General features: G+C 43.2%; 2 protein-coding genes and 1 long non-coding RNA gene across 5 annotated transcripts in view; 1 reads left to right on the top strand and 2 right to left on the bottom strand.

The window, feature by feature from the left end:
- Positions 1-31,916, bottom strand: part of LOC129701657 (uncharacterized protein KIAA0232-like) — a 75,294-nt gene extending 43,378 nt beyond the window's left edge. Inside the window, exon 1 of one of the 2 annotated variants that reach the window (XM_055642988.1) lies at positions 31,746-31,916. The gene's annotated coding sequence lies outside the window, so the exon portion shown is untranslated. Of the gene's footprint in view, positions 1-31,172; positions 31,577-31,745 lie in introns of those variants that run through there. The other variant, XM_055642989.1, reaches the window with a different exon arrangement.
- Positions 31,917-51,899: 19,983 nt separating this feature from the next.
- On the bottom strand, positions 51,900-124,878 carry sfxn1 (sideroflexin 1). Of its 2 annotated transcripts, XM_055642987.1 has the most exons (12): positions 124,721-124,878; positions 107,226-107,397; positions 105,694-105,864; positions 94,531-94,629; positions 91,514-91,589; positions 78,481-78,566; positions 77,319-77,446; positions 76,790-76,839; positions 70,465-70,514; positions 58,418-58,465; positions 52,742-52,883; positions 51,900-52,300 (listed from the first exon to the last, which is right to left on the bottom strand). In XM_055642987.1, the coding sequence occupies exons 2-11, from the start codon at positions 107,387-107,389 to the stop codon at positions 52,787-52,789; spliced, it is 969 nt and encodes a 322-aa protein (XP_055498962.1). In that variant the 5' UTR covers positions 107,390-107,397; positions 124,721-124,878; the 3' UTR covers positions 51,900-52,300; positions 52,742-52,786. The 2 variants fall into 2 exon arrangements, with proteins under 2 accessions (XP_055498962.1, XP_055498961.1); XM_055642986.1 differs by having other exon boundaries at positions 51,900-52,883.
- On the top strand, positions 87,142-88,438 carry LOC129701656 (uncharacterized). The gene is made up of 2 exons (XR_008724240.1): positions 87,142-87,376; positions 88,278-88,438. It is a non-coding gene; the product is annotated as an uncharacterized LOC129701656 (long non-coding RNA).
- Positions 124,879-144,179: the final 19,301 nt, after the last annotated feature.

Raw genomic sequence — 144,179 nt, 5'->3', positions numbered from 1 at the left:
TCACGAAACACAAAGGCATTTGCTAATCTTTGTTTCCAATGAAAAATATAACTTCTGAAAGATAAGGGCCACGATTCCGCATTTGATCGCTTTTTAAAAAAAATTCAGGGAGCGGGGCGGGGAGAAGAGAAACGTTCATAACCAGTAAAAACAAAAGACACGATGTTTTTGTTTCCGAGGAGCCCTGTTCCCTCTCTAGGTATCTTCTTTTCCTTAAAGTACTAATGAAATGTATCATAGAATTCTCCTTAATCTTATCTGCCAGAGCTACCACTTGCCCCTTTTTTGTCCTCAACTTCCCTCTTAAGTACACTCTTCAGTCTCCTCACCTCCTCCAGGGATATACTCGATCCCAGCTACCTATAGAAACATAGAAAATAGGTGCAGGAGTAGGCTATTCGGCCCTTCGAGCCTGCTCCGCCATTCAATATGATCATGGCTGATCATCCAGCTCAGTATCCTGCACCTGCCTTCTCGCCATACCCCCTGATACCTTTAGCCGCAAGGGCCACATCTAACTCCCTCTTAAATATAGCCAATGAACTGGCCTATAGCCAATGAACTGGCCAATATCTAGCCCATGCCGCCTTCCTTTTACCTGACCACGGCCACAATTTCTCTCATTATCCAGACTTCCTTACTCATCATCTACACCTGTTTTGTCTTTTATTTTAACAGGAACATGCTTGCTTCAAACTCTCACAATAAATCTTTAAAAGCATCCCATTTTCCGGACATCCCTTTGCCCGCGAACAACTTTCTCCAACCACATTTTGCAAGTTCCTGTGTAATATCATCGAAGATGGTCTTTCCTCAATTCAGAACTTTAACTTGTAGACCAACCCTGTCTTACCCATAACAATTTTAAAGTTAATAGAACTGTGGTTGCTGGTCTCAAAGGGCTTGCTTGCTGACACTTCAGCAACTTGCATGGGTAGGAAAAGTTTACAGGGATATGGGACAGGCGCAGCAAGTGGGATTAGCTCAGTTATCAAGCAATCCAGTTAACATGGACGAGTGGGGCTGAAGGGCCTCTGTCCATTCAGTATTGCTCTATGACTAACTCTGGAAACTTCAGATTTTCCTCTTAAACTATCTTAGGGTGCAGGGAGAGACAAAAATCCAAACAATTAGTGCAATTTCTGTCTATGCTACTAAAGCCATTCAATACCTATGCAAGGAAAAATGCTGACTGGGAAATGCAAAGTGGAAACAGAATGTCAGCATTCTGTAGTCGTTTAGCCATGTGGGCATCGATGCTACATAGGTCCTCATAGATTCAAATACATAGCTAATCATGTAGGCTGATGAAAGCAGAACGGAACCTGGCCAGGAACAGATGTTGCAGCACCAAAATTGTCTGATTGCCAGGTAACGATTAATATAAAAGGTATCACTTCATATATTTAAAATACTGTATGATTTCACTTAATGAAGTTAGCGCAATAAAGTAAAAATATATTCCAAGTTATGGAATGAGCACTGATTTGATGCTCTGAGTACAAACTTAATGCAAAATATTGGTTTGTAACTGTACGACAAAGGATTAATTATAGTGTGCATAAAATCAATAGGAAGTATGTAAATTTTGCTGAAAACAATGTACTGGAAGGAGAGTTTCTATCAAGCCTTGCTTCCATTCCTGTTTGGCAGTTAACCAAATATGACTAACAAACTAAAAATGTGGTGGGATGAGATTTAGGGGGAATCAACGACAAGATTAGAAGAGCAAATATTACACTGCTCATTGTGATTGGATGTTCAACCCTGAATAGAGGGTTGAAGTCGGCAAAGAGATAAATATGGTCCAATGTTGTAGTAAAAGCAACTTAAGATTCTGATAGTGTTCATATCTATTTACTGTACCTCAATTTCATATATACCACCACAAACTTTACATTATTTCCCTAAAAAATATAATTTCTCAGCACTATTTACGTCAGATCAAAAGGGTGTCAATATTTTCCATGGCTTTTATTAATGTTTTGGAATCTCGTGGTCATATGATCAAAATGTTGCAGGAAACCACACCAGTCGGCACATTTTGAGGAAGGTTTTGAACAAAAACCCTATAAAGTCTGCAGTATGGTCACACTACTCAAATGAGCAGAAGCATGTGGGCAAGCTGGTGCCGCTGAACAAGTGCTAATGATAAGGATGGCGGAGTAGCACAGAGTGCTGCTTGCCCGAGCGACTGTAGGGGAGAGCATAAAGCACCATACAATCACCCCTCACTTGCAATCCAGACCCTGGTCACAACTCAACAAACATACAACCAGCCTACGAGAACAGACTTAATTTTCTCCAACCCCCCTCGACACTGTGTTGAAAGGCAGGTTATAAGATTGTTTGGGTTTAATGTTTTGATGGAAATATTTTTATTTATTGCTTCACAATTCTTTTCAATACTGTGAAATTGAGAATTGCTTTTTCTTCAATTATGCAACAAAGATCATTGCAAGGTCATTTTGCATCACTTTAGAAATTTGAAGGGCGCAAATCAGTCTTCCACCCTGACGTAATTTTTGTTATTGATACACAGGGTGGTGTTGGATATTCCACAGAAATGTGGACAAAGTTATAATACCCATATGAATGTCAATTTATTTTTCATCTTAACTTAAATTGTTCTTCCCCCAGCTTCACTACATCAACCACTCACTATCTCCTGAAGTCACTGCTGAGTCTGAAGCACAGCAGATCTCAAGACCCCTCAAAACCTTAAGTACCCCAATGAAGACCTTGATTTCTAAAGGGGCTCATCTACTCATTCAACAGTTCATCTGCACAGCGGGAGAGTTGCTGCCTTACAGCATCAGTGACCCGGGTTCAATCCTGACTACGGGGGCTGGCTGTCCGGTGTTTGTAATTTCTCCCTGTGACCGCGTGGGGTTTCTCTGGGCGTTCCGGTTTCCTCCCACATTCCAAAGACATGCAGATTTGTAGGTTAATTGGCTTTTGTAAATTGTCCCTTGTGTGCAGGATAGAACTAGTGATCGTTGCTCAGCATGGACTCAGCAGGCCGAAGGGCCTTCCACACTGTTTCCCTAAAATAAACTAATCGTTGGCTGGTGTAGACGTTTTGTTTTCACTGGACAGGATGATGCTGACTGTCCTTTGAGTCTACAGATGAGTGTCAAAGTTCTTAACTAAAACATCTTGATCAACTCAAACCTATATGGAGTTTTCTAGCTAGGTTAAACCTAATATCACAGGCATTAGAAAAAAGCCCAATTTAAATGAAATTGTCAGAAGTGCATAAATCTTGAAAGTAGGAAAGTTAATGTTGTGCCTTTATGAAGGTACACCAGCAATTGATCACCGGAATGAGTAAACACCTCCGTTCAGTCCGCAATAACCTACCTGAACTCCCGGTGGCTCAGCACTTCAACTCCCCCTCCCATTCCCAATCCGACCTCTCTGTCCTGGGTCTCCTCCATTGCCAGAGTGAGCAACACCGGAAATTGGAGGAACAGCAGCTCATATTCCGCCTGGGTTGCTTGCGTCCGGATGGCATGAACATTGAATTCTCCCAATTTTGCTAGCCCTGGCTGTCTCCTCCCCTTCCTTAACCCTCGAGCTGTCTCCACCCATCCCCCCACCCTCGGGCTCCTCCTCCTCCCCCCTTTTTCCTTCCTTCTCCCCCCCACCCCCATCAGTCTGAAGAAGGGTTTCGGCCCGAAACGTCACCTATTTCCTTCGCTCCATAGATGCTGCTGCACCCGCTGAGTTTCTCCAGCATTTTTGTGTACCTTCGATCTTCCAGCATCTGCAGTTCCTTCTTGAACAGCTAAAGTGGTTGGCTGTGCAGATATCAAGATTGAAAATATTGGGAATTATCGTGTTTGCTCACTGCATTTCATCAACAGTAAGGCATTATTTGTGTTTTTTCTTGATTCCTTTGGTATCTAAAAAGTTTCAGAAGTGATAAATCTGTCTGTAAAATTTTAAAATCGCCCATGGTTCTCAAGTGGGTTTTTACATGCAAAAAGAAAACGCTTCTGAAGCTAAATTTATCATTCCAGACTTACGAGTGGTGTGTGGAAAAGTAAGTTTTCTATCATTATGCTATTGAGATGTATATTTTGGCAAATAATAAAATGTTCTGACAGCTTAAACACCCACTCGCTTTCAAAGATATTGTCAATTTGCTGAGGTTGATTATGACCAATTAACAGCAAACAATTATGCCTTTCCTTAGCTTGCATCTGAGTAAAATGGAATTCAAAACCCACGTATGGTTTGCGATTTTTAATGATAAATTTAGTCTCAGAAGCGTTTTCTGTTTGCATGTAAAACCCCACTTGAAAACCATGGGCGATTTAAAAATTTTACAGCCAGATTTATCAACTGAAACTTTTTAGATACCAAAGGAATCATGAAAAAACACAAATAATGCCTTACTGTTGATGAAATGCAGTGAGCAAACCCGATAATTCCCAATATCTTCCTCAATCTTGATATCTGCACGGCCAATGTTCACCAACCACTTTAGCTGTTGTTCTCCCTTCAGATGTCGCTTCTCTCTCCCATCATTTCTCCTCACTTTTGGAATTCTGAAATGGGATAAATGTCTCTCACAGTTGCCCCGATTTCCACAATTATTTACAGCACAAAAATTGACAAATTTGGCAGCTTTTAACAGGTCCACTACGCTGGAAGCCATGGGAAGTGCTTACCTAAAGTTCATCGCGTGTACTCCAGTTGCCGTTGAATGGCAACAGTACGGGTCACGGGTCGTGACCTCGACTGTCGTGCAACCGCCCTATACAAATATTGGCAAAGGAATTGCAGCTATTGTTTCAAAACAAATATCACCAAGCAATTTTCTCTTTGGTTATTACTAAATAGTTCCTGAGAATAATAGCATCTTGTGCAACCACAAACAACTGTGTGAAGCAATTTAAAAAAAATTTCAATCAGGAACACAACCTCCTTGGTTGATGAATTAAAAAAATATATAAAAACGCTCAGATCAAAAACATATAAGACTAAAATAAAAATCTGCATTTCCTCCAAACTTTAGTTATTATGCATCTCATTTTTGGTTATTTTTAATTATGTTGTTTGCTCCCTACATAAGGGACCCGCGCTTTAAATTACCTGAGATTTCATCAGCTTTCCTAATTGGATAAGTCTTTATAATACCTCCAAGGTAAACATCCTTCCAAAAAACTATAGCCACTGGATTATATTAAAAATAATCTGACTATTTCAGGGTGTTTGAAACACACATTGTGAAAATAAAATTGTTACTGCAATCTTAAAGAGGCGAATGTAGTAAAACTGAAATATCTTGAAGTTCTTTTGAACATTTCAACTTTTAGCACAGGGATTTTGATTTAATGATATTAGTCAGCTTATAATAGATCGGATTCAGCAAAATATTAAATTCAAGCATTAAACAAAAATATTTCAATTGCATGCAATCCCAGGATTTGTTTAATTAAAGCTAATGAATGCCTAGATAATTCACAATGAATCTAGGAGATGAAGCAGTCGGAAAGATCCAAAATAATGGGGGTAGGGGGGAGCTGGGCCCAACCCAAGATGTCACCTATCCATTTTCTCGGTTACTACAGCATTTTGGGTATTTCTGAAAAGTGAAATATTATTGCATTTAGTATGTGAAACAGGCACTCTAATTTGACTTAATAGGGTGGTATACAAGGCCTTTTGTTATACTACATAAAATACCAGTACGTTTTGAGTTTTTTCTGTATATTTCTGCATAGGTACCACTCTTATTTTCCCATTCTTTTACACGTGATCACGGGACCATGGATTCAATTAAAGCTGAAAACACCAAGGATAACAACATTTACTCTTCTGCAACAACTGATCTGCAACATTTACACCTTTGGTAATTTATAACACTGATGTGTAATAAAATTAAAAATAATTAGGGTTAACAAATTGGAAACTAAATACAATTTAGTTTCTAATTTGTTCCTAATTAGTTGTTCCCTTTTAATTTCTGATACAACTCACATTTACTCTCAGAAGAGGGCTGTGCTGCTGTTTATTTCACCAAGTGTGTAAACATCTTTTCAAATCAGTCCATTGAGCCATCAAGATATCAAATACTATTGTTTTAAAAACAACTCATTGATTTCCGAGAACTATTTGGGGAAAAAAATCAAGTCAAACAATCTGAATTTAAATTGAAATGAAGACAAAGCTATTAATACATTTTCCAGATATTATATATTTTCATTTTATTGCAAGAGCAGTTATTATTACTAATTCTAAACATTTATTTCTCACGATTAAACTTAAACTGTTTCAATTTGATAACCTCTAATGTTTTTTGTTTTTTTTTAAATGCAGTCAGCTAATGCAGTGCGTAGATTAAATTTCAAATGAGCAATCTCAGTCTAGGTAAAAATAACTCCAGTGTTTGTGCCAAACTCAAGATTACACATCCCATATTCGTCACAAGTCATTGGTGTTCTTACAGCTGTGACAACAAACAAATGAATCATAATGCTTCACCACAGTCTACAGCAGATGAAGGTGTGACACAGACACATTTTGTTAAAGATCCCAGCACCACGGTCCCCCTCATCTGCGAATGAACAGGAGCTGAAAGTTAATCTGTTCATTTAGGGTTCCAATCGTTTTTGTCCCGTTTACCCATGGCAACTTTAATAGCACATAACAATGTTATTTCACTTATTTATGAACAACTAATGATGAACAGATACACCGGCATACCAGATCCAAACACAGCCAGTCAATGAATAAAAATGTACAAATCCAGAATCATCAAATGTACCCCTGGGTAGGCGAAATTTACCACAGGTTGGGAACCCTTGATTGGGGGGGGGGGGGGGGGGGGGGGGGGGGGGGGGGGGGGGGAGGGACTGAATATACTGAAGAAACAAAACTAGCAGGTCAGTTTCACAATATGTTTGTTTACTGGCTACATCTGCACAATTCTTTCACTGGCTCCTATTGCTATAGCTACTTCTTTGGTTTCCAAATCCAAAGGTTTAAACTGTTGGTAGACACAAAATGTTGGAGTAACTCAGCAGGACAGGCAGCATCTCTGGATAGAAGGAATGAGTGACGTTTTGGGTCGAGAACCTTTTTCAGACTCTTTGTTCTACCATTTATTTGTCCTATTTCCTGGATTGGTTTCAATTTACCCATCATTATTAGCTGTCATCTCTGCTGCCCTTAACTTCCAAAGCTTCCCTTTCGCACAGCCTCCATAAATAAGTTTTGCCACCAATTCCTTCTGAGCAATGCTTCACCCCACCTACTGATTTCCCTAGCTTGTGCTACTCAAGGAAGACCCTGGAGATCTAATATAATCCACAAATGATTGAATGATGCAGCATGGAAACAGGCCCTTTGGCACACAGTCCACACAGACTATTGATCATATGCTCACACCAGTTCCGCACATCGTTGGGACGTGGGCAGAACTCAGAGAAATCCAGATGGTCACAGGGAGAACGTGCAAACTCCACACAGACAACACCCGAGGTCTAGATTAAACTCAGGGCTCTGGCACTATGAGGCAGCAGCTTCACCAGCTAGACCACGGTGCATTTATCACTTTGAACAGTTTAATATAGTATAGTTTAGTAGTACAGATTAGTTTACTGAGGTACAGTGAAAAGCTTTTGTTGCATACTAACCAGTCAGAGGAAAGTCTATTCATGATTACAATGGAGCCAGCCACAATGCACAGATATATTATAAATGTTTAGTGCAAGATAAAATACAGTAAAGTCTGATTAAAGATAGTCCGAGAGTCTCTAGTAAGGTAGAGAGTAGCTCAGGACCGCTCTCAGTTGTTAATAGGATGATTCAGTTGCCCGATAACAGCTGGGAAGAAACTGTCCCCGAATCTGGAGGTGTGCGTTTTCACACTTCTGTACCGTCACTATTTTCACCACCTATCTTCACCATACTACTCTTCATCTGAAAAGTTCAAATTTGTAAGATTGAGATCATTTATGGACTTACTTTCTCTTACTGTAGGGCTCAAAATTAATGGTTGCTCGGGTGCCAATGGCGACCTAAAGTCCCGCTGGGCAACCCAAAAGCTGTGCCATTTTGCCCGGCTTGGCGTGTGCGTGTGTGTGATATATATATACACACACACACACAAACACAATTTCCCTCCTGGGATTAATAAAGTTCTATCGTATAGTATTGTGTGTGTAGGAAGGAACTGCAGATGCTGGTTTAAACTGAAGATAAGACACAAAAATCTGGATTAACTCAACAGGCAGCCAGAATTTCTGGACAAAAGGAGAATATTACATTTTGGGTTGGGTCTGAAAAAGGTCCCTACACACCTTTGAAATGTGGAAGGAAACAAGAGCACCCGGAAAAAACCCATGCAATCAAAGCACCCATATTCAGGATCAATTCCGGGTCTCTGGCACTTTTAGGCAGCAACTTTATGGTCAATGTACTGTCCCATAGTCTTGAACTGAATTAAAACAAACAGTAGCTTTAAAGGGGGACATAACGTCACTTAGAGATTTAAGAGTGAAAATGGATAGTTTCCTTTTTTTTAGTAACCAAAGTTATCAACGTATAATTTTGTGTGTGTTGGAAAACAAAATATAGTGGCGCAGCTGGTGGACTTGCTGCCTCACACGCCAGAGATCTGCGTTCGATCCCGTCCTCGGGCACTGTGTGTGTTGAATTTGCATTCTCCCTGCAGGGATGTTTCCTCCCACATCCCAAAGACGCATTGGCTTTGTAGGTTAACTTGTCTCTGTAAAATTGCCCCTAATGTGTAGGAAAGTGGATGAGGAAAGTGGGATAACAGAACTTGTGTGAATGGATAGACAAAAATGATGAAGAGGGGGTGAGTTTCTATGCATCTATGGACAGGGCTCGAAATTAACGGTTGCCTGGGCACCAATGACCACTCAAAGGTGCGGGGTGAGGAAGGGTCGCAGCGAATGACGGACGCTGAAATGCGAGCGACAGCGGCTCCATCTCCTCCTCCTCCCACCGGCCCTGATAAGGGCCGCTGCTTGCAAACCCGCGCTTTGAATACAAACCCTCCCACACGCCGAGGCCAGGAGGAGGGAGGCAGGGGGAGGCCTTGGCGTGTGGGAGGGTTTGTATTGAAAGCACCGGTTTGCAAGCAGCGGCACTTATCAGAGTGGGCGGGGTGCGGGAGGAGGAGGAGATGAAGCCGCTGTCGCTTGCTGTTCAGCGCCTGTCATTCGCTCCGACACTTCTGAAGCAGCTGCACCATAGACCCTATAGCTATAGGATCTTTGAGCTGCACCGCTCGGCCCTGTTGGCTGGCGGAGGAGGGAGGCGGTGGCGAGGAGTTCCCAACGGCCAAGGCAGCGGGGCGATGTTGTCCGAGGAGCGCAGACCCTCCTTCCTCCACACCTCGCCCCCCTTCTCTCTCTCTCTCTCTCTCTCTCTCTCTCTCGTACGCCCCCTACACCCCCCCCCCTTATCCTGGGACCCCTCCTCTACATCCAGCACTGATCATCAATTGCCGCCTCTATTCAGTCCTCATTGCCATCCCCTGTGCTCCCCTCCCCATCTCCCCCCCCCCCCTATCTATTCACCCTATCTACCTCGCATTGATTCTCCTGCCGCCACCCCCCCCCCCCCCCCCCCCACCCACCCCCGCATCCATCCTGCACTGGTTCCCCAATTCACCCTGTACTTACCCCTTTCCCATCCATCCTGCACTTCTCCTCCATCCATCCTGTACTGATCCCCCATCCATCCTGTACTAATCCACGCATTCATCCCGTACTGACCCACCCTCCATTTACCCTGCACCTTCCCCTCATTCATCCTGTAGTTAATCCCATTCATTCTGAACAGACCCTCCGATCCACACTGTACACCCCCCCCCCCATTCATCCTGCGCTGATCTCCGTCCCCCCCCATCCATCCTGTACTGATCCTCCCATTCAAGAAGAATGGGGGAACAGTCTGAAGACGGGTCTCGACCCGAAACGTTGCCCATTTCCTTTGCTCCATAGATGCTGCCTCACCCGCTAAGTTTCTCCAGCACTTTTGTCTACCCCATCCATCCCGTACTGACCCCCCCCCCCATTCAACATCACTGACATCCCCCGTGCTCTCCGCTCACAATTTTACCTACTCCCATCAACATGTACTAATTCACCTGCCTCAATCCATCCATTCTGCACCGACTGGCTTCTAACCACCCCCCCCCCCCCCCCCCCCCCCCCCCCCGGCCATCTATCCCACCCGCACACACCCCTCCCTGACCCTATTGTCCTGGAAATGTCTTCAGAGCGAACATTGACGATGTTTGATAACGGAATGCAATAAAACATGTTTTAATTCCCAATGTTATTATTTGTTTTAATTAAATTGTGAACACGTGAAACATTAAAACCGCAGTGTTCGATTGTCACTGCTACCTTTGACACGTTATTACAGAATTCATTTTAACGGCAAATCAATGCTCTTAATATGGAATATCAGTTATTTAATGAGCAACATTCACAACTATACGTACGCATATATGTTACCATGGTCCAGGATTTATTGACACAGGTTGATCATACGCTGAATAATTCAACCACATTTTTGTTTGGAAGTGGAAAGAACTAATAGAAATTGCATTAATTGCAATGTGTAAAAAGAGTTGAGATACTGCCTTATAATTTTGCTGCATGTCATTGTGGGATATATCATGTCTTGATTGGTGAATGTTTAGTTTGTGACTTTATTTGAAGCAGAAATAATATGTGAATGTTTCATTGAGTATAATTCCGACTGGTAACTACGCACTTCGTCCGAGCACATTATCGCACGCGTCATGCAAGCCATCTTAAATGACCACCTAAACTGTCATTTGGCAACCTAAAAAGCTGCCAAGGTTGCCCGGCTGGCAACAGGGAAAAAAAGTTAAGCGAGAGCCCTGATGGAGCGAAGGAAATAGGCGATGGATCAGGTCGAGACCCTTCTTCAGACTGATGCGAGGGTGGGGAGCGGGAAGAAGAAAGGAAGAGGCGGAGACAGTGCGCTGAGGGTGAGCAGGGACTACCTGAAATTGGAGGTCAATGTTCATACCGCTGGGGTGTAAACTGCCCAAGCGAAATACGAGGTGCTGCACCTCCAATTTACGGTGGACCTCACTCTGGCCATGGAGGAGACCCAGGACAGAAAGGTCGGATTCGGAACGGGAGGAAGAGTTGAAGTGCTGAGCCACCGGGAGATCAGGTTGGTTAGTGCGAACCGAGCAGAGGTGTTGGGCGAAGCGATCGCCAAACCTACGCTTGGTCTCACCAATGTAGAGCAGCTGACACCTAGAGCAGCGGATGCAATAGATGAGGTTGGAGGAGGTGCAGGTGAACCTCTGCCGAACTTGGAAAGACTGCTTGGGTCCTTGAATGCTGTCAAGTGGGGAGGTAAAGCGACAAGCGTAGCATTTCCTGCGGTTGCAACGGAAAATGCCAGGAGAGGGGGTAGTTTAGATGGTAAGGGACGAATTGACCAGGGGAGTGGTCTCTGCGGAAAGCCAACAGGGGAGGAGATGGGAAGATGTGGCCAGTGGTGGGATCCCGTTGGTAGACAAAAAAGCTGGAGAAAATCAGCGGGTGAGGCAGCATCTATGGAGCGAAGGGGGACGACTTTCGGGTCGAGGCTCTTCTTCAGACTGATGTCGGGGGGGGGGGGGGGGGCGGTGGGAAAAAGAAAGGAAGAAAGAAAGAGGCAGATTTAGGCTGTTGCAGAGCTGGGAATGGGAGGGGAAGGTGGGAGAAAGAAATTGGAGAAGCCAATGTTCATACTGCTGGGGTGTAAACTACCCAAGCAAAATATGAGATGCTGTTCCTCCAATTTGCGATGGGCCTCACTCTGGCCATGGACGAGGCCCAGGACAGAAAGGTCGGATTCGGAATGGGAGGGGGAGTTGAAGTGCTGAGCCACTGGGAGATCAGGTTGGTTATTGCGAACTGAGTGGAGGTGTTGTGCGAAGCGATCGCCAAGCCTGTGCTTGATGTCACCGAGGTTGATCATACGCTGAATAATCCAACCACATTTTTGTTTGGAAGTGGAAAGAAATAATAGAAATTGCATTCATTGCAACGTGTAAAAAGAGTTGAGATACTGTATTATAATTTCGATGCATGTCATTGTGGTATATATCATGTCTTGATAGGTGAATATGTTTAGTTTGTGACTTTATTTGAAGCAGAAATAATATGTGAATGCTTCATTGAGCATAATTCCGACTGGTAACTACGCACCTAGTCAGAGCACATTATCGCAAACCATCTTAAATGACCGCCTAAACTGTCTTTTGGCAACCTAAAAGGCTGCCTAGGTTACCCGTCTGACAATAGAGAAAAAAAAGTTAAGTGAGAGCCCTGTAAACTGTCTTTATTTTTTGTGCCTCCAGACCTTGGCTTCCAACCCTCCCAAAGTTAAATCCCATCTCCCCTTTCCTAGATGTTTCTATTTAACTCTGGGCTATCCCTTAGACATCCAAACTAACAAAAACATGTATTTTTTATTACTTAACATTACCAATGGCAAAAGCATGAATTATATAATCCGATATATCATCAACTAGAGCATCAACATGCCTATAATATTCTCTCCTGTAGCCCCAAACGTTGAAGGTTTATCCAGACTTCTGATTATTCCATTCTTTTTCTCAACTAATATTATCATCACTTAGAAACTCTTTTAACAGATCTTATCTCCCGTTTTTAAAATTAACCTGCTTTAGGTCTGCATCCTAATTCTAAAGGAGGTTTGGTATAATACTGGTATTGTATTCTTAATAATGTTATTATCTTTAATACCTCATTGCTTAGTTCTAAAAATTCCAGCAGTCTTGCATTTTCCAATGTGACCATTGCTTCCAATTTTATGCATCCCCGCCTGACTTTGCTCCGCCACTAGCTGCAAGAGTCACTAGCAATTTTGGCCTAATTTCTCACCGACTTCCCAAACCATCTGGCTCACCAAATGTTACCTGGATGTTACCCCGCTTGCTGCTGGTTTTGTAAACCTTAAGTTATTAGCTTCTACTTCACTTATTTTTCTGCTCTTGAACATTTTCCACATTAAATTCAAAACAATAATGGAAGTAATAAATGACGTATTAACACCACTTTTAGAGCGAGAACAATAGTCTCCTCAGAGTACAGTATTACCTATATGGGAAAGCAAAGTATTAAAATATAATTCTAATCATTAATCATTTTTATAATACGAGAAGCTCAAGCTTTGGGAATGGGATATGCAAATAGGAGAAATTCAAAAGGAATTGACATTTACTCAAATGGAAATGATAATAGTCCATGACAAGGCAGCTGGCTCATTGCAAGGTTCATTTCAGGGCATGTTCAGTATAATGATGGGATTTCTATTATGTGCAAAGGCAGTGTGCACTATTCAAAACCAGAATGTATGACTTGCTAAACTTGTTTCCAGATTTCCCGTGTGTCACAATCAAAAGAGATGGCAAACATTTTGTCGAAGTCATAGTTAATAGTATTTAAACGTTCAAACTTCAACTCACTTTTTTTTTAAAACATGCACACCATATTTAAATTTTTTTGTGTAGTATTTCGTACATGGCTAAGAGAAGACAAAATTAAATTGACTTTGAGGTTAGCCAAACTCCATTGTTGTTCTTTTGAGTAACCAAATCTGAAGAACTGTTTTCCTAATAGTGGCAATATTGGCTCTGACCTCCCTACCATCGAGGGGATCTATCGCAGTCACTGCCTCAAAAAGGCTGGCAGCATCATCAAGGACCCACACCATCCTGGCCACACACTCTCCGCTACCATCAGCTAGTAGGTACAGGAGCCTGAAGACTGCAATGTCCAGGTTCAGGAATAGCTACTTCCCCACAGCCATCAGGCTATTAAACTCAACTCAAACAGAAATCTGACCATTAATAGCCCATTATCTGTTTATTTGCACTTTATCTGTTTCATTTATTCATGTGTGTATATATTTATTTAATGGTATATGGACAAACTGATCAGTTCTGTATTCATGCCTACTATATTCTGTTGTGCTGAAGCAAAGCAAGAATTTTGCCCGTATGCTGAATAATCCAACCAGACTTTTGTTTAGAAGTGGAAAGAAATAATAGAAATTGCATTCATTGCAACGTGTAAAAAGAGTTGAGATACTGTATTATAATTTTGCTGCATGTCATTGTGGTATATATCATGTCTTGATTGGTGAATATGTTTTGTTTGCGAGTTATTTGAAGCAGAAATAATATGTGAATGTAGACAAAAGTGCTGGAGAAACTCAGCAGATGCGGCAGCATCTATGGAGCGAAGGAAATAGGCAACATTTCTGGCCAAAACCCTTCTTCAGACTGATGGGTTTCGGCCTGAAACGTTGCCTATTTCCTTCGGTCCATAGATGCTGCCGCACTCGCTGAGTTTCTCCAGCACTTTTGTCTAACTTCGATTTTCCAGCATCTGCAGTTCCTTCTTGAACATAATATGTGAATGCTTCATTGAGCATAATTCTGACTGGTAACTACGCACTTTGTCCGAGCACATTATCGCACGCGTAATGCAAACCGTCTTAAATGACCACCTAAACTGTCATTTGGCAACCTAAAAAGCTGTCAAGGTTGCCCGGCTGGCAACAGGGAAAAAAAGTTAAGTGCATACATGCCCAGGCCATAATACCCCCACCACCATGTTTCACAGATGAGGTGATATGCTTTGGATATTGGACAGTTCCTTCTCACCTCCATACTTTGCTCTTGCCATCACTCTGATACAAGTTAATCGTTGTCTCATCTGTCCACAAGACCTTTTTCCAGAACTGTAGTTGCTCTTTTAAATACTTCTTGACAAACTATAACCTGGTCATCCTATTTTTGCGGCTAATCAGTGATTTGCATCTTGCAGAATAGCCTCTGTATTTCTGTTCATGAAGTTTTCTGCGGACAGTGGTCATTAACAAATCCACACCTGACTCCTGAAGAGTGTTTCTGATCTGTCAGACAGCTGTTTGGGGATTTTTCTTTATTATAGAGAGAATTATTCTGCCATCAGCTGTGGAGGTCCTCCTTGGCCTCCCAGTCCATTTGCGATGAGTAAGCTCACCAGTGCTCTCTTTCTTCTTAATGATGTTCCAAACAGTTGACTTTGGTAAGCCTAAGGTTTGGTTGATGTCTCTAACAGTTTGATTCTTGTTTCTCAGTCTCATGACTTTTACTGGCACAACTTTGGTCCTCGTGTTGATAAACAGCAAAAATACCCTTTAATAAAATCTGACAATGTGCACTTTAACCACATGTGATCCTTTTTTCTATTACAAATCTCAAAATGTGGAGTACTGAGGCAAATAAATAAATGATCGGTTTTAGTCCCAAACATTATGGAGGGCACTATGTTCAACAAGTTGCCCTCTCTGTGCTGTGAACATGATGTTCGGGTGACATGGCTCAAAAACTTTAAATGGAATCTGAGAAGTTCCTGGAAAACAGCTAATGTTATTACAGGAAAGAAGTGGTGTTGTATGGACTAGAACCATATATAGAAGCAATACAGCTGGGAGTACATAAACCAACTTAAATGTGCGGAAATGTTTCATGTACTCCCAGACCTTTAACCTCGGGGCTGAAAAAATGCGTTTAAAATTGGATCGGCGGGGAAAAAAAAAATTGTAATCCTGATTGTGGATTGTTGCAAGAGTTGAAAATTTGTTTAGAAGTAAAAGAAATATGAGCTAAAAAAACGGAATGTCAATGTTACCATGTGGTGATTATTCTGGTCTGAATGCATTAAAAATTAAACTACAGCAGGCAAAAGTAATAATTCTGATCGAAGCACAGTGCTGCCTTACAGCGCCTGTGACCCAGGTTCGACCCTGACCACAGGTGTACAGTTTTTACATTCTCCCTGTGGGCTTTCTCCAGTTTCCTCTCATATTCCAAAGATGTGTAGGTTTATAGGTTAAATATCTTCTGTAAATTATCCCTAGTGTGCAGGATAGAACTGGTATATGGTTAGCATATGATTGTTGGTTAGCATGGACTTGGTGGGCTGAAGGGTCTAAACTAAACTTGCCATTATTGAAATTGAGATGATTTATGAAAATGGAGTTAACCCAATAAGTAGTACAGCAGTAGGGATCAAGTGAGGATAGGGGCAGAATTCAATGATTAAACTTGTACATGCTTTCCAGATTATTCTAGAAACTCCAGAACATAGTGGACTAAACCCTTAATTGTTCTCAAAACCCACATGTTTGTGCACAGAATATTAATCTTTCAAAGTAGCACAGCAAGAAGATTGAGAATTCAAACCTCTCCAAAGACCGGAGCAGATAATTTAGATTAATACTTCAATGTTGTACGGATAGAATGCTGCACTGTCAGAGGTGCTGCTTTTCCATGAGCAACTTAACCTAAATCATGTCTCATGCAGAACAAAAAAACATGGTATAGCATGTGTGGTCAAGATTTCCCCCCACTCAATTTAAACAAACTTTTCATTTATTTCATAGCTTTTGATGGGTTAAAAGTCTGCTGCATTAAATCTGTTACCTTATTTCCTATAAATGAGTAACAGCAAAGAAACTATAGACAATAGGTGCAGGAGTAGGCCATTTGGCCCTTCGAGCCAGCACTGCTAATTGGCAGTATTACATTAATTAAAATTCCTTTTTAAAGGAGGTGACCCAAATCAGCTCTCGTTATCCTTCATTCCCCTCCACTCCACCACACGACATTTACAAAGTAAATTTCCTAACTGCAGAAAGATGTTTTAATACTTTATGTGGCACAGACAAATTATTTGACTTTTCACTTTGGTTGCATTCTGCTACCACTGAATATTAAACAAAATATATTTAGTGGAAATCAGTTTTTTCAGTCATTTTCCCTGATCTAACCAGAGCTCTGTGTATAAAGAAAATCAAGAAAAGGACGTACACTTTGAAGAGGGTGAAACGTGGTGGGCTTGGACAAAGGAAGCAGGGTGCAAAGGCGAATAAGATACGGAACAGAGTGTTTTCTGTACATTAGGGCTAGTGCGTTTCAAGGAGGACACGCATAAAGAAATGGAAATGTGCATACAACATTTGAGAACATGCTCATTTGAAACACAGTAAGAATATGAACAGGGCTAAATATCGTATGACCAAAGACGAAAAGTATTAAAAGAGAAAGATGCAAACTGTTCAGAGCAGCCAAAAGGAAAACAGAACAGTACATCACAGAAACAGATTCTTCAACCCACAATGTCTGTGCCAAACATGATGCCAATATAAACTAATCTCATCAGCCTGCACGTGATCCGTTCCATTCCATCGCTCCATTCTCTGCATTTCCATATCTATTGAAAAACCTCTTAAATGCCACTATCCTATCTGCCTCCACCAGCACCCCTAGTGTGTCGGTAAAAGGGTGATGGCCCCACTAGTAGTCTTTAAAACGTTGTCCCTCTCACTTTAAAGCTATGCATTCTAGTCTTTAACAATTCCAACCCCGTGAAAAAGGTTCTGACAATCTACCCTATCTATGCCTCTCATCTATATTACTAAAACTCTGTTCTTGACCGGTTTTGGCGATCTGTGCTGCGATTTGCGAGAGAACGCCGCCACCTACGGCTGTCATTTTTGGCCACCTCGCTCAGAGCCCCCCTCCGCCGTATGTGTGCCGAGGGTTTTTTCCCGTCGATGAAATATAACAGAGATATTAATGTTTTTACAAAATTCCCCATTCTCTCTGCTGCCCCCGCTAGAGGCAGAGGAAGGGACTATAAAACCAGGAAGTGGAGTGCCTCAATCAGTCTCTGCAAGCTGGAGCTCTGTCAATTAGTCTCTGTCACCCTGAGCTCTGAATGACACTGAATAAATGTCTACAGCACTGTGAGTACCCTTAATTTGGTTTGAAAATGAAAATATAGTTAGTTTGAAGTAAAAAAGCACTGCCTGCAAATGGTTGTTTGGGTTGAATTAAAAAGGCACTCCCTCTCTCCCTCTCTCTCTCTCTCTCTCCCTCTCTCTCTTGCCCTCTCTCCTCTCCCCCCCCCCCCCCCCTCCCCCTCTCTCTCCCCTCCTCTCAGAGAGCAGAGAGAGAGAGAGAGGGAGAGAGAGGAGGGAGAGAGAGAGCAGAGAGATGAGAGAAGAAGAGAGAGAGAGAGAGAGAGAGAGAGAGATAGGGGAGAGAGAGAGGGGGGGGGAGGGAGAGAGGGAGAGGGGGGGGGGAGAGAGGGGAGGGAGGGGGGGGGAGGAGAAAGGGAGGGGGGGGGAGAGAGGAAGGGAAGGGGGGGGAGAAAGGGGAGGGGGAGAAAGGGGGAGGGGGGAGGAAGGAGGAGAACAGGGAGGGGGGGGGGGGAGAACAGGGGGGGGGAGGGGGGGGGGGGAGAACAGGGAGGGGGGGAGAGAGAAAGGGGGGGGGGGAGCGAAGAGGGAGGGGGGGGAGAGGGAGGGGGGGGAGAGGGAGAGGGGGAGGGGAAGGGGAGGGGGGGGGGGACGGGGAGGGAGGGGGGGGAAGAGGGGGAGGAGAGGGAAGGGGGGGGAAAGAGAAGAGAGGAGAAGGGGGGGAAGAGGGAGGGGGGGGGAGGAAAAGAGGGGGGGGAGAGAAAGGGAAGAGGGGGGGAGAGGGAGGGGGGGAAGGAGAACAGGGGGGGGGGGGAACGGGAAGGGCGGGGGGGAGAGAACAGGGAGGGGGGGGGGAGAAGGGAGAACAGGGGGGGAAGGGGGGGAGGGAACAGGGACGAGGGAGGGGGGGAGAAAAGGGAGGGGGGGGAGAACAGGGGGGGGGGGGGAGAAGAGGGAGGGGGGGGGGAGGAGGGGGGGGGAAGACGGGAGGGAGAGAACAGGGAGGGGGGGGAGAGACCAGGAGGGGGGGGGGAGGAGGGGGAAAAGGGAGAGGGGGGGGGGAATGAGGGAAGGGAAGAGGGGGGGGGGAGGGAGGGGAAGAGGGAGGGGGGGGGAAGGGGAGGGGGGGGAAGAGGGAGGGGGGGGGAGGGAGGAGGGGGGGAGAGAACAGAGAGGGGGGGGAGAGAGAACAGGGAGGGGGGGGAGAACTGGAGGGAGGGGAGGAAAAAGGGGGGGGGGGAAGAGGAGGGGGGGGAGAGAACAGAGGGAGGGGGGGGAGAAGAGGGAGGGGGAGAAGAAGAGAACAGGAGAGGGGGGGGAGGAACAGGGAGGGAGGGGGAGAGAGGGAGGGGGAGAAAAAGAGAGAAGGGGGGAAGAGGAGGGAGGGAGAGGGGAGGGAGAAGCGGAGGGGGGGGGGGGGGAAGAGGGGGGGGGGGGGAGGGGGGGGAGGGGGGGGAGAGGGGGGGGAGGGGGGGGGGGAGGGGGAGAGAGGGAGGAGGGGGAGAGAGGGGGGGGGAGGGAGGGGGGGGAGGGGAGGGAGAAGAGGGAGGGGGGGGAGGGGGAAGAGAGAACAGGGAGGGGGGGGGAGGGACGAGGAACAGGGAGGGAGGGGGGGGGGAGGAGGGGGGGGGGGAGAGGGGGGGGAGAACAGGGAGGGGGGGGGGGAGGGAACAGGGAGGGGGGGGGAGAGAACAGAGGGAGGGGGGGGGGGGGGGAGAGGGGGGGAGGGAGGGGGGGAGAAGAGGGAGGGGGGGGGAGGGGGGGGAGGGGGGGAAGACAGGGACGAGGGGGGGGGGAGAACAGGGAGGGGGGGGGGAGGGAGGGGGGAAGAGGGAGGGGGGGGAGAGAACAGGGAGGGGGGGGGAGAACAGGGAGGGGGGGGGGAGAAGCAGGGAGGGGGAAGGGGGAGGGCGGAAGAGGGAGGGGGCAACAGGGAGGGGGGGAACAGGGAGGGGGGGGAGAACAGGGAGGGGGGGGAGAACAGGGAGGGGGGGGAGAACAGGGAGGGGGGGGGGACAACAGGGAGGGGGGGGGGGAGAGGGGGGGAGAACAGGGAGGGGGGAGAAAACAGGGAGGGGGGGGAGGGAGAACAGGAGGGAGGGGGGGGAGAACAGGGGAGGGGGGGGGAGAGAACAGGGAGGGGGGGGGAGAACAGGGAGGGGGGGAGAAACAGGAGAACAGGGAGGGGGGGGGAGAACAGGGAAACAGGGGGGGGGGAGAACAGGGAGGGGGGGAGGAGAACAGGGGGGGGAACAGGAGGGGGGGGAGAACAGGGAGGGGGGGAGAGGGACAGGAACAGGGAGGGGGGGAGGGGGAGAACAGGGAGGGGGGGGGGGGAAGAGAGGAGGGGGGGGAGAGGGGGGGGAAGAGGGAGGGGGGAGAACAGGGGAATTTCAGGTTTCCCAGAGGGAATAGTGCCCTGCGCGACAATAACTGCCGCTGCCATGTTCAAGCCGGTGACCGGTTGTGACCTCCGGTGACGTCCCGATTTGCAGAGCATTTTGAGAAGGGGTGGCAGGGGGGGGGCAGGGGGGGGGGTTGGGTTTGGGCGTGTATGTGTATATATGTAATAATCTTTTGTACTTAAATATAGTCATGGATAACAAATCATATTAAAAATACAATTAAAGCTAGCATTACATGACATCCTTATAATTCATAATTTAATAAGAATCTATTAGCAATAGTAGATCAAGTTTAAGAAGGAACTGCAGATGCTGGTTTAAATCAAAGATAGACACAAAATACTGGAATAGGCAGCATCTATGGAGAGAAGGAATGGGTGACGTTTCAGGTCGAGACTCAAGGGTCTTGATCCGAAACGTCACCCATTCCTTCTCCAGAGATGTTGTCCGTCTCGCTGAGTTACTCCAGCATTTTGTGTCTATCTTTGTTGAAAAGGTTTGTTTATGCAATAAGTTCCCTACCCATTATGATTCATCTAAACTTCACAGGTAAAACACTAATGAATGTGAAATCTACACCACAATTATAGCCATTAGCTTACATTTTGTTTTTACAATTTAACTACTGAAAAAAATAATTTAACAGGTGGCACTAAATGAATGTCTGAAGATTTATGTAAAGAACAAATTGTTAAAGATTGGGCAGGAATTGAACCAATTAAATCATTAAAAAGCATTCTGGTTGTCTGTAGCCCTAAAAGCACACCAAGCAAAAATTATGATTACTTCAGTAGGTATACGACAGAACTGCAATTATTCCAAAAGGGAAATTGGTCTGCCAACAGTCATAAAACACAACAAGATACATGAAACGTGAAATCAAAGTGACATGTGGAAAGTCCAGGATTGGGGATGTGCAAAAATTAGGGGAGTCGGGGTGGTCAACCCCATGACAGAAGATGGGGAGTCAGTCTACCCCACGACAGAAGGGGGAGGTGTTGATAGTTTGATAGCCACAGGGAATAAGGATCTCCTGTATCTTGTTGGAACCAGTCTGTTGCTGAAGGTGCTCTTCAGGTTGACCAGTGTCATGGAGGGGGTGAGCTGTATTATCCAAGATGCCCCAGTTTGAGGAGCATCCTCCCCTCCAAGGACAGAGCATGCCTTCCTGATGGGCTTGTTGATTCTGTTGGCGTCCGCGACCTTCGCCCTGCTACCCCGGCGGCACACGACAGATTAAATTGCTTTTTGCTTTATTAACCTCTCTCCAAGAATTTGGGTATGGCCTAATTGCATTAATTATGGGATGACAGTTAATAAATGTAGGAATGCGTGAGGAGTCCGAGGATTTGGAAACAGATGGATAAGCCTAAGTTCTATTCTCATCAGGAACTGGGAGACTTTTACATACTGTCCAGTAAAACAAAGAAACAACATTTAATAAACAAGCATAATTTTCTTATTAGTACTGTAACATTTAAATGAATAAACAATCGTGGAAAACAATTTCTTGAAGTTTCTCACATTTTAATTAGAACAGGATATCTGTCTAGAAATTGTTTCTTTTGGTATTCCAACTGAGTACCAACTACATTTTATCTTAGCGTCAAATTGGGCGTCGTACAGAAGAAAAATCATGAAGTTAGAACAACCTTGCTTTAAAATAATTGTTACTGTTTCTTCCTTTCCAGAAATTCTAAAATAACATTTGTACGTTAAGCAGGTCTCGTCTTTGCAGTGTTAACACATGGGAAACAAGTCAATATCACTAAATATATGGATATGGGAAAAAGTGAAGGGACACTGGGAGGAGACACATGAAGCAGATGTGACAAATATGGGGACAGTTTAAGGCACCTGTGAAATTAAGTTAACAATGCACAGACATTTCCATCTATGAAGTAGTGAGATTTTTAATACATTAAAATGATTGGCAGGAAGTTTAAAAAGTTAAAAAAAATGATGGCCCAGCTGAGACCATTTAAATCGCACTAGTCACTATTTTCAGCATCATAAGTAAAACAAAGATTTAAAAATCACAACTTTTTGATTCAATTTCTGACTGGTAAGCAATTAATGTTGATGATTTCATCCAGGGCTCTTGCTTAACTTTTTTTCCCTGTTGCCAGCCGGGCAACCTAGGCAGCTTTTTAGGTTGCCAAATGACAGTTTAGGTGGTCTTTTAAGATGGCTTGCATGACGCGTACGATAATGTGCTCGGACGAAGTGCGGAGTTACCAGTCGGAATTATGCTCAATGAAGCATTCATGTATTATTTCTGCTTCAAATAAAGTCACAAACTAAACATATTCACCAATCAAGACATGATATATACTACAATGACATGCAGCAAAATTATAATCCAGTATCTCAACTCTTTTTACACGTTGCAATTAATGCAATTTCTATTAGTTCTTTCCACTTCCAAACAAAAATGTGGTTGGATTATTCAGCGTATGATCAACCTGTGTCAATAAATCCTGGACCATGACAACATATATGCTTAACCATGCACACTACAGATTGATACAAGCATGTTTTCTGTGAAGGACCGAAAATTATCATGACATGGCCACAGCATGGGTCGTTATTGCTATTGGTACAGAAAACACTCTCGCTTCCCACATAATTTATTCAAAACAAAATATACAGGTTGTAAGGAATTTTCTAAAGGCATTTTATGATAATAGCTGTTAAAACCAACTATACCAATCTGACAGGTTAAACATTACACTAACTAACAAGAGATGGTCAAAGGACATAAATGCAGCAAATGTTCTTTTGGTAATATATTTAAAGGTGTCAAGCCGCCACATTACCAGGCATTCAGATTAGATGTATGTGTTGTGAACAGCAATGAAGATACCCAGTTTGTAAGCACCAGATTAAAAAAAAATTGTTGATAAAGCCGTTTCCATCATTCCCATTTCAGAATTAACGTTAACATTTCAACTGAAATATCTCCTGACCAAATTTATGATGTATATGACTGACAGTAGAAGTAAAACCTGGATAAATCCAACGTATAGTTGTGAATGTTGCTCATTAAATAACAACAGTACTGATATTCCATATTAAGAGCATTGATTTGCCGTGAATTATGTAATAACGTGTCAACGGTAGCAGAGACAATCGAACAATGTGCTTTTAATGTTTCACGTGTTCCCAATTTAATTAATCGATTTTTATGGATTAAAACCAATAATAACATTGGGTATTAAAACACATTTGATTGCATGCTTTTATCAAACATAGTCAATGTTCACTCTGAAGACATTTCCAGAGAGAGAGAGCGAGAGAGAGAGCGCTCCTCGGGCAACACCGACATCATTGCTGTCTTGGCCGTCCCTGACCACTGCCAAGTGCCACTAATGGGGGAGGCTGTTGGGTTCCCCTCGCCACCGCCTCCCTTCCTCCACCAACCAACAGGAAGGTGCGGGGTCGAGCGGTGCAGCTGCTTCAGATGGCGGAAGGAGGCCTCCCCCTTCCTCCCCCCCCCCACCCTCCTCCCGGCCTTGGCGTGCGAGATGGTTTGTTTTGAAAGCGCGGTTGGCAGAGTGGCAGGCAGCGGCCGCTATCAGGGAGGGCGGTGTGCGGGAGGAGGAGGAGATGGAGCCGCCACCGCTGCTGCTCTGCGGGGACCGTCATTCACTCCGACCCTCCGTTATGCCACACCTAGCATCTTTCCCACGCATTAAAGCCGTCGCCGACACAAAACGTCATGTTCCTTTTCTCCAGAGATGCTCCCTGACCCGCTGAGTTACTCCAGTTTTTTGTGTCTATCTTCGGTATAAACTAGTATCTGCAGTGCCAAGCCGGGCAAAACGACTCGGCGTTAAGGTTGCCCGGCAGCACTTTGGGTGGTCATTGGCACCTGGGCAACCGTTAATTTCGAGCCCCGTCATCTCTCATGAAACCACAGTAAATTACATCTGAGTGAAGATGAAAGCATGCAGGTGCCATGCGCAATTTCCCAATGAGCAATACTTAGGCAGCAATAGATTCAAAATATGCAAAATGAAACTTTTTAAAATGCGATTTACACATAAAAAGCAAGGACCGTATGCGTCCCGTTTTAGGCAATTGTATTAAATCCAACTGTGGCAAAATGAAAATAATTTATACAGCCTAATAGTATTAATGATCTGCTAGGTCAGTGGCATTATACTGTTTTGCAGAGATTAACGTACCCAAACATCAGTCTAAAAAGTACACTGCAAAATCACGCCTATTTTGTCAGGATCGAAACTATACTGGACTAAGCCTTTTCTAAGAATGGAAGAACATTAAGTTCCTTCTGAATATTATACAAGTCCAGTACTGTACACACATTTTAAAATAACTACCCCAAACTTCTGACTAAATTCCTAAATAGTATCAAATGTTGAAAGGTAATAATGCATTCTGAAAAATGGCAAAGAAATGTACAAAACCTTAGTTTCATTACCCTAAGATATTGAATCCATAGAACAAGTGAAGCCAAATGAAATAGGGGGTTGTTATGATGGAACAGAACTCTTGGTATTAAATAATGAATTTCTAAATATAAGCAAAAGCATAAAATAGCAACTCAGATGCCCACCACTATGGATTAGTTAAATGATCTGCCTTTCTGGATATTTGGCAACACAGTAATTATTAAAATATTGGAAAATATTATTTTTTGTAATAAAATAATTGCATAGAAGTTTGTCTTCAGTTTCCAGTACTAAATAGTCGTCGATATATTAGTTGGTTTGCAAAACTGAATATCACGAGGGCAATATAATAAGCATTCGATGCGCAGAAATGATGGAACATCATCAAAATAAGTGTTTCTCTCACCATAAATGTTATCTGACCTTGCTGCATATTTCTAACATTTTTAATTTTTAATTTCTCATTTCCAGCTTTGGCAGTTTTTACTTTTTGCTCTCAAAATAAAAAAGATTTTTAGAATCAATTTGTAAGAGGTTAAGGATTTACGATCAAAACAGGCAATACATGATAAATAATTAACTAGACAAACAAAACAAAGCAGCTCCTGACCAAATGATTAGACCATAAATGGATCATAAATGAATGGGACAACACATTTAGGCATCAGCTCTGGATGAAACAACGTCATCAGATAACAGGAGCATTTAGGCATCTTAAAAACTGCAACAATCATTTTGATTTGATGCATCATTAAGAATTAACATTGTTGTTTGATTGTCATGTACAATTTGGTGGTGACATATTGAACATTCCAACAAGCAGCAGAAGGGTATACTGGCAGAAATAATCACACTAACAACTCTTAACCTTCTTTCTGCTCTAAAACTCAATCCCACAAGTACATCTGTCTATCTGCTCAAAATAGGTAACATTGGATCTGTGAATAAACTATATGTTATCATTTTACAAGTGAGGTGTAATTACCCGATTCCATTAAAGTGTTACAAAATCTCTCATCCATGCAATTTGGCCATATTGATATCAGGCAAATCATAATATCCAAAAATCAAAACAATTATTTTCTTTAACACACTTGTTAAATTTCACAAAAATGATAGCGTCAAAACCTTTCCAGGAATGCTATGTTTTTTATTAGCTCCTGTTGTTATTTTGCAGTTAGTAACATTGCATTGGCTAATCCATTATCTTGACTTGCACACTGTAAGAAAAGTATTCCAACCAAGAATGTTTAAAGAAAGTTTAGAAAGAACAGCCCCACAGCTACAGTGTTAAATAGTCAAGAATTTTACTCTCCTCACATTACCTCAACCAAATTGACTTGGAAGGATAAAAAGGATTTTATGCTTCAACCGCAGGAAATGCTACACTTGTCGCTTTACCTCCCCCCTTGACTCCAACCAAGGACCCAAGCAGTCTTTGCAGGTGCGAAAGAGGTTCACCTGCACCTGCTCCAACCTCATCTGTTGCATCTGCTGCTCTAGGTATCAGCTGCTCTACATCAGTGAGACCAAGCGTAGGCTTGGCAATCGCTTCGCCAACACCTTGGCTCAGATTGCAATAACCAACCTTGACTCCCGGTGGCTCTGCATCTTCAACTCCCCCTCCCATTCTGAATCCGACCTTTCAGTCCTATGCCTCCTCTATGGCCAGAGCGAGTTCCACCGTAAATTGGAGGAGCTGCACCTCATATTTTGCTTGGGTAGTTTACACCCCAGCGGAATGAACACTGACTTCCCCAATTTCAGGTAGTCCTTGCTTTCTCCCTCTTTCCCCTCCCCTTCCCAGCTTTCCCTCAGCCTATTGTCTCCACCTCTTCCTTTCTTCTTCCCACCCCCCACCCCCATATCAGTTTGATAAAGGGTCTCGACCCGAAACATCACCTATTCCTTCGCTCCATAGATGCTGCCTCACCCGCTGAGTTTCTCCAGCATTTTTGTCTATCTTATGCTTCATCTAGTCATTGCACAACAATGATTTTTTGGGAGAACCTCTTCATAATAATATCAAGTTATAACCAACATGACAAATGATAGCAGGAAGACACAAAATACTGGAGCATCTCAGCGGGACAGGTATCTCTGGACAGAAGGAATAGGTGACGTTTCCGGTCGAGACCCTTCTTCAGTTTCTCGACCCGAAATGTTGCCCATTCCTTCTCTCCAGATATGCTACCTGTCCCACTGTTACTCCAGCATTTTGTGTCTACCTTCGATTTAAACCAGCATCTGCAGTTCTTTCCTACACAAGTGAGCAGGAAGTGTGTTTTATAGAGTTTCATGTTCTTTACTTACTGTTGAGCTCAAACTGCTTCAGACAAAAATCAAGATGGATTTACAATATAGAGTTCCACAGATTTGGATTAACAATCGAGGTTAGTGGTTTTTAATTAAAAAAATAGAAAACAGCAGTAGGGTCATTCAGCCCATCTCCATGATTTTACATAATCATGACTGATCATCCACTTCAGTACCCTGGTCCTAACTTCTCACCATATCTATTTGGCATTAATATATCTATCTACCTTACATTTGAATATATTTAATGATATGGCCTTCATTGTCTGCTTTCTGTGGGTGAAATAAATTCTCTGATCTGGTGTAAATGGTGTACTTTACTTTCTGAAGCTTAACACCTGGCTCGACTCTCCATCCATTTTGAATGCCCCCCCCCCATATTTATTCTGTCTAATCCTGTTAAGCGTTTTATTGGTTTCTCTGTGCTCCCCTCTTCCAATTCGTTATTCCAGTGAAAATAGGCATAGCTGACCTACTCTCTGCTCATACAGTAATTTTGCAATCTTAAAAATCAGTCTGGCAAACCCTCATTGCAGTTCCTTCATATGAAGGACATTTTTCCTCAGGTAATGAGATCATAACTACAAACAGAATTCCAGATGGGTTCTCATAAATGCCCTACATATCCTCCTTACATTACTCAAATCCGTTTGAAATGAATGCCAATATTCCATTTGCTACAGCACGAAAGCTTGCTCTTTAGAGATTGGAGTTTTATAACATTTCCCTTTTTTTGTAAACCAGACTATCACCATGTAGATAATTTATTTCTCCTCTTTACCAAGATGAACAAACTCTTACTCATTCATGTTAGGCTGCACTTGCCATACATCAGCCCATTCACCCATCTTGTCAAGATCATTTTGGAGCTTCACTGTATCGGCCTCACAGAGAGGGGGGGGGGGGGAGAGAGGGGGGAAGGGGGGGAAGAGGGGGGGGGAGATAGTGGGGGGGGGGAGATAGAGGGGGGGGGGGGAGATAGAGGGGGGAGAAGGGGGGGAGGGCGAGGGGGGAAGGAGAGGAGGGGGAGAGGGGGGGGAGGGGGGTGGGGAGAGGGGGAGCGAGAGAGGGGGGGGGAGGAGATAGGGGGGGGGGGAGATAGAGGGGGGGGAGATAGAGGGGGGGGGGAGATAGAGAGGGGGGGGGGAGATAGGGGGGCGGGGGGGGGGGGGGATAGAGGGGGGGGGGGGAGATAGAGGGGGGGGATGATAGAGGGGGGGGGGAGAGAGAAGATGAGGGGTGGGGGAGACGGGGGGGGAGATTTTAAGAAGCCCAGACAACTTATAATAAAGTTTAGAGGGGGGGGGGCATTTTACATTACCGGTCGGTTTTCCCTGGTGGGGAGAGAGGGGGGAGGAGGGGGGGGGGGGGGGAGGGGAAAAGGGGGAGGGGGGGGGGGGGGGGGGGGGGGGGGAGGGGGGGGGGAGAGGGAGGGGGGGTGGGAGAGGGGGGGTGAGAGGGGGGGGGGGAGAGATAGAGGGGGGGGGGATAGAGGGGGGGGGGGAGATAGGGGGGGGGGAGAGGGGGGGCGGGGGGGGGGAGGGGGATAGGGGGGGATGGGAAGGGGAGAGAGTGGGGGGGGGGGAGGGGGGGGGGGGGGGGGGGGGGGGGGGGGGGGGGGGGGGGGGGAGGTGGAGGGGGGGGGATTAGGGGGGGGGGGAGGGGAGGGTAGAGGAGATGAAGGGAGAGGAGGGGGGAGGGGGGGGGGGGGGGGTGGGGGGGGGGGGGGGGGGGGGGGGGGGGGGGGGGCGGGAGGGGGGGAGGGAGGGGGGGGGGGGGGGGGAGAGGGGGGGGGGGGGGGGGGGGGCGGGGGGGGGGGGGGAGGGGGGGGGGGGGGGGGGTAGAGGGGGGGGGGAGGGGGGGAGGAGGGGGGGGGGGGGGGGGGGGGGGGGGGGGAGAGAGAGGGGGGGGGAGAGGGGGGGGGGGGGGAGATAGAGGGGGGGGGAGGGGGGGGGGGGATAGAGGGGGGGGGGGAGGGGGGGGATAGAGGGGGGGGGAGATAGAGGGGGGGGAGATAGAGGAGGGGGGAGATAGAGGGGGGGAGATAGAGGGGGGGGGGGGGGGAGATAGAGGGGGGGGGGGGAGGGGGGGGATAGAGGGGGGGGGGGGGGGGGGGGGGGGGGGGGATAGAGGGGGGGGGGGGGGGGAAGAGAGAAGATGAGGGGTGGGGGAGACTTTTAAGAAGCCAGACAACTTATAATAAAGTTTAGCGGGCATTTTACATTACCGGTCGGTTTTCCCTGGTCCTGAAAACTCCAATGAGCCAATTAAAATACCCGGTCAGCAAAGGAGACTGCCTAAGGCTGCCCTCTACTGCCTGTAACTACATAATGACCCCATTCCACTGCACTACGAATTGAAAAGAACCATGCCGATCAATTATTACTCACAGAAAAATTTTCAACATGCTGAAGAATTTTCCTCGACCAAACTGAGGTCGCGAGTATGCGGGAACTTCTCTCAAGCATGAAGGAGAGTTTCCTTGACCTCATAGGACCACCTGTCAACCAAACTGCGAGTTTGAGTCGAGGGCAAACTCTTCTAAACTCGCAGATTAGGTCGCCTCAGTGGGACAGCCCCTTTAGATTCTCATAGCTCATCCGTATGTGCTCCAAGATAAAATCCTAGCCTACCCTATAGCTCAGCCCTCGAATCCTAGCAACATCCTCATAAATCTTCTCTGCACACTTTCCAGCTTAACAACATATTTCCTATAATTGAGTAACCAAGGATGAACACAATATCTAAATGTGGCCTCACCAATGTCTTGTACAACTGCAACATGACCTCCCAACTTTGATACTCAATACTCTGACAGATGAAGACCAAAGCCTTCTTGAACACCTTATCTACCTGTGACACCACTTTCAATGAACTATGTACCTGCACTCCTAGATCGCTCTGGTCTACAACACTCCACAGAGTCCAGCCCTTTACTGTGTTATGTATTCCACTTGTTAAATTCTCAAAAAACTCCAGGACATGTGTTAAGCATGACTTCTCTTTCATAAATCCATGCTGACCATGTTCAATCTAGTTTGTTATTATAAACTAGTAACACAACTGCACCAGATGCCAATTTGATCTACCATTTTTACTTTTACAGGTTTGAAAATGTATTACAAGCAAGAAAGCTACAAGATTTATAGTTTTCCTGCCACCTTACTTTCTTGCCAATGTAAGAAAGAAAATGAAAAAATAGCTGCATAAAAAATCTTCCCAGAACCACTACATCATTAGAGCTGTAATTTTGCATTTGAGATTTGTTGTTCATCCATTCACTTCCTAATATCTTGACTGTAATGTAATGCACATCAAAAAGACAGAATGACATATTCAATTGATCTATATATATATATATATATTTTCTGTGAGTTCTTGAGAGACATAGATAGGGTGGACAATCAAAATATTTTCTCCAGGAAATGTCAAAATGACAGGGCATAACTTCAAGAGAGGGCAAATTTTAAAAGAGATGTGTAGGGCAAGTTTTGTTTACACAGAAAGTGCTGGGTGACAGAAACACACTGCCTGGGATGGTGGTAGAGTCATATATGATAATGACATTTAAGAGGTGTTTAAATTGGCACATGGATATGCAGGGAATGGAATTACGTGTAAGCAGAGATTAGTTTAACTTGGCATTGACATCGTGGGCCGAAGATGTTCCTGTGCTGTTCCGTGTTATTTTCTATAATATTTTGGAAACCAACTCCAGAAGAGGGAAAATTTGATTTGTCCACATAATGAGAGGAAAAATAAAAGGTAAAAAACTTCTATCATAGGGATGGGAAGACAACTCATTTAACAACTCTCAGCAATTCTGCTGCAGAATACCCACTTACTGCAAAAGTTGGAAAGCCTTGACGAAGAACCAGGCACAAAGGTGAAGCAAATTTGAAGGGATCAGATGAATAATCAATCAATTATAAACAAGTGACATAAAGGATGTAAAAAGGCTAGAGCATCATAGCGTGTCAGGCTGGATCTGTAGAGGGAAAGGGTCTGTCCATTCTCTCCATAGATGCTGCTTGACCGGCCGAGTTATTCAAACACTGTATTTTGCTCAAGATTCCAGTGTCCGCAATTTCTTATGGCGACAAAAGTGTAATTTAAAACATGTAGCAACATTTCATTAACTAAAGAGGTGGGGAATTAAAATGGAAAAAAAAGTACAAACGGTTGAAATGTAATATCAGAAGCCGCAGTAGAGGAAACTGGAAACGTTTACCTCCTCCTAATCCCTTTAACAAGACCCAGCGACTGACCAACAATTCCTGTGACAACCATCTTCTTCTTATGCCAGCTTTCAGAAGGATACGCGGGGAACCGTGAGTTAATGTTGGCGGGGTGCGGCTCTACAATGAACCAAGTGGGATGGCGGCTGACAAACTTTTTTTTTATTGCCGGAGGTGGGAAGCTGCCTACAAGGCCGCGTATTCCTCCTCCGCCCCGTGTGGCGGGGCTGGGTGCCGGGCCGAGACAGGCGGGATGCGACCCCTAGCGCCCGGGCCGCCGCCCCCAAGCCCCGGGCCGCCACGCAGATCCTCGGGCAGCTCCAACCCCTCACTGCCCGGACATGTGGGGTGGGGGGGGCAGGCGCTAGCGGGCACGGCCCACCGTCCGGCCAGACCGTTATCTATCCACCTCCTCGGCCAGCGGGACGCGTCAAACCGCCGGTAAACCGCTGCCCCGTCCCATCCCCCACCGATCAAAGGCCCGTGTGGGCTGACAAGCGGGCGCTCGGGGGCCGCCGCTGCCGCCGGGCCTCGCCCCTCCCCCGCCCGGCCGCTCGTTCACTCACCGGCGACGCTGCTGCTGCGGCGACTCCCTCGCTCGCGGCCTCGCGGCTTTTTCCGGCTCGTGTCCGTTTCGAACGCGCGGATCCGGGACTCGCGCAGCGCGGCGGGGGGACTCGTCTGGAGCAGCACGTCACAATGCACTGGGCTCCTCAGCCAATGGCGCGGCGCGGTGAGGCCGGCAGACGCCCCACCCACCCAGCGCGTGAACATTCCAGCGGGCGAGGCACGTGAGGGGGCGGCGGCAGCACCTCGTCCTGTTGCGGCTACAGGAGGTGTAGGCGCTGCACACCAAAGAGTTCCTCTATAATCTTTGCTGCACACCAAAGATACTAGAGGAGCACACCCGCCAGTTTGCAGCAGTATTTCACGACCTCCCCACGGGAGGTAGACACTATTGGACGGCCTACAATCCCATTAGGTCTCTCCAGCGATGCTGCCTGTCCCGCTGCGTTACTCCAACATTTTGTGTCTATCTTCGATTTAAACAAGCATCTGCAGTTCATTCCTACACCAGCGGTATGAATATTGAGTAGTCTAGTCGAGTCCAGGTAGGCGAGGGACCGTCTGTTGAGGGCGTGCATCTGGCGTAGAATTAAGTAAATTCTGAAGAAGGGTCTCGTCCCGAAACTTCACCCTTTCCTAGCAATGTTACAACATTTTGAGATTTTAAAAATCAAGTCTCCAATTAATCCCATCAGTTAAATCATAAAAATAAGTTTATTTTGACACCCAGTTCACTTTCATATCTGTAAATGTGCAAATTACACAGTCTAGAGTTTAAAAGTCATCTTTAATTAATGCACATAATATAGCGGTACAGCAGGTTGTTAGTTGCTCATTCATCGTCACCGCTTCCAAGACTGCCTAGTGTAGGAAGTGGGTGTTAATATAAAGCATACAGTAAGGTATAAAGGACATTTACAATACAATACGTTTGAACCTCATTGAGGTTCAAACGAAATTTGGTTACTGCAGTCATACACACAAGAAAAAGAACCAAGACACATCACAATTTACACAAACATCCATCACAGTGAATCACCTCCTCACTGTGATGGAAGGCAAAATCTTATCTCTCCCCTGCATTCCTCATTCTCCTCCCGATGTCAGAGTCAAAGCCCCCGGCAGGTGATGGTAAGTGTCCCGCGGCCATTAAAGCCGCGCCGAGCGATGCAAGGCTGCTCTCCGGGTCTTGGTGTTGAAGCCCCCAGCGGGCGCTAGCAAGTCCCACGACCGTTAAAGCCGCGCCGGGCGATGTAAGGCCCTGCTCCAGGTCATCCTCAACCCCACAACTCGGGCGGGAGAAGTCGCCGTTGCAGAAGCCCCGAAAAGCAGTCTCCCACCAGGGACACGCGGGCTCCCGGTGTCACTCTCCACCAGACCTGCAGTTGGAGCCTCTGAATCTCCGGGGTCGGGCCGCAGCAGCTCGCCACCACAGCTCCTCCCGCTCCAAACTCGGCCAGCTCCGCAATGGTGGGTAAGTCCGCAGGCTCCGCGACTGGAGCCCCACAGGACGTTCCGGTTGGAGGCCGCTGCACGGTGCTAGGCCTCAACGACAACGGAGACCCGACAAAGAAAAGGTCAGGTTCTCCGTACAGGGAAAAGATTTAAAAGTTTCCCCACCACCCCCCACTCCCCACACCCATACTCAGTTAAAAAAAAGCACTATAACTACATAAAAAAACGAGACAAAAATAAAAAAAAGACAGACGGACTGCAGAGATCACTAATTGGTGTAGTGATTTGGCTTGCCATGCAGCACACAAATAAAGATAAGACTCAACATTAAAGAATTTAACAATAAACATAAAAACATCCCCCCACAATGGTTCCCACTCTGAGGGAAGGCACAAAGTCCAGTCCCCATCCCCTTGTCCACCCATAGTCGAACCTATTGAGGCCTCTACAGACGGCACTACGGCGGCCCGATGTTTCAGGCTCTCTCGCCAAGTGATGGTGCTCCGGCATCGGGCGAACCCTCTCAACAGCTTGGGACACCTGGAACGACCGCTTCCTTGCTGGAGACAGTGGCTTCCGAAGCCAACAGGCCGCGTTGGATGGAGCTCCACCATTGGTGATCTCGCAGAGAGATCCCAGGCTCCCGATGTTAAAGTCAGCGCCGCCCGCGGCTGGCCGCTCCACAGACCCGCAGCTCCGCAATGTTCACCTGCGGTCTCAGCATTCTGGAGTTCCAGCATGGCATCCCGGGTAAGGCATCGCCCGCTCCGCGATAGCGCTCCAGCGCTGTGCCGCCGCCAAAGCTGTGGTTCTGGCCGATCCCCTCAGGAAACGCCGCTCCAAACCCGAGGACAGCTCGAAGATGCAACCCGGTGAAAAGCCGCCTCTCCGACCGGGTAGGGACCAGGAAGAGCAGTCCCCCCCCCCATAAAAAAGAATAGACCTCCAAACAAAACACTTTTTAACACACTAAAAATAAAAGAAAGAAGTGAAAAGACAGACAGCTGCAGGCTGGGCAGCCATACCCAACTGGATGGCGCCCCCTATGTGGGGTTAGTGATGCTATTTCTATGATTGTTTCACATGCAATAACCAATCGACATCCTTCCCAGTAAAGAGCGAATATAGTTAAACACATATGTGACTCTCGAATTTAAACATACTCGCCATATCTATCAGGCAGTATACTAATGCGACCCGAACACGTATGGACCAACCCTTCTCCCTCCATGCCAGAAAAGTTAGTGGGGGAGGGAGGCAGTGAACCCGGAAGTGAGAAAGCTGCAGGGGAGACTTGAGACGTCTGATAGGGAGAGCATGCGGGAGAGGTAGTGATGTTGTTAAATCGAGCTGCCGGTCGCGGTGGAGAACGGGACATGCTGGGACTAGGGATGGGCACAGCAGCATACGGCTGGAACATCAAAGGTGGAGCTAAGGGATCGGCTGGTGGTGGATGTGGTTCCTTTACCGACAGCAAGTGTTGGCGGCTCCGTCGGTACAGGGCGCCATCGACGTCGACAAGGTAGGAGCGGGGTTCCTTAGACGGGCCAACACCGCAACCTAGACGGGAATGTCCCAAAGTACTTTGCAAGCGGACGACTTGGCCCCACAGCAGCGGTTTCAGCGGTTTGCTGGACTTGTCATATGATCGTTTCTGGATGTTCTGTTTCTCCTGGATGCACTTCTGGACCGCGGCTGGCTTCAGCACCTGTGGCACCAGCTTCTGCTGGGCAATTGGTATCGGAGGTCGTGTTGTTCTGGACAGCAGGCGTTGGGCTGGTGAGCCCAGGACCCCGTCTCTAGCGACGTTTCTGAGGTGTAAGAGGTCAAGATACACATCCGACTTGGCCAGGTGGGTGCGTTCCAATAGTTGTTTTGCACTCCTAACAGTCCGTTCAGCGCGCTCGTTACTTTGAGAGTATTCGGGGCTGCTTGTGACATGGTGGAAGTTCCATCGGTTGGGAAAGTGTTTGAATGTGTGGCTGGTAAATTGTATTCCGTTGTCAGTTTGCAGGCAGACAGGTGCACTGAATGTGGAAAAGTGTCTCTGTAGCTTTTGTAGGTTTTGTATCCTCTGGGAAGAACTACTTTCAAATGCATGCTGAAAAATACCATAAGAAATCTAACTTCCTATATCTTAAAATCTGACTGTGACTCTACTGGACATGCATGCATGCCAAGACTTAGGGCTAACCTCCATTGAACAGCCAGTTCATAGGGGGTGTCGTTCACTGGATGCACGTGGTGCGCGAGAGAGAGTGTCAGTAACGAGCATCCCACTTCTGACACCATGTAAATGTGCAAATTACACAGTCTGGAGTTTAAAGTCATCTTTAATTAATACACATAATATAGCGGTACAGCAGGTTTTAATTGCTAGTTCATCATCACCGCTTCCAAGACTGCCTAGTGTAGGAAGTGGGTGTTAATATAAAGCATACAGTAAGGTGGGGTTAGTGATGCTATTTCTACTATGATTGGTTCACATGCAATAACCAATCTACAATATCTTCAGCATTAAAAAAGTTATGGCCATTTTCATACTTGGAAATTAGCATCTTGTTCCCTATTGCTTTTCCATTGACGTAACACAAAAGCTGCGACCGAGGTCAGTCAAAAGCCCATAACTTTCTTAAAAATTAAGAGAACTGAATGAAATTTTCAGTTATTACAGATTGAAGCATTCTGAAACAAATATAAAACATCTTACTTGGATGACCTGAAATTAAAGCATATAATTAGTTAATTATCTAATTGTAGCTAATTACAAAATTGACCGTTGTGACGGAAATAGTAATAAACACCCAGACTGCCTTGAAAATTCTAAGATGTGATATTCTTTAATATTATTGTATAATATGCTGTAAGTCTGTAACAGATAGGTAAATAAATTACAATTTCTAGCACTAGACCAAATCTTTCTGGAGAAGATCAGTTGCTAGCTGGTACATTGCATATCATAATCAGTAGCATCATCATACTCCTCAGATTGTAACCAATAAGCAACTCTGTACACATTGTTTTTCCTCAACTTTTCAATTTTGGCATTGTAAGGTACAAGTTTTTGCTCTTCAAACCACGCATGACATGCCTTTCTGCCCACTACTTTCCCATTAAGAATGTCCTGTAGATTCCATTTCTTAAGAAAAGGATATATTTTTTAAATAGCCTAAGTATCCAAATAACAAACTAATTCAATTATCACAGAATGGACAATATAACATGATTTAAAAATCTTACTGTCATGAATTTATATGCCAGATGGAAGGAATTTAATGTTTAATTCCCATAAATTAATCCAGAAACATCCTCTCAAAATATAATCAAAATTATTGTTTTTTGCACAATACTGTTGTGAATATTTAGTTTAAAAATAATGATCATGAAGAGAGAATAACACAAAATATAGACAATTTGGACAATTGTCCAAAAAAAAGGGCATTTTATTCATCTTGTTTCTGGAACGCGATCGATTGGAACGTTGCATTCGCGGTGAATTTGAACTCCATGTCGGCAGGAAAAACACTGCCGGCTCGTATGGGGCCCAAATCACATTTTCGCAACGTAAAATTAGATTATAGCCATCCCAAGAAGAAAGATTATATGTAAAATACACGACTTACTCTTTGTTTTGTCCCGTTCTTGCGATCAGTCACGTTTTAGGCGTTGAAGTTGCTTTTTATTTTAATCCAAATATTAAATTGTCCAGCAAATTATTTTTTAAATATAGCGCGAACGGAAGTTGGATCGATTTTTCTTTAGCAGCTAGCAGCCCGAGGAAGTCCGCCTCAGACAGGCAGTAGAAATCTGAATTATAATCCCGCCCCCCACTCTCAAAGGTGCCAAAGTCACTCTCACGGCATGGCAGAGCTGCAGCGCCGCTGAAGGTAAGTATTGTAACATCGCTACCTTTCCTTCGCTCCGGAGATGCTGCCCATCCCGCTGAATGACTCCAACTGCATGTTGTCTATCTTCGTTATGAATATTGATTTATCTAAGTACAAGTAACTCACTTTCCCTCTCTCTGCGTCCCTCGCCCACCCTAGTTCTCCGATTAGTTTCACTGTCCACCTGATGAATTCTACTGATATTTACTGGTTGTATGCTTCGTTGTTAGCTTCCCTCAGCTATCAATGTACCAATCCGAAGAAGGGTCTCGACGCAGAATGTCACCCATTCCTTCTCTCCAGAGATGCTGCCTGCCCTGTAGGGTTACGCCAGCATTTTGTCTATTTTCGGTGTAAACCAGCATCTGCAGTTCTTTCCTAGACATTTCCCACAAGAGACTTCATCTGGAAATATGTTCTTCATTTCTCAATCCCATGAATGAATGCAGCAAAAAAATGTTTTCAAATGTGTAGGAAGCAACTGTAGATACTGGTTTACACCGAAGATAGACACAAAATGCCCTACAGGGCAGGCGGCATCAAAGATCCTAGAGCAGAGCAAGATAGTCCACTCCAAAGATCCATTAGCGAACAAGACAGTCCACTCGACGAAAAAGACATAGTACGGTCATGGGCAGATTCATGGGTAATCTTCGGCCCCATTTCCGTAACCAGCTTCCGTCTCCGCCATCTTTGTCCGCCATAGCGGAGCAAAGATACTAGTGTGATGACAGAAGCAGGTTACGGAAACATCCTCGTAAAAATCAAACATCTTTAGTAAAAATCTTCTAATTTTCTTTCTGCCTCTCTGCCACAATAAAAAGCAAAAAGATGCCTATGTTCCTTCCACAACGTGTGGGAAGTCTAGCCCGGATCAGCACGGCTAGGACGCCATGGTAAAGTTGCGGGGAGGTTTGCAATGTGTTTTTATGTAATGTTGCCCCTTGTCTGGGCCTTGAGTCCGAAATAAAGTTTATCATATATAAAAATCTGGAGAAAAATATACGTGTGTGTTATTTGATTATATACATCTAAATCACATTCATATATGTGTGTATGTGTGTTCTTTCCTACACAATCTAATCAGTTGTATGGTCACTGAATAAAACCATCCTTAAGTTCTACATCATTTTTTAATCTAGCTCGAAACAAATTTTATTTTGTTAAATACTTCATTTAGATAACCCCACCATTACAGACAGGTCTCATTCCACTCTCTGGCTATTGGGAAGACCAGACCCATTTTATTATTGAAAAACAATTCCATAGACACAAAAAACCATTAAGGAACATTCCTGTTTTAATATTTTTTATTATTTTATACAATTTTTTAACAAAACAGAACAAAACAAACAAAAAAATAAAAATAAAAATAAAAAATGAAAAAGACAACAGGAAAAAAAAGGAAGGAAAAAAAAATAATTATAATTAAAAAAATAATAATAATAAAACAAAGCCGCCAGACATAACAGTATTGGTACAATCCACATGGTGCTACACAGTCATGCATTGCAAAAGCAGAAGTAAAGGTCACAGGACTACATCACTGCAGATAATATGAAATTATGAAATTATTGGACTTTGAGATGGTTGATAAATGGTCCCCAAACACTTAAAAAGTTGTTTGGTACCTTGGAGTTGTAGAAGCGTATCCTTTCCATCTGTATGATTATTATCATTTCATTGAGCCATTTTTCAAAGCAGGGGGGTGTAGATGATTTCCAGTCTGTTAGGATCATTTTCTTGGCTGCCACCATACCAAGCATCAGTGCTTGTTGTTCTTCAGACGTGAAGTACAAAGCAGTCTCTGAGCATCCAAAAAGTGCCAGTTCTGGATCAGGGAGAATATCTTTTCCATAGACCCCAGAAAACCACTTAAATATTTTAGACCAGTATCTTTGTATATGAGGACAGGGCCAGAAAATATGTGTTAAAGAACCATCTGCACTTTTGCATCTGTCACATAATGGAGAAATAGCAGGGTAGATTCGATGTAATTTGGTCTTTGAGTAATGGAGTCTGTGGATGACTTTAAACTGAATCAGTTTATACGTGACATTGATCGAACAAGTTTGGATTCTGGTCAGACCTTCATTCCAAGTGTCGTCAGACACCTCGAAATTCAGCTAAGTAGAGGAATTAAGGAACATTCCAATAGAGCAACTGGAATCTTCATATTGCTATTATTTTTCCAAATACTGCAGTTGTGAACAGTGTGATTAGATGAATTAGAGTGCAAATGTAATACAAAAATCAACTCAAACACAGCACATGAGCCATTTAAAAAGAAAAGTTTTTAAAAAAAAATATTAAAAAAGACAATTAACAGAATCATAATTTGTTAATATATTAATCTTTAATAAAATTTAACAGAATTATGAATGAACAGAATTATGAATCTAACCCTATATCACACACACAAACTGTTCCCCCGCAACGCTAATTACACTGCGGGAGGGATATACAAAGTCAGTTCGGGTTACTGAAATGGACGAAGAAATGGCCTACGTTCCGCTCCAATGCGTACTACACGTCAGCCTTTAGCAGGAGTGGACGTTCTTGCACGTTATAGGATCTTTGGTCCACTCAACGAAAAAGGTGTAGTATGTCATGGGTAATCTTTAGCGCCATTTCCGTAACCGGCTTCAAGTTCAAATGAGTTTTTTGTCATGTGTCCCTGTATGGGAGGATGAAATACTTGCCTTGCCTCAGCAGACAGAACATAGTAGGCATTTACTACAAAACAGATAAGTGTGGCTTCCGTCTCCGCTCTAGTATCTTTGCTTTGGACATGGCGTCTTCATACACAAATCATCTTTTTTTTTTCTCAGCTGCAGGTGATCCAGGATGTCACGGAGAGAGTGCAGAAAATCCTCAAGGGCGAAGGTGAACATCCGGAAGTGGTAGTGCATGTCGGCACAAACGATGTCGGAAAAAAGGGGATGAATATTCTGCAGCGTGACTTTAGAGAGCTCGGAAAAATGCTGAAAAGCAGGACCTCCGGGGTTGTTATCTCCGGTTTGCTTCCAGTTCCCCGTGCTGGCGAGAGCAGGAACAGGGAGATACGGGACCTGAATGTGTGGCTGAGGAACTGGTGCACGGGGCAGGGATTTAGATTCTTAGATCACTGGGATCTGTTTTGGGGTAAGGGGGAACTGTACAAAAGGGACGGATTGCATCTTAACAGGTGCGGGACCAGCATTCTGTCAGGCAGGTTTGCCACTGCTACACGGGTGGCTTTAAACTGAATAAGGGGGGTGGGGTGTCGAATGGGATAGTGGAGGATGGAGTTAAAGGGAAAGGGTTTCTTAAATGTGTGAGCGTAGAGACCGAGGGGTGTAAAATGAGGGTAGAAGCTATAGGTAGCAAGGTGAAAAGTAAAAGTGGCAGGCAGACAAAATGAGGGCAAAAATCAAAAAGGGCCACTTTTCAACATAATTGTATAAGGGGTAAGAGTGTTGTAAAAACAAGCCTGAAGGCTTTGTATCTCAATGCAAGGAGCATTCGTAATAAGGTGGATGAGTTGAATGTGCAGATAGCTCTTAATGACTATGATATAGTTGGGATCACGGAGACATGGCTCAAGGGTGACCAAGGCTGGGAGCTGAACATCCAGGGATATTCAATATTCAGGAGGGATAGACAGAAAGGAAAAGGAGGTGGGGTAGCGTTACTGATTAGAGAGGGGATTAATGCAATGGAAAGGAAGGACATTAGTTTGGAGGATGTGGAATCGGTATGGGTTAGAGCTGCGAAACAGTAAGGGGCAGAAAACGCTGGTGGGTGTTGTGTACAGGCCACCTAACAGTAGTAGTGAAGTTGGAGATGGTATCAAACAGGAAATTAGAAATGCGTGCGACAAAGGCAAAACAGTTATAATGGGTGACTTCAATCTACATATAGATTGGGTGAATCAAATTGGCAGGGGTGCTGTGGAAGAGGATTTCTTGGAATGTATGCGGGATAGTTATCTAAATCAACATGTAGAGGAACCAACGAGAGAGCAGGCTATTTTAGACTGGGTATTGAGTAATGAGGAAGGGTTAGTTAGCAATCTTGTTGTACGTGCCCCCTTGGGCAAGAGTGACCATAATATGGTTGAGTTCTTCATTAGGATGGAGAGTGACATTGTTAATTCAGAAACAATGGTTCTGAACTTAAAGAAAGGTAACTTTGAGGGTATGAGACATGAATTGGCCAAGATTGACTGGCAATTAATTCTAAAAGGGTTGACGGTGGATATGCAATGGAAGACATTTAAAGACTGCATAGATGAACTACAAAAATTGTTCATCCCAGTTTGGCAAAAGAATAAATCAGGGAAGGTAGTACATCCATGGATAACAAGGGAAATCAGGGATAGTATCAAAGCGAAGGATGATGCATACAAATTAGCAAGAAAAAGCAGCATACCGGAGGACTGGGAGAAATTCAAAGACCAGCAGAGGAGGACAAAGGGCTTAATTAGGAAAGGAAAAATAGATTATGAAAGAAAACTGTCAGGGAACATAAAAACTGACTGCAAAAGTTTTTATAGATATGTGAAAAGAAAGAGATTAGTTAAAACAAATGTAGGTCCCTTGCAGTCTGAAACAGGTGAGTTGATCATGGGGAACAAGGATATGGCGGACCAATTGAATAACTACTTTGGTTCCGTCTTCACTAAGGAAGACATAAATAATTTGCCGGAAATAGCAGGGGACCGCGGGTCAAAGGAGTTGGAGGAATTGAGTGAAATCCAGGTTAGCCGGGAAGTGGTGTTGGGTAAATTGAATGGATTAAAGGCCGATAAATCCCCAGGGCCAGATAGGCTGCATCCCAGAGTACTTAAGGAAGTAGCTCCAGAAATAGTGGATGCATTAGTAATAATCTTTCAAAACTCTTTAGATTCTGGAGTAGTTCCTGAAGATTGGCGGGTAGCAAACATAACCCCACTTTTTAAGAAGGGAGGGAGAGAGAAAATGGGGAATTACAGACCAGTTAGTCTAACATCGGTAGTGGGGAAACTGCTAGAGTCAGTTATTAAAGATGGGATAGCAGCACATTTGGAAAGTGGTGAAATCATTGGACAAAGTCAGCATGGATTTACGAAAGGTAAATCATGTCTGACGAATCTTATAGAATTTTTCGAGGATGTAACTAGTAGCGTGGATAGGGGAGAACCAGTGGATGTGGTGTATCTGGACTTCCAGAAGGCTTTCGACAAGGTTCCACATAAGAGATTAGTATACAAACTTAAAGCACACGGCATTGGGGGTTCAGTATTGATGTGGATAGAGAACTGGCTGGCAAACAGGAAGCAAAGAGTAGGAGTAAACGGGTCCTTTTCACAATGGCAGGCAGTGACTAGTGGGGTACCGCAAGGCTCAGTGCTGGGACCCCAGCTATTTACAATATATATTAATGATCTGGATGAGGGAATTGAAGGCAATATCTCCAAGTTTGCGGATGACACTAAGCTGGGGGGCAGTGTTAGCTGTGAGGAGGATGCTAGGAGACTGCAAGGTGACTTGGATAGGCTGGGTGAGTGGGCAAATGTTTGGCAGATGCAGTATAATGTGGATAAATGTGAGGTTATCCATTTTGGTGGCAAAAACGGGAAAGCAGACTATTATCTAAATAGTGGCCGCTTGGGAAAGGGGGAGATGCAGCGAGACCTGGGTGTCATGGTACACCAGTCATTGAAGGTAGGCATGCAGGTGCAGCAGGCAGTAAAGAAAGCGAATGGTATGTTAGCTTTCATTGCAAAAGGATTTGAGTATAGGAGCAGGGAGGTTCTACTGCAGTTGTACAGGGTCTTGGTGAGACCACACCTGGAGTATTGCGTACAGTTTTGGTCTCCAAATCTGAGGAAGGACATTATTGCCATAGAGGGAGTGCAGAGACGGTTCACCAGACTGATTCCTGGGATGTCAGGACTGTCTTATGAAGAAAGACTGGATAGACTTGGTTTATACTCTCTAGAATTTAGGAGATTGAGAGGGGATCTTATAGAAACTTACAAAATTCTTAAGTGGTTGGACAGGCTAGATGCAGGAAGACTGTTCCCGATGTTAGGGAAGTCCAGGACAAGGGGTCACAGCTTAAGGATAAGGGGGAAATCCTTTAAAACCGAGATGAGAAGAAACTTTTTTCACACAGAGAGTGGTGAATCTCTGGAACTCTCTGCCACAGAGGGTAGTTGAGGCCAGTTCATTGGCTATATTTAAGAGGGAGTTAGATGTGGCCCTTGTGGCTAAGGGGATTAGGGGGTATGGAGAGAAGGCAGGTACGGGATACTGAGTTGGATGATCAGCCATGATCATGTTGAATGGCGGTGCAGGCTCGAAGGGCCGAATGGCCTACTCCTGCACCTAATTTCTATGTTTCTATCATTTTGATATTCCTGCCTAGTCTTCTTTATTAACTTTGAACATACAAAATATTGTCATTAGGAAGGAGCTCCAGAAAATCCTGCACCCACTCAAGCTATCCTCCCCCACGCTTCCCTCCGACACGGAGCGATCGCCAGCCCCCCTTTTCTTTTGTTAAACATCTATTTCCTTCGGGTGTTTTTTTTTAACTTTCCCCCTTACCATTTCCCGTACTTTTTCGATAGCTGCCATGACCCGTTTGATGTTATCCTTCGCCCTGCTCCTGGTCTCAGCCCGCACCGATCTGGCGGACATGCTGTGTGTGTGTGTTTGTTTGGCGGAGACTGAGGGGAGAAGTGCCGGCACCAAGAGCGAGCTAACGCGCGGACAGATGGACGAAAGCAACGATCATAGAGCGGCATAGGTGACATTTCGAGTCGAGACCCTTCTTCAGACTGACAGTCAAGGGAAAGGGAAACGGGAGATATAGGCATATCTTCCATTCATTTGTCCTTAGCACCGTCTATATCTCTTGTTCTTCTTTCCCGCGACTCAGTCTGAAGAAGGGTCTCGACCCGAAATGTCATCTATTCCGCTCTATGATTGTTGCTTTCGACCATCTGTCCGCGCGTTCGCTCGCCCTTGGATTAAGTTGCGTAGAATAAAGCTGCGAATTCACGCACAGGATGTGTTTGCGAGAGAGGGTGATCCCGACACTTGCACATCTCCGTTTATTCCCCTTCACAGGAATGTTGCATTTATTTTGTAGGGCAAACAGAGTTTTCTAAAAACAAAGTGTCTGAAGAAGGGCCATGGCCCTAAACGCCACCCATTCCTTCTCCAGAGATGCTGCCTGACCCGCTGAGTTATTCCAGCATTTGTGTCTCCCTTCTTTCTAAAATCAAACGCTGGTCCCGCAATGTTTTAAAACACACAAAAAAAAAATCACGTTTTTTGCAGTATTTGGGTCCCCCCCTCCACCCGTCCAGGGAAGTGAAAGTGTTTATTTTTTTGTGGTAAAGGAGGGAGGAGGGTGAAATCGCTCAGTAACGGGTCATGGCAGCTATCAAAAAAGTTGACCCGAAATGCCTATTCCTTCTCTCCAGCGATGTTGCCTGATCCGCTGAGTTACTCCAGCCTTTTGTGTCTGTCTTCGGTTTAAACCAGCATCTGCAGTTCCTCCCTGTATGTGCCATTTTAACTGAACGCATAACTGAAGTCGGGTCGGGTCAAAGATAAGGTCGGGTTTACTGAAATGGTGGAAGTTGCGCTCCGTTGCGTACTACACATCAGTCCATTGGATTTTGCAGGAGTGGTCTATCTTGCTCTGCTCTAGGGTCTTTGGGTAGCATCTCTGGAGAGAAGGGATGGGTTACGTTTCGGGTCTAGCAACACTTTCCTACAGTTTGCAGGAAAATTAATTCAGTTTGCAAATACCTATTTCATTGCAAATGTTGTGGCTTTATTTTGTGCCTCTTTCTTTCTTCGAACTTGCTTGGAAATTCTTCTATCCACACCAGTTTCAAAATATATTTTCCAAAATGTCATTCTTGCTTTCAACATCTGAACCGTGACTCAGTTTGCTAGTCAACAATGATGACATTACTCAGCCCATTGCCAAACCATATACATGTGTGCACATTTCTAAGTAGCGCCCATTGGATAGCGATCAGGAATTGGAATTCTGTTCAATTTATCAGCGGAATTTAACCAGCAAGTTTAAGTAGCAAATGTCTTGCTTCTGCTAACGTAAGCAAAGCCAAGGTCAATATGTGATCGGCACAACTGTGTGCCTTACAATACAACATAGTCCAAAATAACATTCACTTGAACAAAAATGAGTTTAAAAAAAAGCTAGCACAATCTAAATACTGTATTTAGTTTGAGGAAATATCGGTATAGGGTAAAGCAACTAAAGAGATGGGATAGACCGAGATGTCATCAGTGTACATATGAAAGCTGTTGTGTGGCTGGATAGTGTTGTCAAGGAGCGGGGTAAAAACTATACTTAGGGGAACTGTAGAGGTTTCACTAATGGTGAAAGAAAGATTGGATTTCTCACTCGTGCATTTCTGACTCCGTTTTTAAGAATTGGGTCACATGTTAATTGGCCATAAAATATGCACAAAGTTAAGTCAGCTGAATAAAATGATATATTTGCAATGGATTGCTTCTGATTAAAAAAAAATATATATTTTTTCAAACCCTGATAATCTTTGCCCCCTAAACCCCTTCTTAATGCTGTCAATGAACACATAAGGTCTATCTCACCACCATCTACCACTCTGCATCACTATACCATTAGAATTGTTTTTCAACATTCAGCACTGCATTAAAGAAAACTGCCTCTGCCTAGATATTACTAAGCCATTGTTTGAACACAAAATATCAAACATTTCTGCTTTGCCATCTGTTTCAATCAGAGCTACAGAAGGTTCACAACCTAGGTGTTACATGTCTCTGATATATTGTCTGTCTCTGCCGTCTCAACTAATATTCTATTGAAGCCCTTAACCATGGCGTTATTACCCCAGATTATTTCAACAAAACCCTAGCCAACTTGCTCTACCCAGTTATCCAAAGCTCTGGTGCTAGTTAAGTAACACCTTTATTTTAAATTATTGCCCTTGTTTTCCTTACTCTCCTACATTTTGTCAGATATAACAAGTCTAATCCTGGAATTTGTGTTGTTTCTAATTGCACCTAATTTCTAATTCCTGAACTTTCACTGACTCAGTCCAGAATCTCCGAAGCCTCTCTCATTTTCTCCTGCTGTAGGGTCTTTCAGCCTCTCTGGAGAAAAAGGATGGGCAATGTTTCACTCAAAATGTCATCCATCCTTTTTCTCTAACGATGCTGCCTGACCCGCTGAGTTACTCCAGCACTTTGTGTCTAACCCCTTAAATCTACTTATTTGACCAAGCTTTGATAATCCACTTTACAAATACATTAATAAGTGATTAATTAACATTCATTGTCAAATTTTGTTTCATCGCACTCATGTATGTTAAAGATGCCATGTAAATAAATGTTATTATTAAAAGTGTTATAATCATTTGTATAATTAAACTCTGGTGTTAGTTCAACACTTTAACTGTGTGACTTCCTTGCTTCTGATGGTAAATTGATGAATGTGCGCTTTTTTGTTCTCATCCAATCCAATCCAATCTTTCTTTCCAACTCTATAACTGCACCAGATTCAATCCGATTCACTTAGATTTTCAGTTCTATTTAAAAAAAAAACATAAACTTGCAATGGGAAAGGATTTGCAGCTATTTATAGTTCAAAAAAAGCACAAAGTGTGGATACATTTATAATACACCACAAAGGATTTTGAATAAGATTCAACTCAATATTTTTATTGTAATTTAGTTGAGTAACAAGTGAACAAATAATTAAGCTCATTGGCTCTCTGACACTTTAAGAGGCCAGACTAGCATTGAGGTTTTTTTGCCGAGATGTTAAGATTTCATGGCTAACCTACATTGTATGGAATATGCTGCTTGGAAAGTAAAGCTGTCAATGATATGCAATGCCCGATACATTTGCAATTAAACTGCACTTCACAAGGATTCCCAATATACATTTTGAATTTCTTATTTTAATATAATCATCTTCGTGCCATCAGGAAGAAGATATAGGAGCCGGAAAACTGTAATGTCCAGGTTCAGGAACAGTTTCTTCCCTACAGCTGTCAGGCTTTAAACACTGTAACCTCCAAATAAACTGAACAACATTGACTTGGGGGCATTGGTTTTGTCTTTTGGCATTATTATTGTTTGTTTTAATGCAAATACACACACACACACACATATATATGAACAGAACAATGAAATGCATACTGGCAGCAGCACCACATATCTAAATATAGTACTCTGTAAACCATATAATAATTGAGAAAGAAAGTTGTGTGTGTGTATACATATATACTTACATATCTACTTACATATACACACAGAACTTTTTCTCATTTATTATATGGTTTACAGAGTACTATATTTACATACGTGGTGTTGCTGCCAGTATGAATTTCATTGTTCTATCTAGGACATAAGACAATGAAACACTTTGACTGTACTTTTGAGTCAACAGCTCCCTTCTCTTCCCTCTGCACTACACTTCATCTGCAAAGCACCACCTGGTGACAACTTCAAAAACAGCAAGAATTTTGAAGTTAAATTCAAACATACTGAACCTATAATCCTCAGCATAGCCTTGGCCAGCCTTAGGAGGTGCGGGGCCCAATTGGGAACAATTTTGGTGAGTCTCAGGTTCCCAGCCAAGGTCTGTAGAATCATGGAAATATAAATAAAGTCTATTATAGACTTTTATAGTCTATTAGAGTCTATTATAGACTTTATATCTCTATGGTAGAATGGAAAATAATCAAAATGTGCACTTAAAAAGTGCATGCGAGTTAATGGACCAAACAGATCTAAGCTACATTTTAATATAAAATTGCATACATGTAAGCCGACAAGTAACAAACACTCTGAAAAGTGCATAGTTACAATACCACTTGTTTTAGTGGCTGTGAAATGAAAAAAAAGTAATTTAATTTAGATCCTGGAAAACCAATAACCATTGGTGAAAAACCAGTCCAGGCATTAAATATTGTGCTTCAGCCCCATCGTACCCTTTGGGCTTCTACCCCATCCTAACTTAGTTGTGTGTGTGTATGTTAGTTGTCTGTGCGTGATGTGTGTGTGTGTGGGAGAGAAGGTAGGAAGGAGAGAAGGGAGGGAGGGAAGTAGAGAAAGAAGGGTGGGAGGGAAGGAGGGAAAGAATGGAGGGAGGGAAGGAGAGAGGGGAGGAAGGGAGAGAGAGCAGAAGGGAAGGGTAGGGAAGGAGAGAAGGGAGAGGGCCGGCGGAGGGAGCGGATGCCGTGGCAGACGGGTGTAAACTGAGGTTGATGTTTGTAAATGTTGCTCTAACCCCCGCCCCGGCCTTCCTTGTAGTGTTCAACGATTCTCCCCGGGGAGAGGGGTGGAACCGGGGCTGTGTGCGTGAAGCACGGCGATTGGAGGGGCGGGAGCGCTGCCCCGGGACCGTGAGGGAACAATCCACCTCCCCCTTCTCAATTCCCCCTCCTTGTCTACCCCTTTCTTCCCCCACCACCCCTCTACTCTCTCTCCACCCATCTCTCCCCCCTCCACCCGGGGTAGATCTACACGAGCCGAGAGTAGATTACTCTAGCGCGGGGCCCCCTTAGATGCGGGGCCCAATTGGGAGCAATTGGTCCAATTGGTTTAAGACCGGCCTTGAGCATAGCATTACTTTGGAAATATATGTACTATTTGTATCATCCTGATTGATAACTGACTGCTGTGCAAATACATTTGGGATGGAGAAGATCTAGAAGTGGGGATTTTAGTTGCAGATAAGATACCAGATCAAAGCCATTATATTTGCCTTGTTTCGTCAGCGGGGAGTTGGGTCTCGACCCGAAATGTCACCCATCCCTTCTCTCCAGAGATGCTGCCTGGCCCGCTGAGTTATTCCAGTGTTTTGTGTCTATCTTCAGTTTAAAAGAGTCAAGTAACATTCAAGATCATAAGGAGCTATCGACAGGATGGATTCCATAATTGTCATTCAGGATGAATTCATTTATTTATTGTGCAACTGGTGTTTACTTTATCTTGGACATTGCCTTAAGCCAATGAACAAAATATTGTACATTCTCCTTGCAACTGGAGCGCGAGATATCTGAAGACCTGTAATCAGTTACAGCTAACATGGGATGCAGATCATCCATTACCTGGACTCAGGTCTGGTACAAGACCTAATCCAATATGTAATTGTAATTGTAATTGTAAATTGTAATTGTAAATCTTTATTGTCATTTCCTGAGTATTCGCATACTCAGAGGAAACAAAAAAACGTTTCTCAACCAGTGTCCATTCAGTTTTCGTTACAAAATAAATAGCAATTAAAATTAAAATACATGTCATGAACAATTTAACCCTCTAATAACATTCAATAACATTCAACAGCCGTTCCGACCGGCAGCGGCACAACAGTGGCTCTGCTGCAGTGTGGGGGGTTTGTGCGCGATACTTGGCAGGGGGGAAAGTTCATTTAACAGTCTTATAGCCTGTGGGAAGAAGCTGAGGAGCATCCTGCTGGTTTTGCAGCTGATGCTCCTGTACCTCTTCCCAGATGGGAGGATGGTGAAAAAGTCATGCGATGGGTGGTAAGGGTCTTTGATGATGGAGATGGCTCTGTTGATGCATCTCTTCTTGTATATGTCCAGCAGGAAGGGGAGTGGAGCACCAATAATCCTGCTTGCGGTCTTCACTATCCTGTCCAGTTGGTGCCGTTCGTACGCCTTGCAGCTCCCGAACCAGGAAGTGATGCCGTATGTCAGTGTGCTCTCGACAGTCCCAGCTGATTTAAAATCAAATATATAATACAACAAAAGATCAAACCAAAATAGCTTTCATCGATATGCAAAAGGACTAGAGCATACATTCCAGGAATGTTTTATTAAAACCTGTCTTACTGCCGTAGATATATGCAAGTGCTGTCGGTATCCATTCTGATCCAAATTAAACTTACCTTTGCCTAGAAATTCACTGCCACATTGCTGATTGTGCTGCATAGTCGTATCTGTCACATTAATTGTGGAAAGAATTTGAGGCACAGTACAATATGCTATTGTATCTACTCCAAAGGGGACTGTGTCTCTTGGAAAAAAACAAATTATTTTAAAGGTTGTAAAATGGCATAATAATAATTCTTAATCATAATGTAATACAACAAAAAAAAGACAAAGTGCTGGATAAGCGGGTCAGGCAGCATCCCTGGAGAACATGGATAGATGACGTTTCTGATCAGGACCCTTCTTCAAACAAGTAATACTTCATAATTTGTCATATTTTCCAAGTTTTTAAATTATATTTAAGTATCCCAATGAAGATGCCATGGAATAACCCATTTTAAAAATAGATCACATTTCCACCTATTACATTAATTCTATGCTAAATTTTCATCAACCACAAACAAGGAAATCAGGTTCAGTGACATAAAAATGATCAAAATTCTGTATTATAACTTAGACAGGCACTTTTGTTAGATTCACAAGTTTAATGGCTTATTTCCGTGACTCTGCTACCGAAATCTGTTATTTCCTGGAAATGCATCTTTTTTTACCATTCAAAGTAATTTTCCTCCCCATAATTGGATTTCTTTCTGACTATTAGCTCTAAGTAGTATTCTATGAGCCTGGGGAGCTGGCGCAATGCTTTCTGGAAACTTTTCAGCATGGTTGCTCTTCATAGTGTATAACATTGGTCTGATAATTCTGGCAGCAGTAGGGATAATTAATAATGTCTCAATTCTGCGTCAACTCTTTACAACAGGATCAAATAGTAAACAACGTGTTTGTTTTATAGGCCAGAAAAGTTAGATGTTAATTATGGATACCATAATTAAACTACTATATATGTATAGGATGCCTTTACTTCATTATTTTATATTCTAATTCTAATATCCCGATGTTGGGGCAGTCCAGAACCAGCGGTCACAGTTTAAGAATAAGTGGTAGGCCATTTAGGACTGAGATGAGGAAAAAACTTTTCACCCAGAGAGTTGTGAATCTGTGGAATTCTCTACCACAGAAGGCAGTGGAGACCAATTCACCGCATGTTTTCTAGAGAGAGTTAGATGTAGCTCTTAGGGCTAATGGAATCATGGGATATGGGGAGAAAGCAGGAACAGGGTACTGATTTTGGATGATCAGCCATGATCATATTGAACGGCTGGCTCGAAGGGCCTACTCCTGTACCTATTTTCTAGGTTTCTATTATCGTCCATTTTATGTGATCAGAAATTATTGGAGCAATGTTAGATTAACGGTAATCTGTGCGTTCATTCAAAACTTGTGGAAATTCAGTTGTGAATTGGATTCAAATTGTAGATCCGATTTCATAAGTAACTGGCAATTGTCTATTTTTTTGGTTGAACAATCCCTACCCTATTCTTTACTTTTGAATCTATGCTTTTGATCATTTTGGAATAACTAATGACATACCAGATGCTGATTTATTGGAATATAATTTGAATTGGCAATGAGAACAGGGATGAGGCATGAGAAATTTGAATAATTAATTCAGAAATTGTAGGTTGGGAAGTAGTTACAGTGATCAAATTGAGGAAGGCCATGAGACAATTAAAACATAGTAATGACTTTGAATTTTAGGCTTGTGTGATATATCCAAATAAACTACTGTGTTCTAGTGCTGAACAATGGATAGATTAAGTCAAATTAACAAGGATATGGAAAGCCACCCATTCCCACTGCTGCATTACTATCAAGTTCTAGCAAAGACAACTGCAATCATTTAGTTTTGTAGCCAACTTTTCTTCAATGCCAACATCTGTGTAAAAAGATGATAGCATTATTATTCCTTAAACACTTGTGTTTTGACAAATAATTTCATACAAAAGTTATTATCATTTCTTGAAGTTTGACTTTATTCGAGTTTTATTTTCCAGTTTCATCTAAACAATACACTTTCATTAATTGAAAGATTGAAAAGACAATATACTTTTTCTATTAAAATTATACGATAATCATACTTAATTTTAAAAATCCTGAAGGCATTAAATATCTAGGAATGTAAATTTTAAAGAATGTGCTTATGCAGCAACATTGAAGTTTTATTGCACGTGCCAATGAGATTTGAAATTTAAAAACCATTATCATCTTCTGATCATAGGATCAAGTTCTGTATTATTTCAAGTATTCAGTCCTTTGTGCTCAATCGGGAGTTTAAACTTTATTCAACTGGCAAAAGCCCAGACAGCATACAATTTAGCTCATGGAGAATTACCTTCTGATCCTTTCACATACAGCCCTGAAACATAAATTTGAAGTGAAATGTTTATGCTAACCTTCTAATATAATTACGTTTGCATAATACTGGACATAGTCACAAAATCTATTTTCTGTCCTAATCTAATTAGCAAATGTTAACACTTGCTATAACCTTAAACACAGTACAAACATTAATAAGATGAACGTAATAAATGACCAATGTAGTAATGTATTGTGCTGTGTCAGTTGATGGACAGGTTTACATTAGTATGATAGTTATTTTAGAAATAGACTACATAAATGCAGACAGCACAAACCGTTGTCTTTTTAAAACCGCATTATTTGAAACAATTTTCAATCGGAATTAATTTAGATTAGTATTTTTAGATCATTAAATAAGCTTTCTGAAAAAAACTATGTAAAAGTACAAATGAGTTAAGACAAAAAACACAGTTTTTAAGTTCTGTCACATTGAACTCACTACAAACTGGATCGCTTGGTGTTTTTCTATAATTATCTTGTGCTTTTACAATCCTTTGTTGAAGTAAACATATTCCACTTTAGGACTGGACCTTCGAACTTTATCCTGAATATCGTGTTCAAGACGGCTCACAGACATCGAGCTATATGAAATTAAATAAAATACATTACAAGACAGTTAAATATATATAATTCCCGTAAATTGTCTAAATATCAATGAAAATCCAGGTATGTAATTTTCATTTAATATTATCGATCATCCTACTCCAATTCAATTCCTTCATTGTTCGGTTACTAGAACAACGCACCCGATTCTTTTCTTATTTAGTCAGCCATAATCAGGAAATCAACTGAAATGCTTTATACATCCCACCCCAACTGCACCTCCCATGTTACAATGCCAGTCTTGTCTGAAGTCTTTGGGTTTTTTCCTTTCTTATTTACATTCAGCATTTACAGTGCCCTCCATAATGTTTGGGACAAAGACCCATCATTTATTTATTTGCCTTTGTACTCCACAATTTGAGATTTGTAATAGAAAAAACATCACATGTGGTTAAAGTGCACATTGTCAGATTTTTATTAAAGGCCATTTTTATACATTACTAGACCAAGTGCAGACCCGTTGGGTCTGTTCCCCAACGTGCGGTTGTTTGTGGGGGGGGGGGGGGGGGGGGGAGGCGGCATGCAGCGTCACACACACTAACTAACACACACCCCCCCCCCCCCCTGCACTCACGCTAATGGAGGGGAGGAGGGAAGAGGGGGAGAGGGGGGGTGAGAGGGGGGAGAGAGAGGGGTGTGCTGAGAGGGGGGTGAGATGAGGGGAGGGAGCAGGGGAGGAGGAGGGAGTAGGGGTGTGGAGAGGAGGGGGTTTGTGGGGACGGTGGGGGAGGGTGGGGGGAGGGGAGGAGGGGGAGAAAAAGAGGGGAGAGAGAAAAGGAGGGAGGGAGAGGGGGAGAGGGAGAGGAGGGGGAGAGGGAGAGGAGGAGAGGGAGAGGGAGAGGGAGGGAGAGGAGAGGGAGGGAGAGGGAGAGGGAGAGGGGAGGGAGAGAGGAGAGGAGAGGGGGGGGAGGGGGAGGAGAGAGAGAGAGGAGAAGGGAGGGGGGAGAGAGAGAGAGAAAGAGAGAGGGGAGAGAGAGAGAGAGAGAGAGAGAGAGAGAGAGAGAGAGAGGGGGAGAGAGAGAGAGAGAGAGAGAGGGAGAGAGAGAGAGAGAGAGAGAGAGTGCCTTTTTACTTCAACCCAAACCCAAACAACCATTTGCAGGCAGTGCTTTTTTACCTCTAACCATATTTTCATTTTCAAACCAAATTAAGGGTACTCACAGTGCTGAAGACATTTGTTCAGTGTCATTCAGAGCTCTGATTGAGGCACACCACTTGCAGAGACTGATTGAGGCACACCACTTTTGCAGAGACTGATTGAGGCACACCACTTCCTGGTTTTATAGTCCCTTCCCCTGCCTCCAGCGGGGGCAGCAGAGAGAATGGTGAATGTAGTAAAAACATTAATATCTCTGTCATATTTCATCAACGGGAAAAATCCTCAGCACACATACGGCGGAGGGGGGCTCTGAGCGAGGTGGCCAAAAATGACAGCCGTAGGTAGCGGCGTTCTCTCGGAAATCGCAGCACAGAAAGCCGAAACCAGTCAAGAACAGAGTTTTAGTAATATAGATGGTTTCACCATGCAGAAATTAAAGTTGTGTTTATACATAGTCCCCTCATTTCAGGGCACCGTAATGTTTGGGACACATGGCTTCACAGGTGTTTGTAATTGCTCAGGTGTGTTTAATTGCCTCCTTAATGCAGGTATAAGAGAGCTTTCAACGCCTAGTCTTTCCTCCAGTCTTCCCTTCACCTTTGGAAACTTTTATTGCTGTTTATCCATATGAGGACCAAGGTTGTGCCAATGAGTCAAAGAAGTCATTATGAGACTGAGAAACAAGAATAAAACTGTTGGAGACATAAGCCAAACCCTAGGCTTACCAACTGTTTGGAACAGCATTAAGAAGAAAGAGAGCACTGGTGAGCTTACTAATCGCAAAGGGACTGGCAGGTCAAGGAAGACCTCCACAGCTTTTGACAGAAGAATTCTCTCCATAATAAAGAAAAATCCCCAAACACCTATCCGACAGATCAGAAACACTCTTCAGGAGTTAGGTGTGGATTTGTCAAAGACCACTGTCTGCAGAAGACTTCATGAACAGAAATACAGAGGCTACACTGCAAGATGCAAACCACTGGTTAGCTGCAAAAATAGGTTGGCCGGGTTACAGTTTGCCAATAAGTACTTAAAAGAGCAACCACAGTTCTGGAAAAAGGTCTTGTGAACAGATGAGATGAAGTTTAACGTATATCAGAGTGATGGCAAGAGCAAAGTATGGAGGAGAGAAGGAACTGCATAAGATCCAAAGCATACCACCTCATCTGTGAAACACGGTGGAGGAGTGTTATGGCCTGGCATGTATGGCACATCTTCATTGATGATACAACTGCTGATGGTAGTAGCATAATGAATTCTGAAGTGTATAGACACATCCTATCTGTTCAAGTTCAAACAGATGCCTCAAATCCCATTGGCCGGCAGTTCATTCTACAGCAAGACAATGATCCCAAGCATACTGCTAAAGCAACAAAGAAGTTTTTCAAAGCTAATAAATGGTCAATTCTTGAGTAGCCAAGTCAATCGCCCGATCTGAACCCAATTGAACATGCCTTTTATATGCAGAAGAGATAACTGAAGCGTACCAGCCCCCAAAACAAGCTTAAGCTAAAGATGGCTGCAATACTCATCCCACTCATCCCATTTGTATACAGTATTTGCCTATGTACCAGTTTTTTTTCTAATCCATCCACATTCCACACATTGTTAACCAGTACTCTTTTACTCTTTTGTATGCTTATTCTGTATTTTTATTTTCTACTCCTACTATCTTGCACTATGACTATGACCAGACGCCAAACTGCATTTCGTTATACCTATACTTGTATCTGTGCAATGACAATAAAGTTGAATTGAATCGAATTGAATACAGACCTGTCAGAACATCACCAGAGAAGGCACCCAGCAACTGGTGATATCCATGAATCGCAGATTTCAAGCAGTCATTGCATGCAAAGGATATGCAACAAAATACTAAACAAGACTACTTTCATTTACATGATATTGTTGTGTCCCAAACAAGATGGTGCCCTGAAATGAGGGGACTGCGTATGGTCAAACCAAAATGTATAAAAACGGCCTTTAAAATCTGACAATGTGCACTTTAACCACATGTGATTTTTTCTATTACAAATCTCAAATTGTGGAGTACAGAGGCAAATACATAAGTGATGAGTCTTTGTCCCAAACATTAAGGAGGGCACTGTATCTTCAGCAATTTCAATCAAAATTTGTATGAAGTACATGCTATTGTATGAAGTACATGCTATTTTATAACCACCACCAACTCAATATCTGCACTATCTCCAATTATCAGAATGCTTGTCCAATATCTAATTGCCTTGCATTTCCATGCTGTATTGCGATGACACTGGATAAGCAGAAATGTCTTCTCTCCAAACACTTCTTCTTCTTCTTGCGTAAGGCGTGCACAGCCTAAAGTTGTAGGACAACTTGTTCTATTTAATTGTGCATGGCTGATTGAGCATGGCTGATTGCATTTGTCGAAACAGGGCGGACCACGTGAAGGTTGCAATCTCCCACCCCTCTCCAAACACTGACAAGACCAAATTCATCACAAACTCCAATTTTTAATAGCTTCTATACCTCTCCATGGTAACTGAGAGACTGTTTATAGACTGTGTTGAAAATGATCTTGGGATGACTTCACAATCACTTAAAGATACCATCTCAAGATATACATCCAGCCACCATATCATCCAATCTCACCTAGCTTCTCACTGAATCCCTCAGCCACAGTTTTGTTAATTCTGAAAATAATTATTCCAATGTACTCCTGGCAGGTCTTTCGTCCCAGTCTTCATAAAATTGAAAATATCCACAAGTTTGCAGCTTGTAATCATGTATAGTCTTTTAGCTGACTGGATAGCACGCAACAAAAAGCTTTTCACTGTACCTTGGTACACGTCGCAATAATGAACTAAAATTTAAATGACCAAAGTTCCAAACTGAGCTCAGCTGCTGTTCAGGGACTGTTTTGCTGTGCTAACAGTCTGTTCCCGAGCTGGTCCCACTCACTTGAACTCAAGTCAGGCAACTCTCAGCCAATCAGATTTTCTTTTAATGTAAAAAAGGATTCCTCAGGTCGCAACAGATGGATCCTCTTCCTCAGCTTTGTACCGCCATGACAGCATCAAACTGTGAGTTAAGCTTTCGACCGTGCGTTGGTCGAGTTACCGCATGCGGGTTGGGTAGCACGCTGTGCATGTGCACCACCTATCGATTGGCTTCTGAGCTGCTCAGGTGTTCCAACACATAAAGATGGGGTAAAAATAAAGACGGGGAAGATGAGGGTGCTCATATTGAAATGAAACTGAATTTCCTTTATAGTCATTCAAACAAGTTTGAACAAAATTTCGTACCATGCAGTCATGAAAAAGGCGACAAAACACACAATGAACACAATTTAACACAAACATCCATCACAGGAATCTCCAGGCACTTCCTCACTGTTATGGAAGGCAAAAAGTCTTATCTCCTCCCTGCCCGTTCTCCCGCAGTTAGGCAGTCAAACTGCTGCGTCGAGGCGATTGAGGCTCTCGATGTTGAAGCACCCGCCGGGTAATGGTAAATTCCGTGGCCGTTTTTAAGCTCCGCGAATGGGCCGATTCAAGCTCCGCGATTCGGGGCAGATGAAGGTGCTGTTGTGGCTGCTCCCGAAAATCGGTCACCAACCAGGGATCTGCGAGCTCCCGATGTTGCCGTCCACAGGGCTCGCGGCTAAAGCCTCCGAAGTCGGGTCACAGCCACAGCGCCACCACAGCCTCCGAAGTCAGTCAGATGGTGAGTCCACAGGCTCTGCGACCGCAGACCTCAAGGTCAATTCCAGCTAAAGGCCGCAAGCTCCACAATATTAGAGCAGGCGGAGATACGAGAAAGAAAAGGTCGCATCCCCGTTGAAGGAAGAGATTTAAAAAGTTTCCCCCATCCCTTACATACACACAAGTAAAAGTTGACTGAAAATAGACTAAAACATACATCTAACAAGACAAAAATAAAACAAAAAGAAGAAAGACAGACAGGCTGCAGGCGAACCGCAGCTGCTTGGCCAGCGGCGCCACTACCGCAGCTGCGAAGAATTATTTCCGTATCGTAATTTTGTCCAGATGAAAGGAGGTGCTGGACCATCAGTTGCTGGAAAAGCAGTTGTGTACCTGTACTGTGTAGCAGGATTTTAGGGAATTAATTGAATCACATTTAATCGTCCAGAAAATCAGCTGGTGTGGCACCAAAGACCTGATCGTGCCAGATTATTGAAGTTTTACTGCAGTAGAATCTGTGCGGCATCTGTGTGAGGAGAGAAAATTATGCCATTTGTGCAAATGAGTGCTTCACAATCAGCATGGACTTAGTGGGCTGAATAGTTTATTTCAGCACTGCATAACTAACGTTGGTTAACTCTTCTTAATATTCTAAGGAATATAAAAATTGCATAAAGATTTTAAGATGTAAAATCGTACCAAGCACAAAAAACATGAACGGGTTTCTTACCTTTTCTGTGGAAACAATGCACAACAAAGAGGTGTAGCAAATACCAAGCTGTAATAAGAAAAATTAAAGTGGATAAAAAAGCAACATATTTTCCATGTAAACCTTTTGCACAATGTATCGGAAATATTCAAATATCAACGATAAAGGAAAGAAATTTAAAATTTGATTAAGAGTTTTGATCACAATTCCTTAAAGCTTAAAAATATGCTTGAACCAATATTGTTTGAAGTGCTCACAGAATGCTGTAGTATATTTGTTGGAATTACTTGACTCGCGTATAGTGATTAAGATCCAAAGATTTTTATTAGCAATACAGCACAGGTAACTTCATCTTAACATACTACTCAAGACTGGGGAAGAAAGGGAAAAGGGCTTTCTACTAAATCAGTGGGCAGAGCCACAGTATGACTCATAGCATGAGTGACACTGATCTACATCCTTCCGCTTAAAGAATTAAATGTCAATACAAAACCATTGACTAAATAAGGAATGCATAGCAACACAGGCGGAGGAGGCGTCACCATTGGCAGAGTAGCCGTTTCAGAAGTAGGTTGTTGTGCTGGTACAGGTGGACTGATGCCGCTTGACGTAGACGGAAGTACACTTGTACGGTCCAGATAATGAGGTGGAGCCGGCTCATTCACAGGCAGGATATGTTGCCTGTTACGTCTGTAGGTACCGCCATCAGCACTGACCAAATATGGGCGTGGCTCAGAGGCAGTTCCAGAAATTACACTGATATGGTCATGACCTTTGTCAGTTTGCAAATGAACCACCTGCTCCTTGGTTAATGGTGGCAGCGGTCTGCTTGTTTTGTCATACCACTGTTTTTGAATGTCACACTTTTGTTGCAGCCTGGACTGGACTTCCGATGGTGAGACCACCTGCGAGTTCAACGCCTGATCTGCAACAGACACCGTGGCTCGGGTCTGCCATGACATTAAACGTTGAGCAGGTGAACCCAAGATGGGGTCACGGAGATGTTGCGTAGGATGAGCAGGTCCAGGTACACATCGGAATTAGCTCTGTGGGATCGTTCCATTAGCTGTTTTGCATTCTTGACAGCTCGTTCAGCCAGTCCATTCGACTGAGGATATTCAGGGCTGCTGGTGATGTGGCGAAAACCCCAGCATGCAGCAAACTCTTTGAAGTGCTGGCTGGTAAATTGACTGCCATTATCAGGTAGCAGTATACAAGGAGCTCCGTGGTCTGCAAAATGGCGAGCGAGTTTTAGAACTACGCCATGAGAAGTGGGGCTACTAAGAGGATTGATGCCAAACCAGCTGGAATACGAGTCGACAAGTACCAGGTACTACATGCCATGCCACTCAAACATGTCAGTTGCCACTGTAGACCACGGGAGGGCAGGAGCCAGGTGTGAGAGAAGTGGTTGCGTTTGTTGATAAGGTGCCAAGCTGTTACACACTGCACAGGATGCCACATTCTCGAGAATGTATTCAGCCATACCAGGCCAGTAAAACATGTTTTTTGCTCATAGGACAGTTGCTTCAGCGCCTGGATGCCCTGCATGGCTAGCATTAAAATACTTGCTGCATAGCGAAGCAGGGACTGCAGCCTTTTATGATAATACCATCTTGTAGTACTAACTCATCACGGACGGCAAAGAAGGACCGAACTAGCAGTGGTACATTGTAGTGCTTGTCAGCCTCCTGGCCAGCCTTAATGACGGAGGCGAGCGACCGTAAGGTACTGTCAGCAGCAGTGTGGGCAACCAGGTCCTCCACACAGGACGAGGGAATAAAAGACACAATCATTATTATAAAGTCGTCATCCGGTGAAGGCGGACCCTCGCAGGTCTTTCGGGGTGCAACCGAGAGAGTGTCAGCCAGGAGCATATCCTTACCATGTTTGTAGGTCAGAACTATGTCATGCTTTTGAAGTTGCAGCAACATCCGTTGAAGGCGTCCTGCAGAGGCATAAATCAGCTTGTTAAAGATGCTGACCAGGGGATGGTGGTCAGTTTCAATCGTGAACGTATGTCAGAAAATAAAGTTGTTAAATTTCTTGCAGGCAAAAACAACTGCCAGCAGCTGCTTTTCAATTTGGACGTTGCGTTGTTCTGTGTCAGTCATGGTGCGCGAGGCAGAGGCGACAGGCTTCCTGCTGCGACGTCATCTTGAAGACATGCTCCACCTAGTCCGTGTTGTGAAGTGTCACAAGTCACTGTGACCGGTCATTTAGGGTCAAAATAAGTGAGAGTAGGAGCACAAGACATTTGCTGCTTAACAGTGTCGAACGCCCTCTGCTGTTGTTCGTGCCAGGCCCAAACAGTGTCTTTGTGGGTAAGCTGGCGCAGTGGGGCTGATATTTCACTGAAGTTCGGAATAAATTTACTCAGGTAGTTAACCATGCCAAGGAATGTCTGCAGACTAAGCACGTCTGTGGGTAGCTCGTTGATGCCACTGGTTTTCGCCGGATCAGTTTTTAGGACGTCTTTAGTAAACACATGGCCCACGTAGTTCACCTCACTTACTCTGAATTTGCATTTTTGAGGGTTTAACTTGAGGTTGATGGCATTGGCACAGTCCAGGCCCTTTGTTAGATTAGCATTGTGTTCTTGGATAATTTGACCAGCAACGAGGATATCATCTACTACAATGGGGCATGGGTAACCTGCAAATAATTGTTCCATAGCTCGTTGAAATACTTCACTAGCAGAGCTTATGCCAAAAGGCATGCAAAGGAATCTGTATCGCCCGAATGGTGTGATGAAGGCAGTTAACTTGGAGGAGTTGCGTTCCAGCAGAATCTGCCAGAATGAACTCTTGGCATCTAGTACTGTAAATACAGTTGCATCAGTCAGCTGCGCTGCAATCTCATCCACGGTGCGCATGGGATAGTGTGGTCGTTTAATGGCTGTGTTTAAGTCCTTGGGATTGATGCAAATCCGTATTTCATCCTTATTTTTCTTTATTGCCACATCCAGGGTCGAGACCCAATCCAAGGGGTCAACAACGGGGGCAATTACACCTAGAGACACCATTCTGTTGAGTTCACTATGAACACAGTCCCGCATAGCATGGGGAATCCTGTGTGCTGGACGGACAACTGGGAGTACAGGTGCACAACCTTTTATCCGAAGATCCAAATAACGAAAACCTCCGAATAGCGACATTTTTTCAGTCCTTGAAAAAAGGTCCTTGAAAACGTTCACGGAGGGCGGCCCGCAGAGGTGACAGAGGAACCTCCGGTCGGTCCTCGAAGAAAGGGGAACTAAATCCCCATCCATAAAAGAGAAGGTGAGGGTATATTGCGCGGGAGGGTTAATAATTGACAATATGCTGCTGTCTGCCCGCTGAGTTAAAAAAAGTTCCCACGGTAGACTCACGATACACAGTGTATCGTGAGTCTTGCGTGGGAACTCTTTTAACTCAGTGGGCAGGGAGCTGCAGATTGTCGCCCCCTTCAGTTTCACCCCACCTACACCCCTCTGCTTCCCGGCCATGTGTGTGACCCCTTCCCTCCCCTCTCCAGCTCCCCGCCCATTGCACCGGCGTGGGGGCTTTGCACTGTCTTCACGTCGGCAATGCCAGTCACCGGAGACGTCAGGATCAACGGGACACCGACCCCCAGGCCCACTGCAAGCACGGAGATCCCAGAGACCCACAGCCAGCAGCAGCCCAGCCCCGTTCCAACTCCAGAGGAAAACTGCAAACTAGCGGGAGACATCGGGACCACCAGAAGCCGCTCCCCGATGGGCCGCTACGGCGACAAGTGGCAGTTCGCCCACAGCCCGAGCTGTGCCCCCTCATCGGGACACCGACCCCCAGGCCCACTGCAAGCACGGAGATCCCAGATCAGCAACTCCAGCCCAGCCCCGCTCCAACTCCAGAGGGGCAGAAACTGATGGTGCGCAAGGTGCGTCTTGTTCTTGAGGTCGCGCAGCTCGGGCTGTGGGCGAACTGCCACTTGTCGCCGTAGCGGCCCATCGGGGAGCGGATTCCTCTGGAGTTGGGGGTGGGGAGGGGGAGGGGGGTATTGTGCTGTTTGATCGCCCCCTGCTATCCCAGGGACAGGGAGACAGGACGTTCACCGAGGGCGGCCCGCAGAGGTGACAGCGGAACCTCCGGTCGGTCCTCGACGAAAGGGGAACTAAATCCCCATTCATAAAAGAGAAGGTGAGGGTACATTGACCGGGAGAGTAGGAATCCCAAGACAAAGTTGAGTGAGCGTTCACCGAGGGTGGCCCGCAGAGGTGACAGCAGAACCTCGGGTCGGTCCTGGAAGAAAGGGGAACTAAAAAGAGAAGTGGAGGGTATATTGCGCGGGAGGGTATATCGCCTACCTGGAAGAAACCAGACATTTTTTCCAGGATGTCGTCTGCACACCAAAGCTCACGTTTGGCGCCTCTGCTGCACACGGATATAAGAGTGTGAAAATGTCGCCTTAGGCCGCCTTAGGGCATGTAGCCCCGCTAGGGTGACATGAGTGCGGGAGGTGATTCAATGCTGCGGTCACATTTACAAATTCAGGAACTCATTCAACACACTGCATTTCATACAGACATTTATTCTGCAAGAAAAAAACTACACTGAAGACTCAAACTCGCGACCGAGGAACTGCCGGGATCAAGGCGCAAACTCGCGACCTTGCGGATATGAGCCGGGCACTCTACCACTGAGCCAGCCATTAAAATCTATGCTAAAAAATTTCCATTCCGAAGACCGACAAATTCTGAATTACGAAAAGTGTCTGGTCCCAAGGCTGTCGGATAAAAGGTTGTGCACCTGTACCTCAGGGTTAATCGTGATTGTGTACTTGACAGGCAACCTGCCCAGCTAGTTGTCAAACAAAGTTTTGAATAGTGTCAGGATTTGTTTAGTAAAGTCACAAGATGTAGTCAGATGATGTGGTCAGGCAGAAGCACTGAAAGAGACTAGTCCCAGGTCGTGACAAGCTTTAACACCCAGCAGGGATGGCACATTTTCACGAACAACATAGAAACGCAAACGCGAGTCAAGACAGCAGCGAAATTCGACCTCCTGCAAATGTAAGGGAGGCAGCTGTAGGATTGATAGTCTCTGTTTTTCATATATTTTTCAATTCAGGCACATAACGTTACGCCGAGCACCTGTGTTGACTTTCAGAAATAAATTCTTGCCATTAACGAGCAAAGCGACCTTGGGATCTTGATGTTTATGAGGCAAGTCAGACAGGGAGTGTACATCCAAATCAAGATCCTCTTTAGCAGACTGCAAGTCCGTGGGAACTGTTTGAGAGCGCTCCGAGAGCATGTTCTCATGGTCGAGTGAATTGACAGATTGTCTTGTTTGAACTCTGTTGCTACGCAAGCGGCAGTATTTGAAGAAGTGGTTCCTTTTTTTTACAGAAATTACATATTTTCCCATAAGCTGGGCAACAGTCACGAGCTGCAACATGAGCTCCAAATGGAGATGTGGGTTCGTATCCCACTTCTGACACCATGTTAGAATGGCTTAACTCACATACTCAAGACTGGGGAAGAAAGGGAAAAGGGCTTTCTATTAAACAAGTGGGCAGAGCCACCGTATGACTCATAGCATGAGTGACACTGATCTACAGTTTTGCTGCAAGATTTTATAAAGATTCCTTATAATACATACAGTAAACCCTCGTTATCATGGTTCATGGGGGGGGGGGGGGGGGGGGCTCTCATAATGGTGTCCGTTATTGCCGATTGTCTACTATCATCGAATAAGGGATTATCATTGTATAAGTAGTAGAAACAAAGAACTGCAGATGCTGGTTAATACACAAAAGAGCAGAAAGCGTTGGAGTAACTCAGCAGTTCAGCAGCATCTCTGGGAAAACATTGATATGTGATGTTTCGGGTCGAAACCCTTCTTCAAACTCTCGGTTTGGAACTGGGCCTGGAATCCACTGATGGCCGGGGGAGAGGCGAGGATCGTTGGAGGCATTGCTTGTGGCCTGCGAACGGCTGGAATGTGGGTAAGGGTCGATGGTGATGGGTGCAGCCTGGAAGTGGCCGGGGAGGCGGTGCAAGCTGGAGGTGGCGTTGGCAGCCCAGCCTAGAAGGGTCAGCGAGGCAGAGTGGGCCAGGGTGGCGTTGGCAGCCAGTCTGGAAGCAGCCAGGGAGGTAGTGCGGGGTACTATTGCAGAATACTTGACATTGCAAAGACACATATTAAGTGGAATACAGAGTAGCACGGTCAGAAAGAATGGCATAAAGATGCTATTAAGGGAGGATCTTGTTCGAACATCAGTCAGTGGAATTGATATTGAAAGAAAAAAAGGAATTGTAACAATCTGTGGGGAAGAAAATGTTGGGTTCAATTACGTTAATAATACCCAACAACATAGTTAGTCAAGAAACCAGGTGCCTTGACTAAAGAAAGGTCATTATTAAACAATAAAAATAGCCAATTAAAATTTGTTTTATCTAATATTCAATTCCATAATGGGATACTAGAATATTGGGAGGAAAACCTCAATGCTTGCCCTTGCTGGAAATGTTAACTGCACACGTACCATCTCCTTTCCTATTCCATTCCTCTTGAAAATAGCTAAGCAAGCTTCAAAATTCGGAGGTAGACAAAAATGCTGGAGAAACACAGTGGGTGAGGCAGCATCTATGGAGCGAAGGAAATATGCAATGTTTTGGGTCGAAACCCTTCTTCAGACTTTCAAAATCCGGAACTGTTTTGTGTGTGGGACACAAATGTGCATTTTACATAATACTGTATGTAACCTTGGTCATATTGGCAGCGTGTGGCAATTCTTTATTGGTGGAAAAACCAGCTTCTGAACTAATATTCTCTGAAAACATGTTACTCGGACTCAATAGAACTCGCTCAATAGATTTAACAAAAAGATTTGTACAGAACATATCAGTAAATGACGATATGTATTTTGATATTTGTATAAATGAAAGGAATCAATATCTAAATAGTATGTATTAATTTATTTTTCTATTTTATTATTTATTTAGAAAAGAATAAAAAGCAAATGTGAAACAGCATACAAAAGACAAAACAAAAATATTTATAAAGTGTCATAAACAATATCTATAAATAAATGAAATCATATGTGTCCGAAAAGGAGCAGGAAGAAGCCCAAGCTTATTAATTCCCACCCCTTATTCAACTGCTTGTAATTATCTTATACAAATTTAGCAGTTATATGTACACCATATGTATACCAGCCACTATATGTACACCAAATTATTTACATTTGAACACTAATCAAATATTTACAAAGCCTTACAAAAAAGAAAAAATGAAAAATAAAAGAAAAAACCCGCATATACTATACAGTATCTTAGTCATATTTACAACCCATCACTCTATAATCACCCTTCCCAATACAATCAGTATAACAAATATCACAATCACCTATCCTCATCCCAATATCCTTTTAAACAAGTGTTTTTGTACATCTTTTTAAACTGAATTATGCTTGTGCTAAGTTTTATCTCCTGTTCCAGACCATTCCACAAATTCACACCACAGATTGCTATGCACATACTTTTAAGAGTTGTTCTGACATTGAGTTTTTTTAAATTATGTTCCCCTCTCAAATTATACCCACCCTGTCTTTCCATAAACAGTTTTTGTATATTTCTTGGAAGTAAATTATTTCTTGCTTTGTACATGATTTGCGCAGTCTTAAATTTAACCAGATCAGTGAACTTCAGTGTATGTGACTTTAGGAATAATAAATTGGTATGTTCAAGATATCCAACGTTATTGATAATTCTTATTGCTCTTTTTTGTAATGTGCATAACGGCTGTAGGTTAGTTTTGTAGGTATTACCCCATATCTCCACACAGTAACTCAGATATGGCAATATGAGTGTATTATACAAAGTATGTAATGATTTGTGGCCCAGAATGTGTCTTGACTTTCCCAAAATTGCTATAGACTTTGCCAGTTTTGCTTTGACGTGGTTTATATGTGGTTTCCAGCAGATTTTGTGGTCTAAGATCTCACCAAGAAATTTATTTTCATATACTCTTTCTCTACTCTTTCTGTTATCTATTTTCAATTGTACTTGAGGGTTTATTTTATGTTTTCCAAATAGCATAATCTTTATTTTGCTTAAATTTAGAGACAATTTGTTGACATCAAACCACTGTTTTAATTTATTCATTTCTGATGTGATGACTTCCAAAAGCTGCTTCAAATTGTCACCGGAACAAAAAATATTAGTATCATCGGCAAATATAATCAATTTCAGTATATTTGATACTTTACATATGTCGTTAATGTACATTATGAAAAGCTTTGGACCTAACACAAACCCTTGAGGTACTCCACAAGTTATGTTCATGTAAGTTGATTTATGTTCATCTATTTCTACAAATTATTGCCTGTTTCTTAAATAGCTTCTCACCCAATCCAATCCAACCCCTCTGATGCCATACCTATCCAGTTTCATGAGTAAAATGTTGTGAAACTGAAATAGTACAATTTTAATGACAGAGTAAACCCCAGGGAGTACAAACACACTAATATTTGAAATTGGCAGCATAGATTGAGAACATTTTTTGAGCAAATAGAATCCTTAATTTTAATGTAAGAGAAATATATAACACAAAAGCAAGACATTGAAGCCTTCATAAATAGGCTTTAGATGAAATATTGTGTTCAATTCTGGATATTAATTTAGGAAGGATGCAGAAGTGCTTTATTAGAATTGCACCAGTGTGAGGAATTTCTGATGTATAGGACAGATTGAAGAAACTAGTGTTCTCTTTACATCAGAGAAGGTTAGGAAAAAAGATTTGAAAGAGATGTTCAAATTCATTAAATATTTTGGTAGGAAGGGAGAGATAGTTTCCAGTGACAGATGGTTGAAAGGGTTCAAATCAAGCTTAAAAGGGTTCAGAAAAGATTTACGAGGATGTTGCCAGGACTAAAGGGTGTGAGCTATAGGGAGAAGTTGAGTAGGCTGGGTCCATGGTCCATTCCATGGAGCGTAGGAGGATGAAGGGAGATCTTATAGAGGTATACAAAATCATGAGAATAGATTGGGTAGATGCAGTCTTTCACCCAGAGTTGGGGAACCGAGGACCAGAGGACAGGTTCAAGGTGAAGGGGAAAAGATTTAATAGGAATCTGAGGGAGTAACTTTTTCACACAGAGGGTGCGGGTGTATGGAACAAGCTGCCAGAGGAGGTAGTTGAGGCTGGGAATATCCCATCGTTTAAGAAACAGTTGGACAGGTACATGGATAGGACAGGTTTGGAGGGTTTTGGACCAAGCGCAGGCAAGTGGGACTAGGGTAGCTGGGATATTGTTGGCCGGTGTGGGCGAGTTGGGCCGAAGAGCCTGCTTCCACACTGTATTAATCTATCCATGATTGACTTAAGGTGATAAGTAAAGGAACCAGAAGCGTAGTGAAGAAAAACCTTAAGCAGTAAATTAGTGTCTTTTGAACCTCATTAACTGAAGGGGCAATATAATTTGATTCTGCAACAACGTGGAAAATGAAATTTTATTAAAAAATTGAAGGTAAGAAAAACAATAAGGATATTGGAAAACAGAAGCTGATGGGAATGAATTGGTTATTTCCAACAAAAGTGATTGCCCTTCTTTTACACTGCATTACGCAATAATATTCTATCTATCTATCTATCTATCTATCTATCTATCTATCTATCTATCTATCTATCTATCTATCTATCTATCTATCTATCTATCTATCTATCTATCTATCTATCTATCGTTAAAAGTCTCATATTTTGTGTGTGTGTGTGTGTGTGTGTGCGTCTGTCTGTGTGATTGTATTTTCGCCAAAACGGTACACAGCAGTGCTAACATTTTTGCAGAACCTTACAGCTTTTTTCCGTCGTCGATCTAATAAGTTTCCTTCAGATTTGATATTATATTTTACAAGTTATTGATATTTAAAGTTTAAAAAAAGCCAACTTTGAGAATAATAACTGCCTTTGAGAGGGAGACTCTTCCAGCTGCTTCCAGTAATGATGTCACACTGCCATCTCACAGTCCTCCAATCACAATGGGATCTAATTTACACAAGCTGCCATGAACATTCCGACAACCGAAAATGACATCACAATGCCCTACCGGCTACAATATTGCTATCCCAGAACACTGAGCTTCACAGCAAATGTCCTTCAGGGAAAACATCTGCCAGCATAACCCAGCGTAGCAAAGTTTAATGATTAGATTTGGATAACAAAAGATGGCCTTGTCGGTGGCACCTACATCACATTAAATCTTGGTGCAATTGCAATTTTTTTAAAGTTTAAAATGAGGGAGGGTGAAAAAAAGAGCCGGCCTGCACAGTTGGGAGCTATGGGTGAGTGGCGGAATATTATATTGGGGGAACGGGATGCGTTGGGGGACCAGGCCTCCAGTGTGACAGGGACCCAACGAGTGAATGGTGGAATCTTACGTTGGGGTAACGGTTACGTTGGGGGACCAGGCTTCCCGTGGGGGCTATGGGTGAGTAGTGGAATATTGCGTTGGGGGAACGGGTTAAGTTGGGGGAACGGGTGAGTGGTGGAAACGGGTTGCGTTGGGGGAACGAGTGAGTGGTGGATTATTGCGTTGGGGAAAGGGGCCCAACGGGTCCCACTTGGTCTAGTTTATTATAAAATCATGAAAGCTTGTTTTGTTTTCCTTATAACCATATAACAATTACAGCACGGAAACAGGCCATCTCGACCCTTCTAGTCCGTGCCGAACACATAATCTCCCCTAGTCCCATATACCTGCGCTCAGACCATAACCCTCCATTCCCTTCCCATCCATATAACTATCCAATTTATTTTTAAATTATAAAAACGAACCTGCCTCCACCACCTTCACTGGAAGCTCATTCCACACAGCTACCACTCTCTGAGTAAAGATGTTCCCCCTCATGTTACCCCTAAACTTCAGTCCCATAATTCTCATGTCATGTCCCCTTGTTTGAATCTTCCCTACTCTCAGTGGGAAAAGCTTTTCCACGTCAACTCTGTCTATCCCTCTCATCATTTTAAAAACCTCTATCAAGTCCCCCCTTAACCTTCTGCGCTCCAAAGAATAAAGCCCTAACTTGTTCAACCTTTCTCTGTAACTTAGTTGCTGAAACCCAGGCAACATTCTTATGCAGAGAAAACCGCAGAAAAGGAAATAAAATATGGCTTTGGAGCAATGATTAATTTAGCAGACTAGTAACATATAATTTTGGATTAACAATTCAGAATGGTGCAATCAAATCTCACCACGGATGGTATGGGATTTAAATTCAATTAATGATGTTGAATAATATAAACCTAGCCTTAGGAAAGATGATCACAAATTTACTAGATTCATTTACATCCTTCAAGGGAGGACATTTACCATAAATATCCAGACTAGCCTTTTCATAACTCTAGAGATGTACAATATGCTCTACCCTTAAATGCCCTCTGAAATAGCCTAGAAAGCCATTCAATCGGACTGTCCAGTTCAAAAAAATGGGTGACCACAACTTTCTCAATGTCAATTAGGGATGAAAACATATACCAAGGAAACACACAAAAAATGGCTCACGCTCGCCCACCTTCTCATGCCTGGTATCACTACTGGCTATTGATCCATGTCACCATTTACCTGAGATGGATGGAAAATGCCTGAGATGGATGCAGCTGGAGGAATTAAAGGCTACAGCTTTGTCAGATGTATAAGTTGGCATTGATTTTAATAACTTTTTTGTCTCTGACATCTGGAGACATAAAAACTATTAAAACATGAAAAAAAAAATATATATTAAAGATGAAAAATAACATAAAACATACAAATTAAAACAATGGACTGAAGAAACTACAATGCCACAAAAAACAATAGGATCCCAGACATAGAATCCACGAGGAATAGGCTGAGAAATCGAAGCAAAACAAGGCAGTGGAGCAAACTGAAAGGTTATTTTCAAAACTGATGTAACACCAAACATTTCAAAGTTTATTTTATTTTTTAGGTTGGTAATGAATCCATGTAAAATGGAAAATCTCCATTAAAACAAATTGAAAAGGCTAATCTTTACAACTACTACAGCCAAATATACCTAGGGAGTTAAAAAAAAAAATTCCACTCACCAGATTCCCACCAACCCCACTTGAATTGGTGCACTCATCCATGGGAATCGCTATAAAAATGGAAAGAACAACAATCTTGTAAATATCAGAGTTGCCAAACTAATCACCTATAAAAGAACACGAACATGGTTGCTAACTTCTGCATGGTAGACATAGAATTGGACAGGAACAAACATTAAATTATTAACAATAAGATCATTCTTGAATGTACTGGTCAATTAAAACATTGTAAATATACCACTGCAGTCAAAGGGAAAACATTGTCTCTGAAATTTTAATCAATCTTTTTCTGAATAATGTTTTCCCGTACCACTCTGAAACTCGTTTCCTTCTTCACGTAGAGTGCCTATTTCCTTCAGTACCTTTACATTCGTAGTACATATGAAAATATTAACACAAATGAGGCAGACTAATAAAATCTATTTAAAATGATTTGCGGAATCGCGGAAATGATTTTTTACAAAAGAAAATGGAATACAGTGACCTGGAATTTATCTTTGAGTAAATAAAATGCTACTCTTATGCAAGCCAAAGAAAGCATGATCCTTTTCGCCTTCAATATCATCACTGCACAAACGTTCATCACCATCATGCTGGTAAAGCATATATCACAAAATACTCCAAATGTGGCCTCGCCAATGTCTTGTACAGCTCTAACATGGCATCCAAATTCCTGTAGTTAATGCCCTGAGCCAGAGCCGGCCCTAGGCCGATTAGATCGATTTTTCCAAATTGGGCCCCACTTTAATTTTCCATATTTCATGTGGAAATACAAATTTGTTTTGTTAAATAAAGATTTAGTAAAAAAACATTCGCCATATGGATTTTTTTACAAAACGTACATGGTTTTGTACATGGAATACAAGCACTGTGCGGCCATCAGACACAAACGATGTGTTAACTACTGTTAACAGCCAGTAGTGTTAACAACCGGATGTGTTAACAGCCGGTAGTTAACAAGTAGTTATCCAATGCGTCATCAATGCATCGATCCACATTCCTCAGTAAATGTGTAATTGTGTTTTAGAAGAAGTATTAATTACACTGCGTTCCTTTGAATACAATTCAAGCGGCGTCATAAACACTTCAAAACATAATTACATTTTACTGAGGAATGTAGATTGATGCATTAATAACACATTGAGAATTTCTTAAAACTCACCATCATGAGTGAGCACTTCTTCTTGGTGAGATTCGTGGTGTGCAGGTTAGTCATTCAATTTACCTACCAACCCACGTTGTGTCTCTCCGTCTTTCGCTCTCTCTCTCCCTCTCTCTCCCGTGCGTTCTCTCTCTCCCGTTCCCCACCTCTCTCTCTAGCTCTCTTGGCATTCCCGGAATCATTGACGTTTTGCGGTATGCAAAAATGCTGGAGAAACTTAGCGGGTGAGGCAGCATCTATGGAGCGAAGGAAATATACAACGTTTCGGGTCGAAACCCTTCTTCAGGCCCGGCTATTTCCTTCCCTCCATAGATGCTGCCTCAAGCCCTGTCCCACTGTGCGATGTCACCCACAAGCTTAAAATCTTAGTGTAGCATCTTTGTCCCTATCTTCAAATTCCCACTTTGAAATAAAATACAGTTTTAGACTTAAACATTTCGCAGCAGGATCGCGATTAGTCGATTCCCATGCATTTTCAATCATCATTCAATTCAGTGTAATTTTCACACCTGGTTGATGTCGTTTTGTTTAAGGATACAGTACATTACAATAAATCGTTTCAAGCATACACTGTACTAAATGCAGGAACATTAAGGTGGTTACTGATGTTACAAACGGTTATAAATGAATATAATTTCAAAGTGCAATAGGAGAATTCCGTGGAAAGAATATTTTACCAGAATATAAGGTGAGGTCGCTGCAAAATGCTCACTTAAAACAATACGCCATCAACTCAGGATTGTTTCTTAGCCCTCTGACAAGGTGTTTCAAATCTAACCTCGTAGCTCGCTGTTAATCAATTCGCTGTTAATCAATTCATAGCTATTAATTTTCATTCATGGTCCCAGTTTAAGGATAAGGGGGAAATCCTTTAAAACCGAGATGAGAAGAACTTTTTTCACACAGAGAGTGGTGAATTTCTGGAACTCTCTGCCACAGAGGGTAGTTGAGGCTAGTTCATTGGCTATATTTAAGAGGGAGTTAGATGTGGCCCTTGTGGCTAAGGGGATCAGAGGGTATGGAGAGAAGGCAGGTACGGGATACTGAGTTGGATGATCAGCCATGATCATATTGAATGGTGGTGCAGGCTCGAAGGGCCGAATGGCCTACTCCTGCACCTAATTTCTATGTTTCTATGTCTGTATCGAACTTCTCCAAATGTAAACGCTTCAGGTTACGCTTCTTGTGTGGTGGTAAGGGGGGATGCTAGGATAAAATACCATATATTTGCATTTATACAGCGATCCTGCTAAAAACATTTTGTCGAAAGTTGTATTTTATTTCAAAGTGGGAATTGGAAGATAGGGACAGAGATGCTACACAGAGATTTTGATAGGAAGGAAACGTTACAGCAGCTGAGTAAAAGATTAGTCAAACGGTAGGTTCAATGAAGATCGGGCGAGGGGAATTGGGGGTAGGGGGAAAAGTATCTATAGCTTGGGACCTGCCTAAATGAATACTGAGATGGATTACCATTCCACACCAAATTTCTTAGACAATAATACCTTTTATGCAATTATCACAACATTTTGTTGGATATGGATCAACCTATGGTACATGCTCGTAAAGTAGTAAAACAAATGTTATTTTTTAAGTACTGTTGTTTCTGGGATGGGGTGACATAACAAATAACCTACATTCTATATTTTGTCATAATGTGGCTGAAACAATGGCATATTTTGTGATATTTATTGAGATAGAAAGATACAACTGAGTTTAGGCAAGATATTACCTTGCAACATTTTGTATGTCTGATAGATATTGTGAAATGGAACTCAGAAATTATGGGAGGATTATTTAAAACTACAATTCAAAGATAATGAATATACAGAGTATTCTTATTTCCATCATGAACATACAATAGTAATATAGGACACCAGGTCCTACTACGGTAAACACACGAGCTACTATGGTATGACTACGTGTTAAAAAGTATCAAATTTTTACATCCTGAGTATATTTTACATGTGGACATTTTTCAACATTTTACTGTAGGTTTACAAGGTTAATTCCCGGGATGGCGGGACTGTCATATGCTGAGAGAATGGAGCAGCTGGGCTTGTACACTCTGGAGTTTAGGATGAGAGGATATCTCATTGAAACATATAAGATTTGTTAAGGGCTTGGACAGGCTAGAGTCAGGAAACATGTTCCAGATGTTGGGGGAGTCCAGAACCAGGGGCCACAGTTTAAGAATAAGGGGTAAGCCATTTAGAACGGAGACGAGGAAACACTTTTTCCCCACAGAGTGGTGAGTCTGTGGAATTCTTTACCTCAGAGGGCAGTGGAGACAGGTTCTCTGGATGCTTTCAAGAGAGAGCTAGATAGGGCTCTTAAAAATAGCTAAGTCAGGAGATATGGAGAGATGGCAGGAACGGGGTACTGATTGTGGATGATCAGCCATGATCACATTGAATGGCGGTGCTGGCTCAAAGGGCCAAATGGTCTGCTCCTGAACCTATTGTTTATTGTCTATTGAAACGTCCCGAGCTCCGACGTACCCGCTACGTTCATTCTATGTGTTTACCACGAGTTTTGATTTTTTTTTAACTCAGGAGAGCTCTTGGGTGAACTCGCACAGTGGGACAGGGCTTCACACCCGCTGAGTTTCTCCAGCATTTTTGTCTACCTTCGATTTTCCAGCATCTACAGTTCCTTCTTAGACGTTTTGCGGTGATGGCTGCATCTGCGGTTCCATTCTGTTGGGGGGGGGGGGGGAAGAGTCCTGGCCCGTGGCGGGTCCTGACAAGTGATATGTTCCCTCCGCGGGTGCTGCCTTGCCCGCTGAGTTCCTCCAGCACTCTGTGTTTTTTGTTTGGCTCTAAGTTGAAGGTGGACCCCCCTGTGTTCACCTTCAACTCCCTGTCTGTGGTGGCTCAGCAGGACGGGCAGGGGCTCTGGGGAGAGTGTTGCAGTTCTGGTCGAGATCTTTCTTCAGACAATCACAAGTACTCTCACCGCCGAGAGTTCAGTCTGAAGAAGGGTCTTCTCTCCAGAGTCGCTGCGCTGCCTGTCCTGCTGAGCTACTTCAGCTTTTGTCTATCTTCAATTTCAGAGTTAGATAAAATTGCAGACTTGATTTGTTAAATCTCAAAATTTTGTAACATTGCTAGAAAATGTACCTGCATTTTGGAGGCCGAAGGTTAGGTTGTTAGCCAAGAAAGGTAGACTTAGTTATCCTTCAGTACAGCAACATCAAGAACGATGTTGCTGTACTGAGGTATAGCCAAGTCTATCCCTCATTGCTAGCGGCTGTAAATTGGGAAGCGGCTGAAAAAGGACAGCGCTATCCAGGGGCAAAGTTGTGTGGAGGGCAGGAGGGTTGAGAAGGAGGGGGTCGGCCGGGGATCATCCAGCTCAAGAGCGGGTCAGCGGGCGATGGATAACAGGACAGCGGGCGGTGGAGCTTTCTCCATATGTCAGTGCGAGTAACCTCAATTGATCCCTTGTTCGCGCTGACACAGGAGTAAGCTCCACAGCCCGCTGTTATGTTATCCATCACCCGCTGGCCCACTCCGCTCTATGATCTTTGCTCTTGAGCTGGTCCCCTCACTGTTCAGGCGGAGAGCACTGCCAGAGGTGAGCGGGCCGGCAGAAGGCGCTGAGATGGCAGTCGGTTCCGCTGGCCGGTGATGGAGGCCACTCGTAGCCACGCGAGCTGCTTCCCTCCCCGGCCACAATGCGGTTACGCCCAGAGTGCCGCGGCAGTGGTGAGTGAGTGTTACTGGCATGAACCCGACCCTCTCCTTCTCAACGCTCCTTCCCTCCTCGCAACTTTACCCCTGGCTAGACTCCCCACACACTGTGAAAGGAACTCTCCCCCGAATTGTCATGTTACTCACGACACTTGACTCATTTATAATTATTTATTTATATTTCTATGAAAATTTTTCCCAATTGGGCCGCGCACCTCCTAAGGCCGGCCCTGCCCTGAGCGATGAAGGCAAATACCTTATTCAACACCCTTTTGCTTATCCCGCATCTTTCAGGGAATTACAGTATGTACCTGCACACCTAGGTTGCTGTTCTACAATACTCTCCAAGACCCTGCTATTTAGTGTACAAGTCTTGCTTTGATTTAACTTGCCAAAATGCAACTCTTTGAACGTAGAGTTGAATTCCATCTGCAATTCATTTGCCCACTTTCCTAATTGATCTAGGTCCTGTTTCAATCTTGGATAACTTTCCTCACTGTCCAATGTACCATCAATTTTGTTGTCATCTGTAAACTTACTAACCACGCCAACTGCATTCTTACTCAAATTGTTAATATAAGTAACAACCAACAGTGGACCAAACACTACTCAGTGATGCACCAGTGGTCACAGGCTTCTAATCTGAAAAACAACCCCCCATTACCACCCTCCGATCCCTTCCACTAAGCCAATTTTTTATCCAAATAGTTAACTTAACCTGGATCCATGTACGTCACCCAGCAATCTCTTACCTGGATTCCCACATCCTGGGATCCCCTTGCTTATGCCCTAGAAATTATCCATCTTTATGAGCTTTAAGTCTGCGAATACGTCCTCTTTTGTAATGAGGATATGTTTCAAGATATCAAGATGATCCTCCGCAAATTCCCAGTTTCCAGGTCCTTCTCCGTGAGTATTTAATTAATACTCGCACATAGATTACCACATTGTTCTTTAGGGGGGGGGGGGGGGGGGGCACTCCCTCCCTAGTTAGCCTTTTGCTTTTAATGTATTTGCAGAATCGCTTAGGATTCTCCTTTACCTTATTTGTCAAAGCTATCTCGTCCTCTTTTTACTCTGTCAATTTCCCTCTTCAAAGTGTGTGTACTCCATCCTTTATACTCAAGGGATTTGCTTGATCTCAGCTCTCTATAGCTGACATATGCCTCCTTTTTGCTGACAAGAGCATCAATACCCCTCATCAAGCAAGCCTTCCTAATCCTGCCAACCTTGTCCTTTACTCTTTCTGAATAGGCCGACCTCTTCCAAACACACATTTAGAAGCCCCTCATTTGCCAGATCTCCTTTATCTGCAAATAGCCTCTCCCAATTAACCTTTGAATGAACAGTCCTCGGTGTATTGAATAAATAACTTGATTTGACGTTTCGTTCAAAGTAACGGCAAAATGAATATTGCTGAACATCGTAGAATGATGAATAATTTAAGAGACAACCACAAAAACCTTACCTTTAAAAAGGCTTTCCTTTCCAATGCATTCATGATAAATGGAGGAATGGCTATAAATAAAAAAAACATTTAATTATGTTATTCACAATTGAAACAAAAAACATTCAATTTTTGGAACAACAGAATAATCATATTTTGGATTTTAGGTCAATGAAATTGACTGCAAATAAAATATACAACTGAATTTACAACTAATATCTGGGCATGCTAAAAGTAAAAATGCAATTTTGCAGAATTCTCCAGCCTTCATGTTGAAACTTATGAAACATGATGGTATGGTCGATAACATTTGCTTTCCAGTTTTCACTTGCCAGTTGGAGTAATTTGTAAACTTAATAGCCAACCATCAAGATGGGTAGAAATCACAAGCTTGCCAAACTATGATAAGATGGGTCTCATATAAATGCATGTCCTTGTGATCGTAACACAATGCATAAATAATCAACAGAAATAAAGAGCAAAAAATATGCTAACCAGAGTGACACATATAATGAAATCGTTAAAACTATTTACTTGTAGTACTACTGACCCATTCCAGGAGCAGCCATGAGAATCCGAGAGATTATTACTTGTACGATAGCTTGTTGAGCAGCTTTTGTTGATTCTCCGAGTCGGTTGCCATTCTCATCTGTTATTGGTATTCCATGTTTCAATTCCCTTTGGAATAAAAAAGATTATTGCTATTTCCAGAATGTTTAGATTTAATATTTGCTCATGGCTGTAAATATACTACAATGAATTACAATCCATGGAATTATGCTTTGGGTTCCTTTCTAAATTTTAATAACAGCACTTTACTCCTTCCAAAAGCAATATTTATTTTGTTTTAAAGCACAAGCAACCAGATTATTATTTATATTTATGAGCCTAAAATACAAATATTACATTTTTTAGAAGAATGGATTTGCTGTGTTCTCTCAAGATATTACCTATATCCTTCTTTACTGTAAACACCATAAACCTCTATAAAGTTCCATAACTTAAAAAATATATATTGCTCATTATTATACTTATATCCTTGTTTCAGAAATACACCATATTCAGTATGTGGCCAAGATAGGTTTTGGTATTGACCAATACTAGAGGGTGCTGAATAGTGCCTTTAGTAATTTGTCATAGTCTTCTGAGAAACATTTTGTTCATGTTGTAAGATTAATAAAACTACACAATAGACAGCATGCTTGTTTCTTTTAAAGCAGAAAAGGGAAATTATAGGATAAACATTTTCAGCACTCCATCCACGATGGGAGATTTAAAAAGAGCAAACGTTACTTAAAATTGTCTTTAATCAAAATGTCTCTGTGCACATGTTTCCTCTTAGTAAATAGATCCATTCTAAACAGAGGGATGGTTTATTGACTTTGACTCTTGGTCTGAGAGTTTTTGTAGCATTTGGATTCATTTACAGTATCAAGGGTATCTTTGTTATTTCTAATCATATTCTGCTTTTTCATGTTTCTCCAATCATGACATTTTATGAAAAAGCCAACAGGACTGCTCCTATTATTCTGCTATGTTCTTCAAAAGGCAGAGAAATGAACACAATGATTTTATTGGAATGCAACATCCGCGATAAATATCTCCCAGTGCAGCAAAACCAAGACTGAAGACCGTAATGATGCATTATACCATGCGACCCATAGCATTAGTTTATTTTTTAAATGTGTGCTTGACAATTTTGAAAACCTTACCTCTGCCTCATTAAAGGAATATTTATACAGTTGGCAGCAGCTACTGCAGCAAATGGAACAAAGCGTCCTATTAGAGGTGTAACATGCTGCATAGAATAAAAGGATCATTAATTATTTCCTTTCCAAGAAATCTAGAGGTAATATCATTTCAAATCATTATTATTATTATATCTAAATAAATGTTACTACATGTAAATAAGTTACCAAATAGCTAAATCGTCAACTTCTGAATAATTTCCCGTGCACATAGTAATATTGTCTGACCAAACATAAAAGATTAATTATTAAATAAATCAAATCCAGAGCCCTAAGGAGTGTGGAGTCACTACCTTTTTGTTTATTTTCATAAATGGTAGTGAACAACATTATTTATCTTGCTGCACAGTGGCACACAAAATTCTAATGTCCAAATTGTACTCTGTTTTTTGTATTTATTTAGGTTATCTTAAACCAAAATTACAATTGACTTTTGTAACCCGTTTCAACAGACCCAGATCAGAAACACTTAAATTACATAATAGATTTAAAAAACAATTCAATGAACTAAATGTATTGAATAGATTTTACTTTAATATATTTTTACTTGAGGCTCATGTGCTTCAGATTTAAATATCCCATGAAAGCAGTTTTCTTTTATTATTCATTCCACAATGAACTTCATTAACAACATATATTTATTGACCAATCAAGAACTAGTCAAGATAGCAGTGGCGCACTGCTTCTTTAAATTGTTGGAGTTAGGCACTCTTTACACTTCCCATAAGGCAGACTAGTGTGCAACTTGGAGGGTGACTTCCACTGCACTCACTGCCTCTTTCCATCTGGCTGGCAACAGGTCATGCTGATGAAGAGTTATTGCAGTGTATTTGTAATATGATATTATTGCAGCTACAGAATCCTGGTGGCGGAGAGAGTGAATGTTTAAGATGATGCTTTTAATATTTAGCGCAGAGGGATTATATACCAATAAAGCAGACTGCTTTTATTAGATTGGTTCACACTTCTGAAGTGCTGTTGCAATGATTCTAATCCAAGCATGTGGAGAGTATTTCCATAATGCATCTGAATTCCATCTGAAAAGGCTTTTGAGTCAGTCATCATACCAGCCTTGAATATGCATTTGCAGCCATAACATTTATGTGGCTGATCAGGTTGTGTTTTGATTATGACCACAAAAATAACAGAATTCAGCAATAGCAATGTCTTTGAAAGTTGTGAGGAGAACCTGGTCTCCATTTTGGTGGATCTTAGCAGATACTTGCATGTCACTTAATAACTCCTGCCTGAGTCTAGATTTTATGGCATGCAGACACAAAATTATTTATTTTACAAGGTGTGAATGACAATTCACAACAACAAGGAATTTGTTATCCTGAATGTATATACACCCTATGAATGCCATCAGAATGAGGATGAATAATTAATTAGATTGCAGCTACAGAATATGTCATTGGGGTGGCGGAGAGATAGGTGAATTTGCCAATCATTGGCTCAGTTCTGTCAAGATAATTTTAATATTTCAAGCAAAGTGCTTTTACCTACAGATAGTTATACTTATAGTGAGGCCTGGCACACCATCATGGCTGGACCACTGTATTAGTACAGCTGATGCACATGCTCGTTGGGGTGTATTAGATTCTGTACGGGTTCACACTTGCTGAAGTTGAAACACATACCTGTGGTATCCAGCAATGAAATAGCTCTAATACAGAAAAACTGGACTGGTCATGCTTACAAAGAAAGACATCCTAGCCTATTTGCCCATACAGATAAATCCTTAAGCAATTTTCATTTACCTAAAGATGCAATAATATGTATTCCATGTTAATTGTAAAGATAGGAAGCATAGGAGAGATATCTGCTCCATGTATAATGATATAGTAAGCGCTTTATATGTAGGCAGTAAGCCCTACTGCAAGCATAAAAATAAGACACATAACATCAGGCCTGGCTGGAATAAGTATGTAGCTGAGTATCATACTGAAGCCCGTGAAGCCACCAAATCATGGGCTATGGCAGGTAGACCCAGACAGGGGCCTGTGTTTGAGCACAAGAAGCTCACTAATGCAAGGTATAAGTATGCTGTTCGCTTCATCTGTAAAAATGAGCACGCTATGAGGGCTGATTCCATGGCTAGGAAGCTGCTAAGTAACAATGCTACAGATTTTTGGAAGGAAGTGAGAGCTCTTAATAGTTGCAAAACATCTCTACCATGCACTGTAGATGGAATCTCCGGAACAGCTAATATCGCGGAGTTATGGCGACAACATTATAGTACTTTATTCAACTGTGTCCAAGGTGACTTGTATCGGGTGGACAATATTGAGAGTTATGACTCGATGGCGATTATGTCACATGAGGTGTATCATGCCATGAACAAGCTGTCCAACAACAAAGCAAGTGGCTTGGATCATATTTCTGCTGAACATCTTAAGTATGCGAGTATGAGGATAGCTCCTCTCCTTGCTATTTGTTTTACTGGCTTTATGATTCATGGCTTGTTACCAGACTCAATGTTGTCTGTTCTGTTAGTGCTGGACATTAAGGACAAAGCTGGTAAAGTAGGCAGCCTAAATAATTACAGGCCCATAGCTTTAGCCAGCATATTGTCAAAAGTTTTAGAAAGAGTTCTGCTGGATAGAATAAATGAGTTTGTTAACTCCACGGATAACCAGTTTGGCTTTAAAGCTAAACATGGCACTGACATGCATATATGCCCTAAAGGAGATTGTAAACAAATATAGAGGCAAAAACTCTTCAATCCTTATGTGCTTTCTTGATGCGTCCAAAGCCTTTGACCGTGTTAATCACAGAAAGCTGTTTGGTAAAATGAGTCAAAGAGGGGTGCCTAAATAAATTGTGAGAATTCTGGCCTACTGGTATGCCCACCAGACTATGCAAATAAAATGGGGCAATAGGGTCTCAGCCCCATTTGGGGTTAGCAATGGTGTTAGACAAGGGGGAATTTTGTCCCCAGTTCTTTTTAATCTATATATTGATGATCTGTCTAAACAATTAAAAGCCTGTAATACTGGGTGTGTGATTGGTAATATTTTAGTGAACCATATTATGTATGCAGATGATATTGTGGTCTTTAGTCCATCTAGCGTTGGTCTCCAGCAGCTCCTTACTATATGTTCTGTGTATGGTGTGGAACATGATATTAAATATAATGCTTGTAAGAGTGCTGTTATGATCAAAGAGGATAAATGTCTAAAATTTCCCGATTTTAAATTGTCTGACAATAATCTTAGTGTCTGTAATAAGGTAAAATATCTAGGGCATATTATTACAGAACAAATGACAGATGATGAGGATATTTATAGGCAACGACGCATGCTGTATGTACAGGCGAATATTCTCTTGTGTAAATTTTGAGCGTGTGCAGATGTGGTGAAGATGTCGCTATTTAGAGCATACTGCACACCACTCTACACTGCGCACCTGTGGTCGAACTATGGAAAAACAAGTTTGCAGAGACTAAAGGTGGCATATAACGATGCCATGAGAACACTGCTAAGGAAACCTAGATGGTGTAGTGCCAGTAATATGTTTGTGGCTGCAGGAGTCAGTACTTTAGAAGCTATCCTAAGAAATCACATGTATAAATTCATTTGCAGGATAAATGACTCTAAAAATGTAATTATTGTGGCCTTGTCAAACATAAGGGTTAGCACTACACGCTACGAATCCCAGCTGTGGAGACACTGGTATCGTTGTCTCGTTGTAGGACATTGATCATTCTTTTAACCTGGATTTTTAACATGTATTGTTTTTTGTTTTTTTTAATATAATTTATGATGCTTTTATAAGTGATACACTAAGATTTTATATGTACTTTATGATATTTTTTTTAATATGCAATGCATTTTTTTTTTTTAATTTTAAATGTAAATTTGCTCCTTGTCTGGACCTCGAGTCCGTAATAAAGTTTATTATTATTATTATTATCTGAACAGTGCAGGTCATTAATGAGTTGTCCTCTTGAGTTGGATAGGATAGTAATGTTAAGGATAGTCATTTTCAAGTCAAGTATTTATTGTCCTATGCACAAGTTCAGTGAAGTACAGGTCCAACAAAATTATTACTTGCAGCAGCATCACAGGCACAGACTCAGACAACACACAAAAACATAAATTTTCCAAGACCGTGAAAAGAAAAATGCTGTGCAAGAAAAATACATTCGTGCAAAAACACAATGAGAAAATAAGTTCATGGCGGTAAAGAGGTTGCCTGGAGTGTTAATTGCTGAGGTTAGATTAGGGCTGTGCCGGTCAGTTCAAGAACTTGATGGTTGTATTAAGTAACTATTCCTGAACCCGGTGGTGTGGGATTTCAGGCTTCTGAATCTCTTGCCCAAGAGACAGTGAGGGCATGACACCGATGGCGAGCATATTTGATGACAGACACCTTTTTCTTAAGGCTGTACTTCATGCAGATGCTTTAATTGGTGGGGAAGGCTGTGTTGTTTCCTGCTGGAATTGCCATACTCGCCATGATGCAACCAATTTGGACACTTCTTATAGTGTATCTGCAGAAGATTGTCAGATCACTTGATAATATGCCAAATCTCTCTTAACTTGAAAGAATCTATTGGTATGTCGGCAAATATAGAATGGCATTGGTGCTGTGGTTTAGCCACAAAGTATAAGCATAAAGTGTGTGTGTGTGTGTGTGTGGGGAAGGGGGGGGGGGGGGGGCTAAACAATGCAGCACAGAGGTGCTCCTGTGCTGAAGGTCAATGAGGAGATGTTGTGACAAATCCACATTGATTGAGGGCTTTTGATGAGGAACATAGATCTAATTGCAAAAGGAGGTAGAGGCCCAGTTTTCACAGCTTGTTGATGAGTTTATGAGTTTGGAGGGAATTATCGTGTAGATCACCAAGCAATAGTCGATGAACAGCAACCTGATGTATGTGTTCACCTTCTATATTACTAAAACTCTGTTCTTTTGCCGATCTGTGCTGTGATTTCCGAGAGAACGCCGCCACCTACGGCCGTCATTTTTGGCCACCTCGCTCAGAGCCCCCCTCTGCCGCATGTGTGCTGAGGATTTTTTAGTCGATGAAATATGACCGAGATATTAATGTTTTTACAACATTCTCCATTCTCTCTACTGCCCCCGCTGGCAGCAGGGGAGGAGGGGCTATAAAACCCGGAAGTGTCCTGCTTCAATCACTTTCTGCCGGACCACAAAGTGAAAGGGTCACGGCTCTATGAGCTGCAGCTCTACTCCAAGGTGAGTCCCCTGCATATGCTTTTTCAGCCAATTGATATGTATGGTGTTCACCATTCACCATGGTCTGAAGTTTCTTGGCATTTTGTTGGAAAGTTTGTAAATTTGTCTCTCTATATTGTGTTTGAAATGTGTATTGAACATGAAAAGCATTTGCAAATATGTATATCTATATTGTGTTTGAAATGTGTATTGAAAATAAAAACCATTTGTATATTTGTCTATCTATATTGTGTTTGAAATGTATATTGAACATGAAAAGCATTTGCAAATTTGTCTATCTATATTGTGTTTGAAATGTTTATTGAACATGAAATGCATTTGTATATTTGTCTATCTATATTGTGTTTGAAATGTGTATTGAACATGAAATGCATTTGTTATTGTTATAAAGCATTTGCAAATTTGTTTCTCTTGGGTTTTAAAATGGTTGCACCCGTTTTCAGGTGACTAAAGCATGATGTCTTTGAAATGTTCATGTAAATTGAAATGCATTTTGTTGCAACGTTTTCAGGCGAGTAATGCACGAATAAAGCTTTATATTTGGACCAGAACTGTGTTTAAATTTCCGTTTTTAGGTGACTAAAGCATGATGTCTTTGAAATGTTCATGTAAATTGAAATGCATTTATTGCACCGTTTTCAGGCGAGTAATGCACGAATAAAACTTTATGTTTGGACCAGAACTGTGTTTAAATTTCTGTTTTTAGGTGACTAAAGCATGATGTCTTTGAAATGTTCATGTAAATTGAAATGCATTTGTTGCAACATTTTCAGGCGAGTAATGCACGAATAACGCTTTATATTTGGACCACAACTGTGTTTAAATTTAAAATTGGCGCTCATTTTCTGATTTTGGCGGTTGCAAGATGGTGGCGATGACGTCATTTCCGGTGATTGGCAACCCAGCGGCGATGACGTAATTTCCCGCCGGAGGCAAGATGTCGGCGATGACGTCATTTCCGGTCGGAGGCGAGATGACGTAATTTCTGGTCGGAGGCAAGGGCGCTGCCTGCTGAAGATGGAGTGCACGAGGTGTTGAATGATTCTACAGAACTGGTAAATGTTTGTGTGTTTGTTGCAGCAAAAGCTCCATTGTCTTTCAGCCACAGACTACAACAGGATTTGAAAATACGTTTAAATATTCGGCTGCTTTCCCTATGGTAAGTCTGTGTTTGTTGGACGTTATTTAAAAGCAGCATTTTGTTTCAGCAAAAGACTCTACAGCAGGATTTGAATATTCGTTTTGCAGTGTATTTTAGTGTTGTGTGTGTGAATGTGTGAATATATATATGTATATATATATATATATATATATGTGTGTGTGTGAATATATATATATGTGTGTGTGAATATATATATATATATATATGTGTGTGTGTGTGAATATATGTGTGTATGAATATGTGTGTGTGTGTGAATATATGTGTGTTTGAATGAATATATATATGTGTGTGTTTGTGAGTGTGTGAATATATATTTGTGTGTGCGTGGATAGATGTGTGTGATTATATATATATGTGCATATGTGTGTGTGTGTGTGTGTGTGTGTGTGTGTGTGTGTATGAATAGGGGGTTGCACGTAAGGTCACAAGGTCATAGGACTTGACACACGGAGCCGCTCAATCCATCTGGAAGACATCCGTCACTTCCAGTATATGTTATTAATGCAAGAAACGCGTACTTTCCTATCTGTTAAAAACCGCCAAAATGTTGAATTTGTGCTCTGAAAATAATTGTGGAAGTTGGGGAAAGTGTGAGAGACATGTACCCAACATTAGAATTCCAAACGTAAAATGAAATGAAGGTAAAGAGAAGCGAGAATGGAAGGGACAACAGCAGCTAAAGTGCTTGGTAAACATTGGCTGTGCAGATATCGTAATTGAAAATATTGGAATTATCGTGTTTGCTCACTGCATTTCATCAACAGTAAGGCATTATTCGTGTTTTTTCTTGATTCCTTTGGTATCTAAAAAATTCTCAGAAGTGATAAATCTGGCTGTGAATTTTTCTTCAGATGCGTATTCATTTTGTACGTAAAAACCTACTTGAGAAACATGGGCGATTAAAAAAATAAAATAAATAAATAAATAAAATACAGCCAGATTTATTACTTCTGAAACTTTTTAGTTGCCAAAGGAATCAAGAAAAAGCACAAATAATGCTTTAGTGTTGATGAAATGCAGTGAGCAAACGGCCAATGTTCGCAAAGCACCTCCCTGGAAGATGGAGTTGGAAACAATGGTAAGTGCCTACCAGCAGTACATCGTGTGTAATCCATTTGGTGTAGCCGTGAAACCTCCCTATATGTGTGTGTGTGTGTGTGTGTGTGAATATATGTGTGTGTGTGAATATGTGTGTGTGTGTGTGAATGTGTGTGTGTGTAGGTGTGTGTCAGAATTTGTGTGTGTGAATATGCGTGTGTGTGAATATGTGCGTGTCTCTATATGTATGTGTGTGAGAAAAAATATGAGTGTGAATATGTGTGTGTGTATATGTGTGTGAGTGCATGTGAATATATATGTGTGTGTGTGTGTGTGTGTGTATGAATATGTGCGTGTGTGTATATGTATGTGTGTGTACGTGTGTGTGTGCGCATGATTATATGTGTGTGTGAATATGAGTGCGGTGTGTGTGCATATGTGTGTGTGTGTGAAATAATATAGTATTTCGTAGTTCAGAGCTTATTTGATATGTTTAATAGCGTGTTGGCTGTCAGGAAGAAGCTGTTCCTCAATGCAGATGTTACAGTTTTCAGTTTACAAAAGTCGGACGTGACTCCAGAAGTCGGGCATCAGTCAGTCCACAAGCTGTGAGAGTCAGTCCAAAGGCCATGAGTTAATCCCAAGGCAGTGAGTGAGTCCACAGGTCATGAGTAAATCGCTCACTGTCCCCCTCCTCCATTGACATCACCTACCTCAAGACGCTGCCCTCCGCCTGGCTATAGGATGCACCCCCTACTGAAGCAGTCCACATCCCCTGCATGAGGACACCCCACCCCCTTCTCATCAGTTCACGACAACCCCCGCCTGAAGCTGCCCTTAGCTGCACGACATTTACCACCCATAGGGCAGCGTCTTGAGGTGGGGGATGAGTCTGTGTATGTGTGTGTGATTGAGTCTGTGTGTGCGTGTGAGTGTGTGTGTGTGTGTGTATATGAGTCTATGTGTGTGTGGGTCTTTGTGTGAATGTGTGTGTCATTGAGTTTGTGTGTGCGTGAATGAGTCTGTTTGTGAATATGTGTATGAGAATGTGTGTGTGTGTGTGTGTGTGTGTGTGTGTGTGTGAATATGTGTGTGTGTGTGTGTGTGAATATGTGTGTGTGTACGAATATGTGTGTGAGTGAATATGTGTGTGTATATATGTGTGTGTGTGTGTGAATATGTGTGTGTGTGTGTGTGTGTGCATATGTGTGTGAGTGTGTGTGTGTGTGTGTGTGTGTGTGTGTGTGTGTGTGTAAATAATATAGTATTTCGTAGTTCAGAGCTTATTTGTTAAATTTAATAGCGTGATGGCTGTCAGGAAGAAGCTGTTCCTCAATGTAGATGTTACCGTTTTCAGTTTACAAAAGTCGGACGTGACTCCGGAAGTCAGGCATCAGTCGGTCCACAAGCCGTGAGAGTCAGTCAGTCTAAAGGACATGAGTTAATCCCAAGGCGGTGAGTTAGTCCACAGGTCTTGAGTAAATCGCTCACTGCCCCCTCTCCTCCACTGACATCCCGCACCTCAAGATGCTGCCCTCCGCCTGGCTATAGGATGCACCCCCTACTGAAGCCGTCCTCATCCCCTGCATGACCCCACCCCCTTCTCATCAGCTCACGAGAACCCCCGCCTGAAGCTGTGCCCCTCCCTTGGCTGCACGATGTTTACCACCCCCTACCCCACCCTGACAGCCCCCACCTCAAAAAAATATTTTGCACAAAATCTTCAGTGTTCATTAACAACTGAAATTGTCTTTAGGCTGCTTTTTCAACATCATGTCAGGAAATGTTAGAGGTCAAGGTGACATGGCTATTGCTGTAGTATCCTCTGGGATAGCAGCTACATTTCTGCCTGGTGGAAGAACTACACATTCTTGATTCAAGATACCCATCCAAGTGGCCGAGGATACATTGTGCAACATCGAGCCGAACTCTAAGACGGCACATTTCACGAGGCAAGTGAAAGTCATTGTTTGGGATGAATGTCCAATGATTAGGAGAGATTGCTTTGAAGTTGTGGACAGAACTCTTCCACATGTCTTCAGCAACACTAAGCATTTTGGTGCCCCTCTGCCAGTACAGGCCTCAGTGACTGAGCTGCCAGCCCAAAAATCCATTCCGCCCACAAACTCCATACTAGCCCTCTGGAAACCAGTACCTTTGGCCCAACATACTAACTCAACAGAAATATGAAGGGAAATGTCAAAGGTTTCCTGAAGGATGGAACATCGCACAAGAATGTTGTCATTAATAGCGTGCTTCGTTGAATGATGACTTCTGAGATAAATTCTCAGATTTTCCTTCTTAAAATTTGACCGCTGACTTTCTGTATATTAAAATTGTGTCTTTTTATCAACAGGAAATAGTCATCAGGAGGCAGTGAGCAGCAGAACACAACAAGACGCAACAAGACACAACAAGTAAAAACTTAATAAATCTCATCTTTAAAATTTAAATTGTTCTCATATTTTAAGAGTCATTCACATTTTAAAGTTTAATAAAACCTTTTTGCACTTTTAATGCTCTGTGTTCTTCATCACAATAGAACCTAATAGGCAGGAATGGCTGCTCTGTGGGAGAGCCACTAAGAGTGCATGGGGGGGGGGGGAGGTTGTTTGGAGATGCACTGAATGTGTGGGTGGGAGGGGAATGGCAAGGGAGCAGATGGGGGGGGGGGGGAGGGTGAAGGTAGGTGGGATGACTGAGTGAACTGCCAGCGTACCAGGCGTGAGTGACTGCACTGCCAGCCCACGAGCCGTGAGTTAGTGAACTGCCAGCCCAATAATCCATTAAGTCCACACTCTCCCCCTTCTCTCTCTTACTGTCTGTCACCTGTTTTGGGCACAATTTCTGGCAGTTTCTCAGCCGCCAGCCTGCCAGGTCCGAGTGCTTGTACTGCCAGGCTTCAGTGATTGAGCTGCCAGTCCAAAAATCCATTCGGCCCACAAACTCCATACTAGCCCTCTGGAAATCAGTACCTTCGGCCCACAACACTCATACTAGCGCAACAGAAAGCCCCCCTCCCACTGGCCAGCAATATTGGAATTGCTGCAGAGGTGGAATATTGTGTTGGGTGTCCAGCCCCCCCGTGTGATGCTGGGACCCAACGGGTCCCACTTAGTCTAGTACCTTTTGAAATTAGCTGTTGGGGGAGGTGATGGTGAAGGGAAGAGGCCAAAATGGATAGGTTTGCATTTTTGTGGAAGGAACCTATTCAAGTCATTTTTCATATTGTTGGACACCTCCTACAGTCTGGTTAACAGAGCAACCAATGGTAGAATACACCCCTTCAATACAACTGGGATGATTTCAGTGCCCATTACCTTTGTTGCTTTGTGCACACTCAACTGTTTCTTGATATCATTCTAGGGTGAATGAAATATACTGTTTGTTTCCTGTGACAGGAGAAGGCTAAAATTGATCCACTAAATCCATTTTCAATCTGAAGATTGTTTCAAATGCTTCCACAATTTATTCTGCAGTCATGTCATTGAAAATGGAGATACACAGGAAGCTGATTTCCTCCAATGGCTGTTTAATTAGATGGGACAGTTAACAAACCTCTGTGACAAGCTTTCAGAAATTTAATCTGATCTGTTAATTTCTCCATAACTATACTGGCCATTGAAGTCAAATTCACAACTTTACAATTAGGACATTGTCCTTCATATACTTAATTCGCTTCCCACTGGAGTGAAACTATTTTGCAGGACAAATGGGAAACTGTTCAACCTATGTCATTTCCAATCAAAATCACCCCAACTTCAGTCATCAAGTTCACAAGTGGAAGGCTTTTAAAATTGAGACAGTGTTCTTGTTACATGTTCTTGTTAAAATGAAGGGCAAGGCTGACAGGAGTAGGGAACCCTAGATGACAAGAGATATTGAGGCATGAATTAGTTGAAAGCAGCAGGGATTAAATCAATTCTTAAAGGAGTACAGGGGATGTAGTTGTTTACCCAAGAAGGAAATCAGGCGAAGCTCCAGTGGCAGCAGCTGCGTCCGCTGGACTGGAGGGCGACAGCTTCGACCACCCCCGGGCCGCGGAGCTTGAACCGCAGGACTTACCATCGTCCAGTGGGGTATTGCCTCAGCGCAGAGGGAGAAGAGGAGGGAAGAGACAGTAACCCTAAGACTTTTGCCTCTATCACAGTGAGGAAGTGCTTGGTGGTGGATGTTAATTTGTGTTTATTGTGTGTTGTTTATTATTACATGTATGGCTGCAGGCAACGACATTTCGTTCAGACCGAAAGGTCTGAATGACAAATAAAGGATTCAATTCAATTCAATTCAAAAAACAGGGAGTATGAGAAGAGCACTTTAGCAGAGATGATTAAGGAGAGTCCAAAGAGATTTTAAGTACAGTGCATTCAGAACGTATTCAGACCCCTTCACTTTTTACACATTTTGTTACGTTATAGCCATATTCTAAAATTGATTAAATTCTTTTTTTTTAAATCATCAATCTACACAGAATACCCCATAATAAAAAAGCAAAAACAGGTGTTTAGAAATTTTTGCAGAGAAATCTTTGAAGAGAAATGGTTTTTAAGATATAGAAAATAATCTTTACTTTTCAGTCTTAACACAGACCATTATTATTGGAAGATGGTGTTGTACAGCAGAGGCAAGTTGTTGGAAGAACTTGAATCCATGAGTTAGGACCATAAGCCCAGTGTAAATGTAAGGAGGACACCACTTCATAAACTACCGATGTGCCAGTCTAAACAAGCATCCCCTACCATAACTATTGCAAAATCTACAGATCCTCACTGCTCTCATCGTTTGCCTCAGAATCCTTAGAGAGAAACTGTGGCATAGTCATCTACCAGTTTCGGAACTTCCGCTCTTTATTATATAGTGGGCTTCAATGGACAGGCTGCACCGACTGCATACCAAACATCAGAATCACAAAACAGACACACTGTTCTGATCTCTGCCATAGCAAATTATTAGCAGATATTAGAGAGATAACATTTCAATCATCTCAAAGCCTCTTTGGAAAATTGTAACATTTCAGTGACTTGTGGGAATTCCTGGTCCATGTCTGTTCAAACTGGAAAAGTAATATTCAGAAAGGCAGTGAGAACCTGAAGTCCTTTCACTGGGCAAATATAAAAGTCCAACAGCAATAGTGGAAAGAATGCATAACATCACAAACTATCTAGCACAGTCGGCCCATCAAGCACCTCCTACCGCAACTCTGACAGAATCTGTGGCTACCACTTTGGTCTTATCAGCTACTTTACTGTACTGTATTGGAAGCAAGTTATCCTTGATCCGTTAGGGACTCCTTAACAAAAGAAGAATGTCAAGTGAACAAAGTATTAGATTCATATTAAAAATCATATTAGATCTGATAAGCTAGCCACTGTTTTTATATCCTGAGCGAGAGATTTATACATGTAAAATGTTAACATTTTGAATATTAGTGTTAAATATCATTATTTATGTTATTTTTTCTTGCGGATGATACCAGAAATTACCATATAATTTAGGTCAATTCATTTGCAGTTTCATCATCACAAAATGTGTCAGCTACAGCTTCAATATCCAATTATGGATAAGACATGCATGTATCCAAGTCAGTGATACCTTAGTTAGTGAATTAAGGCCAAGAGCTGTCACTACTGCACCCGTTGTAGCAGAGACATATGCTGTACCAAGCTGGCTGTAATTTAAACAAAAAATAAGATAAGAACTAACTTTAAATTAAAAAATGATAAAAACATGGCCATGATCAAAGCACAATTTTAACATTAGCAATGGTTTATTAATTCTGTTTCTTACATAATAAATTATTAAGGGATAGAGTCATACAGCACAGAAACAGACCCTTCTGTGCAACTCATCCATGCTGACCAAGATGCCCTACACAGTACGTTAGTCCCTTTTACCCATATCCCTCAAAACCTTTCGTATGCATCTCCCTGTCTAAATGTTTTAAAAATATTTTTATTGTACCTGCTTTAATGACTTCCTCTAGCATTTTGTTCCAATTACATACCACCTTTTGTGAAAAGGTTACCCCTCAGGTTCCTATTATACAAATCTTTCCCATTTTTAAACCTATGCCCTCTAGGTCTTGATATCCCTACCCTTGGAAAAAGACAGTGTATTCACCCTGTGTATTCCCCTCATGCTTTTATGCACATGTATAAGAGCACCCTCAGCCGAAGGGCTGTCTTACTAATCATGCCTTATACCGTCTCATTCAAACCATTGATTATCGATGACAAACAGCAATGGGTGCTAAAAACATTCTAGCAACACCCTCTGCTTCCTACCCTGAAGCCAATTCCGTATCCAGTTACTCTCTCCCTGGATCCCATGGGATCTAACCATACAGAACAGCCTACTCTGCAGACTCATATCAGAGACATTTCTGATCCATATAGATAATTTCCCCATCCCTGGCCTCATTAACTTTCTTGGTTGCTTCTTCAAAAACCGCATTCAAATTTGTGAGATACGATCTCCCACATGAAAAAAGCATGCTGACTAACTCTAACCAAACCCTTGTCTGTCCAAATGCATTTATAACCTTTCCCTCAGAATACTCTCCAGTAACTTTAATACTACAGGTGTTTGGCTCACTGGTCCATAATTTGGTCCACTGGTCCAAGGTTTTTCCTTGCAGCCCTTCTTAAATGGAAGAACAACATTAAACAACCTACAATCATCCTGGACATCATCTGTGTCTAATGATGATTCATACACCTCAACCAGGTCACCTGAATTTCTTCTCTAGGTTGCCCAGAGAATCCTAGGATATCTCTGATCGGACCTGGGAGATTTATCATGTAGGAAGGAACTGCAGATCCAGGTTTAAACCAAAGATAGACACAAAATACTGGAGTAACTCAGCGGGCCAGGCAGCATCTCTGGAGAGAAGGAATGGGTGATGTTTCGGGTCGAGACCTTTCTTCAAACTGATGTAAGGGGAGAGGGAGATACATAGATAAGGAAGTGTGAGGTGTGGGAATAGGGCAAAAGGAATGGAGATTAAGGAAAATGTAGAATAGATCATTGTTAGCTGGGAGTTAGCTCTTTTAAAAAAATCTCTGTTCAAAGCAAACAGAGATAAAATGTAATCGGAGAAAGTAAGACTGGTCGGACACTTGAAGTTAGAGAAGTCAATATTTATACCGCTGGGGTGTAAGCTGCCCAAATTATTGTTCCTCCAATTTCCACTGGGCCTTACTCTGACAATGGAGGAGGTCAGTGTGGGAATGGGAGGGGGAAGTTAATGTGTTTAGCAACCGGGAGATCAGGTAGGTTAAGGCAAACTGATCGTAGGAGTCCACAACTGGAACAGCAAATACAGTAGATGAGGTTGGAGGAGGCGCAAGTGAACCTCTGAAAAGACTGTCGGGGTCCTTGGACGGAGTCGAAGGGAGAGGTACAGGGGCAGGTGTTGCATCTCCTTTGCAGAGGAAAGTACCTGTGAAGGGTGTTATTTGTGTGGGAAGGGACGCGCTGACCAGGGAGTTGCGGAGAAAACGGTCTCTGCGGAAAGTGGTGGAGATGGGAAGATGCGGCTAGTGGTGGGATCCCATTGAAGGTGGCGAAAATGTTGGAGGATTATGTGCTGTATGCGATTATCTATCTTCACGAGTCTCAAGATGTCCTGCAACTCCTCCATTGCAATACACTTTTCTCAAGGCTTTAATTATTCTAAATTCCCTAGTCCTCATGTCTTTCTCTACGGTTTAAAAGGAGAAATATTCGAGAGGACCGTGCTAATTTCCTGTGGCTCCATAGGAAAATGACTACTTTTATTTCTGATGGGTGCTATACAGTAAACCCTTATTTTAATGGATCCCTTTATAACAGATTTTGGATATAGCTGTTAGACCTGGCAGCTCTATCCTAGCACCACCACCCTGGCCACTTACAGACCTCGCTTTCCAATGCCACCCCGGTTTGCTAGATGCAACAGTGAACCCTTCTTCACCCACCGCACGGTCTGGTTGATGTGGCTGTTGCTGCAGCTCATGTTGTAGTCCCTGGGGACAAAGCTTTTTTCAGGCCACTGCTACCGACCGGACACGCTCTGTCACCATGGTTCTCCCTCCCATCTCACCAGTTGCCGCTTCTTCTTGTTGGCTATCGCTTTGTCTGCTTTCCACTGCCTCATCCAGAAGCACTTTGTGTCCTTTTGTGTTTTTACCATCATTTACAGTTCTTTGTTTTAACTACATACAATGATGATACTTTACTTGGTTATAGCAGACAATTGGCAATAACAGACCATTATAACGGTCTAATAATGGTCCACTAGAACAAGGGTTTACTGTACTTACAAAATCTCTTTGTATTCTCCTTAATCTCAACTATCAGAGCTCTCATGCCCCCTTTTTGCCATTCTGATTTCCTTCTTAGGAATTAATCGCATTTCTCCAGAGATATACTTGATCCCAGCTGCCAATGCATGATCTGTGCCTTCTGCTTTTTCCTGCCCAGAGCATCTACTTCTCCTTACAAATGTGGAAAAAACTTGTTTTCCTTTCCTTAAAAATTTTTCCAGGCCAAAGCAATAATTTGAAATACAGTTGTATATTGAAATTATGACAATGTCTTAAGTAAATTTGAATGTAACTATCACATACCCTACGGTAATTGGTGCATCTCCACTTCTGTTGGTATAGTTCACTATAGCATTGAAGGACTGATTAATCCACTGCCAGAAAACAACTGCTGGAGTGGTCCTAAAATCAAATCAGTAGAAAATGTTTTTATTACTATAGTTGGTAAATGTAACCACAACAGTTTAAACAATTTATAATGCAAGGATTTTTCAATATTACGTAAGATTACAGTATTTTCTGCACCATTCATGTTAAGTGAATGAGGTATTGAAGCAAGCTTGGCTTACAAAGTGACTTGCCAAAGCCTTTAATTCTGAGTCATCAGGAACAAATACAAGATAAATCAGTGATGGGATATTTTCAACCCTGAAAACTACGAGGAAACTGCGTAAAATGACCTTGGTCTCAAAACAAAGCCCTGGAAAAGGAGAAATGATGGGAAAATATATAGGAAATGAGACCACATGGGACCTGTGGGTTCCGTCCCCTCAAAGCACGGTTGCAGGGGGGGGGCTGCAGCATCACACTCACACTAAACCCCCCCCAAACACACAGGGGGGGGGGAGGGGGGGGGGGGGGGGGGGAAGGGAGACGGGGGGAGAGAAGAGGGTGAGGGAGAGGGGAGGGGGGAGAGGAAGGAGGAAGAAAGGGGAGAGATTGGGGAGGGAGAGGAGAGCAGGGTAGGGGGAAAGAGAGGGGGGGATGGGGAGTGGTGCAAGAGGGGAAGGGGGTGGGGGGCAGATGGGGGTGAAGAGGGGTGGGGGACGGAGGGAGGAGAGAGGGAGATGGAGAGGGGGAAGGGGAGGAGGGGAGTGGGGGGTGGGGAAGGGGGGGGGAGAGAGGGAGGGGGAGGGGGAGGGAGGAGGGGGAGAGGGGGGAGGGAGGGGGAGGGGGAGGGGGAGGGAGAGAAACTGAGGGAGGGGGAGGGGGAGAGAGAGAGGGGGAGGGGGTGAGAGAGGGGGGGGGAGGGGGAGGGAGGAGGAGGGAGAGGTGAGGGGGGGAGAGAGGGGTAAGAGTGTGGAGGGAGGGGGAGAGAGGGGGTAGGGAGGGGAGGGGGGGGGAGAGAGGGGGAAGAGTGGTGAGGGGAGGGGGGAGGGTAAGAGTGGGTAGGGGGGGAGAGGGGTGAGGTGGAGTGGGGAGAGGGAGGGAGGAGGAGGGGGGGGGGGGGGAGGGAGAGGGGGAGGGGGGGAGAGGGGAGAGGGGGGGGGGGGGGGAGGAGGGGGGGGGAGGGAGAGAGGGAGAGGGGGGGGGAGGGAGAGGGGGAGGGGGAGGGGGGGGAGGGGGGAGGGAGAGGGGGGAGGGAGTGTGGAGGGAGGGAGATAGGGGTAGGGGAAGTGGGGGAGGGAGAGGGGAGAGGAGGGAGGGGGGAGAGAGAGGGGTGGGGGGGGGGAAAGGTGGAAGGGGGGGGGAGGGAGGGGGAGAGGTATAGGGGGAGTGGTGGGAAGGTGGGAGAGGGGGGGGAGGGGTGGGGGGGGGAGTGGAAGAGGGAAAGGGGAGGAGAGGGGGGATGGGGGGGACAGAGGGTGGGGGATTGAGGGAGAGGGGGTGGGGGAGGGGGAGAGAGTGGAAGAGTGGGAAGGGAGGGGGAGGGGTTGGGGGAGTGGTGGAAGAGGGACAGAGGGGTGGGGGGAGATAGAGGGGTGGGGAGGGAGAGGGGTGGGGTAAGGGGGAGAGGAGTGGAAGAGTGGGGGGGAGAGGGAGGTGGGAGAGGAGTAGGGGGAGTGGTGGAAGAGGGACAGAGAGGGAAGGGGTGGGGGGGGAGAGAGGGAGGGGAGGGGGGGGGGGAGAGAGGGATGGGGGGGGGGAGGAGGAGGGGGGGGAGTAGAGGGGTGAGGAAAGGGAGATGGAGAGGGGGGAGGAGAGAGGAGTGGGGAGAGAGAGAGGTGGGGGGAGGGTGGAGGAGGGAAGGGGGGGGGAAAGAGGAAGGGGGTGGGGGAGGGGAGGGAGAGGGGGGGGGGGGGGAGAGGGAGAGGGGAGAGGGGAGGAGAGAGGTGGGGGAGGGGAGAGGAGAGGGGGAGGCGAGAGGGGAGAGAGGGGAGAGGAGGGAGATGAGGTAGGGGAGGGAGGGGAAGAGTGTGGAGGGGAGGGGGGAGGGCTGTGGGGAGAGGGGGGAAAGAGTGGGGAGGGAGAGGGGTAGGGGCAGTCCATCTATTCCCCATTCCCTATCACCCCCAATCCTCTTTGTCTATTCCCACACACGTGATCACGCACTTCGATACAGGCTGCGGGGGGGGGGGAAGAAGGGGGGGCTGGTACACACACACACACACAGTTTTAATATATAGATAGATAAGATATAAGATAGATAGATGGATAGCAGCAGAATAATGCAAAACTAGTTTTGATGCATCAAAATAGTTAAAGTAAGTCGAAATATTGATGAGGAGGGCATTTTGTACAAAATGCAACTCGAGTTGGCCAGAGACCTATGCCTATGTTTCTGTAAAGGTCAGTAGCATAGTTTATCATATCTGTACTTTGGTATAAAATAGTGGTGGTCTGTTTATTTTGCAACACTATAGTATTTCCAGAAGCCCATCAATCAGAAAGATTTAGATCATTTTATTTCTACATCTTTAAAAAACATTCCAAATGGAATCTAGCAAAATATTTATCATATTTATCCTTCTGCACAACTGTGGTCTCGTTTAATCTTAATACTACAGAAATATAGTAAGATTGTAATGCAAATATGAAGGAAATAACAATGGTAATGTCCTTCAACACAAAAGATCCTTTTACAAATGCTCACTGGAAACCCTATAACTAGAGGCTAATCCTAAATACCTCTTAAAGTATTTGAAAAGTTAATTATTGTTAAAATCTATCTCTTGTGGTGAGTAAATTGAGAAAAATCAAATTACTCACTTATTTTTTCACTAAATTCGGGACCAGCTTGGTCAAAGTCCACAGTAATATTTTGTGTAGCATTCTTCCTTTCAGTCACCCCCTCCGATATCTTGTGTGTTTTTCAAAATGGCTGGCTACTCCGCAATTGCTTCTCCCTGGCACCAATTCTAATCCTACCTGTCCCATGGAGATAGTATAACTCCTGCGATGGCTTCTCTTTCCTTGGATTCTGATGATGGTTCAAAAACCTGACACGTTAACCCTACCTTCCTCTCTCCACAGATGTTTCTGACCTGCTGTGTTTTTCCAACATTCTTTACTTTTAAATTGGATTAGCAGGCAAGTTCTATAATTGGTAGGGTAAAAAGTAAACAGTATATGAAAGTAATCATTAAACATTTTTAAATCACAAGTTTAGGAAGCATTTTAGAAAATACAAGGGCTTAGCAAATTTTAGGATCTAATATGTTGTGATAGGGTTATTTCATTATTCTATCTATATCTATATATAAAACTCAAATCAGTCCGATTGCAGTACGGATCCCTTCCTGCCTTTTGATTCGTTGACGGCTGCTCCTTCCTCAGCTTCCAACACACTTCGAAACAATGTTGCAAGACACTGAACACTGAACTTTTCACTGCTGCAGCAGGCAGGAATTTTTTCTAAAGAGGCAGGGCAGTGCTGGAATCTTACTTTTGAGAACGGCTTCAGTTCCATTGGAGGAGACGGGTGCATGGTGGAATATTGGGTTGGGGGATCACACCATTGGGGGAGCAGACCCAACGGGTCTGCACTTGGTCTAGTAACTTTCTAATTATTTGCATTGATTAAAGCCCAAAATATGTTCTAATGCATTGCCAGTCTACTTTTAAAGACAATGAAAGCAATGTCCAAATAAAAAATGTTATTGCGATGTTAAGCAGATACTGATGTTTTATTTATCAAGGCAAGTGAAAACATTCAACAACATGAGAGTGAAGATCCATCCATGCATGTCACCAACCTAGAACTTAAAAGGAAATAAAATCCAAACTGAACACCTCATTCATGATCTTCCAGTTCCATTTATAGCTCGTTTTTGGGGCCGCTCAAACAACAATATACAGAAATTCCCAATCATCCAGAACCATTCTGTGATGTGATCTATAGGGTTGTTGTCATTGTCATTCTCATCTTCACGAGGTTTCACATACCCTACACCTCTCAGTGTGTTCATCACTTTAGAACTTACCTCTTCAATCATTCCTTCAGTAACCCACCCTGAACATTTACGCAAAATATTGAAGCTTGCTTTGATATAATTTGATATAATTTAATTGCCACACAACCAAGGTCGGTGGAATTTGGGTTGCCAGCAGCGGTACAGTAATAAAGAACACACAACCACAATAAAAATGTTACACAAACATCCACCACAGCATTCATCACTGTGGTGGAAGGCACAGAACTTGGCCAGTCCTCCTCCATTTTCCCCCGTGGTCGGGACCTCCACCCTCCACAGCCGTTGCTACGGGCGTCCAGATGGTAAGGGACAAAGTCAAAGTCAGGATCGGCTCTTCCCAATCAGAGACCGCGGCTTCAGGCTGGTGTAGGCCCACAGGCCGGCGGTCAAAGTTGTAAAGTACCTGCTGTGCCGCAGCCGGAAGCACCGCAGTCTGCAGGGCCGGCGGTCGAAGCTCCCCTCCAGGGGAGATGGTAAGTCCATACCGCGCCCACGGTAGAAGACGGAAGCGGGCCTGCGGTGGAAGCTACTTCTTCCCCCCGGGTCCTCCACGAGAGATCCCGGGCTGTAGACGCCGCACCAGCTGGAGTTCTGCAGACCGCTGCTTCAGGCTGCCGCGGGCCAGCGTAACGGAGCACTCCCTTCCGGCGAGCCCCAGCGAGGTCTCACCCGTTCCGCGCCGAGAGTCCACGCTGCGCCCGCCGCTGAAGCTCCGGGCGCGTCTCCGGGAAAGGCCGCCCGATCCTCGATGTTAGGCCACGGGGGAGGCGACCTGAAAAAAGTCGCCTCTCCATGGAGGAGGCGGCCCAAACGGTTTCCCCCTCACCCCCCCCCCCCCCCCCCCACACATAACACACAAAGAAACATTAAAAACAGACTTTTAAACATACTAAAAAAATTTAAAAAGTTGAAAAAAAACGGACACGCTGCCGCAGGCTGCCGCCAGTGCAGCGCCCCCTACAATTAATTTGTATTATGTCTTGGGGCATTTCAATATATGGAAGTGTAAAATGTTCTTGCTGAGACAAGAATAATGTTACATCTGACCCATTGACACTCAATGTCATCCTTTATATAAATGTATTTTATACTTTAAAGTCTTGTTTCTCCATAAGCTCCTGTCATGCAATATCTTTTATGTTCAGATGTTTCCCTTCCAGTAAACATCCTTATCATGCTACTTCCATGGCACCTGGATGTCACGCTATTCTCTGTCACACATATGATTAGTTTTACACTGAAAATTATGTGTATTACAAGCTACTTTTCAGACCTCATCACTACACCGCCGGCCCTGCGGTCTGTGGTGCTTCTGGCTGCGGTGCGGCGGGAACTTTAAATCTTCGACCGCTGGCCTGCGCCCTACACCAACCTGAAGCTGCGGTCTCCAGTGGGGAAGCAACGATTCATGACTTACCTTGCCTGTACATCTGGACACCCGCAGCGGCAGCTGCGGAGGTTTGAGGTCCCGACCACGGGGGAAAATGGAGGAGGACTGGCCAAATTTTGTGCCTTCCACCACAGTGATGAATGCTGTGGTGGATGTTTGTGTAAATTTTTATCGTGTTTTTGTGTGTTCTTTTTTCATTGTACCCATGCTGGCAAACTGGGTACTGGAAACTCTCACAGAATCGGTGCTGGACTATATCAAGTTCTGCATCGGAAATGTGACTGTAGACAAAAACATACGGGTTTTCCCAAACCAGAAACCCTGGATGTCCAGTCAGGTCCGCACACTCCTCAGAGCCCGCGATGCTGCCTTCAGGTCAGGTGACAGAGCTCTGTACAGGGCTGCTCGAGCCGACCTGAAAAGTGGTATTAAAAAGGCCAAGGCGGCCCACAAGAGGAGCATCCAGTGATTCCAGCAATATGGACACGGGAGGTATGGCGGGGCATTACAAGACATTACCAACTACAGAGGCTGTGCCACAAAGTCAGAAGATAAGAGTGCTCAGGGCAGAAAAGCTAAATTGCTTCTTCTCCCGCTTTGAAACATCACAACAGCAGCACTCACATGCTACAGGCTGTTCCCCACCCTCACCTGGCTCCTGTAACTACTCCACTCACTGTCAGGGAGCACGATGTCAGACGGGTGCTCCTCTGCAGTGAACCCCAAGAAGGCTACCGGCCCAGATGGAGTCCCTGGAAGGTGCTCAAAGCGTTACCCTGGTCCACTCACTGCCATCTTCACCAGAATTTTCAATCTCTCCCTGGCCCAGGCAGTCATTCCGACACCTATCCTGCCTAAAATCAGCCACAATCGTCCCTGTGCCGAAGAAGTCTCCCATCACACCAGCCTTAATGACTACCGTCCCGTTGCCCTCACTCCGGTAATCACGAAGTGCTTCGAGAGATTGGTCCTCCAGCACATCAAGGACTATCTACCACCAGACTTCGACCCCCACCAATTCGCTTATCGCCAAAACAGATCCACAGACCCGACGCCATCACCGTAGCTCTCCACTCTGTGCTGAGGCCACGTTGGTGAGGGGCAGAGCTACGTCCGGAAATCTTTGTGGATTTTAGTTCAGTTCAAACACAATCATCTTGAGGACATCCTCATTGGTAAATTGGTCACTCTCGGCCTCCCCACTGAAACATGTGCCTGGGAGTAAGATCCCTGCTGATTTCGGCCCCAGACAGCTGAGACTTGGCCCCCCCACCTCTCCTCCACTCGCAGGTTGAGAGGGTTCCCCACAGGGCTGTGTGCTAAGGCCCCTCTTATACTGTCTCTACACCTACGACTGTAGTCCGGCCCACAACAACAACCGCATCGTCAAATTTGCTGACGACACTACTGTGGTCGGACTTATTTCAAAGGGAGACGAGGCAGCCTACAGAGAGGAAGTCCTGAAGTTGACAACCTGGTGCTCAGAAAAACAATCTGGCTCTGAACACCAGGAAAACAAAAGAGCTCATTGTCGACTTCAGGAGGCACAGCACCGACTTAGTCCCCCTACACATTAACGGGTTAGTGTGGGGAGAGGGTCACACCTTCAGGTTTCTCGGCGTCCACCCCGCGGCTGACATCTCCTGGACGGACAACACGACAGCGGTCATCAAGAAGGCTCAGCAGCGGCTGCACTTCCTGAGGGTCCTCAGGAAGCACAACCTAGACTCTAACCTGCTGCTGACCTTCTACCGCTCGTCCATCGAGAGCCTGCTGACATACTGCATTACAGCATGGTATGGCAGCTGCACCATGGCAGACAGGGAGAGGCTTCAGAGGGTAACCAGCACAGCGCAGAGGATCATTGGTTGCCCTCTCCCCTCCCTGATGGACATCGACACCTCCCGCTGCCTTAGCAGGTCAAAGAAGATCACCAAAGACAGCTCCCATCCTGCGTTTGGGACTGTTCGACCTGCTGCCCTCTGGAAGGCGCTATAGGTGCATCAAATCCAGGACAAACAGAAAAAGGGATGAATAGGTGCTTCCCGAGAATTAATATCTACCAAGAAATTCAAAAAAGGACATGCACTGACTACACCGCCCAACACGGACTTCCATCTGTAGATAGGTATGTAGCGCCGTAGAATTTGTGCACCTATTTCCCCCCGCCCCCCATCTCCCTTCTGTTTTGTTTTCTGTTTCTTGTTTTTTGTGTAAAATTGTATGTATGCACTGAGTACGAGCAGCTTTCAGTTTCACTGTACATGTATAGTGACAATAAATGGCATATCTATATCTATATCTAAACTCATTTCACTTGCACTTTATGTGCAAGAGACGAATAAAACTGATATTGATATTGATACACAAAAATAGAATTGAACCAAAGGAAAAACACAGCAAAAGGCTGTTTGGCCCAACCAGTCCATGCTGGTTTTTATTCTTCTACACAAGCTGTCATCCAGATCCCATATGTGTGCCTAACTCCATAATGATTTCTCCTTCAACCATCCAATGATTCCACAATATGGACACTAAATTGCATTATTACCTGGGTTACTTTCTCTAGGTAGTGTTGAAAGCAGTAAATAAGAATCTCAGGTTAGTTATTCCTTGTTGGAGTAAGTTCCTTGGAGGCAGGTTTTAATTACATTTATTGGTGTTTTGATTTCATGGTTATTTCGTAACTTCTAGAATAACTATTCCAAGGCTTCCACTGATGGTCTTCTGAGATGGCCCTAGCCTGTCTATTCTTACTACCGTGGAATTCTACTACCGTTACCCCGGTCCACTTTAATCCCTTTGGCATGTGTATAGTTATTCCTGCCATTGCAAAGTTTCTTTATTATCTTGACACCTATCTTGACAGATAACTTGTCTTACACCATAGACTCACAGTTTCAGGTGTTCTCTTGAACCTCCCTGGACCTGCTTACCATTACAGTAGGACTTGCTTTCTCCTGCTTGTTTGGCCGCTTCATTAAAAAAAAGGCAAAGGAAACAGGCAGAGGGCCCAGGAACCGTTGGTGAGGGAGGAGCGGCGTCCGGGCACTAAGTACAAGACCCGATAACGGGGCTTGTTTCCACAGAGGCCCAGGAAACGTTGGTGAGGGAGAAGCACCCAAATCTGTAACATTTCACTCGTTCAAAACAAGTGGGCTTGAGGAAGCCGCTGATTGGTGGAAGCGGACTAGAGGAAGCAGCTGATTGGGAGTCAGATCCCTGCTGATTTCTTCCAGCAGTTTGTATTGTATTGTATATATTGGGCCAGGATAAGGGGGGAGAATGAGGGCCAGGGCAGTTTACTGTTCTGGATGTCAGATGTGGGAGGTCATGGAGTCTGATAGCCCTCCAGACGTCCACATCTGCGCCAGGTGCGTCGAGATGGGGCTCCTAAGGGACCGTGTTAGGAACCTGGAGCAGCAACTCGATGACCTCCGTCTGGTCAGGGACAGTGAGGAGGTCACAGAGAGGAGTTACAGAGAGGTGGTCACTCCAAGACCACGGGAGACAGCCAAGTGGGTCACGGTTAGGAGGGGCAAGGGGCACAGGCAGGGACTAGAGACTACCCCAGTGGCTGTACACCTTGGCAATAAGTACTCCTGTTTAAGTACTGTTGGGGGGGACAGCCTACCTGGGGGTAGCGACAGTGGCCGGGCCTCCGGTACAGAGACTGGCCCTGTGGCTCAGAGGGGTAAGGAAAAGGAGAGGAGGGCAGTAGTAATAGGGGACTCGATAGTTAGGGGGTCAAACAGGCGATTCTGTGGAAGCAGTCTGGAGACCCGGATGGTAGTTTGCTTCCCTGGTGCCAGGGTCTGGAATGTGTCTGAACGTGTCCAATATATCCTGAAATGGGAGGGAGAGGAGCCCGAGATTGTGGTACATATAGGTACCAATGACATAGGTAGAATTTAAGGAGTTAGGAAGAGAGTTAAGGAAAAGGACCGCAAAGGTAACAATCTCAGGATTACTGCCTGTGCCATGCGACAGTGAGAGTAGGAATGGAGTGAGGTGGAGGATAAATGCGTGGCTGAAGGACTGGTGCAGTGGGCAGGGATTCAAGTTTCTGGACCATTGGAACCTCTTTTGGGGAAGGTGTGACCTGGACAAAAAGGACGGGTTGCACTTGAACCCGAGGGGGACCAATATCCTGGCGGGGAGATTTGCAAAGGCTACTGGGGAGACTTTAAACTAGAATGGTTGGGGGGAGGGACTCAAATAGAGAAAGCTAGTCAACAGTGTGTGAGGCAGGAGGCAGAGAAGGGAACCACTCAGACCCAACATGTAGGGGGGAAAAGAAGAAAAAGATAATAAACAGAGAATAAGAGGCGGTGGGTTTCTTAAATGTGCGAGCAGAGAGACAGAGGGGTGTAAAATGAGGGTAGAAGCAATAGGTAGCAAGGTGAAAAGAAAAAGTGGCAGCCAGACAAATCCAGGGCAAAAATCAAAAAGGGCCATTTTTCAACATAATTGTATAAGGGGTAAGAGTGTTCAGTGTCCAGCAGAGGAGTGAATTCAGTGAAATTCAGTGTCCAGCAGAGGAGGACAAAGAGCTTAATTAGGAAAGGGAAAATAGATTATGAAAGAAAACTGGCAGGGAACATAAAAACTGACTGCAAAGGTTGTTATAGATATGTAAAGAGAAAAAGATTAGTTAAAACAAATGTAGGTCCCCTGCAGTCAGAAACAGGTGAATTGATCATGGGGAACAAGGACATGGCAGACCAATTGAATAACTACTTTGGTTCTCGCTACACACGCTATTTCCAAATTAAGATGATCACGGGAATAAAAATAGTATTTAAAATACTAAAACAAGGGTTTGCGCAAGCCATTTTTCAGTAAAATATATAGACTTTATATTTTACGACATTTCTTTCCAAAAACTTTAATTAATAATAATCCAAATTTGCATCTTAATATACAAGTATTATCTAGTTGGGTTACTCATTTATTTTTTTATTGCCACAATTTATAATTTTCCAAAATACTCTGGCATATTTTAGGGAAAGGCATTGTCTAATATCTCATCAATTGTTGCAAGATTTCCAAATGGCATAGATTTTGAGGTTGTATTTGCAACCTTATGACTATTTGAACTATTTTATTTAGGAAAATATCTAATTGAATTCTACTAATAGGGGTTATGGTACAGAGTCATAGAGTGATACAGTATGGAAACAGGCCCTTCGGCCCAACTTGCCCACACCGACCAACGATGTCCCAGCTACACTTGTCCAACTTGCCTGCACTTGGTCCATATCCCTCCAAACCTGTCCTATCCATGTACTTGTCTAACTGTTTCATAAACGATGGAATAGTCCCAGCCTAAACTGCTTCCTCTGGCAGCTTGTTCCATACATCCTTTGTGTGAAAAAGTTACCCCTCAGATTCCTATTAAATCTTTTCCCTTCATCTTGAGCCTATGTCCTCGATTCCCCTACACTGGGCGAGAGAAACAGTGCATCCCATCTATTCCTCTCATGATTCTGTACATCTCTATAAGATTTTACAAGTTATAATGTGTGTTGTAAAGGAATCAGTTGAAAAACTGATTCAAAGTCCATCACCTTTTCACATACTGTCCCCAAATCGTATTTTGTTAAATAGCAAGAGTATAGAGAAGTGCAGCTTTCCTAAATGCAAACTGGTGAAATTAAGTAAAGTAGCAGCTACGGGGAAATAAAACAAATCTCTTCAATGTAAAATGCCATTACTCACTTATAGAAGGTCATCATACATCCGGTAATTGTCATGTTCATTGGCACTTGAGCTGACATTCGGCCAATAAGAATCATCTTTTCCCCTGTATCTGGATGAAATGCAGAATCGTAGATATACTTTGCTTTCCAAAGATCATCTTCTGTAAGCCCAGCAGCTATGATACCTAGTCTGAGATATAACTCAATTAATATACCTAATAATTAATGAAATCTGCTAAAACACCGAAAATAAACTCAAAAGATTAGAAACAAATAGCAAATTAACAAAATTACAACACCATATTAACAAGATTCAGATGCCGGATGAAGCATAGATTCTTTTTCGTTTCTAAGAGTGTAAATATAGTGACGATTGTTCAAATGTTTTAATGCACTTTTTACATTTTCAGGTATCCTGAAAGTGCAATGTAATTCCAAGCTTATTTTACTTCACATGAACAATATTTTGAACAAATTACGGTTTGCTTATTTAATGTTCTACACTTGATATCAAAATAATGTAAAAAAAATAGATTTTGCTGCAATTATATTTACAGATAATTCTCTTCGACTTTAGAATGTTTTAGGTTACAACTTCCAAGGCATTGAGGCATTCATTATGGATTTATTATAGTTTCAAATTCAAAGTGTGATCAGGTTGATCGATAATAATGTTCCTATGCAAAAAAAAATGTACTGTCTCCATTTCTATAAGGTGCTACGGAGAGGAAAGACTCCTCAATGCCTTACAGAAATACTTTTTATTTTGTTTACTTAATTGACACCAGGCACAGGGGGCTTTTAAATCATGTGCTGCAGAACAGAGAAGCTGCGCGTAGTCAATTTCTAGGATAAATCAAAGAATTGTCGAGATTGAGATATCCAAAAATATGAAAAAAATTTGATGAAGGAGAAATTGTTTCTCTTTGCTTATTTCACAAAATATTAGTTCTGTATTCACACCCCACATTAAGTGGTTTGCTTCATAATTTTTATTTTGTTTTTGTATTTTTCAGAATACCAGGCACTTCTTAAGTACATTTATCAATTCCTTAATCAACCTACTCCCATCCAGCAGAAGGTACAGGTGCTTGAAAGCACACGGCACTAGATTCAAGAACAGCTGCTTCCCCTCTCTTACCAGGCTTCTGAACGATCCTTCTATAAAATCGGGTACTGTCTGATTCACTTCTACCCCATTGTGGACATTGGACATGAAATTGATGCAATACAATGCTGAGAACTATATTCTGCACTCTGTATCCTCCCCATTGCTCGATCTATTCTACTCGAGTTTGATTTGATTGCATTTATGTATGGTATCTGATCTGTTTGCATGGCATGCAAAATACAGCTTGTCACTATACTCAGTACATGTAAATAATAAGAAGCTGAACCTAAAAAATAAAAAAAAACTCCACTTGCAATAAAATTACACCCTAGTTTAATTTTTTTAATATATTTTAATCTGTATGTGGTAACATTTTATCAGGAAAATATCAATAAGCAGAAATAATCTTCAACGCCACACAAAGACTCTGACACACATACCTATAGTCATGTATTATCTTTCTAGCATTCTCCAACTGGGTATTCGATAGAAGAATGTTTCTGGGGTCAGTAACCGTGAAGAAGTGCTTTGCTCTCCCAATAAAAGTACCCTGATCCCATCGTGGTTCTTTGATATCAATGTTCAATGACAGTTCTCCAGTCATTTTATAACCTTTACAAGGGAAGCAACAAAGTTACTAAATGAATAATTACATTTCTTCATACCAATCATAATCCAATTCGACGACAAGCACATGAAAGAGCATTTTCATTGGAAGTTATTTGCAACAGGTTAATCGTTACAATTTAAGCTCAATTGCTGCTTCCTATTGTGTTAAATATTGTAATTATATAGTTAAATTACAACCATTTTAATGCAGCTAAACAATGGTCAGGAATTTCAAAGAGAAATGCTGTAGGTTATACATAATAACACGTGGCAATATTACTCAGTGTTGGTTAAGCAAGAGTCCGAGGTTTAAGTATCTTTCAAAATTCTTAAACTTTTTTTACTTTAATATATGGCTGACATTCAAACATTTAAAATGATTAAATTATCACGTAATTGAAAAAGTTGAATAGCTAATACAAATTCTTCAAAAGTATCAGCAACACAGTGGCACTCTAGGGCTTTACATTGAAACTTACATAGCATCTGAAACACACAGCTAACGATACGATAGAACTTTTTTTATCCCATGGGGGAAATTGACCTGCCAAGTCATAAAAACACAAAATACATGAAACATGAAATTAAAGTGACGAGTAGAAAGGATTGGGCATGTGCAAAGATGGGGAGGGGTCGGGGGAGAAAAGGGGAGCCGGTCTACCCTACGACAAAAGAGGGAGGAGTTGTACAGTTTGATAGCCACAGAGAAGAAGGATCTCCTGTGGCATTCTATCCTGCATCTTGGTGGACCTAGTCTGTTGCTGAAGGTACTCACTTCGCAGGTTGACCAGTGTGTCATGGAGAGGGTGAGCTGCATTGTCCAGGATGCTCCGCAGTTTGAGGAGCATCCTCCCCTCCAAGACCACCTCCCATGAATCCAACTCCGCCCACAGGATGGAGCCAGCCTTCCTGATGAGTTTGTTAATCCTACTGGCGTCCGCTGCCTTTGCCCTGTTGCCCCAGCACACAGCAGCGAAGATGGCACTGGCTACCACCGATTGGCAAAACATCTGCAGTATCTTACTGCAGACGCTGAAGGAGAGGAGCCTTCTCAATAAGTACAGCCGGCTGCCCCTTCTTGTACTGGGCCTCGGCGATCCTGGACCAGTCCAATTTAATGTCCAGGTACACTCCAAGGTATTTGTACTCGCTGGTAAACTGCACACCCACACCATTGATGGAGACAGAGGACATGGGTGTAACATCAAGATACTAAGGACACATTTAATGTGGGTAGAAGGATAATTGTTGGTACAAATGATTAGAAAATATGTATTGATCCTCTTTCATATTTATTTTTTTCTTAATCTTGACAGTAAGAAGGATATTCCAATCAAATAAAATTATAAATAGAAAAACAGTTAATATTGAATGATGGTGAACTAGTCTCGTTGCATTGAAGAAGTAATTTACCATGGGCTGCATCACACCTTGGAGCTGGTCTCAAAGCAACATTAGTGTGGCAACTGCCCAAACCAAATGTTCTATCCAATTGTCAAGTTTTCGATTGTCAACTTTAGTTATGAATGTGATTGGATAAAACTGACTAAAACAATTGATTGCTCATTATTATACTGGATTTATATTCATGTTACTGAAAAGGTAGCAAGGTATTGGCAGAGAAAGTAAAGCAGACAGTCTGAACTATTCTCTGGAATATAACCCTTCATAATCAGGGAGCTTACTGTAATATCAGCAGCTTTCTATATGTTACAACTGATTCACAATTAAAGAAAATATTTCAATTAGAACAATTAAGATTACCCTAATAATAATCAATAATTGTGAAATTCCTTTTCAGGCGTGACTGAGGCTCATACTTGTTGATGCCTAGCTGTCTACTCAGGAGTAGTAAAAGTAATGAGACCATAATTAAACTACTTGTCTCTTACATAAAGTGTGCAATGTATTTTATTGGCATTATGATCATATTATTAGATAGATGGTGGAATACCAATTGCAAGACTGGTATGTTATGGTATGTTAGCTTTCATTGCAAAAGGATTTGAGTATAGGAGCAGGGAGGTTCTACTGCAGTTGTACAGGGTCTTGGTGAGACCACACCTGGAGTATTGCGTACAGTTTTGGTCTCCAAATCTGAGGAAGGACATTATTGCCATAGAGGGAGTGCAGAGAAGGTTCACCAGACTGATTCCTGGGATGTCAGGACTGTCTTATGAAGAAAGACTGGATAGACTTGGTTTATACTCTCTAGAATTTAGGAGATTGAGAGGGGATCTTATAGAAACTTACAAAATTCTTAAGGGGTTGGACAGGCTAGATGCAGGAAGATTGCTCCCGATGTTGGGGAAGTCCAGGACAAGGGGTCACAGCTTAAGGATAAGGGGGGAAATCCTTTAAAACCGAGATGAGAAGAACTTTTTTTCACACAGAGAGTGGTGAATCTCTGGAACTCTCTGCCACATAGGGTAGTCAAGGCCAGTTCATTGGCTATATTTAAGAGGGAGTTAGATGTGGCCCTTGTGGCTAAGGGGATCAGAGGGTATGGAGAGAAGGCAGGTACGGGATACTGAGTTGGATGATCAGCCATGATCATATTGAATGGCGGTGCAGGCTCGAAGGGCCGAATGGCCTACTCCTGCACCTAATTTCTATGTTTCTATGTTAGTATTTTTAGCTTGCAGTGACAAAAATAAAATTTTCGCTGTTAAGAAACTTGTATACTCCGAGTTAGCAGATTCAAATACTTGGGCGCTAATGTCTCGAATGACCTATCTTGGGCCAGCATACAGATCCAATCTTGAAATAGGCACACTAATATTTATTTGAAGAGAGTTGGTACATCTTTGAATACTCTAACAAACCTTCACATATGTACTGTATAAATAATCCTGACTGGTTTCATCATGGCCTGTTATGGGAATTTGATCACAGAGGCCACAGAGAGTGGCCCTGTCTATCACGGGCACAACCCGCCCCTGAATCAAATGCATATACCATCAAGGATCCTCACAATCGGGATCAACCCAATCCTCATTGCAAAAAACAGCTGAATCAATAATAGCGGAATTGACCCAGAGTATGGGTGAGAAAACAACACATAAATCATTTCATTTATTTCTAGTGAAACAAGCTTGGGACCATTTTGAAAGAAAATCAATCCCAGAATGTGCATATTCCAGTTTCTTAATATTTATCAAGTTTATGACAAATAGTGAAGGGGATTATAATGTTGATAAGTAAACAAGCACCATACTCTCTGAAATAGTCAGAAGCATTGAGAATGCTTCTCTCCCCCCCCCCCCCCCCCCCCACTCCCATTTTAAAAGAGAGCTTTAGTTTTCCTTCCATTTGACAGTCACCAAAATAATTAGCTTGGTGTTTGACAAGTGGAAATAATAAATCTCAGTGTTACTTAACTAGCTGCAAATTTTCTCATAATCCCTGTGTAGGTGTGGGATTAAATTATACCATTAATCAATAACATTGGACTCCACGTAGCACAAGGAACAATAAAAATGTACTTATGTGATAATCAGCAAAAACCAAAATTGTTATTTTCCATGCCAGAAATGAGAATGAGGAAGTGAATTTTTAGTTATTTTTGCGACTGCGATTCAAGAATTAAACACTATTTGCAGAAGTTTATGGATTTAGTTTTTTTCTTTACTCCAAAAAAATCCTATTACATAACTGAAACCAGTTGAATTTTGCACAGTTGGCCAAAAACAAGCTTTTTAATTAACGTTTAAAGTTTATAGTAGCTGCCTGCTAATAAAGTACCAAGAAACCAAAGTGCCTGAAGAAAATGTTTTATGCAATCAGCTAGTTATAATAATCAGCACTGTATGTGTAAATTTGAACATGAAACAATTCAATTACTTCATTTTCTGTTTCATTATATCATTTCTATGCTACTTGACCTGCCAAGTTTTTCGTTTCTGTATTTGGTGCCTGACCTACTGAATATTTATGTTTTTATTTCAGATTTCCAGTGCATTCTGTTTTTTTTGCTTCAATTAAATATCTATTTTATCTGCTATTAGTGACATTGGTTGAGGGGAAAATGTCAACCTTAGCTTAAAGGAATTTTTAGCACGGCTACAGAATGGACCCATGGAATCTCTTGCATTACATCAAACAAACAGATGGTGTTTCATTTTCACCCCGCATCAGATCAAAGTGCATCTCTGGCAATGCACAAATACAACAGTATAGTGTCAGTCTACAATGCCCGTTCAAGTTCTAGCATAAAAAAGGAAGAAAACATTTGATTCCTTTACAACAAATCAAATAAGAAAAGAGAAAGGCCAATTCACAAATTTAAAAAAAAATTACACTGCAGTCTCAGCGGAGGAGGACTGCGAGTAAGATGGCCAAAAATCACAACGATATGTGATGGGGTTTTTGCTAAAATCAATATACAGCGCAGACAGGAAGTGGTCAAGATGAGACTTTTAGTTATATAGATATTACATTTGAAATCAAAATATTAAAAATACATGATTAACAATTATCTGTAAGGAACAGTCTTTCCAGAGACCCACATTTGCACGTTTGAAATGTTTAAATGCTAGAAAGAATGACTTTACGGCGAATACCTTCATCACACATTGCGCTATAATCCAACATGTCAGTATATGGCCTAAAGCAACATGATCTTTGACTGACATTCTGGATTCAGAGTTGCCTTCTGCACTTTCTCAACTTTAAAAATACTTTGCAGCTTCATGACCTATTGACGACACATGATGATGTCATAAATTGCACATTACCTCTGAAATTCTTGTCAGAATACTAACTAAATCTCAGTTTATAGTTATCGCATCTGCTACCAAGGTCATTCAAGACAAAGAACTCACTCACATAAACCTCTTTATCAACTATTTGAAAGCTAAAATAAACTGACAAAAGATAATTAAGTCAGTACTCATTATGTACAAGCCATAAATCACTAAATTGTTCAACAGTACAATTAATTTTGCCATTTTACTTCTCTCTCACATATATTGTCTGCCTATCTCCACCATTGTTACTCTGGGTTTTAAGCTTTTTCACATTTTCAAGATCGGCAACAAGATCTATTTGCATGGGAGTATTGCTAATGGAAATAATGGTTAATGCAAATTGTGACAGTTTATCTATTGACTTGGTTATTACAGCAAAATGTTTCCATTTACAATTGCCATACTAACAATGAAGACAAAATTAAAACTTAGATTGTTGCAAAAATTCCCCATTTTAGCTTTTGGGACACTTCAGCACTAATGCTTGAAATATATACACAAATTAAAACAATGAATCAAACATCAACAGGGCAATTGAGATGGTAGAAATAGGAGGATAGAGCAGATCAATGTGTGACATGGGGCTGTCCCACTTAGGCGACTTTTTAGGCGACTGCAGGAGACTATGCAGTCGCCACATGGTCGCGGGTAGTTGACGGGGAGTCACCTTCATGGTCGCGAGGAGTTTCCGCATTCTGGGAACTAGTCTAGGCTTCATTATGGTTGCCGCGATTTTTTCAACACGTTGAATAAATGGGTTGCCAGGTGGTCCTAGTGGGTTGCCAGAAGGTCGACGGTTCTCGGAGGTTCTCGTAGGTTGTAGCCGGTGCTGACCGGTGATTGGCTCAGTGGGAAAAAAAAGGTAAGCAGTAGTTTTCAGAACCAAGGATAACCGACCGGTAATGTTAAATGTCCGTGAGCTTCACAACCGTGTAACTGTCTTATTAAAAGTTGTCTCCACTCCTCCCCCCTCTCTTTTAAAGATATACCGTACACTGTGCTAGCCGTCTTAATTACAGCGCCAACCTTCCTGTTCATCGCGGTGTGTGTCTGTATCACCTTGGCTTTGCACCGTGAGAATATTTTAGCCAGTGCTCCCCCCACTTGTCCTGTCCCCCGCCTGCATGACGGGCTGGTGAAGGAAGCGATGAGTGTGTGTGTGTGTGTGTGTGTGTGTGTGTGTGTGTTCCACTCTAACAGTCGCCGTTCCAGTTGCCGTTTTTTTAGGTGACTGTTGGCAACTTGACAGTCGCCGGCAGTCCGCTGAAATATCGTCCAAGTGGGACAGGCCAATTTGGAATTGGTGCAGGGGCAGGAATTCCGATTTTCAGACCAATGGGATCTCCTCTCAGGCAGAGGTGATCTGCAGAAGATGGACAGGTTGCATCGGAACTAGAGGGGGACCTGTAACCTTGCAGGGAGGTCTGCTTTTGCTACCCGGGAGGGTCAACACTAGAGATTAAACTAGGGTTTAAGCTTTCCCAATATTGACGAGGGCATGCTCAGTGCCAAAGGCTTGAACGGTTCAGAATTTGTGAGGTGTATCTAAGAGGTTTTCTTAAAACAGTATGTGGATAGTCCAACTCGAGAAGGGAATCTAATGGACTTTGTGTTGGGAAATGAGCTTGGCCATGTGGCGATGTTTCAGTGGAAGAGCATTTTGTGGATAGTGATCATAACTCCTTAAATTTTAAGATCGTTTTGAATAGGGAGAAGATTGGTCCTTGCGGAAAGGTGCTTAACCAGAGTAAGGAAAACTATAATGTTACCAGGCAGAGCTTGGGAGGGCACACTGGGAGCAATTGTTATTGGGTAAATTCACATCTTATGGGGGAGTTGTTTAAAAGCCATTTGATTAATGGTGAAGAACTGTATGCTCCAATAAAGAGGAGGAATAAGGATAGCAAAGTAAAGGAACATTGGATGAACAAAGAAATCATAAAATTACTCAAAAGGAAAATGTAAGGGCATGTACGATAGTCATAAAGAAAATGTAAGGGCATGCAAGGTTTAAGAGGTTGGAATCAGACAGGGCCAACTGTCAACAGGGCAATTAGAAGGGCCAAAGGGGACCCGAAATGGAGGGCTTTAAGTAGGTATGTTGCAAAGCCTACCTGAAGCGTCGCTGAAAATCTGGTGCAGCGGGTGTGCGCGATTTTGGCGCCGTTTAGAGGGGGGCGGGTTTAAAACGCGATTTTCACTAGGCTGTTCCAATCGAAGATGTTCAGCCTAGTAAATCATTAACGAAAAATCGCTGAAAGACCCCGTCGCAAAAGGTATTATTAGTTTTTATGGCCTTGTATAATAGTTATAATAGTTTAAAAATCACTCTCTAAACCCGCGACCTCACGCAACCACAGGGCCGCATGGAGCTGTATACAGAAGGTATGTAGCTTATTTTTACATTAAAAAGGGCTTCTTAAGAACCCTTTATACAAAGTTTACTATTGCGAGTAGCTCATTTTGGGCTCTTTATATCCCGCAGTATTTTTCTGGGCATTTGGGGCACAAATCTACCGCAATGTGAACGTTCTAAACCAGCGCGTTCACAGGATCCCACTAGAAAGCTGATTTAAATGGACTTTAATTTACAGCAATTGAACACTAAATTCCTTCCATTTGGCCTATAAATTAATGTAAATGAGATTTCAAAATCATGTTTTATTGTGAATTATTTATGAATATTATTTGGACACTTGGGCTATTTAAAAATGTTAATCATTTATTAAGAAATGGATAGATGATTAGATCTAGTAATTGAAGTTTGAAATTAGCTACACTTGGGTAACTAACTAATTATATGTTTTAATTTCAGGTCATCCAAGTAAGATTATTTTATATTTGTTTCAGAATGGTTCAATCTACGATAACTGAAAATTTCATTCAGTTCTCTTAATTTTTAAGAAGGTTATGGCCTTTTGACAGCACACGATCACAGCTTTTTTGTCTTGTCCATAGAAAATCAATAGGGAACAAGATGCTAATTTCCGAGTATGAAAATGGCCATGACTTTTTAAATACTTGAGATATGAAAGTGAATTAGGTGTCAAATTAAACTTATTTTTATGCTTTATCTGATGGGATAAATAACAGACTTGATTTTTTAAATCTCAAAATTTTGTAACATTGCTACTTTAAGGCCTTCCTGGTGGGGAATGGAGTGTAGAATGACTGAACGTCCATAGTAAAGATGAGGGAGTAGACGGTTGATGTCACACCGGCAGTTAGAAATAAAGAGGTCTTGATGGCCGTTTTTGGGAGTCCAAGAGGATGGGGACCGGTGGAGACGGGAGAAGTGGTCATCACTGGGTGGCGAAAAAAATCTTGCGGGGAATATAAAAACTGACTAAAGTTTCTTTAGGTATGTAAAAAGGGAATGATTAGTGAAGATGAATGTAGGTCTCTTACAGTCAGAGACAGGTGAATTTATAATGGGAAACAAGGAAATGGCAGAACAGTTAAACAAGTACTTTGGTTCTGTCTTCACTAAGACACAATCTCCCGGAAATACTAGGGGACCGAGGATCTAGTGGGAGGGAGGAACTGAAAGGAATCCACATTAGTCAGAAAATGGTGTTAGGTAAACTGTTGGAACTGAAGGCAGATAAATCCCCAGGGTCTGATTGTCTGCATCCCAGAGTACTCAAGGAGGTGGCCCTAGAAATCGTGTATGCATTGGTGATCATTTTCCAATGTTCTCTCGACTCTGGATCAGTTCCTGTGGTTGGAGGGTAGCCAATGTAACTCCACTTGTTTAGAAAGGAGGGAGAGAGAAAATGGGGTTTTATAGACCAGCTAGCCTTCCATCGGTAGCGGGGAAGATGTTGGAGTCAATTATTATAGATGTTATAGCAGGGCATTTGGAAAGAGGTGATGGGATTGGTCAAAGTCAACATGGATTTATGAAGGGGAAATCATGCTTGACTAATCTTTTCAAATTTTTGGAGGATGTAACAAGTAGAATGAATAAGGGAGCGGCAGTGGATGTGGTGTATCTGGACTTTCAAAAAGCATTTGACTAGGTCCCACACAAGCGATTAGTGTGCAAAATTAGAGCACATGGTATTGGGGGTCGGGTATTGACACGGATAGAGAACTGGGTGGCAGACAGAAAGCAAAGAGTAGGAATTAACGGGTCCTTTTCAGAATGGCAAGCAGTAAGTAGTGGGGTGCCCTAAGTCGGTGCTGGGACCCCAGCTGTTTACAATATATTTCAACGATTTAGACGAGGACATTAAATTTAAACATCTCTAAATTTGCGGATAACACAAAGCTGGGTGGCAGTGTGAACTGCGATGAGGATGCTATCTATGAGGCTGCAGGGCGACTTGGATAGGTTGGGTGAGTGGGCAGAAGCATGGCAGATGCAATATAATGTGGATAAATGTGAGGTTATCCACTTTGGTGGCAAGAACAGGAAGGCAGATTATTATCTAAATGGTGTCAGATTAGAAGGGGAGGTGCAACGAGGCCTGGGTGTGCTTGTACATCAGCCACTGAAAGCAAGAATGCAGGTAGAGCAGGCAGTGAGGAAAGCATATGGCATATTGGCCTTCATTATGAGAGGATTTGCATTTAGGAGGAAGGAGGTCCTACTGTAGTTGTACAATGCCCTGGTGCGATAGCACCTGGAGTATTTTTTTTAATTTAATTTATTAGAAGCAAATGTACAAGAGTAGAATCAACGGCATGTAAAATTATACAGTTATTGTACAGCTTCAATTTTAACCTTTTAGCTTTGAATTAGAAAAGAAAGGAGACCAAGAAAGAGAAAAAGTGAGATGTGCAAAGATAGGACCCCTAGACTACCAAAGTAGTGTAGCCAAAGAGTGAATAAAAGAAAGAAAGAGGAGAGGAATAGAAAAAAAAAGGACAAAAAGAAAAAGAGAAAGAAAAGTGATGGTACACCTGCCTCTCATCCCTCCCCACCCACCTCACCCAACACATAATTAGATTTAAATCCAAAGTTGTACGCCATACTATCCTTGTAAGAAATCAATGAAGGGTGTCCATGTCTTGGAAAAATTTTCAAGGTGTAGTGTCTCGGACACGTTTATAATCCACATCTTAAGAGTAGGAGCACCTGGAGTATTGTATGCAATTTTGATCTCCTAGTTTGAGGAAGGACATTATTGCAATTGAGGGAGTGTAGCATAGGTTTACCAGGTTAATTCCCGGGATGGCAGGACTGACATATGATGAAAGAATGGGTTGACTGGGCGTATTTGTTGGAATTTAGAAGGATCAGAAGGGATCTTGTAGAAACATAGAAAATTCTTAGAGGATTGGACAGGGTAGATGCAGGAAAAATGTTCCTGATGTTGGGGGAGTCCAGAACCAGGGACATAGTTTAAGAATAAGGGGTAGGCCATTTAGAACTGAGATGAGGAAAAGACATTTCAACCAGAGAGTTGTGAATCTGTGGAATTCTCTGCCACAGAAGGCAGTGGAGGTCAATTCACTGGGTGTTTTCAAGAGAGTTAGATTTAGCTCTTAACGGTTAGCCAGAATGGTTACTGACTTTGGATGATCAGCCATGATCATATTGAATGGTGGTGCTGGCTCAAAGGGCCGCATGACCCACCCCTGCACATATTTTCTGTGTTTCTGTTTCCCATAGAAAAAGGCGCGGAGGTGACGAAAGAAAAGCTCAACGTATTGGCGGACCCAGAACGCGTTGAGGTGGGGGCGGAGGGGAACGAAGGTGAGGCCTCTGTTGAGGACAGACCGTTCCGTATCAGAAAGACGGAGATCAGGGGGCATGGTGAAGACACGACAAGGGTGGGGGTTTGGGGTCAGAGGAGGGCCAGGGAGTGGACAAAGGATGAGGCGAGATCTGGAGGGGGGGTGTGTGGTGCGAGGACTATGGGTGGGGTGTGGTTGGGGTAACCTGGTTAAAAGAGGGAAGGGGGAAGACCCATCACTACTGAGGTTCCCTGTTGGAGGGGGGCAGCAGTAAGACCCAGCAGAGTCTTGTTTTTTTGTTTTCAAGGTCCTCCAAAATATTCCAAATGGAATTTAAACTGGAGGTGGTGGAGGGAGGACTTAAGCCAGAAAGGGTTATTGGAAAGAAAGAGCTACCTTAAATTTAGTTGCATCTGATTGGGTAACTATAGTAGGGTGGAGATTATTCCATGCTTTAATTGTGCAGGGGGAAGAACGAATTGCTGTACACATCTGTCTTGGTAGCTGGAATCACAAATTGGATCGAATGCCCTCGTCTGCTCCTAATTGGTTTGGGTTTGGTGTAGGTCTTGTAATCTATGTCGAGCTGACCATTTAACATTTTGTAAAAACAGGTCAAATGGTGAGCTTCACTGCTGTCTTGGAGAGGGTACCACCCCAGAGAATTCAGAAGTTTGGTAACACTCGCTTCTCTCTCATAGGTGTTAGTAACAAATCGAGCTGCCTGTCTTTGGACACGTTTGATGCAAGACATTTTTTTATTTGTGTATGGGTCCCATACTGCAACTGCGTAGTCCAAATGAGGTCTAATGAGGGTGAAGTATAGCTTCTCCTTGACAGAAGTTGAACAATGATGAAAGTTGTGCCGCAGAAAATTTAGGACACCTGTTGCTTTCACCATTGCATGATGAATCTGACTATTCCAACGAAGATCATTCTGCAATTTGATGCCAAGATACTTGGTTTGTTTGGATTCTTCAAGGGTGGCACCAAATATATTGTAAGATATTTCGCCTGGATTCCTCTTTCTGGTGACATGCATGGTTTCACATTTGGAAGGGTTGAACTGCATGCCCCATTGTTGTGACCACTGAACCATTGTATTGAGATCCTTTGGAGAGCATCTTCATCAGCTGACTTAATTGGACAGTACCGCAAACAATCATCAGCGAATAGATAGAGTCAGACCATGTGCTGCTGGAATCTGCATCGTAGAAGTCGAGGGCCTGATGCTGAGCCTGGAACTCAGGCGAGGTGATGGCTCCAGCCCGTTGATGGGCGGTGGAGAGGCGCTGGTGGAGGCCCGTGGGGGGCTGGGGTAGAGATACGGGGCGGCGGCAACATCGGTGGCCCCTGGGAGACAGTGAAGGTCAGCGAAAGCAGCAGCGGTGGCCCCGGGGAGGTGTTGAGAGTGGGCGACAACAGCGGTGGCGGTGAGAGTCGGCAGGCCACGGCAGTTTCGGAGGTCCGGGCATGGGTTCAGCTGGGAAGGTCAAAGAGGCGGTGAATGTTGATGCTGATCCTTTTGGTGGCAATCTCGGCCTCATGGTGTTCGGTCCTTGTTGGTCTGGAGACTAACCACTTGTCCACTGGCGAGAGGTTTAAGTGGCTTACTGGATTTGTCAAAAAAAAGTTTCTGTGTATCACGCTTGAATTGTAGTTGTTTCTGGACTGCAGGCGGAGAATGAACTGGTGGCTGCAAAAGCTGCTGGGACACAGGCAGGGGAGCACGGGTTTGGCGAGACATCAGTCGTTGGGCTGGGGAACCCAGTATAGGATCCCTTGCAATGGTCCTTAAATTGAGTAGGTCCAGGTATAAGTCTGATTTTGCAAGGTAATTAGTTGTTTTTCGCTTCGGACAGCGTGTTCGGCGAGTCCGTTGGACTGCGGGAACTCAAGGCTGCTGGTAAGATGTTGGAAGTCCCATAGTTTTGCAAAGTTTTTGAAAGACTGGCTGGTGAACTGTCTGCCGTTGTCGGACAGAAGACATGCAGGGGAGCCATGCAAGGAGAAGTGACGCTGCAACTTCTCGATAACCGCTTCAGAAGTAATGTTTGGAGTAAGTTGATGTTGAACCAACCCGAGTAAGAGTCAACAAGAACCAGATAGTGTTTACCATGCTATTCGAATAGGTCAATGGCTAACGCAGACCACTGGAGAGGAGGGACTGGGTGTGGCAGTAAAGGCTGCTTCTACTGATGCGGTGTCAGGCTTTTGCAGACGGTGCAAACTTCGTTTTTTTCGCGTATGTATTTGGTCTTACCAGGCCGGTAAAACATGCTTTGTGCCCGTTGTAGGGTTGCCTCCATGCCGGGGTGGCCGCTGTGGATGGCGTTGAAGTACTTGTCCCGGAGGACAGCTAGGACAACTGCCTTGTGGCCCTTAACTATAATCCCGTCCTGTAACACCAATTTGTCACGAACCAGGAAGTATGGGCGGATTGCGAGTGGGGTGTTTGTGTTATTTATCCGGCCAGGCACGTCAGATGACTGCAGACAACAAATGTAAAGTATCATCAGCAGTCGTGCGTTCTGCTAGGCTGCTCAAACAATCAGTCGGAACCTTCATTACTGAGAACTGGGCCTGTTCAGAGTTGTTGTTCGTTGGTTTTGTGTGGGGTTCCTGATAGCGTGTCAGCTATGTGCATGTCCTTGCCTTTCTTATAGACCATGTTGAAATCAAATTGCTGCAGCTGCATCATCATTCGTTGTAGGCGGGCTGGGGCAGTGTGAATGGATTTATTCAAAATGGTGACCAACGGCTGGTGGTCAGTTTCTATGGTCACACACTTCCCAAAAATAAAGTCCTTGAATTTCGTGCAGGGGAAAGCCACTGCGAGCAATTCTTTTTCGATCTGGGCGTAACGTTGTTCAGTGTCAGTTAGTGTGCGAGAGGCATAAGAAACAGGCTTGCAGTCGCCATTGGTAGTGGTCTGCAGGCAAGCAGCGCCAAGTTCGTACTGGGACCCATGGCAAGTGAGCATTACTGGTAACTCCAAAGTAAAGTAGGCAAGAGTAGGTGCGCTAGCCAGCTGCAATTTAAGTGTCAAAAGCTCTTTAGTGCTGTGGATACCAGGACCATGCAGCGTCCTTGTGTGTCAGTTCTTGCAGGAGGGCAGATATGTTGCTGAGGTTGGGAATAAATTTCCCCAGGTAGTTGACCATTCCAAGGAGCCTTTGTAGACTTGCAACGTCAGTAGGAACCGGCATTTTGTTGATTGCTGCAGTCTTTGATGGGTCTGGTCTGAGACCATCACTTGTGAAAACATGTCTGACGTAAGTAACTTCTGGGATCAAAACTTGCACTTCAGGGGATTGAGTTTGCGCTGAATGTCTTTGGCACGGTCTAATATTTTCTTCAGATTGGCATCATGTCAGCCAGGTCGCGTCCGTAGATGAGAATGTCATCAATTGTGATGGCGCATGGATACCCAGCAAACAATTGTTCCATCGTACACTGGAAAACTTCGCTGGCAGTGTTGATCCAAAGGGCATTCTCAGAAATTTTGTATCGGCCAAAAGGGGTGCCAAACGTAGTAAGATTGGACGAGTCTGGGTCCAGAGCTTTAGGCATCCAGAACAGAGAATACTGATGTGTTGCCTATTTGAGCAGTAACTTCCTCTACTGTTCGCATAGAGTAGTGCGGGCATTTGATTGCAGTGTTAAGATCTCTGGGGTTTATGCAGATACGGATCTTCTCCTTGTTTTTCTTTGTTGCGATCACCATGGTGGAAACCCAGTCAGATGGGTCTATAACTTCGGCAATAACACCCATGGAGACCATCCGCTAAGTTCATTGTGAACTCTGTCATGGATGGCATGCGGAACACTATGTGGTGCTCGGACCACAGGAGCGACGTTGTGATCGACAACAATGTGGTATTTGAGGGGCAACTTGCCAACCTCGTCGTTAAACAGATCTTTGTATTGAGTACTTGTTGAGTGGGCCCGTCAACGAGAAAGAGTTGATGGACAGCGCGGCCAAAGTATGCGCGAGATCGTGGCATGCATTGATACCGAGCAAAGCCTCTGAGTCCCCCTTAACAATATAAAACTTTAAGGTATGGGGCTGCTCGTCTATGGTGCACTTTATATTAGTTTGTCCAAGTAGGTGTAGAACATCTCCCCCATAAGCCCGAAGCCTGGCCGAGGCCTTTTCATTCAGCATTACAATTTTTTTTAAACTCTGATAACGAGATGACGTTGCATTTTGCCCCCATATCAACCTTAGCGATCAAAGGCCTATTATTCACAAACATGGTTACCTCAGGGTCAAGTTGCTCATTAGACGAAGGGAGGAGAGAGTGTTTGGCAGAGCTGGTGTCTGTACTTTCTGAGAGCGGAGCAGGGATGGCAAACTAGGCTCTAAGCATTCGTTATCAGCAAGTTTATGTTGTAACAGGTGCAGGCTTGTCCTTGGAGCTAGCTGAGTCTCACAGGAATGGCAGCATCTAGCAAAATGGTTTAATTTCTTGCAGAAATTACAGGTTTTCCCATAAGCAACACAGAACTGCCGACCAGTAGCATGAAAATAGTTGCAATTTTGACATTGAACAGCAAAACCTATCCGAGGCCAGGCAGGGCCGGGCTGAGAACGGGTGTTGTGAGAGGAGGTGTCTGTAAGATTGACACTATACTGCGAACGGTGACCGGAGGGCACAGACTCAGTGTGGGAAAAGGTTATCTCAGTAATCCGACAGGCGTGCTCTGCTTGATTAAGGGCGAGGTCAGTATTATGAAGAAGTTCACTCCTTAACTTGCTATCAAGCATACCTCCAACAAGGTTGTCACGGATGAGTTAATCGCACAGACCACGTAACTGGCAGCATGCAGCCATGTGTTGCAAGCCGCTAATAAAACGTTCAATCGGTTCATCAATCTGTTGCATACGAGCATAAAACTTGATATGTTCAATAATGTAGTTCGAGGGCAGGTCGCACAACTGTCTGAACTTTGCAAGCGGCAGGGTCATCAATTGTTTCTGCAGGCACTAGGACCCGCCCATTAGCATCCAAAACGGCAGGCTCAAATGTAAAATTGTCGGCACGATTCATTGCCTCAGGTCCCGCTAAGTTGAGCAATACAGAAGCACGCATATCGGGGGGGGTCGTTGCAATAAACGATGCAAACACAGTGAGTATAGTCACGCTCGAAAGACGCCAGCATTCAACAATGTCAGAGTCAAAGTTCAGAGGACTAGGACAGCGAGATGAGTTTGCCATTATAGAGATAACTGGCACAAACTAATTAAATAAAACAAAACCCGATAAACATCAATGGAGTAGGTAAGACTCACTCTCTGACACCATGTAATGAGTGGAGTCAAACACATATCAAGATACAACACGTGTTTATTAGATCTACTTACAGTATCGATCTGCAGAACATTACAGTTCCTAGCAGCTACTCATACTGAATGGTGCAGGCAAGCTCTTAATATAAAATGCATATTAAGCGGAGCCACTACTAACAAGCACTACAATTGGCTAGTAGGAAATAACCAATCTACACTGATGATGCGAAATAAGTTAAATAGGCCCCAATATCGGCAACATTATCATTATCCGTATTGTGTAATTGTCTATCCATGATCACTATTTTCATGCTAAATATCTGACTAAAAACTTTCACAATACATACACAATACAATAGCCGCCGCCATGTTAAACATGGTGGCAGTCATGACCGATCTGTATGTATGTCTGTGAAAAACGGCTCTTGTGACAAGGCTTGTCCTCGATCACAACTTTTGAGTTCAATCAATACAAAACAATAGGGAACAAGATGCTAATTTCCTAATATGAAAATTACCATAACTTTTTTAATACTCAAGATATGAAAGTGAATTAGGCAAATATTAAAAGGTTTTTTATGCTTTATCTGATGGGATAAATTACAGGCTTGATTTTTTAAATCTCAACATTTTGTAACATTCCTAAGCTTTAACCTAAGATAATACGAGTTGCGAGTTAATGTTTAATATGGCATTGACTATGGATGAGACAAATACCAATAGTCAGCAATTTATTCTACAGCGTACTATATATACCTGCAGTGTAATCGGGAAAACCCTTTTATCATCTATAAAGAAAAATACATTTAGAATGCCATCTCTACAACCCGAGGTAAACACTAGAAATAAAGTCAACAAAATTAAACAAATTATTGCAAACACACTTTGCTGGATTAATTTCATTTTCACATAAAAAACTATTCCAATAGATTACGAAGTCTTCTGGGCTTCATTTTCTCCAACTTTGGTGCAATTCAAGAAATTATTGCATCAGAAACGCTGAAGCCTGTGCATCATTATATCGTGTTTGGAGCTCCAATGGGCTAAAAATATGCATTCAGCAAAAATTTCTGCGACACGTAACCAACGTGTACGCGATTCCTAATGATTCACAATACAAAGTAAAATTGCCTGTGCGGTTTCTGCGACAATGCACCCAATCAAAACCGGTTGCTGTCGGAAAAATTTAACTGCAAAGGGAAAAAAATGAACCGAAATCATCGGTAGATTAGGTTTGATTAATCTTTATTGCAAAAATACCTTAGAGGCATTTATTCTGCGGCAGTTACAAGCGAACAAGCAACTGCAAGTGAGCGGGAGACCCTTGCAACGGGGAGGCCGGCTCCTGTGATTCACTGGGGGCTCAGTTCTCACGGTGGTTACCGGAATCCCGGGTTACTGCTAGCGATCCCTCATCAACCTCTAACACTGACGGAGATGACAGGGAGCGGGATCCCCGCGGCGTGGACTGCCGCTGCTGCTTCGACTTTGCTCAGGCTCAGCTCGTTTGGAGCTCCGCGGGGAAATCCATTCATCCTATCCCGGCACCTGCCCGCTCTTCACGACGGGGAATGTAAACCGTACTGCAGCAGGGACTCACCAGTTAGTTGCTGTTGCTGTTGCTGCTGCTACTGCTACTGCTGTTGCTGTCACCACCGCCGCCAGTCAGTCAGTCAGTCAGTCAATCCCCGCACGCAGCCGCCGCTGCAGCTTCGATGAGGAGCTTCACCCGGAAGTGCTGCTGACAGCGCGCGAGCTCAACTGAACGGACGTGCATGAGGGGGCGCATGGCGGGGGGATGGTGACGCGAGGGCGCTCCGTCACGCGGGCACGGGGAGGAGGGGGAGAGGGGCGCGCTCGTGTCAGCTCCTCTAGGATCTTTGGTCTCAGCACTCCTGTGGCCTAATCTTTGCCTGTGGCGGACCCGGAGTGGACGGACGGCGCTGACTGCGCGCGAGCCCAACTGAACGGACACGTGTATGCGGATGGTCAAGATACTAAGAGAGGAGGAGAAGGGGGAGCGCCGTGTCAGAGCTCGTGACCAAAGATCATAGAGTTTTATCTTTATCTATGATCTTTGCTCGTGACCCAGGCGGTTGCCCTCGGGACTGACAGCGCGCGACTCCAACTGAACGGACACGTGCATGAGAAGGCGCGTGGGGAATGATAACGCGAGTCGCTCTGCCGGGCAAAGATTATAGAGGAGCCTCTAGGATCTTTGCTGCCGGGGTCTCCGGCACCCGGGCACGGGAGGATGGGGAGAGAAGGGGGATGGGGCGCGCGTCCCACGCGCTAGTGCCCCAGGCGGCGGCGGCTGGCCCCCGGAGCCGAGAGCGCTGACAAATGCAGGACGACAGGAGAAGGAGAGACGAAACGACTGCGGATGCTGGATCCCCAGGGCGTAGAGGTCCGAGCTTTGGACCAGCATTATGTCAAGGGCCTGTCCCACTTGGGCGTCATCTGCACGTCAGTTACGCGACATCCTAAAAATTGGTTGGCGCGTCATGACGCACGCATGGCGTGTGGTGAGGCGTGGTGGCGTATGCAGCGACGCGCGGTAATGCGCAGCGCCCCAGGATTTTGCAGTGCTCTAAATCCTCGTGCGCCACCTGCGTGACGTATCCCTTGCGCACGCTGACGGTGTACGTGTAGCGCGTGGTGACACATGTATACGCACTGACGCACGAACATTGCTTATTCTAATTTATTATGCGTCAACGTCCGTAACCATGCGCTGCCCGTATGCCATCGGCACGCCATTTGCGCGTCATTGGAGCGCCACAACACTTGACCACCCGGGTATAAAGCACGCATAGTTTTGAAAAAATTTCACCATAGTATCTTTGATTTTCACTGGGAGAATCCTTGCCACGGAGATCGGACTAACGACATTGCAAATGGCTCCCAAAAGAAGCAGGGCCCTCAAAGCACTTGGCGCATGACTGTCATACTGCTAGATGCTTTTCGCGCGACAGATACTACCGGCCACCATCCCCACCATGTAGCCCTATCAAAATGTCTGAAGACGGGTCTTGACCCGAAATGTCACCCATTCCTTTTCTTCAGAGATGCTGCCTGTCCCGCTAAGTTACTCCAGCATTTTGTGTCTATCGTTGGTTTAAACCAGCATACACAGCCCAGTCATAATGTTGAATGGCTTGTGAAATCAGGCAGCACCGCGTAGCGGTAGAGCTGTTGCCTCACAGCGCCAGGGACCTGGATTTGGTCCAGACCTTGGATGCTTGCTGTCTGTGTGGGGTTTGCCTGCTCTCCTGTGACCACGTGGGTTTCCTCCTACATCCAAGATGTGTTGGTTTGTAGATTAATTGGCCTCTGTAAATTGCCCCCAAGTCTGCAGGCAGCGAATGAGTAAGTGGGATAACATGGAACTAGTGTGAACTGGTGATCAATAATTGCCGTGGACTCGATGGGCCAAATGCTGTATCTCTAAACTAAATCATCTAGAGTAGAATAAGCTTGTATTCTCATTCACAGTGCATTCATCTTAACAAGAGAGACTCAGTCATCAAACCATTCCAAGTGAATTTTTGTTGCACTCCCTCTACGGCAAGTACAGACGGAACAGTACAGTGATGGAAATTCATCCTTACAGAATTAACACATCACTGTTCAGAAATTTGAGATGTGGAATAAAATTTGTGCTTGCAGAATTTATGTGAGAAAAGTAAATAAACACCAAATCTTTTTTTTAGCTCGTGTTTCCTAATGCATACATAGATTACATAGTTATGTGTTACCAGAAATTGTGATGTGGATAGTTTTCTGGGAATGCTAATGCTTGGAAGAGAAGGCTTGGGTCATTTGTATGTTGTTTTATTGGTAAGGAGACAAAACTAATAATATTCTAACCGGGCTCACCGGCTTTCTTAGATACTCTCCTATACACAAATTCTCTTCTAATTTCACAAATCATACATTTCAACACACAAATCATACGTGTGGCTTTTCACTTTCGATTATTAGTTCCTTGTGCACATTTCTGAGTAAATTGAACATTTTTTTGACGCTATGAACACTGGTATAACTTTACAACCACTCCACATCGCCATAAATCCCTTCACAGTTAATTAGGTTTGAAGTCCAGCTGCTACATAAGCAAGGGGACAGACAATTTGCTGAGCAAGGTCTCAAAACAGCAAACAAGATAAATAATCATTTATTTTTGTTTAATAATCAATGATATTTTCCACGTTGCGTGGATCATACATATAGATCACATAAAAAGGCTTAACGTAATCCAGAACATTGTGAAAAAGAAGGAAATATATTCATACTGCAATGGGTTGTGATGCTCATCATAACAATTAGGAGGACTTTGTCTACATTGTAAAATTTAGATTTATGGCCCCTGATTGCCAATAACCAACCAACTATTGTATTTGAAAATGCAATTGCCTTTCGTTTTTGGTTACCTTCAATGTAATGTGATGCCAGAATTAAAGGAATAAAAAATATAAATTGAGTATTTTGAATTACCAAGCATAGATTTTTCTGAGATGCAGTGGGGAAATAGCGAAGGCTCTGTTTTTTTTATTATTAGTGCAGAGGATTTGGAGATGCTTATTTTTTTTTCAATGATAAATAATTAGATGGAATATTCACAGGTTGATGATCCTAACATTGGGAGGAGAGAAGGTATTAGAAATATCTCTGAGCGAAGCAAAGGGTAGTAACCATAGGGTGCAAACCCCAAACCGAAAGGGGAACTCAGCGAGTCAAACAGCATCTGTGGAGGGAAATGGACAGACATTGTTTTGGGTTAGGATTCTTCTTCATCTATCTGAACAAGGATCAAGGCAGGGCAAAGTAGCTCATAGCCCACTCAACTTTGCAAAGTCCTATTCACATATCTGGGGACCTGCATACTGGAGATTCCTCCTTAAAGTAGAAACATAGAAAATAGGTGCAGGAGTAGGCCATTCAGCCCTTCGAGCCTGCACCGCCATTCAATATGATCAGGGCTGATCATCCAACTCAGTATCCTGTACCTGCCTTCTCTCCAGACCCCCTGATCCCTTTAGCCACAAGGGCCACATCTAACTCCCTCTTAAATATAGCCAATGAACTGGCCTCATCTACCTTCTGTGACAGAGATTTACCACTCTCTGTGTGAAAAATGTTTTTTTCATCTCGGTCCTAAAGGATTTCCCCTTTATCCTTGAACTGTGACCCCTTGTCCTGGACTTCCCCAACATCGGGAACAATCTTCCTGCATCTAGCCTGTCCAACCCCGTAAGAATTTAGTAAGTTTCTATAAGATCCCCCCTCAATCTTCTAAATTCTAGCGAATTCTAGTAATCAAGCAATAATGTAAATTAGGCATATCTTTCAGGCAATGTACCAGATTTTTCCTTTACAATTGCTGGGTACACCCTATTCCTTCAATGTTAAATCTATGCCTGTGAATTCTCATGTCATTCGGCAAAAAAGCTTCCACTTGGTAGTTATCTGTTGTCCGCTTCATCAGATGATTCAGTGCCCTTTTATGTTGAACAACAGTTGAAAGAAGCACCAAAAATAGTAAAGGCGCAGAATGTATCCTCGGTGGGGGGGACTTCCATGTTTACCACTTATTGATGGCTCAGTGGCATCAATTCCTGTGGACATACCGTGCCCTCCATAACGTTTGAGGCAAAGACCTATCATTTATTTATTTGCCTCTGTACTCCACAATTTGAGATTTGTAATAGAACAAAATCACACGTGGTTAAAGTGCACATATCAGATTTTATTAAAGGGCATTTTTATACATTTTGGTTTCACCATGTAGAAATTACAGCTGTGTTTATACATAGTCCACCCATTTCAGGGCACCATAATGTCTGGGACACATGGCTTCACAGGTGTTTGTAATTGCTCTGGTGTGTTTAATTACGTCCTTCATGCAGGTATAAGAGAGCTCTCATCACCTAGTCTTTCCTCCATCTTTCCATCACCTTTGGAAAATGTTATTGCTGTTTATCAACATGAGGACCAAAGTTGTGCCAATGAAAGTCAAAGAAGCCATTATGAGACCCAGAAACAAGAATGAAACTTAGAGACATCAGCCAAACCTTTAGGCTTACCAAAATCAACCGTTTGGAACATCATCAAGAAGAAAGAAAGCACTGGTGAGCTTCCCAATCGCAAGGGGACTGGCAGGCCAAGGAAGACCTCCACAGCTGATGACAGAAGCATTTTCTCTATGATAAAGAAAAATCCTCAAACACCTGTCCAACAGATCAGAAACATTCTTCAGGAGTCGAGAGTGGATTTGTCAATGACCACTGTCCGCAGAAGACTTCATGAACAGAAATACAGAGGCTACACTCCAAGATGCAAACCACTGGTTAGCTGCAAAAATAGATGGCAAGGTTATAGTTTGCCAAGAAATACTTAAAAGAGCAACCACAGTTCTGGAAAAACTTACATGGAGATTAACTTGCATCAGAGTGATGTCAAGAGCAAAGTATGGAGAAGGGAAGGAACTGCCCAAGATCCAAAACATACCATGTCATTTGTGAAACACGGTGGTGGGGGTGATATGACCTGGGCATGTTTGGCTGCTGAAGGTACTGGCTCACTTATCTTCATTGATGATACAACTGCTGATGGTAGTAGCATTATAAATTCTGAAGTGTATAGATACATCGTATCTGCTTAAGTTCAAACAAATGCCTCAAAACTCATTGGCCGGTGGTTCATTCTGCAGCAAGACAATGATCCCAAGCATACTGCTGAAGCACCAAAGGAGTTTTTCAAAGCTGAAAAATTGTCAATTCTTGAGTGGGCAAGTCAAGCAAAGTATGTAACTAAACATGACTACTTTCATTTACATGGCATTGCTGTGTCCCAAACATTATGGTGTCCTGAAATGGGGGGACTATGTATAAATACTGCTGTAATTTCTATATGGTGAAACCAAGATGTATACCATTGGCCTTTATTAATATGTGACAATGTGCATTTTAACCACATGTGATTTTTTTCCTATTACAAATCTCAAATTGTGGAGTACCGAGGCAAATAAATAAATGATGGGTCTTTGGCCCAAACATTATGGAGGGCACTGCATATGCTACATTGTGATTGCAGCAGGTTGTGCCTGAACCAAAATGAGAACCCAGCATGGCACACACCTGTACCTGTGGCATATGCACTGTCACATTAGCATTGATAGAAATGACCACTGCAAGACAAAGTCCTTTCTTCCCATATGACTTAGGCAAACTGATGAATGCAAACCCTGAAAGGAAAACAATTAAAGCAAGAAAAATAACATGTAGGTTCCAATTTTTCTTGGATCATTGCTAAATTGTATTGACTCAGTGTCTCTGGCGGCCTCCAATTCGGATCTGAAAAGTAGTGTCAAGAATTCAGCAGTTGAAAGAAGAGGGAAAATGAGACACTGAGAAAGCAGACATGTATTGACAGCAGGTCTCTGGCGGGCCAAATTCGGATCTGAAAGTAGTGCCCAGCAGCAGCAGACAGCACACCGCCACAGTCTGCAACCTCATGGCCTGGCTGGCATCCCTCTTGTATTACAAACAAGTCAAAGGATTAACCCTGGTTCAATGCGTGCATTGGGTCATAATGGAAGAGCACCAGGCTTATCTAAAAATGAGATACCAAACTTTGAAGGTGAAACACAGGCTACATGAATGTTAAACAACAAAACCTGCATGTCAGAGTTAAGTGATCCTACAACCAAACAGGTCTGAAGAAGGGTCTCGACTCAAAACGTCATCTTTTCCTTTTCTCCAGAGATGCTGTCTGACTCGTTAAGTTACTCCAGCTTTTTGTGTCTATCATCAGTTTATACCAGCATCTTCAGTTCCTTCCTACAGTTGAGATGAAAGTTCTGCAGTGCTATGTAACGGACAATTCAACAGTTGATGCGAAGAGGAAGCTCCAAGAATAAGCAATCCACTATAAGAGGTGGATCTATAAGATTCATTGATTATCAGAGCTGTTTTTCTGACTTTCACTCTGGTGAAAGGATCTGCAACTGTGTGCTGTGATTCTGGAGGAAAAGAGAGAACTGGGTGACTTTCAGCTACTAAAACATTGTCATTGGCTTTCGCTATGCGCCTTGTCTAAGAAGCACTGGTTTCCTGTTAATTTTTGGAGCATTTTAAACACAGTAGCCTGAATGTCTATCATCCTGAGTGATAGTAATTAATATTACAGCTCAAGAAACATCTGATAGCAGATGTTGTCAAAGAGGGCACTGCAATGGATTTACACCAGTTTATATCGGCAATTAGTATTCTTGTATTGTAAGGAATTCAGTCAAATAACGTGTTTGGGCTGACGGTTAGTATGGATGAACAAAAGATCAACAGTGTAGATTGAGTTTATAGAACGGCAAGAGGATAAGTTTTGGATTTACATCAATTTAAATGAGCTTAGCCATCCTCCGTTCAGTAAAGAAGGCTAAGGAGGATAATACAATCATATAAAGAAGGAAGGTTGATTAATAAAGTGGATAGAGTTCACTGACGAGAAAATTAGACCAACATAAAACAATTATGCAGCCAATAATGTGGTTCCAAATTTTCTGTGGATGAACTTTGAGTATTTGGAAATATGCTCATATCTGATCTGATTAAAGCAATAAAAATAACATTAAAAAAAAAATCAGCTTTTTTCTTGGATCATTCTAAATTAATTATCTTATCAAAGGGATAGTGGGTGGGGGCAGGACAAAGCCTGACAAGTGGATGCAGGTGAAAGGTGGTGATTGACCGATGGAATAAGTGACAAGGTGAAAAGAGGACAAAAGGGTGTCAGATAAGGAGAGGCAGAGTGAAAAGCTAGAAGAAGTGGAAAGGGAGGAGGAAAAGAGAGGGAATTGGAGGGAAATGGAAGCTGTGGAATAGGCGGTAAGTGTGGGAAATAGAGGAAGGGGGCAGATGACTGGTGGGCGATGAGGGAGAAAAGTGTGTTAACTGGGATGGGGAGGGTCATGGGATAGACTGGGCAGGGGCCAATACCTGAAATTAGAGAAATTGGGCGAGTGGGTATGGGTGTTGGGGGGGGGACTAATAAGCTAAAAGAAATGTCCTAATATCTTGCATATCCATTAAAGTTACCTAGTTATATAATTTACTAGACCAAGTGCAGACCCGTTGGGTCTGTTCCCCCCAACGTGCGGTTGTAGGGGGGGGGGGGGGGGAGGCGGCATGCAGCATCACACACAATAACTATCCCCTCCCCCCGCACTCACCCTAATTACCCCCCTTGATATTATATTAATATTATTAATTTGCTCCTTTTACCCCATAACCACCCTATCTACTAACGCATAGCCCCCAACTTGCAGTCACATTTAGAGAGGGGGGGGGAGGGTGAGAGGAGAGGGGGGGGGGGAGAGGGGGGTGAGGAGGAGAGGGGGGAGGGGGGTAGGGGTGTTTGTGGAGGGGAGGGGGGGTTTAGGGGAGGGGATGGAGGGGAGGGGGGGAGAAAAGGGGGGGAGAGAGGGGGGAGTGGAGAGGAGAGGAGAGGGTGGAGAGGAGAGGGGGGAGGGGAGGAGGAGAGGAGAGGAGAGGGGGGAGGGGGAGGAGGGGGAGAGGAGATGAGGGGGGGGAGAGGGTGAGGAGGGGGGGGGGGGAGAGGCTGAGAGGGGAGGGGGGAGGAGGGGGAGAGGGGGAGGGACAGGGGGGGAGAGGGGGAGAGGAGAGGGGGGGGGGGGGGGGGAGAGGGGAGGAGGGGAGGGTGGAGGGAAGTGGGTAGGGGTGTGTGGAGGGGAGGGGGGTGGTTAGGGGAGGGGGATGGAGGGGAGGAGGGGGAGAAAAAATGGGAGAGGAGAGAGGGAGAGGAGGGGGAGAGGAAAGGGAGGGGAGAGGGAGGAGAGGGGGAGGGGGGGGTGAGAGGGGGGAGGGAGGGGGGGGAGGGGAGAGGGGGTGAGGGGGGGGAGGGGGGGAGGGGGGGGGAGGGGGGGAGGGGGGGGGGGGAGGGGGGGGGGGGGGGAGGGGGGGGGGGGGGGGGAGGGGGGGGGGGGGGTGGGGGGGGGGGGGGGGGGGGGGGGGGTGGAGGGGGGGGGGGGGGGGGGGGGGAGGAAGAGTGCCTTTTATTTCAACCAAACCCCCCAAACAACCATTTGCAGGCAGTGCTTTTTTACTTTAACCATATTTTCATTTTCAAACCACATTAAGGGTACTTACTCACAGTTGTGTGCCCATGTGTTCAGTGTTATTCATAGCTCAGAGAAACATGACCCTCTGCCTTCCTCCAGCTTGCAGACTAATTGAGGCACACCACTTCCTGGTTTTATAGTCCATCCCCCCTGCCGCCAGCGGGGGCAGCAGAGAGAATGGGGAATTTTGCAAAATCATTAATATCTCTGTCATTTTTCATCGACTGGAAAAATCCTCAGCACACATGTGGCGGAGGGGGGGATCTGAGCGAGGTGGCCAAAAATGATGGCCGTAGGTGGCGGCGTTCTCTCGGAAATCGCGGCACAGATCGCCAAAACCGGTCAAGAACAGACTTTTAGTAATGTAGATTATTTGCAAGTACTAGATATTTTAGCAGATTGAGCATATTTCTTTGATATATAAATATATTGTTTAGATTGTAAGTTTGTAAATTGTTATTCATTTTCAACATTGCCTTCTGGGTTGCTCTGACAATATACACCAAAAATGGTGCAGAATTGATGAATTTTAAATGTCTAATAAATAAAAGGTTATTATATTTTCTTTTATTCTGCCACCTTCTCTCTATTATTGCTGGGCAATTTTTGTTTTGGTTTTTATTTTAATTCTTTTAATGTTTAAATCAATGTCCAATTAAAGCAGTTAATTGTGATTATTAAAAAATCTTAAGTCAGTTAAATGCAAAAAAATGTTAGTCAAACAGAATAACAATATGTACACACAATATTATATTGGGTCATAAATTTTATTTAATTCAACTCAAGTCGAGTTTATTGTTGTATACGCAAATACAGGTATGGTGACATACAGGTACAATTACTGCTAACATCAACTTGGGGAAAATATAAGTGATGACATATTTGAATCTGGCAATAAAATTATTAGATTGTCCTGTTATTCATATAAAATTACTTATTTAAAATATAATCTATTTTAATAAAATGCAATATTGTTGAAGTATACATATTCACACTTAAAATTAAGTTTCAGTAAAAGATCAAATTAATAAATCATGGCATACATATATGCAAATATTGCTGCCCTTGATTTCCAGACATTGACGGCACAAATCTGAGTGAAGGAACCATGTTTAAAAAGGTTAGAGACTCTGCTGACAACATCAAAAAGTTTTTTTTTTTCAGGCCATTGTGCATGCTGGTCTATCCAGAATATTAATATTCTAACATCGGGATATGGATGGGCTAGAGTGAGAATACATTAAAGATTAAATTGTCATTTTCAAAGGTTCAGGGAAATTGCTTCTTACAGAGAAGGTCAATAACATCCACATCAACTCAAAATGAATCTTTGTCCTGAATTGGCAGTACCTTAAGTCCATCAATATTGCCTCCAATTTTGCAAATAACGAACTGAAAAATGTTAAAAGATGCTTCAAAAGTCTTTCACAAAATCTAGCAGATTCCAGGTTTCAGACCCCAAAGCACAAAAATATTCTTCCGATTGTTGTTGAAATGCGATTTTTATTCTCATTTCAAGTATAGTGTTTAGTCGATGAACAAACGAGCTTTGCTTCGAGGGCTTTGATTGACTGTGTCAAAAGGGTTGAAGGTCACTGTCGCTGTCAAACTAATATATATATATATTTTTAATCAGAATGGATCAATGCATGCTCGTGACAGACTTCTCATTGGTACGGCTCTTTTGCAAAACAGCTCACCAAGTGGTTCCCATTTTCACCATTCAGTGAACATTTTTTTGAGTCGTGTAATCCTTTCCCTCATGCTTTCTTTACATTTTAGGTGCAAATTCTGTTGGTATCGCTGTACCTTTCTGGAAGTTAACACTGTAATGTTTACCTTTGAGGTGCTCTTAAATCTGGCATATGTATTTACAGGACAAAAGATATATCAACTCTGCAATATTTGCAATTTAGTTTAGTTTACTTCTTCAGCTAACCCTTCATTTTCTTCCATTTGTTTTCAGGTTCTAGCTCCATTATTATTAGTACATTTTCTCTTTAGCACACTAAAGACCAGCCCAATCCATGGCCAATTGAAATGCATTTTGAAAGCCATATGTACCATTTTAAAAGAGATGATAAATTCTGCAGGGTTACAATTTATTGCTTGCATGAAAATTTAATACTAAAAATCACTGGTTAAAAGCAGAAAATCCAAGCCTTGGTTTAAGATTATTGAGTTTTATGAATAGATAGATAGATAGATAGATAGATAGATAGATAGATAGATAGATAGATAGATAGAATGCCATTTATTGTTATTTAAACATACAAACGAGATTACGTTCCTGCAGTCATAACAGCAAAAAAAACAAAACACACAATTCCACACAAACATCCATCACAGTGAATCTCCAAACACCTCCTCACTGTGATGGAAGGCAAAAGTCTTATCTCTTCCCAGTTCTCTGTTCTTTATTCTTCTTCAGTAAACAGAATTTAATTCTGTTACCAGGGTAAATTTCCTTGAACTATGAAATGTTGGCCTAACCCTGTCCTTGCTGAATACTCTATGGCTTTCAGAAACAAATTGGGATTTATTGCTTTAAGGAGAGACTTCTCCAAATTCTCATCAATGCTTTATCTATTTCCATCAGTTGGAAATTACAAATCATTTGGGTCGTTTTTCTTGCCAGATTCAAATATGTCATCACTTATATTTTCCCAAGTTGATGTTAGCAATATGAAGGGAAATTACTGTCTGAACTTTGACATCATTCCAAATGCACCCCAATGCATTCCTCCATGATTGTACATTTTCCTTGACTCATCGGGAAGGGTGACACCATGCTGGGGGTGAAGTTGGATTTTTGCGAGGTGGTCTTGGAGGTGAGGATGCTCCTCAAACTGCAGAGCTTCCTGGACAATACTGCTCACCCCCTCCATGACATACTGGTGAACCTGAGGAGTATCTTCAGCAACAGATTGGTTCCACCAAGATGCAGGACAGAACACCACAGGAGATCCTTCTTCCATGTGGATATCAAACTTTGCAACTCCTCCCCCTTGTCGTGTGGTAGACTGAGACTACTTCCAACCCCCCACCCCACCTGCCACCTCCTCAATCTGTACTTCCCCAAAGCCTTACCCCTCGTCATTTTATTTTCATGTTTCATGTATTTTGTGTTTTTTATGACTGTTGGCAAATTAATTTCCCTCCTGAGATAAGTAAAGTTGTATCGTTTCGTATCGTAAAACATTTTGATTTCTTAATTCTATTCTCTATGTTTCAGGCTATGCACAGCTGTTTTGCCTTGGAATTTCTTACAAACTCTTTGTTCTTATTTTTATGGACTTTCTCCCTTCCTATTTCATTCAGTAATCCAATATCCTTTGTCTGTATGAATTAATGACTTTCGATGGGAAAATAGCTGTAAATGATAGATCATGGTTAAGTTGCACATTAAAGGTTGCTCACTGATGCTTCATGCAGACTTCTGCTTTTTGAATAGTTATGCCTGCATCTTTTGCTTGAACTGTTAAGCCAAATACCTACTGTAAATTGTGTATTTCTTGATGAAGCTGCAAACCACCATTCATCATTACTCAGTGTTGGAGATGTTGGCAAGCTATTCTTCATAAAATATAGCTCCCCTCAGTTAATACACTGACCTCTGCTGGAATGGTGCAGAATGTGTGCCAGATATTTCTGTTATCCCAGTTAAGTGACCTTGTGTGGCTTAAATGTGAAAGACACACTAAATAGTTTAAAAATTGCTCTTCATTAAAAATTAATTCCATGATAGACTTGATGTTTTCTTGATTAAATGATTAAGACTTTTTATATAATTAGACAGCTGCTGATTATTTGTACCATGATAGCGATGGTCTCACACCGAGTTAAAAAAATAATAAATATATAATGCGATGAAATGAAAATAATTTTACTGATTTGCATGGTTGATCATTTTAATGCCTCAAAATGTTGCATGAACATTTCTGCATATTCATAGCATTTTAAGCTCGTTCACAAGAATAATTTATTCTTTCTCTTTGACTCGATAATTTTCTTATATTTTTAACTGGTTTTAACTGATTATTTTACCAAAATGCTTTTATACAGTGTAATTATGGAAAAAATGGAAATATAGCAGTAAATCACATACACTATCTATACAGGAAGGGCCGTGTTTTCATTGTTAAAACTTATTCCGGTAACATTTTATTCATTTTAAAATCCATTTCCCCAGATACAATTGATGTATGTGTGAAAGGAAATGTTTGAGGCACAATTTCTGGCTGCTTAACCTGCATGAATTGTTTTATTTCCAGGATAGAGTTAATTAACAATGCAAACACTGAATACGAATTGAGCATACTGATAGAGGAATGTCGAACAAGGGATTGGAAGGGAGGAAATTCAGACATCATGACAGTCCTTATAGAGAGGTATTCAGCCAGATGTAATTGGTTGCATGTGGAGCCAGAAATAGATTCCAATTGGCAAAAATAGAAAACCTGAGTTGATTTCTGATTGGAAAATGAAATAACTGACAAAAATGAAAGAAGTACTGGTCATGATGTTAGTAGTAGTAGTAGTAAAAATTAGATTAAACGTTAAATCTATCCATTTGACCATGACTATTGCACTGAGAGCTTCAAATACTGGATTAGGCTCACTGGAAAAGAAGGATGGATGGGAAGTTTCAAACAAATGGATGTACTTTAATGTGTGCCATTTTTATATTGCCCTAGAAACAATTTTAAGCAGGAACATTATTTAAGAAGACAAATGCTACCCATATATTCTCGATAAGAAGTAAGGAGAGGTCAGAAATTGAAACGAATTCTCACCAAAAGTGAATGTTCAACAAATACTGACACATATATTCTTAATAAGACTTTTGTTATTTTTGTTCCCTGAGCTGGAGTGAAATTATATTTTCTGCTGATGGCTGCTGTAATGTTTCAATTAGTTAGGCTTGATAATCTTGAACATTTATGAGAATCAAAAGTAACTGAGCATGATCTACTCAAGGTAGGTGTCTGAAAAGAGACAGATCCTTTAATGGTGCCAATTCATGCCTGGCTACTGTTACACCCACTTACATTTTAAAACTGGAAACTAGCAAATCAGAGCATGAGTTAATACAAAATATTTTTGTCACATTTTGAGTTTGATATGATTAGTCCTACTGGTCATGTTTTATCTTAAGAAAACGTATTTGGTATGGGTAAATCTAAAGCAGGAAACCTTTATTATAAGGGAATATATTTTGTTAGAGCAGCCTGGAAGCAATGTTTTAGCACACCGCTGAAGGATCATGTAACAATAGACAGTGGAAACACAGGAGACAACAGATGCTGGATCTTGAGCTATAAACAGAGTGCTGGGGGATCTCAGCTGGCCAGGTAGCATCTATGGAGAGAAATGGACAGATGTCTGGAACATGACCTTTCTTCAGACTGATAGAGTAGAGGGGTCTCCCAGCTATCTCTCATCCACTCACCCAGTCTGAAGAAGGGTCCCAGCATGAAACATCGCAAATGTTTCCAGACCTTCTGAGTTCCTTCAGCACTGTTTTGTGCTAAAGAAAAGACAGTGCTTGCTTGAAATAAGGTCATAAGGAATAGGAGTAAAATCAGGTCTACTCTGCCATTCAATCATGGCTGATCAATCTCTCTATCTTAACCACATTCGCCTGCCTTCTCTCCATAACCTCTGACACCTGTACTAATCACAAATCTATCTATCTCTGCCTTAAAAATATCTACTGACGTGGCCTCTACAGCCTTCTGTGGCAAAGAATTCCACAGATTCACCACCCTCTGACTAAAGAAATTTCTCCTAATCTTTCTAAAAGAAAGTCCTTTAATTTTGAGGCTATGACCTCTAATTCTAGACTCTCCCAGTAATGGAAACATCTTCCACATCCACACTATATCCAAGCCTTTCACTGTATGTTTCATTGAAGTCCCCCATCGTTCTTCTAAATTCCAGCAAGTATAGGCCCAGAGCCGACAAGGTTAACCTACTCATTCCTGGGATCATTCTTGTAAACCTGCCCTGGACCCTCTACAAAGCCAGCACATCCTTCCTCAGATATGGTGCCCAAAATTGTTCACAATATTCCACATACGACCTTATCAGTGCCTTATAGAGCCTCAACATTACATCCCTGCACCAGCATTCCCAAGTCCTTTTACACCTCTGATTTCTGCAATTCTCACTCCATTTAGAAAATAGTCTACACCTTTATTCCTACTACCAATATGCATGACTCCACTATATTCCATCTACACTATATTCCATCTGCACTATATTCCATCTGCCACTTATCTACCCACCCTCCCAACCTGACCCCTGCTTTCTCAACACTACAGCCCCTCCACCTATTTTTTTTGTTTTGTATCATCCGCAAACTTTGCCACAAAGCCTTCAATCCCCTCGTCCAAATCATTAATATTCAACGTGAAGAGTCGCGGCCCCAGCACCAACCATTGCGGAACCCCACTAGTCACTGGCAGTGAACCAGAAAAAGCCCCCTTTATTGCCACTTTGTCTAATGCCATCCAGCCAACCTGGTATCCATCTGCCCATTGATACCGTGAGTTCTCGTCTTCTTAAGCAGCCTTATCAAAGGCTATCTGAAAATTTAAGTAAACAACATCTACTGCCTCACTCCCTTGTCTGTCGTGCTATTTACTTCTTCAAAGAATTCCAGCAAATTAGTCAAGCAAGATCTCCCCTTCACAAAGCCATGCTGACTTTGGCCTATTTTAACTGTTAAGTACTCCGTAACCTCATCCTTTTTAATGGACTCTAGAATCTTACCAATCACTGAAGACAGATTAACCGGCCTAAAGATCCCACTATTCTGCTTTGCTCCCTTTTTGTGCAGCAGAGTAATATTGGCAATTTTCCAATCATCTGGGACCACCCCTGATTCTAGTGATTCCTGAAAAGTCACTATCAATGCCTCCACAATCTCTAAAGCCACCTCTTTCAGAACCCAAGGGTGCAGTCCATCCAGCTTCCCAAGCACCTTCTTCCTAGTAATAGCCACTGCACTAACTTCCAACTCTGCCTCTCTTGAATTTCAGGCACATTGCTGATGTCTTCCACTGTGAAGAAGTTATTCAACACCTCTGACATTTCTTTATTCCCCATTATCACTTCTCCTGCATCATTCTCCAGCAGTCCAACGTCCACTCTTGCCTCTTTCTTGCTCTTTATATAACTGAAGAAACTCTTGCTATCCTCTTTTACATTATTGGCTAGCTTACCTTTGTATTTCATCTTTTCTCCCCGTATTTTCTTTTTAGTTGCCCTCTGTTCATTAAAAGCTTCCCAATCGTCTGGCTTCCCACTAATCTTTACTATGTTATAAGCCTCCTCTTTTAGTTTTATACTGTCCTTGACTTCCCTTGTCAGCCACGGTCGCCTCTTTCTCCCCCTAGAATCTTTTTTCCTCTAGAATGAAAAGATCATGCATCTTCTGGATCATTCCCAGAAATTCCTGCAAGTAGCACAATAAAATCCCATGGATTATTATAAAAATACAAACACAAGTTTAGGTAGATAGGATACAAATGTTTATTTGAAAGGGTGGATTTGTTGGATTTTTTAAAACATTACCATTGTGACCAGTCTGCCCTTGGTCTTCTCCACTGACAGTGAGGCCAAGCCAAAACAGGAAGAACTGTATCCCATATTCCACCTAGTTAGCCTACAACTATGAATACTGAATTTTCGCATTTCAAATCACTTGCAATGCATGTTCTTTTCACTCCTATTTCACTCAGGTTTTCTCAGCCACTTCTTTCCAACATCCCCCCCCCCCCCCCCCCCCCCCCTCCTTCCATCAGCCCCAAGTTACCTAGTTTATTTTCTCTTCCTCACCTGGTTCCATTTGCCAATGAACCGTGCACTTAGCCCCTGGATCTCCTAACCTCTTTTGCATTGGTTCCGTCTGCCATCATCTCTCCTTTTATCACCTTTTATACTTAACGTGTGCGGATGTGGTGTCGAAAGATGAGAAGCCGAAGCGAAGAAGTGGAAGCCAAATAAACGAACGGAAACAAAGCCAAAAAGACAAATAACCGAAAGCGTACGAAGCTGAAAAGCCAACTAACCAAAAGCGTAAGAAGCCGAAAAGCCAACTAACCGAAAGGACAGGACACCTAAAAGCTAACTAACTGAAAGGGCGGGATGCCTAAAAGCCAAATAACTGAAAGGGCGGGACACCTAAAAGCCAGCTCACCGAAAGGCTGGAATGCCGAAAAGCCAACTCACCGAAAGGCCGCAACGCCTAGAAGCCAACTAACTGAAAGGCCACAATGCCGAAAAGTCAAATAACGGACATGACGTCGCCGGGGGGGGGGAGGCGGGACTTGTCAGCGATTGATCCAGACCCCCGCATCCATCACATCACTGGCCGGGGGAGACGGGAGGGTGGGGGTCATTTTCCCACACAAGGCCGCCCGGGGCTGGAGGGAGACTGGGCACTCTGAATCTGAGCAGCAAGGTGTAAGTGGCCAAAGGAGTGCATCCCTTGGGACAGCCCCCACTCTCATATGGCCACGGCCGCTCTCCGCCTCATCTCCCCCATGTGGCTGCACTGTGACAGGCTGTGGGTTGGCAGCCACAGACACATAAGTGGCTGGGTGGAGCAGAGTTGGGGACAGGGACTCGGGGTCTGGTCCCTCCGCCCACCCAGTGTCACTGAACGCGATGCACCGCCACCGGACCCCGACCCCCACACCAGAGTGATTCACTCTCCTGACCCCCACACCCTGACCCACACATCGGGAGTGAATCACCCCCCAACACCCACACCGGGTGATTCACTCCCTCCTCCCGGCCGCGGGGACAGAGGGCTCGGGGTATTGGCAGCCATAGTAAATCACTTTTAAAACATGGGGGGGGGGGGGGGGGGGGGGGGGGACGGGGCGGGAGGGATTGCGGGACTTAAAATAACTTACTCTAACTTCCTCATGCATACAGCGGGACGGAATCTCACATAGGGGATAAAACACAGGGCAAGTCGTTTATTTTACATATAAACTTGCTTCTTAGGATGACTTTAATCAAAATTTCCTTGGCGAAAATGTGATTTTGGCCCCATACGAACCGGCAGTGTTTTTCCTGCCAATATGGGGTTCAAATTCACCTCAACCACAACGTTCCAATCGATCGCGTTCCAGAAACACCCACTCGCAAGATGATTTAAATGCCCATTAATTTACGGGAATAAAACACTAAATTCCTTCCATATGGCCTATAAATTCATGACAATGAGATTTAAAAATCATGTTATATTGTGAATTCTTGTGTGTATTTGGACACTTAGGCTATTTAAAAATGTTAACCTTTTTTTAAGAAATGGATAGATGTTTAGATCTAGTAATTGAATTTTGTAATGCTTCAATCTACAATAACTGAAAATTTCATTCAGTTCACTTAATTTTTAAGAAAGTTATGGGCTTTTGACTGTCCTTGATCACAGCTTTTGTGTTAAGTCAATGGAAATGCAATAGGGAACAAGATGCTAATTTCCGAGTATGAAAATGTCCATAACCGTTTTAATACTGAAGGTATGAAAGTGAATTAGGTGTCAAATTAAACTTCTTTTTATGCTTTATCTGATGGGATAAATTGCAGACTTGATTTTTTAAATCTCAAAATGTTGTAACATTGCTGCATGACAACGAACAGTTTTTTTTTTCCCCCCCCCCCCCCCCCCCCCCCCCCCCCCCCCCCCCCCCCCCCCCCCCCCCCCCCCCCCCCCCCCCCCCCCCCCCCCCCCCAATAGTGCCTTCATTATCACACCGGCCAACATTTAGAATGCTATATGAATCTGACATTTTTTTCAAACCCTGGGGTGTCTTGTAGGCAAGTTGGATCGAAGGGTCCACACTGTATCACTCTATGACCTGCTATGTTTATGAGCACGCTGCCTCCATGCTGAAAATCTCCAGCACCAGTGTCACGAGATACTTTCATGTCTAGCTCCACTAATGCAGAGCGGCTATGGAAGTTGGAAAAACTGACACTGACAGTGGTCCATGCGAAAGATCAGCACCTACCAACAATGAAGGCACTATGAAACCAGCTGCCGCAAGCTCCTCCCATAGGACGGGGTTTTAGCTCGGCATTAAAACTAAAAAATAGCTACATTGATTTAAAAACAAAAATGTTACATGTATAAATACATGTTCTTATATTCAGGAACCTGGTTAATTAAGTGGTGGGATTATTTCCCGATCCTAACTGTACCTTTGCTTTAACTGGTGACTACATCCATTCAATCCCTCCCTCGCACAGATGTGAGATTTTATTAAGAGCACACTTGGATGAATAGATGCAAGCGGCATGTAAACGTCTAGCGTCTCTTCCATGTGCACAATACATGAAGCCGATGAAATGAGACAACTGTCACACCAAAGATAGACACAAAACGCTGGAGTGACTCAGTGGGACAGGCAGCATCTCTGGAGAGAAGGAATGGATGTTATTTCGGGTCGAGACCCTGCAGACCTAGTCTTCAGGTCTGAAGAATAGTCTCGACATGAAACGTCAGTCATTCCTTCTTTCCAGAGATACTGCCTGTTCCGCTGAGTTACTCCAGCCTTTTGTGCCCATCTTCAGTTAAAACAGCACTGACACTTTAAGAAAACTGCTCTCACTGCCATCTGAATGCATTTGAGTACATGTTGGCTGGAATCTGCAAAATACTGGGAAATGATGCCCAACACAATTCAACACAGAAACTGAAAATATTTCTCCATGAGTCAAACTAAACATTGACAAAATGAGTACAGGTAGTTCTGTTATCACGTGTGCTCCAAAACACTAATTAGATATAATATTGGTGATGCATTAGGAAACACTATTTGTATTACATGGATTGAATTAGTTATAACACAATTTTAATCAGTAGCTAGAGAACTACTTAAGGGTTACTTTAGCTACAGAC

The sequence above is a fragment of the Leucoraja erinacea genome, chromosome 11 (assembly GCF_028641065.1).
Source record: "Leucoraja erinacea ecotype New England chromosome 11, Leri_hhj_1, whole genome shotgun sequence".
Taxonomy (NCBI): Eukaryota; Metazoa; Chordata; class Chondrichthyes; order Rajiformes; family Rajidae; genus Leucoraja; species Leucoraja erinaceus.
The sequence above is the reverse complement of the archived record's forward strand: the minus strand, read 5'-3'. Positions and strand labels throughout refer to the sequence as shown.

What these genes read in the sequence shown, in the direction of transcription:
- sfxn1 (XM_055642986.1), bottom strand. Translation starts at nt 107,389, where the DNA reads ATGACTGGAGAACTGTCATTGAACATTGATATCAAAGAACCACGATGG. An exon ending in TGTATGATGACCTTCTATAA is followed by an intron (nt 94,630 to 105,693) that starts GTGAGTAATGGC and finishes ATTTGATTTTAG; the next exon opens with GACCACTCCAGCAGTTGTTT. An exon ending in ATTCCTTTAATGAGGCAGAG is followed by an intron (nt 77,447 to 78,480) that starts GTAAGGTTTTCA and finishes TTTATTCCAAAG; the next exon opens with GGAATTGAAACATGGAATAC.